This window comes from Poecile atricapillus, chromosome 7, assembly GCF_030490865.1.
Source record: "Poecile atricapillus isolate bPoeAtr1 chromosome 7, bPoeAtr1.hap1, whole genome shotgun sequence".
NCBI lineage: Eukaryota > Metazoa > Chordata > Aves > Passeriformes > Paridae > Poecile > Poecile atricapillus.
In genome coordinates this window covers 25,349,944-25,484,485 of record NC_081255.1, presented here as the reverse complement: position 1 = coordinate 25,484,485, position 134,542 = coordinate 25,349,944, and the positions used below count along the sequence as shown (strand labels likewise).

At 48.6% G+C, this 134,542-nt stretch overlaps 7 protein-coding genes across 8 annotated transcripts; 4 read left to right on the top strand and 3 right to left on the bottom strand.

Moving 5' to 3' along the window:
• The first annotated feature begins 4,404 nt into the window (after positions 1–4,404).
• On the top strand, positions 4,405–12,996 carry LOC131580814 (fatty-acid amide hydrolase 1-like). The gene is made up of 15 exons (XM_058842450.1): positions 4,405–4,725; positions 5,901–6,014; positions 6,643–6,786; positions 7,108–7,241; positions 8,231–8,437; positions 8,818–8,858; positions 9,398–9,522; positions 9,690–9,815; positions 10,040–10,137; positions 10,597–10,696; positions 10,989–11,029; positions 11,405–11,444; positions 12,006–12,114; positions 12,422–12,567; positions 12,658–12,996. The coding sequence occupies exons 1-15, from the start codon at positions 4,561–4,563 to the stop codon at positions 12,784–12,786; spliced, it is 1,719 nt and encodes a 572-aa protein (XP_058698433.1). The 5' UTR covers positions 4,405–4,560; the 3' UTR covers positions 12,787–12,996.
• Positions 12,997–15,443: 2,447 nt separating this feature from the next.
• Positions 15,444–26,538, top strand: LOC131580813 (vitamin D3 hydroxylase-associated protein). Its single transcript, XM_058842449.1, has 15 exons — positions 15,444–15,957; positions 16,929–17,042; positions 17,374–17,517; positions 17,829–17,962; positions 18,237–18,443; positions 18,957–18,997; positions 19,597–19,721; positions 20,079–20,204; positions 20,907–21,004; positions 21,495–21,594; positions 22,154–22,197; positions 22,799–22,838; positions 24,937–25,045; positions 25,833–25,978; positions 26,237–26,538. Exons 1-15 carry the CDS (start codon positions 15,748–15,750, stop codon positions 26,363–26,365), a joined length of 1,767 nt encoding a protein of 588 aa, XP_058698432.1. The 5' UTR covers positions 15,444–15,747; the 3' UTR covers positions 26,366–26,538.
• Positions 26,539–32,856: 6,318 nt separating this feature from the next.
• LOC131580812 (vitamin D3 hydroxylase-associated protein-like) lies at positions 32,857–43,564 on the top strand. The gene is made up of 15 exons (XM_058842448.1): positions 32,857–33,203; positions 34,628–34,741; positions 35,063–35,206; positions 36,428–36,561; positions 36,946–37,152; positions 37,618–37,658; positions 37,874–37,998; positions 39,196–39,321; positions 39,713–39,810; positions 39,973–40,072; positions 40,173–40,216; positions 40,663–40,702; positions 41,135–41,243; positions 41,499–41,644; positions 42,316–43,564. The coding sequence occupies exons 1-15, from the start codon at positions 32,991–32,993 to the stop codon at positions 42,439–42,441; spliced, it is 1,767 nt and encodes a 588-aa protein (XP_058698431.1). The 5' UTR covers positions 32,857–32,990; the 3' UTR covers positions 42,442–43,564.
• NSUN4 (NOP2/Sun RNA methyltransferase 4) lies at positions 43,422–47,127 on the bottom strand. The gene is made up of 6 exons (XM_058842452.1): positions 46,978–47,127; positions 45,972–46,393; positions 45,674–45,828; positions 45,369–45,523; positions 44,588–44,712; positions 43,422–43,844 (listed from the first exon to the last, which is right to left on the bottom strand). The coding sequence occupies exons 1-6, from the start codon at positions 47,089–47,091 to the stop codon at positions 43,571–43,573; spliced, it is 1,245 nt and encodes a 414-aa protein (XP_058698435.1). The 5' UTR covers positions 47,092–47,127; the 3' UTR covers positions 43,422–43,570.
• Positions 47,128–48,216: 1,089 nt separating this feature from the next.
• LOC131580851 (cytochrome b-c1 complex subunit 6, mitochondrial) lies at positions 48,217–49,533 on the bottom strand. The gene is made up of 4 exons (XM_058842543.1): positions 49,402–49,533; positions 49,296–49,316; positions 48,911–49,072; positions 48,217–48,476 (listed from the first exon to the last, which is right to left on the bottom strand). Exons 1-4 carry the CDS (start codon positions 49,423–49,425, stop codon positions 48,444–48,446), a joined length of 240 nt encoding a protein of 79 aa, XP_058698526.1. The 5' UTR covers positions 49,426–49,533; the 3' UTR covers positions 48,217–48,443.
• Positions 49,534–49,676: 143 nt separating this feature from the next.
• On the top strand, positions 49,677–57,933 carry LRRC41 (leucine rich repeat containing 41). 2 transcript variants are annotated; one of them, XM_058842540.1, is made up of 10 exons: positions 49,677–49,868; positions 49,945–50,031; positions 50,337–50,407; positions 51,208–52,339; positions 52,746–52,991; positions 53,861–54,025; positions 54,361–54,459; positions 54,908–55,030; positions 55,911–55,986; positions 57,135–57,933. In XM_058842540.1, the coding sequence occupies exons 1-10, from the start codon at positions 49,742–49,744 to the stop codon at positions 57,367–57,369; spliced, it is 2,361 nt and encodes a 786-aa protein (XP_058698523.1). In that variant the 5' UTR covers positions 49,677–49,741; the 3' UTR covers positions 57,370–57,933. The 2 variants fall into 2 exon arrangements, with proteins under 2 accessions (XP_058698523.1, XP_058698524.1); XM_058842541.1 differs by lacking the exon at positions 50,337–50,407 and having other exon boundaries at positions 49,743–50,031.
• A 118-nt stretch (positions 57,934–58,051) lies between these two features.
• Positions 58,052–75,817, bottom strand: RAD54L (RAD54 like). Its single transcript, XM_058842542.1, has 18 exons — positions 75,739–75,817; positions 75,509–75,598; positions 74,349–74,468; positions 73,556–73,616; positions 71,864–71,999; positions 71,044–71,113; positions 68,718–69,006; positions 68,150–68,274; positions 66,762–66,912; positions 65,497–65,623; positions 63,313–63,387; positions 62,774–62,904; positions 62,564–62,674; positions 62,297–62,420; positions 61,901–61,979; positions 61,616–61,795; positions 60,059–60,222; positions 58,052–58,931 (listed from the first exon to the last, which is right to left on the bottom strand). The coding sequence occupies exons 1-18, from the start codon at positions 75,739–75,741 to the stop codon at positions 58,730–58,732; spliced, it is 2,238 nt and encodes a 745-aa protein (XP_058698525.1). The 5' UTR covers positions 75,742–75,817; the 3' UTR covers positions 58,052–58,729.
• Positions 75,818–134,542: the final 58,725 nt, after the last annotated feature.

Here is a 134,542-nt window from a genome sequence, read left to right as displayed (position 1 = left end):
TCAAAGGAGCAGGAACCATCAGGCTTCTTTTAAAAGCCCTTCCAAAGCCTTTGTATCATGGAAAGCATCCTGCTGCTCTGCAGGCATTGCCCACAATCCCTGTGACAGCTTTTCCTGCAGTGCCCCGGCCTGTAAACATTTTCCCAGTATCGTGTCTCACTTCAAGGGCCACAGGGTGGGTAGAATTTCTTCTGCATTTCTTCACCCCATGCCTGCTGAGACGTGCCCATGGTCCCAGCCCCACAGAACAGCAGCACAATGGGCTGTCCCAAAGCACAGGACATGAGCAGATACCCTTGGGGACAACACCTCTACCCTTCCCAGCACCACCATCAGTCTCCCAGGGCTGGGCAATGACTGCCTGTGAGCCCAGGATTGGTTTTATCAATTGATCACACCAAGAAGCAGCACCCCACAAAGACTGAACCATCCCTTGATGTTCTGAGGAGCATTTAATCATCTTCTCCATACTGGCTTCACCCTATAAGGTTTTACACAGAGTTTACCCCCATTCTTCACTCTGTAATGAACACTGAAGAAAAAGGATGTGTGAAACTTGTCCCCCTGCTCACCAGCCTTGCTGGCCTGGCTCTGCTCCCCCCAGTTTGAGCTGCTCAGTGTGTAAGCGTATGTAAATCTGTGGCAGTACACACACCACCCCATCTCCTGCTCTCCTCCTCTGAGCAGACAGAGTAATTACAGTGCAGCAGTGCCAGCACGAGGCATTTCTGCTGATGAATGCACTCAATCTAAGCACAGTTTTATGTATCATTAATTCCTTTAGCGTTCAAAAAATAACTTTTTTGATGGCAGATAATACTGTAATCACTCATGATTGCCAATAAAATTATCTTCATTGAGCTGTGTAAAACAACTACAGGAGTAATTTTACTCACTTAAAATTTCTTCCCTTTTTTTTTCTTATTTATTTTTTAATACAAAGCTTCTTTGGACTCGGATCCCTGTAACACAGACACTGTTAGAAATAAGTCCCTACTCCCTCATTTATATAGAAAGGAGCTTTTCAGAGGTTGTTGCTTAAGGTGCCTTCAGCAATATCAGGGTCTCCCAAGGTACCCCTTCCTAGGGATCCCTCTGTTATGATTTCTCCAGCTTTTCCTTCAAGCTATCATGCAACAGCTGCTATGTACACAAGGAGAAAGAGAGCTTGTGCAAATTTAAGTTGCACATGCAAGTCATGGTTCTCTCCCAGGGCAGCTCCTCCTCCACTCTGCCGGTAAAGAAAATGCATGAGCACTTCCTAATCTGCTTCAGAACAGAGTCCACAAAGCTGGCAACAAACCATGTGTTCAAACTGATTGTCATAACTCACACACTCCAGCTTGAAGCAGATTTGGGAGCAAGCAGCCCTCACACTGACAGAGCTCTGGGGCACGGGAAGTGAGGAGGACAAGCACTTTTTTGGGGCAGAACTGACTACAAAGTGAATAAAAGCATCACTGAGTGAGCAACGTGGCTGAAACACACACTCTTCTTGCAGGGACAAAAGAAAGAAATCACTCCCACATGGCACTGACTCTTGCCCCAGCTGCTGAGCTTTCTTGCAGGGGTTAAACTCCAGCTCTGAGTGAAATTGCTTCACCTTCTTGCAGATCATGTTGACTAACTCCACTTGACAGTCAGGAACCTACAAGGAGAGGAGAAATGAAGCAAGAAGGATTTGCTGGCTGATGTAAATGTACCTTGGATCTTCTTCCAGAGAGCCGGATGCCAGGAAGAAGGTGACTGGCAATTGGAGGCAGGAGCAGGTTGTTAATTTCTGGGAAACAGTCTAAAAGCAGCAGAGTGAAATGGAAGCAGAGTAAAATTCCTGGGTGAATAGCACACAATTTCTTGTTTCCTCCTTGGAAATAAGAAGAGTAAATGAAATCAGCTGTGGGAGGCCAACATCTTCCCTACAGCACACGGATAAACATGGATCTCCCTGCTCTAGGATGCTGGAAGTGCCAGAACTGGATTGCTTCACACAAGAAATATCTGTGTGAGCACACAGCTATTAGTCACCCCTAACCTCTGGCTTAAGGAAGCACAGCATTACAGATGCCAGGAGACAGTGCTAAGGAAAACACCGCTGTGTGTTAGCCACGCTCTTGGCACCACTCCAGTGTCAGGTAAACAGGAACTAGCTGGCCCTTCAGCCCCAGCCAGTCTGGCTCTGTGTCTGATTTGTCACAGAAAGAAGATGACAACTTTGTGCCCCTCCTTTGGTAACTGCAGGGTTCCAGCACCTCTGGCATGTGGTGGCACCCACCCAGTCACAGCTCTGCAGAGACAGGGAGGCATATGAGCAATGGGGAAAGCCTTCACAGATAAGGGAAGATCCTTTCACCCTCCCTTAGCCACAGGCTCCAGCCCTGCCATGCAGTGGAGGAGGAGCAGGAGTAGGATCAGTCCTCAATTCCAGCACTCCAAAATTCAAGCCCCACTTGCAGTAGCATATAGGCAGCCCTATGGACATAACAGCAGAAAAGTGCTCGTCCAGCAAAGAGACACCAGTGTCCCAAAGGAACTTCAGGGCATCACTTGGCCCACAAGCCAGCAGTTGTCATGGGGAACAAGACCAAACACATCTTACCTCACTTAGCCAGTCCCAGGCACATCGTCCTGGGCAGGGCATCGCCAGCCACCACTGGAGCTCCCCATCATCTGCCCTGTGTCATCCAGTGGCCCATCTCTGCTGTCAGCTGGGTCACAGCACAGACCTGCAGCGATTTCCCATGCCCTGAGTCATCCTCCTGGGCCTGGCTGGCCCCAGCAGAGACCCAGGCCTTACCACTGTCCTGATTGATGCTTCAACCCCACTTGCTCACCCCCACACACTTCTCCAGAAAGGTGAGAAGGAGAGTGTCTGGCAGCAGCTCCTGGAGGTGCAGGTGCTCCAGGCATAACTCTCCTGCTTTGTTTTCTTTCCTTTCACAAACTGAACTGCAGAAGTTGAAAATTGTTCCTGCATGACAGATTTTAAGCAGCATTTAAATTAGGGGGAGGAAGGCTGGAGAAGTAATTTTGTCTTCCACAGGAACTAGTTTTAAGTTCTGTTTCTCCAGAGTTCCCAACCTTTCTTGTTCTCATGTTGAAAGACCTCAGTGCACACAGTTTTACAGCCTGCAAGGTTTTGGCATCGTGCTGCCATGGGGTGAGATCAGTGCAGGAGCCTGGGACCTCCAGGGTGAGAGAGATAGGAGGAAAGAGGAGGTGGGAGTCACAGACAGCGTGTGCTCTGCCAGCCTTGAGCTGATTACATACTCCTGACTCACGGGAAGGGCATTTCTGCCAACCCACTCCTCTCCTGTGAGCCAACTCCAAATGCCCTTGGGAGTTTGCAATCTTGAATAACTCTCTGAGCCCCACAGTCTGAAAAAGGGCAGGGAGGGGGAAGGAAAAAAAGAAGTTAAGAGGAAAAAAAACTGCTGGGAAAACTGCTGTTCTTGCATGTGATTTCCTTTACGCAGATAACAGGCAGCTGCATATTCTCAGAGCAAAAAGGCCATGGAGTTCATGAGGACAGAGTATTTTTGAGGCTTCAGCACTGTTCAGCAAAGAGCCCCAGGACACAAAGCATGTCCAGCACACCCCAGGACACAAAGTATTGCCAGCACACCCCAGGACATTGTGGATGCACAGCACAGCAGCTCCCTCCAAGAGTGCCAGGCTCTGGCACGAGTGGCTCGGGTGCTGCCAAAGGAGCCCTGAGATCCTGAAGACTGAAAGAAATAAAGCCAGTATCCTGAGCAATGATGCCAGGAAAATCGAGTCTGCATTCATCTACCTCCAACACATTTTCTAGCTCAGCGTCTGCCCACAGGTAACTTGGGAGCAGCTCAAACTGCTAGGAAGTGAGAAAACATCCCAGATTCTTCCCCAACAGGTTTCTCACAATCCTATGGGCGCATCTAAACTGGATAGCTGGAAATACTTTCTGACGGACTTTTGGAAGTCCTGGAGGGTTTTTTTTTAAGGACAGACCCCTCGTGGGGTGGGCGATGAAGAAAATATTCTGGAGTTTCCCTCAACACGGGGTGCAAGGCCGCAGAAAGCAGGGATGCCAACACCGCTGTCAGGAGCCGCCAGACACCCATACTGTGCCAGAGACAGGTGAACTCCTCTGGGCACAGTCCGCGACATTTATTGTTTCATTTTCCCACACAGGCGCTTGGCCCCACGAAATGCGGACGAGTCGGGTACCTTTGGGACTCCCCTCCCCGCTGCCCTGGATCCTCCAAGCCAAGATTGTTCCCAGAGGGGCTGAAAAATTACGCGAAGATCAAAGCCACCCTGGGCGAAGGGAAAAAAAACACCAAACCTTATCAGACAGAGACCACCCAGCACAGGGAGGGGCGAGCTGTCATCCAGCAGCTTTTCCTGCTGCCGAAGCTCCCCCTCGCTGCGCTGGCACGGCAGCAAGCCGGTTAAATCCCTGTCCGGCTGGGAATCCCGCCCAGGTTTTGGCTCGCTCTCCCCACGGGCGGCTGCCCCGGGCCGGGCGGGGCGGGGCGGGCTGCGGCCGGCTCGGGGTGCCGGCAGTGCCCCAGCCCGGCCATGCGGGTGCCGCTGCCCGCCCTGCTGGGCGGCTCGGCCCTGCTGCTGCTGCTGCTGCGATGGCGGCGCCGCCGGGCGCTCTGGAGGAAGGTGGAGGAGGCGCAGGAGCGGCAGGAGCGCAGCCTGGTGCGCATGGAGGCGGCGGCGCAGCGCTTTCGGGAGCAGGTGAGCGCCGGCAGCCGCGGTCCTCTCCCCATCCCCCGGAGGGGACCCCTGGCTGAACCCCATCCCCATCCCCCGGAGGGGACCCCTGGCTGAGCCCCATCCCCCGGTGGGGACCCCTGGCTGAGCCCCATCCTCCGGAGGGGGCTCCTGGCTGAGCCCCATCCCCATGGCCTCGCCGTGCCGCCCTCCCTGCGAGGGGCAGCTGCTCGCCCGCCTGTCAGGTGCTCTCCCGGCTCCTTATATGGACCCACGGGGGTTTGGTGTTGTTGGTGTTGTTTGGTGTTATTGTTTTCCCTTCCGAAGCCACCGTGTGTGTGTGTGTGTGTGTGTAGCGCTCAGCAGCGCAGCGATCGGCGCTGGCGCGGCGATGGGGAGGGAGCGCGGTGTGGGGCAGCGGGAGGTGTCCCGTTATCCCGGGAACAGGCACGGGCAGCGAGGAGGGGAAAATCCCTGTCTGAAGGCTCCCCGTCGCCGTGGTGAGAGGCTCGGGCTGGCTGAGGAGGCAGCAGGAAGAGGCGACAGGCGATGTGTGTTATCAGCAGAGGCCAAAGTGCAGCTGCGGGCAGGGATGTGATGGTGCCCGGCCTCGGGCTGGAGCAAAGTCGATCAGGTTCAGAGTCCAGCTTGGAAGCGTGAGGCTTGATGCATTTTTCATGAGGTTTGGTAGCTGGTGAAGAAACCTCATCTGACCCAAAAAATTACCAGCCCAGGGGCTGTCTGGTTTTTGCATTTCCCTGTGCAAATATCTTATGATGCCAGGAGAAGAACTGGCTCCAGGTCTGGTTTCATTCCTTGATGGAACATTTTTTTATAATCACGAGTCAATTCCCACCGTAATTCAGCAGGAGCATTGCACTGAGCTGTTCCCCCAGGCCTGGTCATGACCTGTCTGAACAAGGCTGTGTGAAAGGCTTTATTTTAATTAGCAGGTGCTTGGCGTGACTGGTCTGAACAGGAAGAAAGGCTGAGAAAGCCGGGGCTAGTACTGGCCCTGAGGGTGTGACGCCATCCTCACTGGTGTCAGGTAGGGCAGGATGAGGTCTTGAGGCAAATACCACCTTCAGCGACTAAATGGCAGATATTTTTTGGGTGAGTTACAGAGGGGACCAAGGAGAAAGGAGGACCCCATCAGCTGAAGTAGAAGTGTGACATTCCCTGTTCAACCTTTCCCGTAGCATCCTTCCGTGAACACGGTCTCCATCCTTTCTCTGCCTTTGCCGGAGCTCTCCAGGAAACTCCGAGATGGCTCCCTCCCTCCAGACCACGTCTTCTACGCCTATGTGGGCAAGGTGAGGAGCAAGGGCAGTGGGGCAGCATCTCACCCGCGGTGGGGCTGGCTTTTTTAGGGAGGAGCACAAGACAAGTTTCAGACCTGGCTCAAATGCTGCTGAGCTGTCTCTGCTCACTGGTTAGTGGTGGACCCATTTTCTGTGAGTGGTTAGAGAGCTGGGCACTGGCTGCCATAGCTCTCAGCTTGGTTTGGAGGAAAAAGGAGCAGCAAGCAGCATTTGCAGAGTGCTGCTGTTGTCTCCCCTCCATCTCCAAATGGGTTGTTAAACCTCAAAAAGTCAGTGTTCATGTTCACTCTCTACTTTTGCCCTAATGTTCTGATCACTTCCTGGGTTCCCTCTTTGGGACTATCATTTATGCCACCCCAGAAGCTCAAACAAGGGAACAGTCTGTGGTATTCATCTGAGCTGAGTGCCTCCCTTCATCACACACAAGCTGGCACTAAGGCCCTGCTGTGTCCATCTTGCAGTTTGGCTTAAAAAGTAGCAGGAAGGGCTGCCCTGATAACAACTGTGCAGATGGGGAGGAGGAAAAGAGGGAAGAGACAGGTGTCCTTTGCAGAACAGGGGTCATTGTGTGGCCCCATGGGCTGTGACTCACCTGTGGGCTTGTCCTGCTTCCCCTAAGGCCCTCCAAATTGCCACAGAAACCAACTGCATCACGGAGTTTCTGCAGGAAAGCGAGACCCAGCTCCGCAGAGCCAAGCTGATGGAGAGGCAAGGTCTGCTCTATGGGGTGCCTGTCAGCATCAAAGACTCCATCGACTGCCAGGTACCACCAGACTAATTCCACATATATCCCGAAATCCCTGTGGGCTGAAGTTTGGGGAGGGGGGAGCTTTGACCTCAGCACCTGGATTGATTTTGATGTGGATGATGTGGAATGGGCTGCCTGGACAGGGGCTTTGCTGCCTGTCTCCCACGTGAGCCAACAGAGAAGTGTGGTCAGATTTGCCACCAGCACACCTTTAATGTGTGTGTGATGGGTGGGTTGCTGGAGGTGCATGTATACACTTAAATGTGCAGATAGAAGTATGGGAGCAGGGAGAATTGCAGTCCTCCCTCTGAAAATCTCATTGTATTCTGTTCCCAGGGTCATGATTCCACGTTGGGGTTCATAAAAAACCTCAATAAACCTGCAGCAGAGGACAGTGTGGTGGTGCAGGTGCTCAAGAGACAGGGGGCAATTCCATTTGTTAAAACCAATGTTCCCCAGTCCCTCATCAGGTAGGTGGGTGCTCTGCTCCCTCAGCATAGCAGCAGTGCTCTCTTCCTCATCTCAAGGGAGGGTTCCTATCTGGTCTCATTCTCATTTCCCACTTCTTTTTATATAACAGCACCTGGTCTCCATTCTTTGTGTCTATAAATTTCACTTTAAAAAGTAAACACATTTAGACTGAGAATAAAAATTTTCTCTAGTTCCACATGAAATAAAGAAGCAGAAGAGGAGGAAGACAGGAGAGAAACTGTTTTTTATATTTCTTTAAATTACCTCTCAGAGATGATCCTATTAACTCAAAAATGCAAACACATATTCATGGAAGGGGAAGCTAGTTAAGCTAATGGCCTTAAATTATTCTGCCCCCAGACCTCCTGCTCTATCTGGCAAGACCACTCTTGGTGTCACTGATATGTGGTGTGCTCTGCTGGACAGCCACCCTTCTAGTGTCCCCATGTCCTGAGAAGTGAGCTCTGGCAAAGCTCCTCTGTGGCTGACCATTGCCCAAGCCCTATGAAATGCCTTCCTTAAGATGATGTGGCAGTGACTGACTACAGTTCAGAAAAGCCACACAAAGAGGTTGCCTCAGGGATTATCAGATTTTGCGCCACTTTCTGGGGAAGTCCAGTGTCAGATATCTCTGCAGTTGGCATTTGGCCTGTGCTCAAGCAGGGGCTCAGCTTTGGGTGGCCTTGGCACTCGGCTACCTGAACAGCAAGACTTTCCAGGAGGGTTGGTGTGCTGCCAGAGGTTGTCTCTGGTATAAACTTAATGTCAGTGAAATAAGATGTCAGTGAATTCAGGTGCTGGGACCTCCAGAAAAAGGCTCAAGGTCTTCATGACTGCAGTAAATTATGTCAGTGCAGCAACTCTTGCCTGTTGAAAAACAATTACCTGATTGCCTTCTCAAGGTCTTTCAGTAGTGACTGGGCTCCACAGCAGCAGATACCTGAATTCCTCATTTGCAGTATATCTCTCTCTCTCTTTCTCTCTTCAGCTATGACTGCAAGAACTTAATCTTTGGTCAGACCTGCAACCCTCTGCTGTACACCAGAACCCCCGGAGGCTCCTCTGGTGGAGAAGGAGCACTTGTAGGAGGTGGTGGGTCCATCTTGGGCATTGGGACAGATGTAGGAGGGAGCCTGCGTTTTCCTGCTGCCTTCTGTGGGATCTGTGCAATCAAACCCACAGGGAACAGACTCAGGTACTGTGAGAAATGCAGCCACTCTACCAACCACTGTGCTGGGATGCCCCTACTCCTGTGGGCAAGGGAAACTTGGGAGGAGCTGGGAAGAGCTCATTTATCCCTCCTGCCTGGGCAATATCTGAGGCCTATATGGAGGGAAGCATTGGTTCCCCTAGGATGGAGGTGGGGAAACCTCTTCATTTGCATGCTGAGGGATGGTTCTTCCAGGCTGACATGGCCTAAATCACTTAGACTGTGTCTCTTGAGCTTTCTCTGGGCCCTTCCTTCAGCCAGCCTTCACATTTGCAGTTTTAATTAATACTTGCTACTGCTTAAACCTTTTCCCTTCAATGGAAACTACTCAGCTGCTGTATTTTGTGTGTCTCTTTTCTTTACAGCAAAAGAGGAGTGATGGCTGGAGTCGTTGGGCAGAAGGCAGGTAGGAGTTAATGTCTGTCCCCCAGCAGCAGGGCAGGGGTGAGAAGGGCCCTCAGCTGGTTATGGGGGACTTTCTCCATCACCTTTAGAGAGAAGCCAATTCCCTTTCAAGGATTTTTTTCAGACAGCTGCCCCTATACTGTGATTCTTTCTTCACATGAGCTGAGAGGTGTTGTTTGTGTAGCATAAACCACAATACAACCTGTTACCCACAGGGTGTGGCCTGTCTGTCACTGCTTCATGATGGTGGGATTAACAGTCAAAGGGAGTGTCTGATGTTACCCTCATGTAATTAACAAATGGGTTTTTTTAAGTCATTAAATGGAGACTTCAGGGTGCAGATTAATGGTTAGCAACTCTGAGTCTGTAATGATGGACCTGTGGGTGGGAAGACTCTTGTGGGTATCCCCTGCCCAGTTCTTAAAGAGGAACTGTTGCCAACACTAGATTAAGACAAAACAATGCCAAGTGGTGCTGGTTTTGCAGAGCATGCCCTTGAAAGACCCTCAGCTATGAATGCTTTCTGGTGGTCTCTTCCAGTGGCTGCAGCAGTGGGACCACTGGCAAAAGACGTGGAGAGCCTGGCGCTGTGCCTGCGGGCGCTCCTGAGCGAGGACATGTTCAGCCTGGACAGCACAGTGCCACCCCTCCCCTTCAATGAGGAGGTACAGCACCTCCAAGGGCCAGACATCTCCAGGGAGAGCTGCAGCCTGAAAACCCCTGACCCATGGCTGGGCACCTGGGCAGAGCCAAGTGCTGCTTTCCAGCATGGCACAGGCGTGCTGCTGGCTCCACTGGCCCCCTTCCAGCCAGCCTCTCCCTCTCCCTGCAGGTGTATTCCAGCACTAAACCCCTCCGCATAGGCTACTACGAGACTGATTTCTTCACCATGCCCAGCCCGGCCATGAGACGCGCCGTCCGCGAGACCAAGCAGCTCTTGGAGGAGGCTGGCCACACGGTAGGGGCCTTGGGGCTGCTTGGACAGGGGGACAAGCCCATCCCATTGGGCTTTTTCCTCAGCAGTTGTTGCTCAAAGGGAAAACACGGTTTTCAGGGACGGATGGAGGTTTTCCTGTGGGCTTGTCAGGAAATCCTCAGCCCAGCTGGGCCCATTTCAAGCCCTCAATGGCTTCTCCCAAACAGTGCCTGTGCCACTGATTCCCTCCTCTGTTGTCCCTCCAGCTGGTTCCCTTTGAACTCACAAATGTGGACTATGTGATCTTTAACTACTGCGTCAGGGGAATGTTCTCAGATGGAGGCAGCTCCTTTGTCAGGAAATTGTGAGTATGGCCTGGAATGGTTTGGTGGGATTGGAAAACATATTTATATTTATAATTATATTTATATTTATATATCTGTATTTGTATTTTATTATTTATATTATTAATTATTATTATTATTTATATATATTGAATATATATTATTTTATATATATATATATATATATATCTTCCCTAGGGTCTGGCTGGACTTGGGATACAGGTAGCAGATCTAGTGGCTGGTAGGCACTGGGTGGGACTTAAGGTTAAGTGATTCAGCTGCACCTTGATTCCCTTTGGGATTGTTACCAGCCTTGGAAGGAGGTGGTATCCTGTAAATGCTGTGAGAGTCAAGTGTTGCCCAGCAGAATGGAGCAAACCTCTTTTTGTCACTTAGATACAGAGGGGTTGGCCTGGGAAAAGCTGATCTGCTGTGATTGCTTCCTACCATTGCTCAGCTAAACCCCCTCTCCCTTTCAGCAAAGGGGAGCTGGAGAAAGGCGGCGCGGGGATATTCTTCTGGCTGGCAAAGGCACCACACTGGCTGAAAACTCTCCTCTCCTGGATTTCCAAACCTTTTGTAAGGTCCATTTCTCTCTAGTGTAGACAGAGTTAAGCTGTATGTGAGTAACTTGTCTCCCACAGCAGTGAGGCTTTTTTGTAGAGAAGTCTCTGGACATTGTTACCTGGCTGTGGTCAGACACATCTCCAAACTGGAGTGATGCTGTTTCTGCTCCTCCTCTCCCCACTTTGGGGAAAATCCACAAGTCCAGCCTGAACACCAAGGAAACAGCTTCTATTTGTGACTGAGCCATCTCAAGAGGACAGAGCTGGGATTCATATAATTTTTTTTTTCACTTTCTCCTGCTCAGGTGCCTCGATTTTCAAGTATCATGAGAAGCATGAAAGAAAAGTGAGTAAATCTGAGCCTGAGCAAATTTGTGAAGATTTGTTTTGCAGCAGTGTTTGCTACATTATTGATACTGCTGCAGCTGCATGTGTTTGAGAGAATGCAAGGCTGAAAACACAAGGGTGGGAGCAAGCAGAGCAATTTGTGTCAACACCATAACCCTGCTGAGTTTGGAAAACTGTTTGGAAATTGAGGGTGGGAATGAGAGCAATAGCCTTTTGCTTAGGAAGAAAATGAAGCCTGTGGGGATGACATATGGTGTTGGCTTCAGCACTGGTTAATGCATCCATCATGACAAGTAGTAGGGACCCCATAAAGCAGAAAGAGGGTGTATGCACAGGGAAGGATGCCTTTCATTGGGTTTGTTTCCTTTTACAGCACAGTAGATGAAGTCTGGGGTCTTCATCATGAAATCCAGGTAAAGTATTCCTGTTTGGGGTTAAGTAGTTTTTGTTTGATTTGTCTTTGGGAAGAGGCAGATTCAGCACTCACCAAGGTTAAGATATGATCGAGTCTGTGGTGATGGAAGATGGTAACACATCATTGCTCAACAGATCTCACTTGGATGTGCAAGTTCTCAGCACATTTAAAGATGAGGACAACACATAGGCAAGTTCATGATGCCAGACCACACCTGAATTTTTGACACCTGCATATAAAAATGTAGATCATCAGGCTTGCCTTTATTTCCATTCTGGTTTTCCAAAAACAAAAGCCCATGTCCCAAGTCACCATGTGCCCATGCACTCAGTCTTTGCCCACCTCCAGTTTACCAGGGAGAGAGAGCTTTGTGAGCTGGGATGAATATTGTCCAGGCAGCAAAGCATTGCTGGATTTTAGCAGGATCAGGCCTGAAGTAGCCTGTTGGCTGCTCCCAGAGAAGAGCCAAGAGCCCAGCTGGATGCCCAAGGAGAGCCTCAGCCAGCAGCTGTGGGACAGTACAACCACCCCACTGACCATCAGCACATTTCCTCCTCAGGACTTTTGCCACCAGTTCATTGCCCAGTGGAAAAAGTTGAATCTGGACGTCATGCTTTGTCCCATGCTGGGCCCGGCTCTCGGCATCGGCTACCCTGGGAAGCTCTCAGGTAGGGCACTGACAGGGGACCTTTGCCATGGCACTGTGCCAGTATCCATGAGCAGCCTTCCTCCTCCCCTCACATCCCCAGGGTGCTGGCCAGCAGCAGGAAGAGCTCAGCTCTGGGGACAGCTGCAGCCCCGCCCATGGGCTGTACCTGGAACAGCCCCCCCAGTGCAGTGGGAGCCAAAGGGATTTCCATCCCTCAGCCCCCAGGTTCCCAGTTCCAGTGCCCCGTTAGCTGGAATCTCACACACACAGCGGGGTGAAGGCTTTCCCTGTGCAGGCTGCCACTGCAAGCTCCCCCTCTCCCCCAGTGGCAATCAGCTACACCATGCTCTACAACGCCTTGGACTTCCCTGCTGGCGTTGTCCCTGTCACGCTGGTGACGGATGAGGACGAGGAGCAGCTGAAGGACTACAAGGGATACTATCAGGACTGGTGGGACCGGACCCTGGTGAAGGTGAGTGGTGCCAGCTTCTCCAGGGTCACGAGCTCCCCCCATCCCTTCCCCTGGACATCCCCAAGCGCTCTCCCTCTCTCTGTGCTGCAGGCTTTTCGTGGCGGTGTGGGGATGCCCGTGGCCGTGCAGTGCGTGGCCTTGCCCTGGCAGGAGGAGCTGTGCCTGCGCTTCATGAAGGAGGTGGAGACCCTCAGCCTGAAGAAGAACAGTTTCTTCTGAGCCCCAGGCGCTGAGCCGGAGCAGGATCCCAGCTAATAGCAGCGTGGGCCACCCTTTGGGCTGACCCACAGGACTCTTGTTCCCCTCAGAGAGCATGCAGTGATGGCTGGGCTGGCTGCTGGCTTTGGGAGCAAGGGGAAAGCAAGGCGAGCTCTGATGCAGTGGAGCTCTTCCAATCATTGTCCTAACACAGTACTTTTTATTATCTGAGTCTGTTATTTCAAGTCTGTGTTTGTGTGGGGGGTTGGGTTGGATTTTAATCCCCCCAGGGAAATATAAGAAGATGAGCGTTCTCTTACAGATGGGGAAACTGGGGCACAGGGACTGATTCTGTCTGAGATGCTCAAACTACTACTTGGAGCACTGTAGGAACAGGGATTTTCCCTTCTGTTCTCAGCTCCCTGAGGATGGAATCTGGTGTTTTCCTTAGCACAGCCCAGCAGTCAGAAGGGAAAGCTGAGCAGACTCTGGCAAGCAGAGATGGAGCTGGCCCACTTCCCACCACACAGGGCTGCTGGCACCCTGCACAGCATGAAGGAGAAATCATGGAATTACAGAGCAGTTTGGGTTGGAAGGGCCCTTAGAGATACCTCCTTCCAATCTCCTTCCACTGGACCAGGCTGCTCAAAGCCCCACCCAACCAGGTCTTGAACATTGCCAGGAATGAGGCAGCCACAGCTTCTCTGGGCAACCTGTACCAGGGCCTCACCACCCCCAGGGAAAGAATTTCTTATCTTTTACCTAAATCCACCCCCTTTCAGTTTGAAGCCTGTACTGAGCAGTGTGCCAGAGTCAGATGGACAGCGGACAGCCTGCCCTCCACATCTTCTCCTCCCATTTGGCCCCTGACAGGTTTTCCAGCAGGATTTTCCAGCCACTGGCAGCTGCTGGGATTGGCAGCACTGGCTGCTCCCAGCAGGTTTCCAAGGGTGTTCCAGAGAGGAACAGCACAATGCAAAAGTTTTCCCAATGCAGGAATGCCAAAAGCAGATTGTTAAAAAGCTCTGGCAGGATTAATGTTTCATTTTTTTAATGTATTATTGTAGTTTAAACCATGCAAAAGCGTGGAGTGTGTTCAAGGGCTTGGGATAGTGTTTATCACAGCCAAGGAGAAAGTAGCCCCCAGGGATCCCCATTCTTTATCAGCAGGCTTGGGAAACAGGAGGGAGGGAGCTCCAGGCATCCCATGACTGAATACTATGTAAAGCCAAGCCCAGAAGAGCCTGAGTGAGGTTACAGGTACTTTCTTCCCACACAGAAAATGCTTAATGGGGTTAAATGTTTGTTTTAAAATTCAAGCCTGGAGGACTTGTCCCAGGAAAGGAAGTGCCACCTGGACCCTGCTCCCAGAGCCAAGGACCACATCCCTGTTAGTTTAACCACTCTCCCTCTGGCATGGAGGTGGGCAAGGCATGGGAGTCCAAACCATGGAGCCACCAGTGAACCTGAACCTGTAATTATTCCTCACTGGAAGCCCTGAGCAAAGTCCTCCAGCAAGCCATGCCCAAGACCATGGGACAGTGCCCCAGGCAGGGCTGGAGCTGCTGGTGGCTCTGGGGACTTGAGGCTGCCACAAGGGCCAGCTGCAGGCTGCTCCCAGCCCAGCCTGGGCAGCAAGAGGTTGGTGTGCCTGGCAGCACTGAAGCACTTCAGGCTGGTTTGGGGCAATGAAGACCAGTCAGTGAGGAGAGGTTGGTGACATCCACACCGAGTTGTTCGGCTCATTTTGCTGCCCGCCCTGTCCAGATAGGGAGGATCCTCCTCAGTTTTCCTGTCAGCAGTTTCTCTCACATGTCTTCCTCGAGCTTCCTCCCTGCTGCCACAGGAATAATCCCACAGGACATGTCTGTAACAGGCAAGAGGGTAACATGACATAGCAGCACAGCCACTGGCTTCAGTCCCCAAAGAAGACCCCTCCACCAGAGAGCAATGGTTACGCTGGATTCTCTCCCCTTACAAGCTGTGCTGCCCCTCTGACTGGAGCAGAGCCAGTGTCTCTCCAGATGCAGGGGGGTTGCTTTGCCTCTTGGCAATGAGCTCTCAGAAGCATCCCCTGTCCCTTCCCAGTCAGCTTGCAGGCGCTTGAGAACTGAGAGAAGCTTATTATTTTTTCAGCCTCTCCTTTTCACACTAAGCCACAGTCCTGAGCAGGGGGAGCAGCCGTGGCAAAGGGCAGCTGGGGAGCCTGCATGGTCCAGCTCCTTTGCATTCTGCTGGCTGGAGGATGGGTTAGAAAGAGGAGAGCAGATCCTGGATCCATCAGAGGAGATTTCCCAAAAGTGCTTGGCCTCTAATTTGGGTTGCCAAAATGCTTTTCAAAGGTGTGTTTCTTGAAAATTATACAGAGCAGTCACTCCCCGAAGGCACCTTCAGAGAGTTCCGTCCCCACTGCATTCCCAGAGTCACTGCTGCACCTTCACTCTCTTGGTTCTGAGCTCCCATCTCTCCACAGGGACACTTTGACTCCCTACATGAGGTTCCCCAGGACAAGCAGAACTGCATTTTCCCAGGCTCACGGGGCTGCAGCTGATGCCTGAGGGACAGGGATGATGGCTGAGCACTTCTTGTTAATGGGCTTAAGTTTTCATTAATTATTACACGTGGGTATAGCAGGACCAGCCCAGAGCTGGGCTTTGCTGGCATTCAGCTCTGTGTGTACCCAGGTACAGGCACTGCCTGGGGGAGGCACAGCCTGGGACACCCCTGCCGTGGGGAAACCCCCCAGGCTGAGTAAGCTGAGCACACCTGACCTGATTTGCAGCCTGACCCCCAGTGCTGCTCCAGCAGCCAGACCCGTTCAAAGTCCACGGTCTGCAAAGTTCATTCCTGGACTTTGTTAAAGCAGCTCTGCTTCAGAGCTGATCCTGCACAGCAGGCGAGCACACAGTCTGCACTCACCAGCCCTGCCAGGAGTAGGTGGGAGAGCCAGGTGTCTGCAGCTGGGATTAAGACACAGAAATCATGACCCAAGAGCGACTGTGGCAGGTCCTGGATCCATCCTGGAGAGACCTTGGTGCCCTCTCTGCTCTGCTCTGCAGCTCAGCTGCAGCTGTGGTGCTTCTGAAATGGCTGGGAAGGAGGCAGGTCCAGCAGAAGATGGATGAGGCAAGGAGGTCTCGGCATCTGGCCCTGGAGAGAATGGAGAAGGCAGCTCACAGGCTTAAGCAAGAGGTAAATTTGAAGTTTATTCAAGGAAGAGATTATAATTTGGATAACCAAAGAAATGGGGGAGCTCTGATCAATCCCTCTGTGAATGGTGGCTGGGGCACAGGCATGTTTTGGAGCATCACCAACCCAATGTTTTGTGAGGGTCATCACCCCCCATTGCCTCAAAAGGCCCTCCCATAAAAGACAGTGTAAATTAAGTGTTTGTCAATACAGACCCATTGAGGGAATCCTGAGGATTAAAGAAAAGTTGGAGCTTGGAACCTTCCCAGTCAGGTTACTACCCCAGACCTCCCATGCCCATTCTCCTCATCCATCCCTACTGCCAAACCTTTCCTCTCCCATCCTCTTTCCTCTGACCCTCCACAAGGATCTGTCTGCCTCATCATCCTCAAAGTACAAGGGGGTTCCACATCCTTCCAACCTCTGCACATCAGAGACCAAAAGCCATTTCCTCCTGCCCATGCCCAGGTCAAGATGCACCTGGATTTTAGGAGGTCAGGCTTTTGGAATTGTTTTAAACCCAGAAGAAACACCTCCTGCTATCCTTTTCTTAGAAGGGAGGCTGCAAACAGCCCACACACTTTTTTTTCCCCTTGTTAATGATGAATTTTGTAAAACTTTAGCTGATTGAACTACTCTTCAGTGAGTTAGAAGGGGAGTGAAGGCCTGTAAGAGGGTAAACAGAGACAGGTCAAACCACTCTTACAGGTTCATGCAACTCCAGTCAAGGTACAGTTTTCTGCCTCTTTTGGTTCTGGTTTTATGAACTAAGACTCAGCAAATTCCCCATCTGTAAATTCCCCACTCAGCACACACAATGCTCTGTGGGAGGTCTATATGTCTACAGGGCATATAGCCTAAAATTTTCCACTCAAGGTGATTGCTAGGCAGATGTTAAAATTGGGTATTTGCAGCCTTAACCAACATTTTCTGTCTTTTTCTTCCCTCTGTACCCAATTCTCCACCCTTTGCAGAGCCCAGGCACCCAGACCTCACAAATCCTCTCGCTGACAATGGTGGAGCTGGCAGAGAAGCTGAAGGAAGGGTCCCTGTCCCCAGAAAGTGTCCTTTACTCCTACATGGACAAAGTGAGTGATACCTCCAGCATGGCAGAGATGCTGCAGGGCTCTGCTACAGTGGAACTTTCAAATTAAAAGTCTGCTCATTTGCTGAGAGGACCAGCAATGCTGGGGATTACAATTTTTGGTGCTGTGATGTCTGAAGGGTGGCTGACAGGCAAATAAGCAGGACAGAATCCAGGGCAGAGAAATATCTCAGAAAGAAACATACAAAATTTATAGGTAAGGTCTCAATAATGTTGAAATTTTGAGAAGGTTGAAAATTCAGCTTGAAAATTCAATATGTAATGTCTACTTCCATCCATTCATGTGTCTTGCTTCTCTTCTCTGTTCTGGATAGGCTTTGGAGGTGAATCAGGAGGTGAACTGTGTGACAGACTTCATTCATGGATGTGAGGATCAGCTCCAGAAACTGAAGAAGCAAAAGGAGAAGGGGCTGCTCTATGGCATTCCCATCAGCATCAAGGACCACATTAACTGCAAGGTATAGCCCCAGCTCCTCTGCCTTTTGCCTTGGGTCTGGGAGCAGAGGTGTCATCCTCATCAGGACTGGCTAAGAGTTCCCTCAGACAAGGATGCTCTGGATCCAATATTGTGGGACCAGCAAACCTGCCTTTCATATATTTCTACTTGTTCTGATCTGGTTTTCTCTGGGACAGTCAGGTCCTGTTCTGCCTCTGAGAAAAGTTAGGTGGGAGCTTTGCCACAAGAGGCACCACGAATTAGGTCTGTCTTTGTCATAGCTCCAAACAGCATCTCTCCTGCTCCTAAAGAGCTTTGTTTCCCATCCCCAAGGGCCACATCTCCTCTGCAGGGATGGTGAAATTTCTGGGCCAAGTGAAGGAAGAAGACAGCGTCATTGTCCAGGTTCTAAAGCACCAGGGAGGAATCCCCTTTGTGAAAACCAACATCCCGCAGACCATGATAAAGTAATGCCATGTTTGCCTTCATGGAAACACTGTGACACGTGCCTCTTGCTATCCAAGCTAATCATGCACATTAATTACCTCCTTACTTCCATATTAAATTATTTCTCTTGCATTTGTTGCCTCTTTCTTCTTAAATCCAGCTGTCTCAACAAATCTGCTCCATGGTAGTTCTGCCTTAATTCCACACCCATCCCTGCACGGTGCTCTGTGCCCTGTATTTATGGTTTGCAGAGGCAGAAGTACCTCACTCACCTGCTGATCTTCCTCTCCCCAGCTACGACTGCAGCAACCTCATCTTTGGCCAGACACTGAACCCTCTCAACCTCCAGAAGAGCCCCGGGGGCTCCTCGGGAGGGGAGGGAGCTCTGATTGCAGGGGGAGGCTCCATCCTGGGCATCGGCTCGGATGTGGCTGGCAGCATCCGCCTGCCCTCCAGCTTCTGCGGGCTCTGCGGCCTCAAACCCACCAGCAACAGGATCAGGTACATCCCAACTTCTGTCCTCTTCTTCCTCCCACTGTGGAGGCTGCATGGTGTCCCCCATGGTGCATCGAACTTTCTAGTGCCCATGGTTTCCTCCAGGGTTAAGTTAACATTGAGCTTGCTCTGTTAGTAACACAAGATGACTTCAATCTGTATCACAAAAATTTATAGTTTTTAATAGTGCTGGCCAAGAAGCTGAAAGCAAATACTACAGGATGATCTCCTTTTCAGATGTTTTCCTGCCCTTGCTTTGCTTGTAAGAGTTTTCTGTTTATCAGAGGCAGTTTGCCCATAGATAAGGAATTAGTTGCAGCAGGGAAAAGAGATGATAAATACTGTCCCCTAGCAGCTTTCAGACCATAAAAGTCCTCTTCATAGCCTAGGAAGTGTCGAGTCTTTGCAGGAGCTTTTGACCTCTTAGATTTGGTTGAGGGCAAATGGGAAATTTACAGCTCAGCATGGTGACCTGCCCTACAGCCTGCTGCTAATCTGCTTCTCCCATTATGTTCCCAGCAAACAGGGAGTCGTTTCTCCTCTCATAGGAATGCAATCAGGTACGTCCATGATGGCATGTTACTATGCCAAACCTTTGCCTCTTACATCTCCTACTACTGAAATGCCAGCAAGAGTGTTTGCTCTGCTCTGTGCCTCATGGCAAGCCAAAGCAGTGACCCGTGAAAACAGCCTTGTGTTGTGACATCTTGCACCATTTGTTCTGTTCTGTGTGGTGGTGAGTGTTGGCTGAGCCTCAGCAGGATGAAATCAATGCAATCATGTAATGGAATCAGTGGAATCAGGCAGTGCAGTGAGTAGCAGGAGAGGTGTGAGATGTGCATGCCAAAGGCCTGGGATGTCTCACTGGAGATGCTTCCAGGAAACTCTTGGCAGCTTCAGCTGCTGCCAGGCAGCGTTGGCAGAAAGGCTGCAGCCCTTTCTCCTCACGACTGCAGAAGCCTGGCCCAGGAGGTCATTAGGCTCGTTAGGCTGCCTCTGCTCTGAGGCTGACAGATCCTTCCTGCTGGACCTCCGTGCTCACTGCACTCATTCCCCACTCCTTTTCCCTGACCTGAAACTCCCCCGTGCTGCAGCCCCAGCAGTAACTGTGCCAGCACCAGCCCACCTGGCTGCAGTGACCGGCCCTTTGTGCTCGCAGTGTCGGCGATGCTGGGGCCCATGGCGAGGGACGTGGACAGCCTGGCCCTGTGCATGAAGGCGCTGCTGTGCCAGGAGATGTTCCAGCTGGACCCCACCGTGCCCCCCATCCCCTTCGATGAGCAGGTGAGGCTCAGAGGTGCTCCCATGTCTCCATCTGCCCAGCAACAAAGTATGATCTCCGGAGATTCCTGTCCAGTTTCACGTCCAAGATAGCAAAGGATCCAGGGAAACACACATCCCTGTGGGCAGAGGACACCCAGCATGGATGACCCCAAGGAGCAGCCACACAGCAGGGTTGGCAGGCAGGAGGTGGTGACAAAAAGACCATACCAAAGACCCGTGTTCTGGACAGCGCTGCTTTTCACCAGCCCCGTTCCTCCCATCCTTCCCCCAACGCAGGAGACCTCAGTCAGTGCCTCCCTGGGAACAGTCCAGTCTTGCTCCTCTCCTGGATGCAAGTCATGGCTCCTCTTCTCGCAGGTTTACACCAGCACCAAGCCCCTTCGTGTCGGGTATTACGAAGGAGATGGTTACTTCCAGCCCTCACCTAGCATGAAACGCGCTGTCCAGCACACAAGGAAGCTCCTCCAGGATGCAGGGCACACGGTGGGTTCCTATGCCTGTGGTTGCCTGGAGCTGTTACCCTGCTCCTAAAAAAGTCTGGATAAATCACTTTCCATCTCCACTTCTGCTCCCCATAAAAGATAAAGGCAAATGTAACAGCTTGTTTTCTTAACTGGAGTGGACTTGTTTATATTTCTGGCCTAGCAGATGTGATAAATATGTTCAGATATCTCCAAGTCACCCCAAGCACTGTTTTTTCCCATCATGCTTGGTGTTCCCATAAATACCAAACTCAAAACAGTTTCCACGATCCCTCAGCTGTTAAACACAGCTTATAGATTTCTTAGTGGGTGAGTGGGAAGGAGGTTGGAACAGTTGACCCTCCAGGGACTTCTTTCAGCCTACATTTTTCTGTGATTCCACCAGCAGAGATTTTTATATGGTAGCTGCTCCTATGATGCAAAACAATTTTTAATAAATTTAAAATTGGTGAAGTTTCTAAGAATTCTTCTCTAAGAATGCAGAGGAGTGGAGCCTGTGCCAGGTCCCAGTATGTATCAATACCTTGGATAGGCCTACTGGGAAAGGACAGCGGGCAGATGGAAATGAGGCCTTGCTGTCCTAGAGCAGCAAAGGAGGGTGTAAGTTTCCCACTACTTCCCACTGATCACTGGTGAAGCTCTCAGAGGGCTCTGTGAGTCATTTACCTTTGCTGCCTCTTGGACAGGGATGGTTTTCTTGCAGCTTGTTCCCTTTGTCCCACCAAAGATTGACTACGTGGTGGATGAGCTGTTCACCAGAGGGATTTTCTCGGATGGGGCCGCCCACCTGGTGGACTGCTTGTGAGTAAAACCCCATCGCTGTGTGGGCTGTGAAACCTGCAACTGTGAGGCCAGTGGCTGCATCCAGAGCGATTGTATCGTGCATGCAAACTGAGTAATGAGCGGCAGAGGAGCAGTTTCTGCATGACTTTAGCACGAGCAGCAGGCAGTTCACACACACAGGTACCACAGTGGGTGCCCACCCAGCCCCTCTCTCACCCCAGCATGCCCAGGGCTCTGCATGGCCCCACCACTGCAAAGCCCCCCAGAACTCTTATGGCCCTGATGACACAGGCAGCAAAGCACTGAATTATCAGTCACTTTTGCAATGAACATTTACACCTCAGCAGCTATTGCTCAGTGTTTTCTATTGAAACAGGCAGATTTTGTCCTCTAGCAGCTCCCCTCCAAGGCAAGCCCTGCCTTGGGAGCAGCGCTGTTGTTGTTATTATTGCTCTGTGACCTGTCTACAGGTAACTTATCCTGACTTTTTCACTCTCTGCCCTTCCAGCAAAGGAGACATCGTGGATCCCAACCTGAAATCCCAGTACAATACTTACAGGATTCCTGCTCTGGTGAAAAGGATCTTGGCTATCATTCTGAAACCCGTGGTAAGTGTGTGGCTGGGTCTCACCTGTGTTGTAGGAGACTTGCAAGGTGGGGAGGATTCCTTGTGCAGGGAGGTAAATTGTACCACCCAGGAATTCTTGGCTGCTTCACGTTAAGTGCCTGATAGGCATCATAGTGAAATGCATTTATTTTTTAAACCCAAGCTGAACTTATCAAGTGAGTCTGACAGCTTTTTGTGGGAGTTTTGCATGGGGAGGTTAATAATAAGGAAATATGATCCTTTCTCAGGAAACCTTTGAGCATACAGTTCTTCCAGCAATGAGCTCCAGGAGAATGGGTATCACTAGTGAGGATCTAAACAGCACTCCAGAAGATGCTCTCCAGCACTACAAGTGTGGTCTAGAGCCTTATTTGTATGAGTTGTAGTGATTAAATGTGTAAATTATTATGGGAGTAAACCCACTTCACTGGAACTGGCCTGTCCTTCTGAACCACTTCTGCTAGGACAACACAGTTGCCCAAAATGCAGTCACAGGGCAGCCAGCTATTCCAGCTGCATTGTTGCTGACTAATCCCAAGTTTTTCTCTTTCCTCTGGAAGTACCCACGAATTGCTCGGGATCTCAGCGCTCTCTGTGGAGTGGGGTAAGACACACTGAGGTGGCTCTGGAGAAGGGGGATGTGCTTGGCTGTGCCCACCTGTTTGTGCAGGTAAATGCCAGCTGGCTGTGCAAAGCCCTGCCACGGGGCTGGTGGCACAGGCTGAGCCAGGTGAGTGTGTGCCACCCCTGCACAGCCTGGGATCAGCACTGGCTTATCCTTCTCAGCCAGGGGTTGTTTCAAGAGCTTAAGGATCCTCAGAGTGACAGGGTGACTCACGGAGATCAGCACAGGGAGATAAGGGCTGCTTTCCCCATCAGGTGGTACCCAGGGCATCAGGTGCCAAGTCTCTGCCTGCACGTGCAGTGTGGTGTCAGGCACCTCTGCCTCCAAAAGAGGCACAGACACACCAAACTGGTAGCAAATGAATTCAGAAGACTGATTTTTACCCAGGTCTTCTGGCATGCTTTAACAACAGCTCTTTTGATGCACCTGTAAGGATGTGTGCACCAGGGGATCAGCTGGGAGGTGAACCATTGCTTGTTCCCAGAAGGGTCATGCAGTCACTTTAAAAGTGGGCTATCTGTGCATTTTCTTAATTGTTTTCTGTTGCCACAGTCACTCATTAATTCTGCCACCTTTCCAGATCTGCCAAAAACCTCTGGGATCAGCATGGAGCAGTGGCGGTAATGTGACTTTTACTTTATTTTTTTTTACTGTAGTGAGAGGTCTCTAAAGATTCCAAGCAATTGCTTTGCACCCTGCATTGTCCAAGCAAAAATAGCATAGGAACAGCCACTAAAGATGAGGCTTCACTTTGTCTTTTCTGTCTCTTGCTGCGAATTCTCCATTTCAGGTATTAGGTGTTACTGTTCTGAGCAAAGGCCATGCTTGAACTATCAAGCAGAGGCATTAGAACTCAAAAATTTTGTATATGAACTCTGTGACTTAGGTGGCTTCCTTATGAACTCATTTGAGATCAGCAACCTCAGACAGGAAGCTTTTTCCTGGACAACTGCATCCAGTGCTGCCACAAGCTGACCAGGTTCCTCTTTTAAACCATCTGAGTTTTATGCTTCAGTTTGGTTTTATTGACTGCCTCCTCTTGTCTCTGCCCTGATGGTTGGAAACCTTCATGTTTCCTGTGCTCTTCACTCCCTTCCAGTTCATCCTTATTTTATTTTTGTCCTTGAGTTTAAATAGCACCTCTCCTCTCTGGTATTTTCCGCTGCCTCTGTCTATTTATAGAGAGTATCCTCTTTCAGCTGGTGTTTTGCAACGCTGAGGAGGCTGTTTTGGTGTCCTCCCACAAGGCAGGATCTGTGTTCCCTGGTACACCCTCACAATCCTCTCTGAGGAGAAACATCTCCCAGCCTGCACCACCAGCCCCTATCAGTGCCACTCGCTCCATGGATGTGCACTGTGGTCTGACAAATTACTGGGCAGAAGAAAAACTCATAAAAAGCTGCCTGGTCACTGGTGGCAGTATTTGAAATTAAATGGCCACAGGGTTTTTTTTTAGGTGAAAACAGATTTCTCTCCCACTCCTGAAAAAACCCCACAGAAAACCAAACCCAAGAAGTAAACATAAAAAACCAAGACAGACAAGCTAACAAAACACACACAAAAAAGAGCCACCACAAAAAGAAAAAAAAAGCACAAAAAAAAAAAAACAACAAAAAACACCAAAAATGCCAAAAAGAAAACACTTTAGAAGATTTTATGGCTTCAAAGATTATTTGAATTGTTGCAGTTCAGTAAAACCATATTCACATGTTTTCATCTACTGCAAACAAGAGCTGATTCAAAACTTTTGGCTAGTGACCAGCTTTTCTCTCAGAAAAAAAAAAAAAAAAAAAAAGAGAAAAAGAATCAGGTTAGCTGCAGTCACTGTATTTCCTGGAAACACATCTCATTTGTTGAACTTTCAGCAGGAAGGATCTCAGACTGCAGGTGGAAATTGAGGTCAGACTAAAAAATAGCCCCAAGGCCAGGTCTTTTGTGAGAGAGCTGGAAGACTCTTGTAGAGAAAACTTGGTGTGAAAGGGTTGTGCAGGACAGGGGCTGGGCCATGGGACAGATGTGTCCCTGTAGCCAGCAAATGGCTGCAGAAACAACTGTCCTGTGGTCCAACTGTGTCTGTCTGCTAAGACAAAGTGGGCCATCTCTCTGGGGATGGATTCATTCACTGCCTGATGTTCAGCAAAGCTGTAGTAAACCAGATTACAAATCTGGATCTCTCTTGGAGCTGCAGTGGAATCCTGAAGCTGTGCCTCCTGTGTTGTGGGGTATGTCCTGTAGCTTGCCCAAATGTCTCTTGCTGCTTCCTTTCCTTACCTGTATCCTCATTCAGAATGAAAGAAGGTTTTGTGGAAGTATTTTGGATTCATGTTTTTCAATACTTCTACCAGAATAACCAAAGCTTTTAGGAAATGTGACTTTTTAGTCATCCAAACAAACTGCTGTTGGTCTCCATTAAATATAACTCTAAAGCAAAGCTGTTTGTGGAAAACATTGGGTTAATACTCAGATAAATCAGTTCTGAAACACACACCTAGCATTAATGTCTAGGTCTGGGCAGCACATGGTATTCTGGCAGGAAACCTAAAAGTGGAAGAACAAAATCCCTTGACCCTTTCACAACACAGCGCAGATTTTATCTTTTTTTTTTTTGCTGTTGTTGTATCCAGGAAGGCTTTCTCCCTCCTTTTCCTCTGTGTCAGCATTGATCTGCCACTGCTGCCCAGCAGACACGCCTGCCATCCTCTCTGCCTTTCCTTCCAGGCTTACCGCACGGAGTTCATCGCCAGATGGAGGGAGCTGGGGCTGGATGTGATCCTTTGTCCCATGCTGGGGCCAGCCTTCAACCACGGCTACGCTGGGAAGCTCTTTGGTAATGTCCCCTGTGTGGTGATGTCCACCCACAGCCGTGTTTGTGGGCAGACACCCAAGTCCCACGGACTTTCCCCAAACCATGCACTTCCCTCTGGAAGAAAGCAAAGGAGAGGCCTCTGGGTGGGTCTGCTCACACCCCCACCTCATCTGAGCTGAAGATGTTTGGGTAATTATGGGGCAGCAATTAGTTGTCCCTCTGTCCCAGTTATTCCTTGGTGAGTTTTCCCTGTTTTTCTGCTGCAGAAAGCCCCAGAGCTGCTCCTGAAGCAGAGAGTGGCAGTGAGGACCGCTGTGGTAGACTTTGGTACGGGATCAGGCTCTTTTGGATGCAGCTGTCTAACATTTCCCAAGACTCTGCAAACAGCAGGAGGGCTCATTGAGTGTGACTTGCAGAAAAAGGCCTTTTTTTATAGCTTCCAGTCAGGGTCCTCCATCCCTCTAGCAATGACCTTTTGGGACCCAAAATCCCCACGGTGGTGTTACATAACTGGACATCAGGAATATCTTGAGAATACAGCTAGGATTTTCCCCCAGGGATAGATGCAGCCTCTGAATTGGTCCCTCCCAGAGCACGTCTAATCTCCACACGAGTGCCAGGTGAAGGCACAGGTCACTCTCTGCTCTCTGGCACTCAAATCTCTCCATCAGCAGTCCCTTTGAGGCAGCATGGCCTCCTCCGGACCAGCAACTCCAGTCTGCAATTCCTGCAACTCAGGTTTGTCATCTGAAGGCCATTGCTGGCCCAGCACATTAAATTTTGCCATTTTGCATGCTCTGTGTTCCAGCTGCGACCTCCTACACCAATTTGTACAACGTGTTAAACTTCCCTGCCGGGGTGGTGCCGGTCAGCACGGTCACGAGAGCCGACGAAGAAGAACTGAAGCACTACCAAGGGCACTATGGAGACCCCTGGGACCAGAGGCTGAAGGAGGTCAGCAGGAAAAGAGCTCAAGTCTTAGCAGAGTGACACCCCCGGGCCATTGTCCCAAGGCCTGTCTCCATCTCCTAGCAAGAGCGGGAGCTGGTTTAGCGGCCTGGTTTGCACCCACTGCTCGGGCAGCGTGCGGCGCAGCAGGGCCGGTGTTTGTCGGCCTGGCAGCCGTGCCCTCGCTTGTCTTCCTCTGCCCTCCCTTCCTGCAGTGTCCCGTGCCTGCCCTGCTTGCCTCAGCACTGTCCTTGACTTCTGCAGGCTGTGGCAGGAGCTGTGGGGCTGCCCGTGGCCGTGCAGTGCGTGGCTCTGCCCTGGCAGGAGGAGCTGTGTCTGCGCTTCATGAAGGAGGTGGAGGCTCTTGCCCGTGGCACGAAGACAAACCTGTGATTTCTGGGAGCCAGCCTCCAATGGGATGGCTTTTCATTCCCTGCCCTTCATTCCAGCTGTCTTCTACCTGATATGAAGCAAAGTACGTAGTGAGTTGAGAACTTTGAGCTAATGTTTTAATAAAGTGGCATTAAATTCAGTTTAAAAATAGTCAGCAAAAAGCTTGTCTCTGTCTAAATTGTCCTTCATTGTTAAACTGTGTAAAAAAAAAGCCAGAGAAAGGAGTTAATGCTGGACCAAAGGGATCCAATAACTGCAGTTTAATATTATTTGTTGTATGGTGTAAGATCAAAGAGATTTACTGCAATATTTTACTTCCAACAGTGGGCAGGAGCAGATGTTTGTGGGAGAGTATAACCTGGCAAGTGCAGGATTCCCTCTCTGGCTGTGCCATAGTTTGGCCAAGAGGCTTTTTGGCAAAAACTTGCAGTCAGCCCATGGGTTTAAACAGCTGCCAGAAGAGCTCTCCTCCACAAACTTGTCTCCTTCCTGAACTCATTTGCTGCCTGGATCTCCACCCCATGCAGCAGTTAAGCAGTTTAGTTTAATGTTCTCTGTTTAACCATAAGCTGAGAGAAATGTTAACTGGTCTGTTATCACTCCTGCTCCTCATTATTTCTTCCAGTCAAGCAATGGGAAAAGATGAGGGTTTGTTGCCTACAAACACTTCAGGGAAAAGTGAGGAACCATTTCTGTGACTACACTTAGGCCATTCCACTGTTTGGTGCTTCCAACAACACCGTGACAATTGTGTGATGTTTCTTGACCCATCCCTCACTCTCAAGGTGGAAGAAGAGGCTGGAGAACAAAGGGGGAGTGATGAAGGAGATGCTTTGAATAAGCAAGTGCGTGTTGAAATAAGACACGATCATTAGCAATGATCATTAGGGTGATTCCTTCCCCAGGCCTGCCAGCACAGAGAAGAGGTGACACCGCCCTTGGTACTCATCTGCCTCCCTGGGGCTGGCAGGGATGCTGCAGTCATCCAGCTGCCTCCCGTGGCCACCAGCAGGTCTGAGTCACGCAGGGAGCGTGACAGTCACACAGCCTGACTCACCGCCTCTGACCTGGCACTCCCTGCTCCGAGGAGATGCCTCTGCAGGATCCTCCTCAGGATTGCTGCTGGGGGCACCACCACGGGGCAGCCTGTGGAGTGACTGTGACCCTCCCAGACAAGGGGCAAAGGGTCTTTAACTGTCCTCTCTGCTGGAGTCTGAGACACAGAGTGTGTGCCCTTGTCTCTGACATCCAGGAGAACACTGAATTTCATATAACATGAAATTTATGGGCATGTTTTCATGGTGTTACATGAAAACAACTGTTAAAGTTAGATGGAAAAGATAAAAGTGTGAGTGTGTAGATAAGAAAGTTTTCTTAAGTCACTGGGTGAAAAAGTTAGAGTTTAAACTAGTTTAGAAAGTATAAGACAAGATGGAAGATTTAGGGTGTTGTCTCTTTTCCTTCTTCTTTCTTCTTCATGTTCTTCTTCTAGAGGTTTTTGGGTAGTAGTAAGTGATTTGATAGAAAATGCCATAGTGCAGCACGCAGGTGTTGGGTCATTGGGTCATTAAGAAAAATAATATAAGTGTCCATTGTTAATTGGATAAGTATAAAGATAAAAAGGCCGCACAGTTCAGGGCCATTTTGTGCCTTCAAGACCAAAGTGAGCCAAAAGGGCAGGATGAATTGAACTTGAGCAAAAAGTCTGGAAAAGTCTGCCAAGAATTTTGATAACATCCTAATAAACACGAGAAACAAGATCCTAACAGGCTTTGGAGTTTTCTTCCTGACCCGGAGAACTGAGATAAAAGGAACTCCCCATGAAGGAGTATTCCAAAGGAGCTTGGCCCAGACAGGACTGAGAAATCCAGAAGGTACAAGAAGTACAGAAGCAGAAGCAAAACAGAAAAAAAAAAGTTTAACTCTCAAAGGGAAGGTGGGAGCTCTCCATTAAACAAGTAATCTGCCCAGGTAGCATTCCTGGCTCCACCTGAGCATGCACAGACCTTGTTTTGTGAAGTGTCCTTCACTCCTATACCCCTCCATATCCTTGCAAGGTGGAACCAAGTGAAAAAGTCCAGTTTCTAAAAGGAATTTCTCCAGGCATACTTGTGCTCTGCACTCCAGCTGCTCCTTGTGGATGGTTCTAGATGGGATTTGCTGTTCCTCCTGCTCTCCTCTATCCTGCCTCCAGCCAGCCACTAGATCTCAGGATCCTGCAGCACTCACTCCCAGACCCAACAACCAAAAGGAATTTCTCCCTATGATCCAGCAGATGCTGAAGGGAGAGAGCATGGAGGCTTGGATAAAACTCTCCTGCCACTGGAGTGGATGAGGTAGAAAAGACATCGAGAAGAAAAGTTGAAAAAGTGTGAGGGAAATAAGATACATGTTCAGACTTGATTTAGGGGTCTGTTCAGGAATTTACAGATCAGGTAAATGCCTCAGCTGGGCAGACAGTAAAGCACCTTCCTGGGTAAAATTTAGGGCCCTTCTCCAGCCAGGTTGTTCATGACATCTGTTGCCATTGCTGCATAAATGCAGGGGAAAGTGTGGAGGGTGATGCTGAGAGCACTCTGGTGAGGTCGGGTGCTGAAACACTGCCAGAGAAACGCATTTAGCAGGGCATAACTTCAAGTTTTCAGGAGAGCTCTTCCTCCAGGCCTCCTCCAGTCCGGAGAAAGAATGTCAGCCCCTTCCACACCCACCAGCACAGTGCTGCTGTCTGCAGCCCTGCTGCAGCTCCTTCCCCAGGAGCTGCTGGCTCGGGCTGTGCACCCTTGCAGACCTGCACCGTGTGTTTGCAGAGTGCTTGTCCAGCTGCCCAGCACTGACCAAAGTCCAGGCTTTGGTCTGTATCACAGAACCATGTGCAAATGCCAAAAGGGCTTTGTTTTTACTAGTTTCTTTCATCTTCAGCACAATATCCTGGCTGTGGTCTTTGATCATTTTTCCTCCTCTCTCTTGTTTTGAATCATTTAAATCTGCCCTCCTTAATCCACATTTCATTCTGTGGCCAGGTAAATATACAAGCATCAGAAAATCTGGGCTTTTTATTTGGTTTTACTCTATTTTGCAGGACTTTTTCTTTAGTTTGCAGTTCACATTGTTGCATAATCACAACACCAGGAGCAAATAAAACTCCCTAGAAGGACTTACACTGACAGAACGTGAGTGGTTAGAATGGGTCAGTTGTCCCCTTACAGTATCCAAAACACACAAAGCTCTCTATGTAGCAGGCAGTGGCAGAGAAAATTAGGGACACAAACATTCACAAGGATCCCAGACATTCACTTCAAAATAGGTTCAGGGAAGGTGGTAGTTGAAGAAGCTTAAAGCAAATGTTCAAAAAGTGGGTGAAATTAAACACCTGAACATAACAAGGCTCACCCTTGAAACACACAAAAAAGCAAGAATTAGGGTTGGTACATCTTTCACTCTGAAACAGCTGTTTCCTGCACAAATCCTCACTTCTACAAGCATGGTCTCAATCTGTTCTTTTTTTTTCTTTTTCTTTTTTTTTTTCTTTCCTGTTACTGTTCTCCAGCTTCCTACATTCCCTGCTTGCCCATGGGAGGCCAGTGAAAGCCCAGCTTCCTGCCCTAAGATTTGTGGCCAGTCCTGGAGCAGCTGGGAGCATCCCAGTCCCTCAGCATCAGGGCACTGAAGTCACAGCTGTCACTCCATGGGGACAGACCTGTGCAAGACACCAGACATGATGGAAGAAGTAGGAATGCTCCTGGGCTTCTGGTGAAGAACAGCTCTCTGCAGCAGCCTTGCTGGACAAGTTCTAAGTAGGATTCATACAACTTGGCTATGAGAAATCCAAAGGAAAATAGTGAAATGCCCATAAAAGTGGGAAAAATGTAGGGATGGTGAGGAGTGAAAGCCCCTGCTGTCAGAGGTCTGAGGGTTGCTATGGGAGTTCTCTCTTCCCATCCTATCACAACTTATTCCAGAAAAGCCAACAGGGTCCTGGCTGAGCAATGTGAAAAAGGGTTGTTGAAGTCCCTCACCTCTCAGCTGATATCCTTGGTGTGTGGAAAGTTGCAGCTTAGGTAGGGGAAAGTTTCTTAGCAGCTGTTATGTTCTGTGAGTGCTGGTGGAGTTGGACTGGAATGAGAAAAGTGTTATGCTTCCAATGGATACTTCAGGCTGAAATGAGTCAGAAACTGGAGAGTTCCCAGAAAACATTTATTCAGCCCTCTGAGCCAACTTGAACAAGTTCCCCAGAGGGGTCCAGCCCATTTCACTATTATGTCAGTATTTTGTAAAATGTCTTTAAAATTCTTTCAGAGCAGCATAACATGCCCCATTTTGTAAATAGTTTTAAAAAGATCATCAGAGTGTTTGGTTGCAAATATATGAACACAAGACACAGCTGTCAGGATTTATTATCTGGCATTTTCATTCAAAACGGGGCCAAAGCTGACAAAATGTTTCTTACCAATTTAGAGAGAAAACAGTTCAGTTATTAGAATTTCAGAAAAAGACACAGCCTGCTTAAGAGATGAACCTGCTGAGAGTGAGTCAGTGGAATTTTGCTCTTGCAAGCAAAGATGGTGCAGATCTTGCTGGGGACAGAAGGGACTCTCTGACTTGGCTTAGCTGTCTTTTTCTGGGATGGTCAAAGTGAAGGGCACATTGTGGATGCCACAGTGGAATTCCAGACCAGCTGTTACAGACTGACTCTGTCTGTGAAAAGGGTCATGGCTCTCATCTCCACTAGTGGGTTTGACCTTGGTCTTGGATCAATTCAGGTGACAAAATCAACATGGAGAAGTGGATATTGACCTGTGAGTCAGGCAGGTCTGTCTCCTGTGCTGTGGATTTTAAATTTGGCTTGGGACATCCCTCTACCTCCCTCCTTTAGGTTCCCTTGGATTTGTGGCCTTGTGGTGGCAGGAGAAGCTATACCTGGGATTCATGAGGATGTGGAGGTGCTGGCACATTGATAGAAGGGTTTTCCCCAGCAGCATCCAGCCATCTGGAAATGCAGCTGTGCCTGCTGAAGAATTTGCCCTCTGAAATGCCAAGTGAGCCCAGACACAGCTGTGTCTGTGTCAAACATTTACCAAGTGTCTAAAGGGCAGCGTCAGGGCACAGATCCCAGTGCACAGGCGGATGTGGGAGGCCAGTGCCCCGACACTTCCCAGCACAGGGAGAAAACTCTCCCACATCTACTCAGCCCATCACAGAGGCTGTGGTGCTGTCACACATGAAAGAACCCACCTCGGCCTCAGGAAGCGCTTGCATGGATTCCTGGAGGCTGGATGAGGGTTGGGAGAGGGCTGGGCATTGCTACATGCTGACTTTGCTCACGTGCACCACTCTGCACCTTCTGGAAGCTCCTGCTGCAGCCAGCACCATGGAGCAGGAGTGGGGAGAGCTGCTGGCACGTCCCCAAGCTGCTTTCACAGCAGCAGTGCCATAGCTGAGGGGGCATCCCCCAAGGAAGGGTGCCCCTGGAATGGACACAGGAAAAGGCCAGCTCCATTTGTTACCACACTGCTGCCAGCTCCAGAATGTTTCCTTGAGGACACCAAAGCCAGATTTGTTGAGACCCCATAAATTTCTGTAGTTAAGAACTAAGATAAGAACATTCCCAGCTGACAAAAATTTTGACAGAAAACAGCAGTAAACTCTTACAACTGCTGAGAATGGACGTGACAATGGGAAACTGAGCACTAGAGGACCACTTAGCCCTGAAGGAAGAGGGCTCTTCAGCCTCCATTCCATATCCAGTTCCACACTCTGCTGGAAGCTTGCAAAGTTTTGTAAGGCACAATCCATAGCTGCCCAGACTCTTTTCCCAAGTATGGGACCCATAGGGAGGATTGACCTTCCAAAAACACCAGAGGAGATTGCAGACAGACCATAGCTGATGTTGGCTGAGCTGTTGCCTTCAGCTCAGTGTGTGGTTCTTGGTGCTTGCAGTGAGAGGTATCTGTGCTGGAAAGATGTCAGACACCAGCCATTCCAGTGTCTGGTGGAAATAGCTCTCTTCTGGCCTGCAAGCCTGTGGGATTTTCCACTCCTAAGGCAATACCAACATGCTTTGTCACAGGGTGGAACAGCCTCTCCTTCTGGTGCATGAGGACACCACGGCAGTGCCAAAACATCCTCTGGCCACCATGGCAGCAGCAGAAAGGATTTGGTGAGCCCAGGGAACAACTATGCATTCCCTCAGCATACCACTCCCCAGCCCTGTGCAGGGGAGCTTTGTTATTTCAAGCCGTTTTTCCTCTTCTCCCATTGTCTTCTCAGGCTACACAGGAAATAGGAGAACAGCAATTTCCTTGCTTCATTTGTTCAGTTGATCCTACAGTCCTCCCCAGTGGAGAACTTCCCACAGTCCAAAAAGCCCCTATAAACCCAATACCCCAATGAACACAAGGTTCATTGACCAAACTTAACTCTCTCCATTTCATGGTTAATCATTTTCACTGCATGCTCCACCTACAGCAGCTTTGCAGGGCTCAGCTTTAGACTGAAATATCTGAACCATTTGCTGAACTATTGAACGTGGTGCTGGGGGCACGGATGGGCCTGGGGAACCAGGGAAGGCCTCCTGCACCTGCCTTGCTTTTCTTTCTCGCTGCACCCTCAGAGACCAGAAATACTCATGATGATCCAGCAGCAGCTGACACAGCTCCTGCCAGAGAGGAAGGTGGACACTTCTGCTGCCCTCACCCTGCTCGGCGGCTCCGTGGCAGCCCTGGTGGTCTGGAAATGGCTGGGCAAAAAGATGATCCAGAAGAAAATGGAAGAGGCTCGGAGGACCCGGGATGAGGGTATGAAGAAAATGGCAAAGGCTGTCCAGCAGTTCAGGGAGCAGGTAACCCATCCTCCTGGGGGTCTGAGTCCTACTGGGGTGTCTGCTGATGCTGCCCTACAGCTCCTCCTTCCAGCTCATGGTCCTGTAGTGTTCATAAGGAGGAGATGTGCCAGCAGCCCTCAACAAGAGGAAAGGCTGCCTTGGGAGAAAGGGAGATCACTGCCCTCCTCAGGCTGGATGAGATGTGGTGGGAGTCTACAGCTTGGGGAATGTGAATTACTCACTGAGAAGAGGTTTTTGAGCAATGCAGGTGATGATGCTCTGGGTCTTCACTGATCCAAACCCCAATTCCTTCACGATCTGGAAATGCCTCTTGCCAAAAATGGGTAGAAGCAAGAAAGGTTTTTCCTCTACTTAACTCTAAGTTTGCACATCTGTTCACACCCCTATGCCTTTGTCTCTAAAACTTGGCATCTGGACAGCTCAAGGGGTGTCTCCAAAAGCAGCATTCTCAGTCAGTGAGACCTCCCATCAGGCTGCCCAGAAGGTGCCTGGTCTAAATTTACCCTAATAAAGGGTTTTCAGTGTCCCCTGGGAGCAACCAGGACATGACATGGGAGTAAATGAGCCAGGCATCCAACCAGCATAGCCCTGAATTCCTACTGCAACATCATGTCTAACCACCTTTCCTTTCTGCCCCATTCACTTCTGAAGACATACTGGGTAAACCAGCTCATTTTTGTATAGGTACCACACAAACCATACCAGCTACAAGTGAGACATATATCTACAACCTTTTTTCTTAAATATAGATCTATATAAGTGTAAATATGTGATATAAAACCTCTAAAAACCTGGTGTAACAAGCAATACATATATATACAACCTTTTTTCTTAAATATAGATCTATATAAATGTAAATATGTGGTATAAAACCTCTAAAAACCTGGTGGCACTGAGATCTGCCAGTCTTCTTTACTTGAGTAGACCACCTTTGAGTCCCTGCTGACTTCCTTGCAGTTTGATGGGCTTGAGCTGTTAAATGCTTGTTCTCAGCCTGTACATGCACTGCCTCTATCTGTTCTGAGGGATGAAAGGGCAGCCTGAGACTGGTGTGCAAGGACTTTGGTACCTTCTGCCCTGGGCAGTGTTTGTTCAGCTGAGGTTAAGTCTTGGTCAGTGGGTAAGTCCCCCCATGCCAGGAGAAAGGCATTACCATGTCCTCTGCTGCAGTGGATGGACAAAGCCCTTCTACACCTAGGTTCCTGTGTTTGAATCCTGGTTTTGATATCCAAACTCAGGATAAAACACTTGGCAGCTCAAGGTCTGCAGATGCATGCACATGCAGAATCTGCTTTTCCAGCATACTCTGGAATGTTGATAATGTTGACAAAACTTAACAAGCTTAACTTGTTAAGCAGAACTTAACAGCCTTATCCCCCAAGCCAAAGGGTAACTGGAGCTCCCTCATCTTCCCCCTGCAGGTCCCCAGTGTCCAGAGGGATGCCATTCTGTCCCTGCCCCTGCTGGAACTCACTGGAAGACTCCAGGAAGGGTCTCTGTCCCCCAGGACTGTCCTCTACGCCTACATAGAGAAGGTGAGTGTCCATCCACACTGAGATGGACAAAGCAAATCTTTTACATTCTCCATTCCATGCTGTGTTTGCTGGTGGCTGAAAAGGCTCGTTGGAGCTGGATTATGACCAGCCTTTAATATAGCAGATATTAAGAGAAAAACATGTTCTGTCTCCTGGGTCAGATCCATCAGTGGACAGTCCATTGAGATGGCTTGAGCTGGGAAGCTCTGGGGAGGGGGTTATTTGTGTCATATTTTGTAGATCAAGGTAGCTGCTGAATGCAGCTGTGTAATGATGCTGTTCTATTCTAACACTTTCTGTCCCTCCACACGTCCAACCAAGGCCCTGGAAGTGACCCAGCAGACAAACTGCGTGCGACACTTTATCCCAGAGTGTGAGGAGCAGCTCCAGGAAATACAACGGCACCAGGAGAAAGGGCTGCTCTATGGAATCCCCGTCAGCATCAAGGATCACATCGGCCACAAGGTTCTCTCTTTGTGTTTGTGGAGTGTCCCATCGTGGGCTGGGCTGGGTGGTGAAGTGGTAGGACATGGAGAATGGGGAAGGGGCCCAATCCCTCCCTCCCACCACAGGAAACCTGGCTGTGTCTGAGGCAGCTGCAACCCAGTGGGCACTCACTCACTCACTCACTCACTCACTCACTCACTCACCAACTCACTCATCCCAGTTGGATGTGGGAGAGAGAATGGAAAGGGTAAAAGTGATGAGACTTGTGGATTGAGATAAGGACAGTGTATTAGGTAAACCGTACACAAGCAAAACAAAACAAGTATCTCATTCACCACATCCCATGGGCAGGCAGGTGTTCAGCCATCCCAGGAGAGCAGGGCTCCATCATGTGTGATGGTAACTGGGAAAGGCAAACACCATCACCCCAAATATCTCCCCTTCCTTCCTCTTCCCCCAGCTTTATGTGCTGAGCATGACTCATGAGCATGATGTGGAATGTCCCTCTGGTCACTTGGGGTCAGCTGTCCTGACCATCCCCTCCCAGCTGTGCACCCCCAACCTGCTCACTGGTGAGGGAGTATGAGAAGCTCTGTGCAAGGCCTGCTCAGTGATAACAATAACTTCCCTGTGTTATCAACGCCGTTTACAGCACAAAATCCAAAGCACAGCCCTGTAGTAGCTTCTGCAAAGAAAAGAAACTGTACCCCAGTCACAAGCAGCACAAACCTCCATCAGCAGAGAACAGCCAGGGGCGAACAGCTGTAGACACAGATGATTTCTCCTCTGATGTGTGACACAGTACAGGCTGCACTAAAGTTGAGGGCTTTAAGGCCAAAGCAAGCTCCAAACACCAAGGCTAACTGGAAAAGGCTCACACATTTTGTTTAACTGGGATTATTCCTTCCCTGAACACCCACTGGTGGATTCACTTGGACAACAGGACACTGGGTTTGATCCTGAGCTAGTGCACCTATGGAGTATGGAGCTGCTTTGGGGTCAGGGGAGAAAAGGAGCAAGGAAAAGAGCAAAGAGAGCTTCAGGAGAAGCTTTAACCCTTGAGTGAGTTCTTGGCAGCCCTCTGCCAAGGATGGAAGGCAAGGGAGTCCTTCGAGCAAGGGCTCGCAAGGGAATGGGCTGGTACCAAACGCACAAGCCCTGAAGGAATGCCAGATGATCCTTCCAAAAGAGCAAGGGAATGGCACTGACTGTGTCCCTTGTCACTTCTTCTCTCTGCAGGGACACTTGGCAACCTGTGGGCTTGTGCAGTGCCTGGACACTCTGATGGAGGAGGACAGTGTCCTGGTCAAGGTCCTGAAGAAACAAGGGGCTATCCCATTTGCAATGACCAATGTGCCACAATCCCTTCTCAGGTGACATACATCATTAAAGCTCTTCCCTCTGGTTGTACTTCTGAGGGAAAATCCCAGCCTGTAGGTCCCTGGACAGGCTCCTCCCTGGCTCCTGAGACATGGCCTGGAGAGTCCCTCTTCCATTATCTGGCAACAATCTCAGCTGAAAGAGCTGTCAGATAAGATAAAGAGGGGAAAAGACCTACCATGAGTTACGAGAAATCGAGTGCACTTGTGCATGGGAGGGAGAGCAGAGGCTCGTGGGAATGAGCTGTGTCCTGAGGGACTTACAGGATGAAAGGATGGGGTTGGTTATGCCACACAGGCTTTCTGCAAGAGAAAGCAAACAAACCCAAGGCATTTGGCTGTTCCTCACAGTCTCTTTCCTGGCTTTCTTCTCCCCAGCTACGAATGCAGCAACCCCATCTTTGGCCAAACCTTGAATCCTCTCAACCCCCAGAAGTGCCCCGGGGGCTCCTCGGGAGGGGAGGGAGCTCTGATCGCGGGGGGAGGCTCCATCCTGGGCATCGGCTCCGACAGCGGCGGCAGCATCCGCCTGCCCTCCAGCTTCTGCGGGCTCTGCGGCCTCAAACCCACGGCTGAGAGGCTCAGGTGGGTGCTGGGTCTGCCCTTCCAACCCTGCTCATGGCCAAGCTTGGCCAAAGGGGAAAAGTGCTGGGCGAGTACTTGGAGGGAGGAGGGAGGGTGGCTCTTAAAGGGTGGTTTGCTTTGCTCAAAACCTCTCCCAGGACATGGCATGGTGTGATTTTGGAGGAAATGGGTATATTTCCATTGTAAATCTAGCCTGGAGTTAGAAGTAAAAGGGAGTTAAAGTGGTTAAATAATGCCAAAATGGAACAGTTTTGGCTAAACCAAAACCAAGATTTGTTGGGGTTTAGGTTTGTTTATTTGTTTTATTTTGGCCAAAATTTCCTGTTTAGCACTACTCAATGCAAATTTTTGAAATAATTTCCTTCTGTTTCTGTATCTGAGCTGGAGACCTCACTATGCTTTTCAAACATATTGTGAATATTTCCCCATTACTGAAATGACAATATGCTTCTTCTTTTCCCATAGTCTGTCTGGAGTGACTGGCCCTGTCAATGGCATCCTGGGAGGTATGTGAATTTTAAGTTCCTTTTCCCTATATCCTGTGAAGAGCCTGATGTTCTCCTGTAGGCCAGAAGAAAACCTGAACCAACAAAGGCCTGTCTGGAGTCCATCTGAAACGTCCCTCATTGCCTGCTCACCCCAGCGTGGCTGTGCAGAGGGGTGGGCCTGTGTTTGGCACATCCATCTGCTCAATGTGGGTGTTTGCTCTCGTCCCATCCAGTCCCTTGTGCTATGGGGCCCATGGCGAGGGACGTGGACAGCCTGGCCCTGTGCATGAAGGCGCTGCTGTGCCAGGAGATGTTCCAGCTGGACCCCACTGTGCCCCCCATCCCCTTCGATGAGCAGGTGAGGCCCTCACTCAGCAAGCCCTGCTTCCTTCCAGGGTACCACACGCTCTCCTGAAGGGTCCAGTTGTCTTCACAGCACTGGTTTTCAGCAAAATAACTCTCTTTGAGGGCACAATTCATAATTCTCATTTTTAAAAAAAAATTAAAAATAGGGAAATCAAAAGTTATCCTGTGCATTTTCTCAGCTGCAATGCAGCTTATTGAAGTGGGGACAGTGAAACTGTGAGTTTCACTGTGAAGAAACTCACAGTGAGTTTCTTCACAGTGAGAGGATCCAGGAAAGAGTGGGGAAGAAGGCAACACTGGGAGCAAATAGCTGGAGATCTTTAGGGGAAGATGAGACAGGATCAGAAACTGCTCCAGCAAATCTCTTAGCTGAGGGTGTTCCCTTTCTCTCTGCAGCAGACCAGCTTCAGGAGGTTTTTCCACATCCACACTTTTTAGCAGTGGCTGAATCCACTTGTCTAGAGTGGCTGTGCTCCTCCTGAAGGAGGGCCTGGAGAAAAAGGCAGGGGTAGACATTTGGAAAGGGTAACTATAAACAGCAAACCAGAATATTAGTCACTCCTTAGCATCTGGAACTCTTTCCCCCTTCTGCAGTGGGTGTCAGCATGGGAGCAGACCTACCCCCAGCAGGGTGGGTGCCATGAATGAGTGATTCAGGTCACCCAAAGAATCACTGTCAAAGGCTTTGGGAAAAGCAGGTTTTAATATAAATTTGCAAAAGGGTGACAAAGTTCAATGACAGGGTTCATTCTGTTACTTAGGATGCAGATGGAGCAAGGAGAGCCAGCTTAGTGTCACTTTGGAATGATTTGCATGGAGACTGGGGATGCAAAGGACAAGGTGCAAAGGGCAGGGAAGACCCTCCTATTGAGTCACAAGGTTCAGAAAGGGCTCCCTTGCTTTCTAAACTCCTGACAGAGCCTAGGTGCAGCTGAGTCCAATCCAGACTGGCTGTTCATATCTAAGTTCATATCTAAGAGTTTAATAGGGAAATATAAGGAGAAGAGGAGGCCCTTCCCCAGGGTCACAAGGTTCAGAGAGGACCCCCCCCCCCTTGCTTTCTTGATGTAGTGTGGGTGGGGCTGGATCCAGCCTTAGTCCCACACTTGGCCAATGGTGTATGTCTAAAGGTTTTTCACAGCAATCCCATAAGGAATAGGAACACTAAACTGGTGTCTCTTTGCTCCAGGTGTACTCCAGCTCCACTCCCCTGCGTGTTGGGTACTACGACACTGATGGCTACTTCCCGCTGCCCCCCTGCATGAGGAGGGCAGTGAGGGAAACCAGGCGTGCTCTGCAGGCAGCTGGGCACCAGGTGAGCACCACCACCCCCTGCTCTTATCCCCAGGGTGTCCCCAGCCTCGCTCCTTGCTGAGGAAATCACCCTTCAGAAACCAGACACAGCTCCCAGGCACATCTGTGGGGAAAACGACCTGGCTGAATATGGGATTATGTTATTCCAGCTCCAAACAAAGGCAGAGATCCCTCTGCCTAAGGGAGCAGTGCATCTGATGGGCAATCAGCAGGAATAAGCTCATGGGGAGATGCCTAGATGGAAAACAGTTGAACTTCTTTGGAAGCCAAGGGCTTCTCTTTGCACATGGAGCCCAGGGAGGTGCTTCTCTGCCTTTGAGGAATATCCACATTTGGGTCTTGGAAATTATTCACATCCCCAGGTTGCCACATAATCTTGTGTTCTGGTGCAGCTGGTGCTCTTCTCTCCTCCTCGGGTCCCCTATGTCATGAATGAACTGTTTATGAAGACGTTTTTTGCTGATGGAGGCCGTGCCTGGTTGGATGTGTTGTAAGTAGGAGCCCTCTGGCAGCAGTGCTGCCAACACCTCCGTCCCCACGCCATGAGCACAGCACAGCCACAACGAGCCCAGCTCTCCCACCCCAAAAAGGCAACACTCAGGTCTCTGAGAAAGAGCAAACAGCATGACCCCATCCTCTTGTCATCTCTCAGCACAGGAGATATTGTAGATCCAGGCTTGAAACCACAGGTGAATTCCTGCAAGATCCCAAGGCTGGTGAAGAAGCTGCTGGCTCTGCTTCTTAAACCTCTGGTGAGTCCCTGTCCCTCAGGACAGGAACAGGGGCTTCCCAGGGTGACACAAGTTACTGCAGCCCCATGTCATGTCCCTAAGGAACCTCATACCTTTCCAGTTTCCCCGCCTGGCTGACTACCTGGGTGCCTTGGTTGGAATGAGGTAAGATGGCATTGTCCCCAGGGATGTCCACGGAATTGGGTGATACCTTCTCCTCTAGGTGTCCATGGCTGGGGAAGATTGGATTCAAAACAAGCTGTGATCTGCTCTCTGCAGGGGCTGTCCTTCATCCCTGGACACAGTTTCACTGTCCCTAGCGATAGCCTGACAGGAATGAGGCACTTCAATGGATAAAGTCATTACAGGAAGCCTGTGGAGGAGAGGAGTATTAAATCCAGGCCCATCAGGGAAACCTTCTCTCCAGCACTTCCAGACATTTGCCGCTTAATTGCCTGACCAGGTGCCAAAGGAAACTTTAGGAAGATTGTGAAAGCTGTATTGTTTTAACCAATTGCTAAAATCACCAGGGCTTATCAACCCAGAGGACTATTTAAGCAATTCCTCCTCCTCTTAAAGCTTAAAGATGTCACTATGATTTCCACTTGCAGGTCAGTGAGGGAGATGTGGAATCACCACCATCAAATACAGGTGTGTTTCAAGGATTTTCCTCTCTGGCATCTTGCTATAAGTTGAGGCTTTGTGGCAAGTGCCAGGTCAGAGAGTCATCGGTTTGGAAAAGGATTGTGCAGGGGAGGGGGTGCTGGGGAGGAGACAGGATGGGGGGAAAAAGCACAAAGAAGGACAGGAAAGGGGTGTGTGAGCTTTTGATGGGCCCGGACAGGACTTCATTGGTTGCCTGCAGTGCTCATGCCCAGGCACAGTGAAGGCTGTCCTGGGAGTGGGGATGACTAAACTGGGACCTCTCAAATTCCTGGCCACGGTCTGGCCACATGCTGTGGGGGCAAACACACACTCCTCTGCCTCGTCCCTGCCTGCTGCTGCCTCCTCAGGTGTGCCTGGGGAGGCTGAGAGGCTCCAGGCATGGACACGGCTCCACGACAAGCCCCTCTCCTCCCCCAGGTGTACCGCGCCCAGTTCATCACCCAGTGGAAGGAACTCCAGCTGGACGTTGTGCTGTGCCCTGTCCTGGGGCCTGCCTTCACCACGGGATACCCCAGGAAACTCCTCAGTAAGTGAGTCTGGGGCCTTCCCAGGAGGGCAAAGAACCAACCACAGCAGCTGAGAGTGGAGGGAAACATCCACTACCATGGAGCTTCACTGCTCACCCAAGCATTTTATGGGAATTAGGAAGGAAAAGTAACCACACAGAGCTCTCTGAGCAGGTGGAGACATCCACAGCTCTCAAGGGCTTCAGGGAATATGAAATGTGTAACTCTGAAGTAAGACAGGAGACTGTGACTGCCTGCATCCTCTCCTTCCTCAGGTGCCATCTCCTCCACGATGCTGTACAACGTCTTGAACTTCCCCGCCGGGGTTGTTCCCGTCAGCACCGTGACAGAGGCTGATGAGGAAGAGCTAAAGCTTTACAAAGGATGCTGTGATGACCCCTGGGACCGGACACTGAAACAGGTAAGGGAAGCGGTGGAGCACAGACTGCTGATGGGAGTTCAGGTAACAGTTTCAATGGTATAAAGGGCTCCTAAATATCTCCTGCAGTATGGGCTCAGTGCAAAAAAAATTAATAACTTCTTTATACACCCCTTGCTAATCCCCAAATCCACCTTGAACACACCCATCCCTTTTCTCCCAAGCCCCAAAGGTAAGTCACTAAGCTTTGGGGGGACTAAAGGACGTAGGGCAGACTGGGTGGGCTGAAGTCAGCAAGGAGCCATGCAGAAAAGCTTCTGGGAACTTCAGTCATTGCAACAGCCACAGCCCACAGCACTGCACCGTATTTTCCTCCTGCTCCATGTTGCCTTCAACCAGGCCCAGGCTGTCAGTGGAGCATGGATCAGGAATGAGGATGCTGAAGGAAAAGGGATCTGCCTACAAGACAGCTCAAAGCAGAGCTGTCTGGGGGGTGTGTGGGGGGGAAGGTGTGTCAAACATGTCACCCAAGGTTTGGCAACCATTTCTACCACAGAAGAGCAAGAGCCTTCCCTCTGCCCAGCCCGCTAACAGGGCTCAAACTCCAACCTCCCCACCCTGCAGGATGAGCCACAGGCCTAAACCAAGTTCCCAAAATCCACTGGAGGTCTGAGCCCCCGGGTGACCCCTCACTGCTTGTGCCCCCGCTGCAGGCTGTGGCAGGAGGCGTGGGGCTGCCCGTGGCCGTGCAGTGCGTGGCCTTGCCCTGGCAGGAGGAGCTGTGCCTGCGCTTCATGAAGGAGGTGGAGACCCTCAGCCGTGAGAAGAGAGCGGCATAGTCACCATGGTCCCCAAGGAGAAGGGACAGTGCTGCAGCACCGCCACCAGCAGTGCAGACTACACTGTGGAGGGGAGGAGGAAGGAAACGCCACCTCCTGACCCCTCTCCTTGCCAATAAACACAGATCCTGTGCGGGATGCTGCCCTGCAGGAGTGGCTCAAGATAAGTTCACACAGTGGTAGATCTAGGAGCTGCACTTCCAGCAAGGATGGCCATGGCTGTGGGTTCACCCCTCCACCCCCATTTCCATCAGTGCTGCTTCCTGCAGAAGCAGGGTGGTGCTGAGAGGAAAGGATTACAGAAGTTTAATAGTATTTTCCTGCTGGCAATGGAGTAACTTCATGTGGATGTAACTATGGGTGGCCCCATGAGGAATACAGCCATGTCCATCCCTTCCCACCACTGTGTTTTGCTCATAAAAATAAAAATGTAAGTTACAAAACTCTTATCATAAATTCCAGTAATCCTTCAGTGATGTTGATGATTCTATAAACAAAGTTACTACTCAAAATCATACAAACACCTGCCCACTGGACATTAAATGGCATTTAGCATGGGAACATTCACACTTATCCACAGCCTTCCTAGCTGTGAAGGATGGCAAGTCACTGGCCTCTCCACAGCAGCAGATCTCCAGCATCTCAAGCACATTTCCAGCCCCACAGGAGGGGAGCTCTTAGGAACCTCTGGTTTCAGTACCTCAGGCTGCTCTCTCTGAAGGCAGGAGATAAGCAGAGACAGATGCAACTCATTTATGCAGATGGTGAGATTTGGGACAGAAAGGCTGAGATCCCCAGATGGTGTTTGTTAGCCCAAACCTGCTCATGTGGGATCAAAGCAGTCAGACAGGAGGAAGAGAGCAGGGCCATTTATCCTGTCCCACACAGATGGATAAATCGCTCCCTCTGATAAGACCTCTCTCTCTTTCCTAGATTAAACACCTCAGTCTCAAACAGATAAATATTCAGGAAACAACACAGCAGGTCTTTCTCATTTATTCCCTATGTCTGCAGTAAAAAAGCAGGCTTCCTTTGGGACATTTCAGAAAGAAAAATAAATACAAAGCAGTTCTGCTTTCCCTTAAATATTGGGCTACTTCCTGACAGCAGACAGAGTCTGCTGCCCCTTCTACATCCGACGTAATTTGCAGAAATACATCGGCCCAAAGTTGGCTGTGAGGTGAGGCAGGACAAGCTCCCCGAGCCGGCAGTCCGAGAAGAAGGAAAACGTGTCCTGGAAGAGCGTCTGGAAGTGGCTCAGGTCCTCAACGTGGACACTGATGTTGAACTGGGCTTCTGCAATGTCCAGCGCCCTCTCAACCACACACTCGTTCTGCAGCGGGGACAGGGAGCACGTGGAATACACCACCTCTCCTCCCGGCTTCGCCGCCAGGATCCCAGCCCTGCAGGCAAGGAGAACACACACGTGTTGAGCACGGGATGAGCAGGACTCTGAGGGAGGGACACGGGCATTCCCACCCACCCAAACTGGGAAACCAACAGGGAACTCGGAGGAAGTGACAGACAAACCCCACTGAACTCCACAGGCTCGGCACTCTGTGTCACTGCAACATGAAAAGTGTTTTGGGCCAGGGAAAAGAGTCAGATACTTATATTGATAAGTTATAAAGAATTGAATGTGGGAGATGCTACTGGAGAGCAGCTGGAAGGTGTAATCCTGCAGACACATCCAAAGGAACGGGATACACGTACAAGGGAAGAGATTCTTGCAGTTCAAGTGCTGCCATGGAACTCTCTAATCTGCCTCCTTATTGCCACAGCACACAGTGACAAGCTGTGGCACTTCCCAGCACCACAATTCCTCCCGTGTGCTGGGATAGCTGGGCACTCGGGAATCCTCCAGGACTGCCTGCCAGGACCCAGGAGATCACCACCCAAAACAAATGTACCCATCCCATTCCTTAGACACTTCTCCCTGTATCCTACAGCTACTGCTGGGACAGAAGGACAAGTGATCTGACCAAGAGCATTTGCAGTTTCTTACACTTACTGTGATTTGTGTTCCAGTTACTGCCAGAAAACTACACATGGTTTCCACATTCCCAGTTGGGGACAGAGTAAGCTTTCAGTGCTTGGAGAGCTGCTCCCAGCACCCAGGGAACACAACAAAACCGAGCTGACTCACATCAGCAGCTGCAGCTGCAGCATGGGCAGCATCTGACGCTCTTTGGTTCGCCTCTTGTGGAAGATGTTGTTGTCCTCCTCCATGGCAGAGTGTCTGTCTGTCGTGCAGGGCACATCCACCAGCACCTGCAGCAGCAGAGCTCCCACCTCAGCCCCCTGCACAGGTCAAGCTCAGCGAGTCCCCTCCTGCAGCCAGCCCAATGCCCACCTCCTCCACCCCTGCCAACAGCTCTCAGTGCCCAAACACAGGTGTGCACCACACTGAACTGTGATCATCTGGCTGCTTTGGCATTTTGGGAACATGCAAAAATGGTAGAAAACATATTGCACTAACTCATGTCCTCATTTAATGTCCCTGCTCTGTGTGTGTCCCTGGCAGAGCTCCTGCAGCACACACGGGCATTGCTGCTGCAGCGACGCCTCCCGGAATACCCAACCCAGCCCCTGAACACCAAACCCAGCCCCTGTGGCTGAACATGGCTGAGAACCCAAGATTATCTAATCTTTACATTTAACCCCTTCCAGGGATGGACAAGAACAGGATTTCTAAGGGGTATTACACAGGCAAATAAAGGTACAATTCTAGATGCACATATGCACCAGATCCTGCAGGAAGGAATAGAGGGAGGAAATATTACTCCTTATGTGGCTTGGTCCTCCCTCTTTTTCTGCATTTATGATTACAGAAAACTACACAGTGAAAGAATAAGCTGCTGTCTTCCTTAAAAAGAAGAGGGAAATGAACTTGATAGGTCCATCTTCAGTGGCTCCCAAATGCATACCTTATGGAAAGTGCCACCTTTCACCTGGTCCCAGTCCCTTCCATCGTAGGATGTGACACTCACAGTATCCCTGACTTCTCTGGGGACATAGCTGTGGAGAATCTGGTGCAGCCTCTTTGTCCGGGAAACAGAGACATCGTTGGCTGCCAGATGCCCTGACAGGACAGAACAGGCACACTGGGAATGTCACTTTTGCAAAAACACACCAGTTCTTACACACAGAAATTATTAATGGTCAGGCATGAACGGGTGCAGTAGACTCCTCCAGCCCTGATTTACACACAGGAACACCCACCCCCACTCACCACAAAACCCAGTCTGCAGCAGAGCCAGAGTCTTCCCACCCGGAGCCGCACAGAGGTCAAGGACAAAGTCATCCGGCTGCACGTTGAGCGCCAGGACAGGCAGGAGAGATGCTGCATCCATGAGGTAATAGTCGAGGAGCCCCAGAGAATCCAGCCTGGAAATCATCAGTTTGCATAACAAAAGCAAATGTTGGAGTGGAAAAGAAAATAAAAGTGTGGCTGGAAGTGAGGATAGGGACACATGGAAGCAGCCCCTGAGGCTGGCAATGACCAGGGTGGTCTGTCAGGGATGTCTCACCGTGCAGGGCGAAAGCGTGTGATGTCACCGCTGGGGAAGGTGTAACACTTGATTTTGGAGCTGATGGAGGCGCAAAGTGGCGGGGACATCTCAGCTTGTGTCATCATTTCTGCCTGCATCCCAGTCCTGCCCTCACCAGAGCCCTCCTGGCACCCTCTGGCCGCTTCCCCCACAGCTGCACCCTGTTGCCATTGCTGCGCCTTTTGGAGGGCCTCAGAAACAAAATCGGTGGCATTGAGCAGCTCCAGCTCTTGGGGAACATGGTCAGCAGCAGCGAAGTTGTTGAGGAGGGCCCCGTATTTCTGCTCGCAGAGGAGGCCAGCACGGACCGAGGGCCACAGGGCGCCCAGGTGAAGGCTGTAGCTCGTGTCGAAGTGGTGCAGCGCCAGCCGCGTGGACGGGATGCGCGGGGCCGTGGCAGCCTTGCGGGGAAAAAGAGCAGAAGTGTTAAAATACCTCCATACCCCCATACCCAGCCCCCCCACCCAGCCTTCGTGTTTTCCTGGGAGAATCCAGCACTGGGGTCTGTGCTGCCACAGCTCCATGAAGCTCTTCCAGAGTGTGTGACAGGACGGGGGAATGGCATGGAGTTGTGACGGGGGGCTTATGTTGGATAATGGGAAAAGGCTTTTCACCCACGGGGTGGATGGGCACGGAACGAGGCTCTCCAGGGAAGTGGTCACAGCACCAAGCCTGAGTACAAGAAGCATTGGGACAATGCTCTCAGGCACAGTGCGGGATTGCTGGGAGTATCCCCTGCAGGGCCGGGAGCTGCATCCTGATGCATCCCTTCCAACTCAGCACATTCAGCGACTCCAGGATTCTGTGAATGGCCGGTCGTGCTTGGGGGCCGGCGCTGCACGCAGAGCGGCGGCACGGGGTGCAGCGAGAGCTGGAAGGGGGCGATGAGAAGGGGATTTGCAGGGGGGTGCAAAAGGTTAGTGGGGACAAAAGCGGGGTGCAAGCAGCGCCATGGGGTGCTCTGGTCCCGCCCGGCCCAGCTCACCCACTTCTCCTTGTGCCGGTGCCGGCGGGGCCCCGCTCCCAGGATCGCTCCCGGTGCCGTCCCCGGCCCCCGCCTCAGCAGCGCGGCCGCGGCCCGCCCGCCCAGCGCCGCCATCGCCGCCCGCCTTCCGGGGCGGGCCCGGGAGCGGCTGGGAAGGGCCAGGAGCAACCGGGGAGCGGCTGGGAAGGGCCCCGAGCAGCCCGGGAGCGGCTGGAAATGACCGGGAACAGCCCGGGAGCGGCTGGGAATGACCGGGAGCAGCCGGGGAACACGGCCGTGCCCCTGGCGGCGGCCGAACTAAATCATCTTTAAGGTCCCTTCCAACCTAAACGTCCGGTAATTATTGAGCTGGGTCTAGGCATCAGCTGCTGAGAAGGATCCGGCAACAAACGCGCTTTGCAGCAGAAATGCACAGGCACAGCTAGACCCTCCTCTGTGCCACAGGAAAAAAAAACAAAACCGAACCACACCAGAACATACTGGAACTTACATGGTAGGCTTAACCTAATAAAAGTCTGAAATCCGCCAGTAAAAGGACCATGAACCACTACTTGGATAAAGAACAGCCAAATTTATAAGGTGATGGCTTTCATTACACTTTGAATAGCCGAGAAATTTTCTGCCCCGTGAGATACCTTGGTTTTCCTCCTACTGAACATTCTCTCTCTCTAAAGGAGCAGGCAGAGCACAGACAGGAGAGTCTCAGGGTGAGCAGAATGGGCTGGCAGCTCACACAGAAAGGCTTTAGCTCCCCCCAGGTGACCCTGCCCGGGGCTACAGCAGGTGAACCACCCCCGTGCACCTCCAGAGCCACGTGGCTGGTTTCCTGGGCAAAAAGGCAGAGCTGGCTGCTGCCAGAAGGCTCTTCCAGCCGCTGGCAGAAGCAGGAGATAGTGAGGAACAGGCATCAGCTTTGTCCTAAGGGTGGGGAGGAACTTTTCTCTCCTAGAAAAGGGTCAATCCCTTCAGTCTAACCTAGAACACTGACTTGTGTTGTCACTGAACAACATTTAGCGTGAACTCTGTTCTTGTAGGGCTTAGGAATAATCTCTGTGCTCCAACAGAGAGATTCTTCCCCATGGGATTGGGCTGCAGCAGCTGTCCATCATGGCAGCACTAAAACAACATCCCCACAAGTGAGGAAAACTCTCCCGCCCCTACCTGGACTCTGACACTCACTGATTTCATCTTAGCCCAGTAAGTCAGAAGCACGAGAACTAGGAAATGAACACAGGGCACTTCCACAGGAACTCTCAATGTTTAATATGGAAAATTACAGAACATCAACACATTTTGTTATTTTTTTTGCACAGCTGCACATCTTCCAGGAGCACAGAGGCATTGACAGGCTGCCAGGAAGCCGTTTCATTCATGCTCAGCATGGAGGATGGACTGCAGGAAGCAGAACTGTGATCCAGGAACCGCTGGCACTGGCTGTGGAAGCAGATGGATAACCATGTCCCCCTTCACTTCAGCTTACTGAAAAGCTTGTGAGCAACCTGCAAAGAAAGAGAGCCCTCAGTAACTCATGGGTTAGGGATAGAAATCAGCAAGGTGTCACCACATGTCTCATGGGTTTTTGGGCCACGAATGCACACAGCTCCACAGCCCTGGCTTTTGTTCTGCAGTAAGTCATTGAAGAAAGCTACTGAGATGCCTTACAAAGCTTTAGCTCAGGTTCAAAAGGTTTATCTTTAAAATGGCAAATACAAGACAGAAATAGCCAAGTTCCCATTTGCAGAGTACAAACACTGGGTTTAAGTTATTTAATTGTTTAATATGTACCGAATGCCAGTTAGATCTGTTCTAACAAGGAGGAACCGAACATTAAAGAAGGAAACAGGACTGCACAGCCACCACAGCTCACACTCAACCTGGCAGCAGTGTCAGCAGCGTGGCTGAAGGCAGCTCTGCTCAGCGCCGCAGCACTTACACAGTGGTCCCTGGCGTGCAGGAAGTCGAAGAGCTCCTCTGTGCACTGCTCCTCTGTATCGGAGCGGGAGGACACCCGCGCGTCACACAGCTCCAGCCGCTCCCGCGCCTTCGCGCATTTCTCCGTCTGCTCGCAGTGCTCCCGCAGCGTGGTCAGGGGGTCCTGCGGACACGGGGCCGGGCTCAGCACGGGGACACCCCGGCACGCCGCGTCCCCCCGAGCCCCAGCGCTTTAGGAGGGAGCCCACATCGACCCCGCAGCCCGGCCTCCCCACGGAGCTCTGCACCACCGGCACAGCGCGGCCCCGCCCGAGCCCCCCGAGCCTGTTCGTCGGCGCTGACGGCCCCTCACGGCTACGAGTCCCCGCCGCGGCTCCCCGTCTTACCACGAGCTCTTCCTCTTCCTCCTGCGGAAAGAAAAGAGAGCACAGCGTTACGGGGCGCCTGCCCGTCCGGGGGTGCCGTGCGGGCCCGGCGGCGCCCCGCGCTCACCTCGGGCTCGCCGCGCTGCCCCATCGCGCTCCCGCCGCACAGAAGGACTCGCCAGGGTCACCCGCCGGAAGCGCCGCTGCCCGGCCCGGCAGCGGAAGCGCTCCCGCCGCGGGGCGGTGCTTCCGCTCGCGGCTTGGCCCTTCCAAACATGGCAGCCGGCAGCGGCCGCGCGTGTGGCCGCGCCAAGACGGCCATTGCTGCGCTCCCGCCTTTCCTCTCCCTTCTTCCCGTGTGTCCCGGCCTCGGAGCCGGCTCGGCCGGGCTGCTACCTCCGGTCTGTCCGCCCCGCTGCTCGATATGACCTCCCCAACATGGCCGCCCGCTCGTGCCACCTCCCAAGATGGCGGCGCGGCGCGGGCGGTCCGTGGCCGGGGCGGTGATGGCGGCCGAGCGGCCCCGCAGCCTGTTCGCGCTGAGCGCGGCCGCCGTGAGCCGCAGCATGGCCTCCCTGGAGCGGGACGTCTGGGGTAAGGCGCGGGGCTGCGGGGCGCGGGTCCTGGGCCTGCCCGCATCCTGCCGCACTCTCCCTCTGGCTCTCCGCAGCGCTGCCCGGGCACCTCCTGCGGGGGCTCCTGCCGCTCCTCACCGTCTTCCATCTCGAGCGGGCCGAGGACGCCGCGCGGAGAGCAGGTGACACCGGCGGGGACACCCCCGGGCGGGAGGGACGGGCCCCTCACTCTGACGGGGTGCGAGGCTGGAGGGATGCCCCCAAACCCGGCGGGAGGAGCCCCCAGCGCAGGGACCCTGCCGTGGAGAGAGCCGCCCGCCCCCGCTGGAAATGGGAGCCCCGACACAGAGGGGCCCCAGGGACACCGCCCTGTATCCCACACCCGGACAGGCTCGGGCTGTGCCTCCGGCGTCCCATCAAGCTCCGGAGCAGGACACTGGGACAGGGAGAGGGGTGAAAGCGCCCGGTTGATGATTCTTCCCCCCAGGCCTCTCGACACAGCCCATCTGGCGCAAGCTATGGGACGATGTGATGAAAACCAGGCCGCCCAACTCGGAGGTGAGGAAATGCTCTGGTGGGAGAAGGGGCTCGACACAGGTGCCCTGTTTCTGCTGTGTTCCCTAAGGTTTTCTTTCTGGCTACCTCAAATCAATTGCTGGCATCTGTTCATAAGCATTCGTAGAGCTCCAGACCAAGGCATGACCCTGGTAATATAAACATTTTAGGAAATAGGATTTATAAAGGAAGCATAGTGCACAGCCACACCCTTCATCTCCCAGCAGTGAGTTTGTCAAAAGAGCAAGTCTTTGTCTACAGATTTTCACTGAAAGAGAGGGTAAAACCAGTATCTTATATCACATTTACAGCTACACTGGTAAAAAAAAAATATGTTGATGTCTTAGAAAGCATGAGAAAAGTAGAGAAAACACTGAGTTTGGAGAATGGTTTTATGTAGAAAAACTGAAGCAGCTTCATTGCTTCATCATCGTATAAGCGTCATTGACAGCTTAATGATGACATACGTTAAAATGACAGCGTCATTTACAGCCAGTAAACAGATGCTTTGGAAGAAATTTGCTGGTGACATGGTTTTTAATAGGCAAAAAAAAATGTCCCAGCTTCAAACCACTGAGTGTTTAAATTAGGCCAGAAGGAGGATGAAGAGAGCAATGGGATTCACTCAGGTTTTCAGGGAATACACTGAAGAAGGATGCTGAGAACTAGAGAAGTGGTCTCAGTGGAGCAAGCAGGAGGGGTTTTTTGGACACCAGGTTAGCAGACAGCAATAATTCAACTTAAAAAGAACAAGAAAAACAGATGCTGACTTTTTGTTCCTACGTCCTGTTGTTCAATTGTAGAGCATAACATGCTGGAGGAAGAAGTTCCTTGAAACATTCTTCTCCAACGTCCTCCATGGTGTCTTGGATGTTTCCTCTGACTGGCGCCTCAATGACCGTCACTTTTCACCTCTGCTCCATAGCTCCCCGCACGTTTCCCAGCTCACCCTGTGCAACATGCTCCAGGGGGCCGTGGAACTCACTGCCGAGCACAACCACAAAGTGCTCGAAAACCTGGCTGGCTCCCTGCGGATCCTGAAGTTCCAGCACCTCCTCTCCTGTGACCAGTCCATCAGGCGCTCGCTGGTTTTGCTCCTTCACCGGTTGATCCACCACGGCTCTGTCAGCCAGGTGTCCATGTATTCCTGGCCTGTTCCCGACACTGTTCTTCTTGTTCTCATCCTGACCATGAGCGCTGGGTTTTGGCGCTCGGGAAATGCCCTCACCTGTCATGGCAGCCCATGTGGCCTTTGCAGAGAGGAGGACAAAGCCCAAAGCCACAAGTCAGCACAGGAGGGAGCTGAGAGGGACTGTAGTGCTGAGCAGGAGGGGAGCAGTGGTAAGAACCAGAAGACATCCCCAAAAGAGGCTGATGCTCGCATGGACTCTGTCCTCTCTGTCTCCAGAAGTCCTCCCCTGCGAAACCCAGCATGTGAGGAGACAAGCAGCGAGGTGCCCTGTGGGCACACCAGCATTCAGGGGGGTTCTTCCCCTAGTTCCAGCTCAGAACAGCTGTCCTGTCACCCCATTCCTCGAAAGACACGCAGGCGGCTGAAGCCTGCACTGGGGAGGAAACGTCGCTGCCTCAGACGGAGCAGGGGACACTATGCTGACCCAGAAGATCTGTATGATTTTATTTTTACTGTTGCTAGAGAGGATAATTCAGGGTTACTGGATAAAACCAGGACCCCGGAGGCAGAGAATACTGAGAATTGGACTAGTTCCTCCCCAGGATGTCCATGCACTGGCCATGCTGGCTGTAAGAAAAGAGGAGGACCTGCTGGAATCCTTCCTTTGAAAGCTGCTCACCGCTTCCGAAGTGTCTCCACGCTGGAATTGTTCTCCATTCCTCTGACTGCGGAGACATGTCGGACTCTGAGTAACCTGCTGAGCACCTGGGTGTCGTTAGAAAACCTGGTTCTGTCCTACAATGGTCAGTTCTCTAAATAGGGCACTTCCTTCTAGCCCTCCTCTAATGGTCTGGCTTCCTGCTTGCGTTTAGCCTGGGTTTTCACTGGAAGGGGCATTGCAGGAATATTGGTGCCCCATCTGGAGAAGGGTGTTGGGTAAGATGTTTAATGAGTGTGAGGACTTGAGGGAGAGAATGGGACCCCTCTGTCCCAGAACAGCCCCTGGCTTTGTGCTTAAACACCCTTCAGAGAGGGCAGAGGGAAGAGCCAGATCTCCATCTCCCATGCACAGAGCGTAGCTTAAGGATGTGTGGATAAAGCAGTCTGTGAGTTTAGCCTTTGACTTGAGCTGCCATTGCCACAGCTCCAGCTCAGCATGTCAGTGCCTACACACACAGCTGACACTTTTCTGTATAAATGCTGTTCCAGGCCTGAATGCCAACATCTCCTGCATCCTCTCCGGGCTCCGGGCCCTGTCCCGTTACCCAGAGTGCCGCTTCCGCACGCTCCGTGTGAGCGACATGTTCTCCCACATGCCTTGCATGGAGCTTGTTCGCTGCATCCTGAGCGCCCTTCCCCAGCTCCACACACTCTCCGTCAGCTTCGACCTCAAAAACCAGCTGGAGGGCAGCAGGCCAGAGGCGAATCCAAGCTGCAGCGAGGAAGAAATCCCAGGTAGGAATCATCATTCTGAGTGATAGCCGGTACTTGGCAGGCAGGTAGAGCTGTAAAGGCTTGGTACAGGCTTCACTCAACACTATTATGGTGATTTGTTACTAGGCAATTAGAGCCTTACCTTTCTGATTTAGTTGTTGCAGTTTGTCCCTTCCAATCTGAGGTGTGCTGTGGAGCTGGAATCTTGGAGAAAACACTTTATTGCTGTATCCCAGCCTGCTGCAACATCAGCTTTGTACAGGGCTAGTCATAACCTGCTACCTGTGACTGTCCATGGGGAGCCTATCCCACCAGATCTGTAAACTGAGTGGGAGCTTCCACTTTGTCTGTCCCGTTGACTGTGAGGCTGTAAGTCTTAGACACACCCTTAAGCAGAGGGAAAGCATCCTTTGATCATCACAGTACCACAGGAGATGGCAAAGCACTGCCCAAGTCTTTGGATTACAGCCTGGGAGCTACAGTAGTGTATGCTCAGCTCACAGGTCTGTTACCACCCCTATTAGCCCCTGAATTGCCAGAAAAGCAGTGAGCAAAGCCTGAGCAAGTGTGGAGTGGGGTCAGGAAAGACCTGTGCTCTGGGAAGACACTGACTGGCTTATGCATTAAAGGGTGACCTTTTCTCTAGCATTGGTGAGCACAGTAGAAATTGGTGGTCCTGTGGTCTGGCAGGAATCCTAGAGTGAGCTGTAAGTGATTGACATTACTCCAGGTCTGAGCTGCCAGAGCTCCTTAGGGCAGGGCATGATGCATAGGAAGTTTCTACCAACCTAAAGGATGGTGCTGTTGGCCATACAGGCTTCCTGCTTGCTGTAGCTACACCAAAGACAGGCACTCCAGAGCAAACTCTTTCCTTGTTTTTCTTCCCTTAGAAAGCTGCCTGGAGGTGCTGGAGATCCGATTCCCCAGGGAACCTCTGCACACTGTGTTCCTGCTGCCGGTGCTCAAGGCGTCAAAGTCCCTCCAGCAACTGTCCCTTGACAGTGCCACACTGCCCTGCCCCCAGGAGCTCGGGCTCCTTTTGCAAGTGCTCAAAGGTACTCTGCTAACCCGTAGGCAGCACCACTGGGGCACACACAGTGTAGCCTCCATGCTGTGGTCTTCCATCCTCTAGCATGAAGCTAGCATAGGTGGGTCCATCTCATCAGCTTGGACATCACTGAAGTCTCCCAAGAAAAGGAAATGGGTGTCAGCCATCCCACATGCCATGGATGATCCTGCACAGCACAATGGTTCCTTTTAATCATCCACAATCCAGCACAAATTACCCACAGTCTAAGTCAGTTTCTGGGTGTTAGCTGGTAGCTGGGTCAGGATCTCTTTATCCCAAGGATATGCAGTGCTTTACCTGAGAACTTGTTTTACTTTTTAGAGTGTACTCCAAATTTGAGGAAACTGAGCTTTCATGATGTGAACCTGGCTGAGCACCACAAAGAAGTTCTGCTTCTGCTTCAGGATCCTGGCCTACAGGGTACAGCCAGCTCCTGGGTGCTGTTGCTGGGAAGGTGCTGCGGGTGGCTGCTTTTGGCTGGCTGGCATTTAAGAGGGGAATCTTTGGATGTGTAATATTTAGCCAGTGTCACAGACATTTGGAAGAGATCTGCAAGTGTTGTTAGAGTGGGAACATGCCTGGTTCTTTGTGCCAGAGGAGCAGGTGGCAGATCCTGCAGGGAAGTGTCTGCAATCTCAGCTATAAAACAAAGGTTTTTAATCTGCAGAGCACATCAGCCTTTAACTGGGTGAGCTGGCAGAGCCACTTGCCTGGGTGTGAGCTCTGCTCTCTTCTTGTGCTGTTATACACAAGCCACTGCTGGGGGAGCTTTGTTCTTGCATGTGGATTAGGGGCTGGAGCTGTCTGCAGAATGTAATAATGAAGCACAGGGAGCACTAATGTGTACTGTAAATCCATTTCTTCATAGAAATCACATTTTCCTTCTGCCGGCTGTTCGAAAGCTCTACTGCTGAGTTTTTGTCAGAAATAATCAATACAGTGAAAAGAAATTCATCACTAAAGAGCCTCAAACTGCCTGGGAACCGCCTTGGTGCGTAGTCTGTGTGGCTGTGGGGCCTTAGAGCAGCTCTCTGGAGGGAGCTGTGGGGCTGGAGTCAGGACCACTGAGAGCTGCTGACCACAGTGCTGAACTTCCCATGTGCAGGAACAGAGTGGGGTTTAGTTCACAAAATAAGGAGCACTGGATTAATTTTTAAAGGTAGAATTTCACTTGCATTCAGCAGTATACCAAGGTACTGTGAAGGAATTATGGCTGCTTTTCTCTGCAGCAAATGCAGGTTCCAGCAGATCTCCAGTTTTGACTGAACTATCTGATTCAGACTTTAAAAGGAACAGATCCAGCATCAGATGCACTGCCTCTGATTCAGGGGCACAGATTTTGCCCAAATTTGGTCAGTTTGTGTCTTTACACTGTTGGCAGCCACTGGAGGGATGAGAATAAGTAAAGGAAGAATTTGTGTCAAAGTGGAACTGAATTTACAGAAGTGATAGGCTTTTTGAACCACAGGCCAAGTAGAAATGTTTGAGAAATTTGACACAAAATTAATTGCAGATAAATCCAGAACAGTGTCTGGCCTTTTAACGAAGTAAAACAGGAAAGCTTGGGATAACATGAATATGTGTACTTTCTAAAACAAAGCTGCATCTCGACTTCTCAAAAAAACCATGATTTTTCTAGGGAAACAAACTACCCTGTCAGCAAATGTTTTCCTTGCCTTGAACACTGTGCTCAGGGGATGAACTCACTTGGTGTCTCTGAGGGAGACACACTGAGGGTGCAGAGGTGGGCACTTTGTGTTGTATTCACCTGCTTATAGACTCCTTTTTTGCACTGTTATCCCAGCCCTATGGCAACTTAAATTTTAAGACCATTTCCAATTTGCATCTAATAGTGCATTTCTCCCTTTCAGGGAATCACAGGCTGGTTGCTCTTGCAGACATTTTCTCTGAAGATTCCTCCTCTTCTCTCTGCCAGCTGGATGTCAGGTATTCTGCTGCTCTAAGCACTGAATTCCTTGTTTTGGGAGGGAGTGAGCTGAACTGGGCTCTGACAGCAGGAGAACCTGAGTATAGCTTGTTCCTTGAGAGAATGTGTGCCCAAGAAAAGCTCAGAGAATGCTGCAGTGGGCACATACACCCTCAGGGACCCCCAGGATCTCTGAGACATTTCACCTTTAGAAGGAGTCAAGTTCCATCTTTTAAGCAGCTTTGCTGCTCCCTTGGGAGCCTCATGCAGGCACTCCCTGAGCTGTAGGTTAGGACTAGCAGCCCTACATACTTTTACTCTCAGGCATCAGTGAACTGCTCTGTTGCCACTGCCCCTACATATCAAGGAAATGCTGTCACTGTTCCTGGCACATCCTGAGAATGCCTCTGCATTCCTTTCCTCAGCATAAGTCTTCAGTCAGAACTGCTGCTCTCTTCTTGATCCTGAATAGCCTTACAGATAGGCAGTAGCCTTCATGAAGCACAGGGGTGGCATTTCTGTGATACTAACAACTGCTTTGCTTGATTCTGCCCCCCCCTTCTTTACATCCTTATGGCTCAGGGTGCTCAGGAGTACACGGGCTTGACAACTTATTTAACCATGGCCACACTCCTTCAGCAGAATTGAAGCCTGACTGCTACTGTGCCTTTGACAAGATTTAAATCCAGCATGCAACTTGATATTTGTTTACACATCTCTGCCTAGGAATTGACCTTTAAATCTCCTAGAAATACCAGGATCTGACACATGCCCTTCAGATTTTCTCAGCAGGAAGAGATAAATGATCGTTTTCTGCTGAGTCTTGCACTGGGACCTGTAGGTTGGCCCAGGCCCGTTGATCCAGAGTTGACAGCTGCAACATTTTAAGGCACAGCTAGGTCTACTTAAGTCAGTAGTAAGAGGTCTGGATAATGAGTTCAACTTGGCAGCTGTTACCATCTTGGTTTAAAAAGGTTTCCAGCCCTTCATACTCAGTTTTGTTTTTCATGAGAAACACTTGTATTTTGTACTGCTGAAAAAAGGTGCAGCTGGCCTTGAAACATCCTCAGGTACCTACACTGGCAGTTACTAGAAGGAACAGTAATTTAAACCACTCAAATTATAGCCTAGACTCTTAATGGTTTGTTTTTCTTCTGTCCCTGGAAAGCTCAAATTGCATCAAACCTGATGGGCTGCTGGAGTTCACAAAGAAGCTGGAAGGCCACATCCAGCAGAGAGGGGGACAGCTTCCATTCACACAGCTTCGCCTGTTCCAAAATTGGCTGGACCAGGATGCAGAAACAGCACAAGAAGCGCTGCGGCGTCTCAAAGCCGTGTGCAGTGTAGTGAACGACGCGTGGGACTCCTCCCAGGCCTTCGCTGACTACATCAGTGTCATGTGAGGGACAGGAGCAGGAGGAAACCCATCAGCTTCTGATTTCACAGCACAAGTGGGGGGGTTCTTCCCCAGCTCAAGCAGTACAGAGTTGTTCTTTTCACTCTGCTGTTCATTTGAAGAAGGGGTGTGACACTGCCATGACACACCAGACCACGTGGGCCAACAGCTGTATATCCAGATGATCTGACTCTGGTATCTTTTCAAGTATTATAAATGGCACATACACCAAATGAGCTTCTGAACAAACAGTTGTTTATGTCACTGGGTGTTGTAACAAATTTCATGTTGTTTCAGCTAATGTCTCACCAGTTACCATCTCCAGGGTGGGAGAGACTCAAAAGCCATCAGGTTCTGGTCCCTGGCAACCAGGTCTAGGTGATATTGTTTTTGAGGAGGGGTATTGGACCAGTATCACCTGACATCCAACTTCATCATTCTGTGGTCTGTGAAGTAAGACCTCCTCCCTCCACTAAAGGGAGTAGAAAACAAGCTAACAAAGCCCCCAGGCTTGACCTTTTCCATTCAGAAAGTTGTAATTTATACCAAAAAATCCTTTATGTACCAAGTAGCTTGCTATTTATTTGCAATCACACTGCCCTTTTCCAGTGTCTGGAGTCATTTTACAAAGGTTTTGAATAGTTTGTTATTTTGTAACATTTTTATAATAAAATTATAATTAAGACCCATAATGTACCAAAGTGAATTTTATTACTGTCGTGTAATGGGATCTCATTAAAACACTGCTAGATCAGGGGATCCTGCCCATAACAAAGCAAGTGGTTTTAGAAATGGAGTTACTGGAATAGAGCCTGATTTCCTACTGCTTGCATGATCTTTCAGGCCAGATACTCAACATGAGCTAAAATTTTTTTCCCCCTGTACAAAATCCTCTTGTTCCCAAGTAATCAGCACAGTTCACATTTCACAGCAAAAATGGATCCTGCAAGTTTTGATCAGCAGCTGTAAGCCAGAGCTGTCAAAAAAAAAAGCCTGACTGCACAGCAAGTGCTATAAAACTCCTGAAGAAAAAACCTGGCTGAATAAAAGGCACAGACACCAAAGGCAAGAGAACCAGTGTTAAATCTCATCAAGCAGGCAATGTCCATTATTCCCAGTTCCCAAGGGGCTGGTTTTTAGGCACACAATACAACAGCAGAGAAAAAGCCATGGATTCCTTGCTGCTGCAGCAGACTGAACACTGCCAAGGGCCTTCCAGCCACTCCAGAGCCACGCTTTTGTGCTATCCCACAGCCAACAACAGTCCAGCATGCACAGCTACCCACTGCCCCCTTTCCTTGAAAGGAATCAAAGTGGGGCAGGCTGCCACAGAGCCTGCCCTTGCCCCCACAGGGGACAGTAACCTGTTAGGGAATCCCTCGCTGCTCCTCATGGGAGTGATGATAGAAAGTGAAGGTGACAGCAGCGTCCCATGCAGTCTTCAGCACAGAGTCCTGCAGCCCCCGCTTGTCTGCGCAGTGGTGCCACTGGGACAGGTCCGAGGTGCAGTCGGAGCCGTCGGGAGGGGCCCGCACCTGGTGCCCGTTCACACAGCGGCGACACTTGATCCTGCAACAAGGTCACTGCAGAATCAGTGCAAGGCTCCTCTGCTGTTTAAAACTGCACCCCCTAACATCTTGATTAGCTCCCCTGGAGCTGGATTCAGTTTCTGAATTACTACTGCACATCATTTAAACTCACAACAACCTTCTGGTTTGTGTGACACATAAGGAGCGACTCACATTTTGAAAACCTGGGGGGTTCTGTTTCCAGTGGCAGTCCCTCTTCCTCCTAAAACATTTGGGAACGGTCCAGCAAGACCCAGAGAAAGTTTGGGAGGAATTTCTCTTGAAAGGTGTGGGATGTTGCTTAAGGCGTATCTCAAGTGACTGCTGCTACCACCTTATTAGTATTGCATCAGGACTTCTTAATTCAAAGAGCACATCATGCTCCAAAACACTCCAGCCTGGCTCCCACCATAGCCACCAGGTTGTGCTCAGGCTGTTTTGGAGATGCCCCACTGAGCTGGCACTTCAAAAGACAAAAGAGCAGCAGCAGCCAAGCCACCAAGGGCTGTTACCATGCAGAATGGATACCTACACTGAGCTAAGCTTTGACACAGCTTAAAACTAATCCTCTTCACTTCTTGCCTGAATTAAGAGTCTTAATTTTGACAGCATTTTTCCTGCGCTCCCTGTCCTCTTTCTGGTGACTATAATATCACAGGTCTCTGGGCTGGGGGAGAAAGGCAGACAATGGAGAAGAGTACTTTTTATTCTTTTAGTTGCCAGAACAGCACTTGGGCTGACTTCATGAATTCTTAGCCAGTGGAGAAGCCCTAGTAAGGAAGAAACTCAGCATTTGTTCACTAGGAAGAGAGCAGTAAGGAAATACCAACTTAGGCTCCACCAATTTGAACAGCTCTGATCAGTTTTTCTCTTTTCATTAGCTGCAGTATTTCAGTCTCCAAAACAGGCAGCTACAAGACAGTTTGCCCACTTGTCCAACCAAAACAGCTTTTCTAGACAACAAAGAGAGAGGACAGCAAGGAAGCACTCATGTCGAGGTGGTTAACAGCTTCAGAAGTGGAAGCACTTGAGGCTCACTCTCTGGACTTCCTCCTGCCACCTGGGTGACTCCTGATTTACAAGACCAAACTTTTGCTATCCCAGCCCAGAGTCATTCAGAATACTCACTTGTCATGGGTGTCACTGGTGGTGGTCTCATTCAATGTGAAGAGCTCCTTCAGCTCCCCAAGTGAGAAATGCCTTTCAACATCCTGCTCTTCATCCACCACGCAGCTGCTCAGGGCTTTCTTGTGGGTCTGGCGCTGGAAGATCTTCTCCTCTATGGTCCCTGTCTACAGGCAAGTCAGAGATGAAGCACAGTTGGAACACTGGTGTTAAAGGAGCTCTACATGAGGCAAGTGTCACAGATCAAATGGCACTAAGCTGTCAGGACCACTCAGTGCCTCACCAGTACAGGTGACAGGCAAGTTTTAGTAGCTGCACTCCAACCATGTGTGTTTTGTTGCAGATCTAACCCAACTCTGCTTGTCTTTCCCTGTGGCTGCAGGAGTGGATCTCGTGGACATATGGATGAGGAAGAGGTGGAACTGCCATTCATGGCTAAAGTTCACACACTGCACCAGGTTGTGCTGACAGGAAGGAAGGGAAAGGAGCTGAGCAGCTACAGCTGCTCCCTGTCCAAAATTCCCAATCACAGTCTCCCCAAGAAGCAGCAACAAGGTCTAGCCCTGGGTGACATGAGCATCTGCACTATTTTCTGGTTCACCCACACACAGATCAATCACATCCTGCCTGGAGGGAGATGTCTGTTTCCACAAGAGATATGTAGAAAGCCCAGCATGCTGTATTTCTAAGGCAAAAATCTAAGAGCAAAATGCCTGTTTTGAAAACAAACGTAATACCAAGGAGGGGGGTGATTAGTCATTATTTGCAGATCGATTTCCTATTTCCAAAAGCAAAGATGCTCCTTGCTTCCAAGTGCAGCAAGGTCAGAGAAGAACTCCATTAAGAAAAGATGGGCAAAGAATGTCTGTTTTCTCAAAGTATAATAATTAACCAAGGAACCCAAGCTTACACACAAAAAACCAAAAAAAAAACCCATCTAACAACTTTCGCCCATAACCAAAACAAAAAACCCCACAGTCTGAACTAATGAGAGGCAAACAAGAGCAGAGGAGACACTTCTCAGCAGTAATCACTACTGGCCCTGCTGGACAAAGTGTTAGAGCAGCCTGAGAAGAGCAGTCTCCTTCATGGTTTTCCTCTACAGAGCAGCTATCCCATCTGCTCACTGGCAGCTCCACCACAAATGCTGCTGGTAATTCCAGGAACGTACTTGCTGTTTCTAAAGTACACGTACACCCAATTAAAACAGAATGCAGCCTGACTGAAAAACAGCAACTTCTGTATCAGACACCCCATGAAATTAAAGAAGTCAGATGCCTAAATGACTTCAAAGGAACATCTTATCTGCAAAGCCACAGTTGTTTCTATTTCTCAGAAGCCAGCCACTGCTAGAAACCAAGGGCTGCAGTAATGACCCTCCAGCTAGAACCTTCATGGTTTTCCATGGCAACACATCTAAGGGTAGGAAGCAGCTAAGTTCCAATCAATTCTGGTCACCAACACAGAAGAGTTCTTTCCCTTCTGGCCCCAGTCACAGCAGCTGCAGTCTGGGCTGGCACCCAGAGCTCCATGCTGAGGAGGGAGAGGAGTGTGCCTCACCGAGAGCAGTCGGTAGATGTAGCACAGCTTCTTCTGGCCGTCCCGCCACACGCGAGCCATGGCCTGCTCATCGTTGGCTGGGTTCCAGTCGGGGTCGAACATCACCAGCCTGTTGGCTCCGATCAGGTTCAAACCACAACCACCGGCTTTGCTGCTTAACATGAAGATGAACTCAGGGCTCTGGAAAAAGACAGGCTTGGATTAGACTGCAGAGGCAGCCACGCTTTTACTCACAGCACTCAGAGCTGGCAGGAGAGCTGCTCATGTCTGGCAGGTTCTACTCACTGAGGGGCTGTTGAATCGCTCCACGATCTTTGCTCTCTTTTTAATGGACATGGTGCCATCCAGCCGGACATACAAATACCTGGAACATACAGCACTTACTACAATAAGACTGCTGCCATCTTTAGAGCATCCCACTTAAAAGAGAAAAATCTGTCACCATCAGCCTTGTAACAACAGAATGGGCTTTAGAAATGATAGCAGATGGCCAGAGATTTTCTGCTGAGTGACCCCAGCAGACAAAGCACAAGTTACATTAGTTCAAATTCAGGAACACCCAAGCTAAAAGACAGATCACAAGTTCCTGTAGATAGAAGGTGTAGAAAGAGCCAGTTCTTTTACAGCACAGGCAACAAGTACAGTCTAGTAAGATTAAACCAGTGAAACCCAAAGACAAACCTTCTGTTCCTGCAGAGCTTTTCAAATAGATCCAGTGTCTGAGTGTAGTTAGACACTAAAACCACCTTGTCGTTACTGGTGCTTTTGGTGACAGCAAGGATGTAATCCAAAACCAGCATCTTTCCTGGATTTAAAGGAAAGAAAGAAAAAGCTAGAGCAGAATTCCCAAATTCCAGACCCCAGAGGGGGCACTTGATAAGATGCTAAATACAGTCTCGTGGTTGCCTGTGTTAGGCAACACATCTATAGTGGTGAGTTCCACCATACCTGAAAGCTGGGGCTCCACAGATTTGGTGCTGTAGCCAGAAGGGAACAAGCCCAGAGCTCCCATAAATCCTTCTTCCTCTTCCACACATTTATCATAGATAAGAGCAGGATCTGGGGAATAAACAGAGCTCAGAGACTGTGGAGTGCACGAGGGAGACCCCAAAAAGTTCTACGAACAGTGCAAAACCCAAACCCATGTGAACAACTCACGATTACAGAGCTTCTTCAAAGATGTGATGGAAGAGAGAGATGACACACTGATTTTGCCCTCCTTCAGCTCCTCCACTGGCTTTGCTTGCTTCAGGAAGTTCTTGTACAGCTCAGTCTGCAGAGGTGTCAGTCTGAAACACAACAACAGCTCTGCAGTCCCAGCCTGCAGTCAAACAAAAGCCCTGCTCCAACTACACAGGGCATTCCTTTCAGCTCAGTTTTTCTAGCTACAGCACAGACAGCCTAGAACTGCCCTCAAGAGTATTGCTAGAGTATTGCCATCTTCCAGAGCTGGAAGAGAAGCTTGCAGAGACTGCACAGGGCTCTACTCTATGTGGCTGCCCAGAGCTCACCAGCTGGCTGGCAGGACCACCAGTTGTGGGTTGTGACTTCAGGAGGAAAAGCAACATATTGCCAATGGCTACTACATCATTCCTAGAGGGAAGCAGTCACCACAAGAATTGAAGGGCCTATTTCAATTTTTCAGTCCTTCCCGTTGCTCCCACTATTTCCCAGACACAGCAGATGCTTTTTGGTACCTGCAGCAGACCACCTGTTCAATCTTCACTGGCAGGTATTTGGACAGGATGTCTGAAGTTCTCCGAATTAAACACCTGCAGGGAGAGAAATTAAGATCAGATGCTTGGATGACTCTTGGATCACTTCTACTGATAAAACTCTGGTTTATCACTGTTATTCCTCATTGTTCAACAGACAGTCCCTTTGATATTTTCTCTCCAAAGGTCTGTGACAGTCCAACACATGGCAGACACCCACAGTCCACATGAAGCCATATTACAGAGCCCCATATAACCCATTGTCTTTGCAAGGCTTCCAGTGTGGTTCATGAGATTTGGAAGGATCAGACATGATTCCACCTACACAAGAGTCTGCTCTTCTTCAGACTACCCACAGCACTTGCAATTTGAGCTACAACAGACCAGCAGCATGGATAGCAAAGTGCACGGATTGACCACCACAAACTGTGGGCACAACCCAAAGTAGAGGCAGGCAACTCCCCATTTAATAACTCAGTAGCCACATCCTCACCCCAGATGGGCTCATGGCCTGGCCCAAGGTTTCAGCAGAGGACATATCCTTTGGCCTCTGGAAATGCCCCATGGAGCAGTTGTGCCACTCTTCAGAAAAGGTGGAATGGACTAGAAAAAGTGCTGAGCTGAGCAACCAGAGTAAGAGGCGCAGAAACCCAGTTCTGCCAGGAAGCATCAAGAACATGTTACAAAACCTATAGAAGAAAGACAGCAGGGATATATGACAACCCCAAAATCAGTCAAAGGCTGGTAAATAAAGGAATAATCTGGTCTCCGAACCCATAAGCAGCAGGATGAAAAGTAATAGGCTTAAACTGCAGTAAGGAAGATTTGTGTTACACATTGAGAGCATTTTCTAACTGCAAAGACAGCAGTGCCCTGGAAAAGGTGTCCTAGGAAAATTGCAAGGTCTCCAGTGCTGGGTGGGGGTTAAGAGATGGTTTAGGTCTAACACCTTCTACCTCAGGACAGCAAGACTGATTAGATGCCTTCTCCAGGGCCCTTCCAGCCTTACCTCTATGATTCCCTATGTCTTTGCATCACTGTCCCATTTGCAATTCCTACCAAATTCAACAGATTCATCTGTTATTACTTTTGTGCTTTGTCTTCCCTATTTGTGTATCGTGACTGTTGCACAATAAAGGAAAGGACACAGACCTCAACAGAGCCAGGCACAGGCATTCCTGAACACACTTTTACATCCATTTTTCATCAACTATAAAAAGAAATAAATGCACCTAAAAAAGGAATAAGCTTTTCTCCTCCAAACCTTTCCTTTTTCTTAGCTTTCTGCAAGCTGATATGAGTCAAGGTCAGGACTGTCTCTATGGAGTGACTCTACTTAGTGTGAAATTTAATTTACCATGACTGTGAACTGCAGGATTGTATTTGTGATGGCTGCAAAAGATCAGATTAAAAAACTGAAACAAACCAAGCAATCAAAAACCACCAAACAAAACCCACAAACAAAAAACAATCAGCAATACTGAGAATTCAAGAGTCTTTTCTAGAAAGTTCTTAAAGAGAGCTAAGTAATTGCCAGCAGATGTGGATAAATTTGCTATATTTATGGAGAAAAGCCATATTTAAACAAGTACCACAAATCAACCAAAGGTTAATAAGACAGCACTTCACATCACAGAGGTGCCTCTTGGGGACCAGATGTCCCATCTCTGAGACTTGCAGACTGTCCTATCAGCCCTATAGAGCTAACAAAACTGTGGAAGTGTGAGCTGGACTCTTCTGTGACCTGAGCAATCAACAGCAGAATTGAGTGACATTCCTCATACTCCTGCTCCTCAACATCTGGGCTGGATGGATCTCAAATCTGATCCAGACCACATTTGTAGACAACATAAATAAAAGGATGCTGCCTGATTATTCAGGATTATATATCTCAGGAGAAAACAGCAACATAGGAGTCAAATAATAATTCAGTACCTGAGAGTACCTGGGTGACTGCAGCTGACTGTGTCATGTCAGTTCCATTTATCAGACTAAAGCTCCATGCTATGTGGATTTCTTAGGCAATAAATATTTGCACAATCACTTGCTGAATAGACGTAACAGGCAAGAGAATTCATTACAGCTACAACTAATTTGGAAAGATAGCAGGGCTTATGCAAAGGGCTTATGCAAAAGCTCTGCAAAGAGAAGAGGAATGAAGTTCACCTGTTCACAATACTGATCAACTCTTTAAGCCTCTCTTCCCCCTTGTGTCGCTCAGCTTCACTTGCATCTGCATCTCTTCCTTTCAAGATGGGCATTTCAAAATGTCTTTTAAATTCCTGTGCAGTTCCTATATAAAACAGAAGTGAAAAGGTGACAACTGCTACCAAAGAGCCTTTGATCAGCATCCAACAGCCCCAGTTAGCACACCCCAAACACCAAGCCCAGCAGATAAAACAAACCCTCATCCCATCCATAAAACTTTTTTTTCTAGCCAAGGAAGACTCACACAAGGCAGACTAATCAGTACAACAGATAATAATTTTGTACTCTAACAACAGTGCAAAGCCAAAGATCATAGAATTTTACTTAAACAGTCACACACATACTGCTTTTGCTCACATTCCAGTTATGCTTTTATTCCCAGATTTTGTCCTTGCAAACAACAGCACAGGCATTATCTGTGCCTACTCCAAAATTATCTGTAATCAGTTGCTTATTACTGGCCACAGGCTGAAAGTGGGAAAAATGCCTACTGAACACATGCAGCTTTGCTGCAGTAGTTACACCATTAACCTCATCTCAGAAAGAATGAACTGTAAGTACAGGGAGAGTAATCTTGCCCAAAGTACAGGTCAAGGGGGGCAGGTAAAATCCTATCTGATCCCTGTAATAACTACCAAAATTGAAGCACGCGGAAAAAGCAGATGTAGAACATCTATCACCCCATTCCATCCTTTCTTTGAGAACTCCTGGGGGCAAAACAGCTGAACAGAAGAAGACACAGCCCAAATTCTGCTTGCAAGACAAAGAATCTGATGTATTGTGTTTAACTAGAGTTATGCATGCACTACAGTTAATGAGAAGCCTCTTGGACTGGATGCCCAATGACCTGAAACAATCATGGGTGATGAAAAAAGAAATCATTTACAGTAGCATTCAGTTTCACATATTCATTTTTCCTTAATTGATTCCCCTTCCAAAATACCTGTTAGACAGGTGTACTTTGCATTAGAATGTTGTTGAAACAGAGCTCAGATGATACATAGCCTCTAGAACAGGGCACCCTGACCTATACAAACTTAAAGAGACTAAGTTTCATAGAATTACAGAATGGTCTGAGGTGGAAAAGATCTTAAGAGATCATGAAGTTATAAGCCTCTGACATGATTTTTCATCAACAGTTGTTGCTTTTGTTGCCCTTGAGGGAAGCCAAGCCTGGCCAGCACATTCCCCTCCCTCCCCTCTCCCACACATTCATCTCTTACCCAGGATGCCTGAATTGACGAAGTGCACCAGGCTGAAATACTCCAGCAGGTCATTCTGAATAGGGGTGCCTGAGATAAGGACTCGTCGAGGTGTGTTTAAGCTATTGAGTGCCTGGTAAGTTTGATTTTCAGAGTTCTTCAGTCTATGGCCCTGTAAAAAGAGAAAAGAACTAAGGCTGATAAATCCAGTGTCCCTGTTAGGAAGCAGCTTGGAGAGCCACATCAGCACTGATAAAAGGCATCACTTTTCAGCTCCACCCAGGCAAGAAAGTCTGCCATAAAAACAACAATCATCACACAATATAACTCTTAAGAACTGTTTCCTGTTCTAAGATGGGAATGTTTTCAGCTATCAACACAAGCACTAAACTCTGGACCAGTAAAATTGCTTCACTCAAGGTCAAGACCACAAGCCAATCAGACCACCTATACAGAGAATTGCCACACTTTTGTACACTAATAAAGAGGTTCTTCACCTCTTACAGGGCTCATCTGAGTACAGGCCCCTTTTCTCATGCCTGGGAAAAGCAACTTTATTAGCATCTGAGTGATAAGTGATCAAGATCAAATGATAAGACACTTTTCATGAGTGCCAGACTGCAGCAGAGGTGAGTACTTATGGGAAATGTATAGAAGGCCAAGGACGTGGGTTCCCAGACTCCCATAGGTGCTGGCCCCATTTCAGGAGCACCGAGAGGTGTGCACAGTTGTAGATAAAAGGTTTATGGGAACTACACTCCTGAGGACACTCACTGTTTTTAAGTCACTCTCGACACTGTTCTGGCAAATACAAAGCCAAACCACTGGGTGGCACCGCTATTTAATAAATTCCTTCTACACAGCAGCAGAGGACACCTCAACCCTTGCCAAGCCCAAGCCCCAGCCTGATCATTTCAACAAAGCAGAGAATGCTTGTTTTATTTTGTCTTTCAAAGCATCTCCGGATCTCCCTACCTACAACCACAAATAGGAAATGACAAATGAAAAAACAACTCAATTTCAGCCATGTGAAAGCAGAGCTTGACATACACCAATGCATGAAAACCAGTAAGCCACGGCACTACCAAGAGAGACAAGCATGGATCTCCTTTCTGGCACATATTTCACATGGAGAGGGCTGTGGTAGTGACCCATCAGGGACCTACAAGTGGATGCAGTTACCACCATTTGGATTTTCTTCATATCTTGGCTCATAAAGACACCTCTCCTGTTCAGGCTCACACAGTATGGCTGATCTTACTTAGAGCATCTGAAACACCAGAATGGGTGCTGTCCACAGCTAAGTCTTGCATCCCATTGTCCACTCTCCTCTTAGGAAAGCAGATCCAGTTTCACCCAGATGTTGAGAAAACACCAGGAATGGATTCCCCTTAGGGGTGCCCCCATACCTCATCGCATATGACCAGCCCAACACTGCCCCTCTGCAGCACCTCGGCGTGCAGTCGGAAGGTCTCATAGGAGATAATCAGGATGGGTGAAGGCACTCGCAGGCCACGCTGGTTCATAAAGCCAACTGCAGATGGGAAGGGGAAAAAGGGGAAAATAAAGGGAAAAGAGAAAAAAAGATGAGAAAAACTAATAGAAAACAGGTCAAATGGTCAAAACACTTGCCTTAAAAATTTAGGAAAACCTTTCCAACCATATATACCCATTCTCCTTTCCCCACAACTGTCCCCATTTCCGTGTCCCTTCTGCCTCCTTTCCTGCCTTCTGGCTGGAGCAAAATAAGAGCATTGAGACTACCCTAACACTTGACTAGATTTGGATTATGGCGAAAGATCAACTACTACCCAACATGCAAGGGTCAGATCTAAACATATTAGTGGAGAGACAGAAATTAGTCTGCAGAGATCCAGTGACTGCTCAGAGATGTTCACATGAGCTGCTGCAGCCTTCTTCCAATGCAAGATTTTGACCCCAACCAGCTGAACACCCAGACTGTAAATATTTCTGTACCTAGTTTACGGTCAATCTCTTCTTTGGAGCCTCCATCAATGGCCAGCGGCTGGATCCTTCCCCCCAGCCATTTCTCTACTTCATTGTACCAGTTTCTCACCAGGCTGGAGGGAGACACCACCACGGCTTTCTCGATTTCGGGCTTGCAGTCCGGGCTTTGCCGGAGAAGCGTCCACATGAGCGTGATGCACTGGAGAGTTTTTCCCAGCCCCATTTCATCTGCCATGATACAGCCATGGCTCCCAGGGATCCGCCGGCTCGTCACACAGTCCCAGAGGAATTTCACCCCCTGCCAAAAAAACATTCTCTCAGAGCAGAATGGGGACATCAGCACAGTGACAACGTCATTACCACAATGCACAGGACGGACAGCACAACAAACAGCAGATCTGTGTAGTACACACATCCCTGGGGACATGCAGTGCTCTAATGAGACAGAGGGAAATCACCAGAGGCACAGTTAAAATGCTGCCACATCTGGAGTGAAACAGCACTACTTGTGTCAACATGTACCTCACCACATGCACAAAGTCTTGCTACATTTTACTTGTACAATTCTAACCAGCTTCCTAACATTAATTCCCAGAAATTTCTATCCTTGGCTGCATTAGACAGGGCCTGGCCATGAACTAACATGCATCATCATTTCAAAGAGGTTTATCATCTTAACACCAACCAATCAGGTAATTTTAAAGAATCAAAGTGAGTAGAGTTGTTTCTGCTGCCCGAATAATTCCCAGAACACCATCATCAGCCCTCATCATTTCTGCCTAGAAGCAGTGACTCACCTGGGGGCTCAAGGTCCAAAGCAGATTTAGCTTTAGAGAAGACACAGGACTGAGGTTATAACCCACGTCACATGGTGGGAGAAGAGCTCAGCCCTGCATTAGGCTCTGACACATCATCGAGACAGATAAAAGCAGGGGGGAAGAGACAAACTTCAAAATGTTCCTGTACCATGTGATGGAAAGAGAGTCAAAGAAAACCAGGGCATTGTGCTGGCAATGTACAAGCTAAACACACCTGCAAGGATTCATTCTCTCTACTCCACTACTTAGGCCTTTAAGAAGGAGCACCTTGACCTGCACTTTCAAGTCCTTTTTTATCTTAGGGTTTTAGTAACAGGCTAATGGAATTTATTTAAGCCAGTACAATTATGAAGTACATTACTGACTATAAGACTGCATTTTGCTGCAGAACCAGAACCTGAACAAAAGTCATAACAAAGCTGGAGCAGAGCTGTACAACTATGTAGGAGAATCAGCTGAATAAAGCAGCATAGCAGGCAGAGACTTACTAGTCAGCAAACAGCAGAAACTGCTTTACCATTGACATTTACCTGCCAAAAAACAGTGTGCCTAGGACACCAACAGAACTTTGATTACTTGACAAAAGCACCAGCAGGCAGCAGCTTACCCAACACCAGAGTGCCTCCAGCTATGTAGCCAGAGATGAGCATTACACTGGGTCACAGGTTCATTACCAGATCTGAGACAAAACTAAAGACATGAGCAGCCTACAATGCTCTCAGAGCCATCTGAAGATCTCCCATGCAGGGACACATGTAGCTTGACCAGCTTAGCCTGCAAGATCAGCAATCACAGCTCCCATCTGTGCTCCCTCCAGGCTTAAATGGTAATATACTGCATCTGGGATGAACTTTGAGCCGTCCAGAAGCCTACATGAGATATTTGGAGAGTTGTATCCACTGCTGCCACATTACAATGTTGCACTTTATTGCAACACAAAATGTCTTTTGGCAGTCTCCACTGTCAAATTTCAAGTATGCATAGGTCAGACACAGCTCACAGCTACCACCAGCAGCCTCCAAACAAAGCACACTGAAGTAGAAACCTACGGTACACTTTGTTGGGAGCCATAGTACCAGAAATTGGAGCCTCTGTGTTTGCTGGCTCAGGGACTGCAGATCCAATCAATTCTGCTGAGTAGTTAAACAGTGGTGGCAAGTCTGCCCTGCCTGACTCAAAACTGAGCTCAAATATAGTTTATTGTAACTACATTCCATCATCCTCCACACTTTATCCCACCCAGCACAGCTACATCTCCAGACTTCAAGGTAAGTAAAAGCAGGACTTTCAGCCCTCTCTTTGCTTGAAAACAGACAGGGAGTATCATCAGCATTTGGGCCTCTCAGAAGAAGCTTAAAACAAATGTTTGACCTGGTATTTCCAACAGACTTGAGTCTGTTAGACTGTCAATCTGTGACATTTATGCAGACCTGTAACAACTCCTGCAGAGGAAATGCAGCTTTTTGAAATGGAGCAAATCCTCCAGCCACACCCTCAGGTCCCAATGGAAAACTTACTTCTCTCTGATGGGGTCGTAACACACGGCTGAGGACAGGATCCACCACAACATGGACAGGTACCTTGTCCCTGCAGGAGACAGTCAAGAAGGAAGAAAGTGTGATTAAGGAATTTGGCGCATGTTTAGGTTTTGTTAAATCTCCCCTGTGGCACAGGGGAAGCACCTTCCAACAAGAAAGTGAAAAATGGATTTATTCAGCCTTGAGAATGAAGTTAGAGACCTACCCACAACCTGAAACATCAGTGAAACCATGTATGTGGGTTGTGGTTAAAACAAGGGCAGAATGTGGTTCAGAGACACAGTTAAAAAGTCAGTATTGTTTTTCTTGTTTCTATAACAATATTGTAACTAAATTTCTAGAGAGAGAAACCCCTTCCTCTGCCCATGAAGATCCAGTTGTGGCAGATGTTTTAAATTATGACAACAGCACAAAAGAAACTGCTACAGAATAAAAACCAGTAGGCAGCCTAACATTTGACAATTGTCTCCCTTTGCTTATCCTTAGCTGCTGGTGTTTCCTGACTAACAACTAATGATATTTCCTAAGCAACTTTTTCAAGTGTGTACGCTCATTCCCTGCAACAGGTTTAAATTTTTGATGCATGAGAGATGGAACAGCCAGTGAAAGAACACAGACAATCCAGCATGGGTACATTCCTTCTTTGATTGTAACCATACCTGAACCAATCCAGGCAGAATACTTGGAATCAAACTCCCCTTGATGTTCAGACCCCAGCTGAATACATTTGGGAGACAAGCACATAAACCTACACCCAGAGGGATCAGAACTGCAGCATTCATGCCAGGTGATGACTCACTTGTCCATTTTCAGCTGGTCATGGGCACTCAGCACTGGGGGCTCGTACAGAACCAGAGCTCCTTCCTCAAATGGGTCATGGAGAGGACCCCTCAGTCCTGCCCGTTTGACACCCAGCGAGCGCAAGCCCAGGGGCCCTGAAAGCAAACAAAGGCACAGCTCAAACAACAACATCTTCCTGGAAGCAAGCAGAGCCTCGCAGCAGAGTGATTACACTTAGGAACAGTGAATTAATTGGGTTCTGGAGTGGAGGTGCACGCACAGCTGGTGCAGACAGCAACCCTAAGCAGGGCTGTTGTTTGGCAGTGCGCTGGCAGCACACAGTGGGAAGCTCTGCAGCTCGAAAAAAACGAAATGAAGGAACAGAGGCAAAGATGGAACAATGGAACTGCTCACCCAAGGCAGCTGTTCTAGTTTTTTGAAAGCCGAGGAGGATTCTGGAATCTCAACAAATCTCAACAAACACACTCCTACATACAGAATATGCTGGGTTAAATCCTCTTCTGCAGTCACCTAACCCAGACTTAGCCAGAGTTGTATCTTAGATGTAAGGTCAGGAATTCATCTTTAGCACTGACAAAGTTCTACAGCACCATAGCCAGCATCATATTGTCACTACCTGCTCTGGGGTATTATTTTCTCTCTCCTGAGCAATAGTAGATGTTTGGCCTTAGAGCCAATTTCTGTGAAAAGCAGAAACCAAACATGAGTCCCTTTTCCTAGCACTGTATTTTGATGTCACAGTTTTGAAATGGAGATGAACACAAGAACATACAAAAAACTTTCCCGTCAAAACTCAGGCAACTGTGCTCCCAGGATTGATTCTGCTTGAAAAAGATTCAGTCTATTTGTCCACTGTTTACTAAAGCTCCTTGCAAAACAGGAGCATATCACAAGCTGAGGCAGCAATGCACACACAAGAAAGAAAGAGCACAAGGAACAGTCACTTTTCCCAATTAAGAGAGCAAGGTAAGAGCCACAGAAAGCAGCTTTCCCAGTCACAGGTCTGTTTGAGCCGCCTGACAAATCGGATTCTCCAGAAGCAAGCTTTACTAAACTCTTTTGGGGCTTGTCATTCCATATTCAGTGGCTGCTTACACACATTTTAATATTTTGAGTGAAACTGGTTGATCTGCATTCGAGTTTTTCAGCTGGAGGGTGAAGGGGAAGCAGGGGACATGAACAGGCCCACTTGTTTCTGAGATCTTATGTTTCACTGATTTAAACCAGCTGAGGCTTTGAACTTCAAAACAACCTCATTTGAAGATCACCTTGAGGCTCAACACACCAAGCCAAGTAGAAATAAAACTGGCACATACAATCTTTTTCACCTCAGCCTTCTGTCTGTTAGCATCATTATTTAAATGATAAACCTTCATGGCTTGGAATTCATTTTGCTTTTGTATTTGTGATACGGTGTAAAATCTCCTGGCACTACATCAAATACATAGCAGTAAGACTATAAAATCCAATTCTGAAATGTAGGATTATCCAAACTAAACACTACTAAGAAATATGAAGACTTTGCTAATATACCAGTATTTCTCTTTCAAAATTAAGTCAGGATTTCTGGAACATATGCATCAGTGCAAAAAATAACAATAATCCCCACAGATATATTTGACAGGCCTAAGTATCGTCTGTTTTACCCAACTCAGCCAACACAGACAATCCTTAAACCTCCTCATCTTACCTTTATAATTTGGAATGGGGACTTTGAAGGGTTTGGACAAAATACTGCGGATAAAAGCCTCCTAGGAATTCAGAAAGAAAACACATTTCAGAAGTCTGAAATCAGAGATTGCTCAAGAAAGCAAGTCCAGGACATTTCTTGAGAACTAAAGTTTTGCCAAGTACTCAGAGTCCCTCAGTTTAATCTACTCAAGCTTCAACTCCAACTACTTTCAAGACTATCCAAAAGGAAGAAAGTAACAATTCAGCACAATTTCCTCCACCACTTCTGCTTTTCAAAACTATTTTCCTTTGGGTTTTCTAATACATGAAATTGATTTTTCATAGCTCCCATCTTCCTAAATCCACTGGCTTTATTCACTTCTTTAAAACTTATTGCTTCTCCCTGCCTTGGTAATTCAGTCAGGCAACTCATTTCCTGTAAAGGAGCTGGGTTACCACTGCAGGAACATCCATGCTGGATCAGCAAGCACTCAGCTAGTCCAGCATCTGGTCTCCAGCAGTGGAAGCCCAGAGAGAACTGGGCAGGCAGACAGCATTTGACCCACATGGGTGGAAAGCAACTCACATCCCTTCACCTGGGCCTCACAGAACTCCCTCATTCAGGATTTCCACTACAGCAAGTTCTCCCACCACAGCTCCTTCAACATTAAAGGGCTGGAGCTGACAAAAAGCCTCTCCAAACGACTTTGTGTCTGCATGGCACTTCCATAACACCTCAGTTTAAAATGGGGCCTGGAGGCATTTGGACTTCCTTGCTGAGTGAGCTGTGTACCAGCAGCAACCCCACTCACGTGCTGACTGCTGTCCAGGCAGTGGGGTCTGTTGGTCAGCTGAGCCAAGGGTTTGCGGAAAGGCGACCTGTAGCATTCTCCACTCTCCGTCTCACCGGCTGCCTTCTGCCTCTTCCGACTCTGGAAAACAGAACCGGAGCCAAAGACTTCAGGGGCAGCTGGGGAGAGCAGAAGATGCTTGCAGTCACACTCAGTAAGCACCAAAGCACACAGACCATTGCCCAGGCAGCCAAGCAGCTCTGAACACACACAGCCAGCACTCACCCCAGCTGCCACAGGACTCGCACAGCAAGGTCACACACCCTAAAGTTCAATTTACACAAAGCTCAAAACATTCTCCTAGTTAAGAAAATAACTACCACTTTCTAACTTCTAAAAGAGCAAGCTTATCCACACTAAGATTTGCCCTGTTCCACCACTCAAAAAAAAAAAAAAAAAAAAAAAAAAAAAAAGCAGAATTAAGAAAAGGAAGGGTCAGTAGCATGGAACAAACTACATCAAAGTCCCCAGAGGCTCCATGGCACCTGGTCTTATGCAGGTGCAAGGCCTCACACTGAACCCTGCATTTCAAACACTTAGAAAAGCATGAAAATAAATAAGTTATTGAACTGTTTCCTGATTTAACACAGTCCTCTTCAGCGTGACGCACGGTTTCAAACACCTGCTGACACAGAAAAATTAATTTGACCAAGAAAACATTATGTGAGCTTCTTCAATCTCCATGATATAGAACATAACGGTAAATTAGGATTAGGGCTGGGATTCGTGTCATTATGAATGGCTAAACGAGGTCCTCACTGTCTCTTACAGATAATCGGTGAAACTGATCCTCCCATGTCCTGTTACAAAAATATGTAACATTCTGTCTTAAACAGCCTATTCCTAGCTGCCCAGTTAGCCTTCCTTTCCCACAACACTTGAAGCTCTCACAGGGGTAAGTTTTTCCATAACCACGAAGCACCGTCTGCACACAATGAAGTTCTTCCACCAACCACAAGCCGATACACAAAGTTTTACGGCGGGGTAAAGCGGGGGCGCGATGCCCAGAGGATGAGCAGGCTCGGGCACCGGGGAGTGACCTGGATGCAGCACCGCGCCCGCATCCCCCTGCCCGCGGCTGCGGGCTCACACAGGGCCACGTCCCGGGGCCCCTCGCTCACCGCCGGGGGCTGCCAGTCCTCCTCCTCCTCTTCCTCATCTTCATCGCCCGCCTTCCTCTTGGCCAGCTGGCTGGGGGCCAGGCTCCTCCTCTGGAATAGAGGCACAACACACGCGGTGAGGGACCGGGAGGTTCCTGGCACTGGCACAGATCCAGACTCAGATCCAGACTCAGATCCAGATCCAGACCCCTGGCCTGGCCCGATCCACCCGGCCCCGTCCCCGCACCCACCATCGCCTCACAGGAGCGCGCGGACGCGGTAACGGCCCGCGCGCGCCGCTGGCGGGAAAACCGGCGGGCTGGCTCCGCCCCGCGCTCACAGGCGTGGCCAAGCGAGCGCCGAGCAGCACAGAGCCGCATCGACCCGCTCGGAGCTCCGCGGAGGGAGGGTATGACGAAGAAATACAATCCAGTGCTTTTATATAGCGATTAGAGGACTTGAGAGTTACCGTGAATTTCTGTGTCAAGTAGAGATGTTCAAAGGGGGACTGGGAGAGGAAAAGGAAGAAACAAAAGCTGAATTTTTGCTGTCCAAGGAAAGGTCCTGCCGGGTCTGTTGCCCTCAAGCAGGAGCAGTGCTGGCCTACAGAAGCTGCGCCACGAAAGAGTCAGGATGTAAGACTGTATTAGTGGAATCAGTACAGGGGAATAAGCAATGGAGACATTTATTTTGGCTCTTCAGCAGCTCGGGTGCCGGCAGTGAGGTGAAGGGCGCCATCTCCACACAAAGGTGTGAAGATGAGAGCAGAGGCGTGGCTGCAGTAGGAATTACAATAGCAGGAATTACAGCCCTGGCTGTTGTGATGGGCAGGCAGGTGACCCTTGGCACCCAGAAAAGAGAAGTGCAGAGAAGGAAGCTGTTCCTTTACAATTTTGTCTCGATTTGGCACAATCTTAGGTTATTTTGTGAGCTTACCCGTTCTGGCAGGTTTGACATTACCTATACTGTATATGACATTACGGCTGACCCAAAATCTCTGATTATGGGCCAGCATTGTTCTCTGCACCCATGGAACAAAGAGAAAATCCCTTTGGAGCTCCCTAAAGGATATTTGTGAGGGTTCAGGGCGAAAAAGGAAACTCAGGGCAGCAGCAATTTCAGCGTAGATTTATTTTCCTTCAAGAAAGAGAAGGGCGGGCTAGTCCTCAGGAAAGAGCGAGGATGTTGCTGTTCCATGGATCACAGCTGACATGATAAATGAGGGCTGGTGCTCACCAAACAATTTAAAGGACAGACGTTTTACAGGGCGCAAAACCGCAGCATTTCGAAGACACACAGCTAAATTATCCTTCTGGCTGCACAGGGAAAACCCCAGACAACTCGGTGAAATGAGCCAAGTCCTCTGACACATGCAGTTAACTCTTCCATTGTCAGATAGGAAAGGCATGCTCCTCAGAATGAAATTCTCACCCAGCTTGTGGGGAAGAGGTGCCGCTCACAGGCCTTGGAGAACATCCCCCAGAGCTTGTGGGTTCCTGGAGGCTTCAGTAGCTGACAGCATTAATAGATCTTGGGAAACCTGACAAATCTCCAGACATTGTCCATGGATCACCTTGGGGACAGGCAGGGAGTGAAACATGGCTTTTAGTGCAGTCCAGCAGAGCAAACATATTCAACCCCTTGCAGCTCGTGAAAGAACTTAGTCTTTTCTTCCTCCTCCAAGGAGGAAAAGGAGAAAGAGGAAGATGGATTTCCCCGTTGTTGGTTGTTTCACTGGTTAACCTGGGGAATAAATGCAAGAACTTACTTATGCCACAATTGCCCAGCTGACCTTCTTAAACATGAAGAAAGCACCTTTGGCATTCTCCCCAACTCACTATTTCACTATTCAGTTTATTAAACATCTACATTGATACAGTTATGTAATTTTAAAACATAAAATAGAGTGAATATAAGACAAAGCCAAATTCTTGCATCTGTAGGACTTGAGGTGTAAGTGTGCATAGATTCCTTGCAGGCATTTTACACCCCCTAATATCTAGTGCCTTAACTTTACTTTTTTCCCCCTGTCTTTTTCAAGTCCATCCATTTGCCAGTATTTTATTCCCAAAGCACTTTCAGAGCTCCATGATGAATGTTAGATGTTGCAATTACTGGCTCACTGGGCAGAGAGTGGTTCTATAGGAAGGTAATTGGCTATTTTTCCTGGCATGAATTATATTCACAATAATAGCCTCCCTCTCTGTGGCTCTGAGAGCAGTTCTGCTGTGTGCTTTTTTTTCCCAGCAATGGGAACAGACACACTTTATGGCCCAGGCCACGCTGGGTCAATAATAAAGGGAAGGGGAGGCAAAATTCCTGCTCCATGTAAAGCAGCAGGAAAGATCTTAGTCATCTTACACCCAACACAGATCTGCTGTGGGTTCCATCCTGCAATGGCTTTTCTCTTCTAAGCATTCATGACAAGTCCCAGAGGGAAATTTGGGGTGATGCCAATGTCTGAGTGCAGCCAGTCCCCTCATAAGGCAACCACACTGCAGGCCTGGGGCAAGGTGGACACGCAAGAGAGACTTTGTTCACAAAAAAAACTGGTCAAGAGTTCCAGCAGAAGGAAGTATTTCGTTCTTTCTCCAGAAGGGAGGATCAAAGGGCTTGCACAGAGCAACAGGAGCAGCCAGGGACCAGGTCAGCTCTTTCCAGGGCTGTGAGTTCCAGAACAGACACTGCTCAGCATTCTCTTTTCTGCTTTCCTCTCCAAACCAGCACCTTCAGGCAGAGGTTAAGTTCTTCCCTCTTCCCCCTCTCTAATTACACAATTTACTCCTTTTCTACTGTAATCAGCTCCCATTTGTACAGCCCTGAGAGATCACAGGATAATCACCATGGGGAATAATCCTGTCATTTCCCTTGCTGTCTCTGCAGGATACTGAGTCCCTCCAGTACAAGCAAGGAGAGGGGAGGATGCCAAGCATCTTCCTCAGGGACTATAGAGCTAGGCAAAAAAAAGCAGTCCAAAAATATTTATTGTTTATATTGTTTGTCCACATCAAACAGAGTCTGTCTTCCAGTCACCACCATGGTGTGAGCTCATGGCACTCCCTGGGTGTCAACCACCACCCCATTTCCCTGGGACCACTGTTGCAATCAGACCCTGTGGATGCTCTGGCTCTCCACTGACCGCCCTGACTCATGGGATCTCCCTTCTTTTACACACTCCTCATTTTTTTCTTTTTGTTTTAAGGCTCCTTACTTTTCTGTGGAATGCAGACCTTCCCCAGTTCCCCACAGAAACTTTTAAGAAATGTTTTAAAAGAACTGGAGCCTCTTATCCAGTCCTTCACAGACAAGAGAACTTGTGACCTTTGTAGCAGGCAGAAAACAGCACGAGGGAGAGATAATGTAAGAAAATATCTCCTAATGGAAGGATGCCTCAGACCTTGTCTAACAGCTCCAGCCATTCTGCAATGGAAAGGCGAAGCAAAAATCCGCATTTATGACCAGAAGGGCAGAACTACAGTTTTAACAAAATTCAGCAGTGCCACCTGGATCTTCTCAGGTGAAGCTCGGAAGGGACCAGAACTGCAGGATGCACCAGCACAGCTTGACCATATTCACCTGAGAAAGTAATTAAATATCCTTACAGTTAATTCCTTTGCAAACCACGAGAGGGAAACTGACTATGATCATCCCACTTTACTGCCAGCTGGAGTTGTGATCCCGTCTCATCACCACCTGAGACAGCTCATCTGCCCTTCCAACAGAGCCACTCACTGAGAGGGGAAACACTGAGTGCTTTGAAAATATTAATTTCAGGGTGAAAAATCATTTTCCTTTCTGGAGGCCAGGTGCCATTCTACATGCAGCCAGGTCACAGGCTGGAAGTAGACAGGAGATTGGCAGCAGAGATCCCAGCACTGCTGCTGCTCTTGGCACGTTTGCATGATTAGCACCCAAAAGAACACAGTCACGAGCCCGGAGCGATGTGAGTCAGGCGCTGATCCACATCCCACCCCCAGCCGTCTGGATGCTGAGCTGGCACAGCCTCCAGCTCTTACAGCTGTGCCTGGCAAGGAAGGGCTGAGGGGGCTGACCCTCATCCCCTCCATCACCCACTGCAGCCTCAGCACACCCAGGGCACAGCTCTGTGTCCCTCGACAAAGTGGCAGAGCTGGGTGACTGAGTCACTCTGGGGGTCCTTCACCTTCAAGCATTGCATATGAGATTTCAGTTTCTTTTGGTTCATTTGACTGCTGTCCCTTTGGCTCCAGTGGCACCTAATCCTTATTACTATTAGGAAAGGGAAGGGAAGATGCTATTTCTTTAAAGCAGCAAAGGCAAAAGGAGCAGGGAAAAATCCTCCCAGGTGAGCTCTGAGCCCCAGAAATGCTGCAAGCTCACTTTCCTCCTCATGGGTTTGCTGCATCCCTCTCCAAATACCTCCTTGTCCCTGTGCTGGAAATCGAGGACAGAGATCTGCACACCATTCAGATCCACAGGCCATGGCTTGAGAGTCAAGAGATGAAGAAGGGACCATTGGCATGGAGACAGGAGGAGAATGTGGGAGCAGTGGGATATCAGGAAGAGGGATGGCTTCCAGGTAATGCAACAACCTCCTCCAAAGACAAAGCCCTGGGCTTTCTCCTTCTACATTGCTCCTGCATTCACCATTAATCACGGTCTCTGGCACTAATTTCACATTAATCAGCTAATTCCTCTTCAGGCTCCTGGCACTGTCTGAAAAGTACCCGTAAACAGAGGCTCGCCCACCAAGTGATATCCCCCCACTCTGAGAAAAGCCATCAGCAGCTTGAGTGCTTCAGGCATTTTCCCACTAATCAGGACTGCTTTCAGGAGCCAGCCCTTCATTGGAGAAAGGTAACCCCCACAGGGTATTTTCCCCTGCACCACCTTTGCATCTAATTTAATTCTTTTTTTGCCAGAATGTTTTTAAACATGCATAAGTCTGACTCAGCAACCCAAAATATTTCATTTGATGCAAAGCAAAATGTTCTATTTTGTTTACAAGCTAATTAGCCAGTCTTATCTCGCTCACCTTTATAAGCACATGCAAGCCAACAACACAACTGTGAATATGAAAAAGCCTGGATTTAGGAAACATCAGAGTCAAGCTATATTGGCACTTCCAAAAACACATCCCTCATTTCTTATGGGGAGGATGGGAGGCTGAAATGACTTCCCAAATTCAGCTTGATTTTGCAAATTGATTTAGCCCTGCTGAAGGTCCATTTTTGCAAGAAATTTACAATCAGTTACAATTTTCCTTGGCAAGCTCAGGCACTTAGAGAGCACTCAGAGAGCTGCAGAGCAAATCCAAGGGCAGGTCTCAGCCTTATGCAGCATGGACAGCCCCTGATCCTGCTGGGTCCTCACCAGGTAACAAGGGATGTGTCACCTCTAACCAAGTGGGACTGCTCTCCCTAACCCCTTTGTCTTTGGTTAGAGAGTCCTCCCTCTGGCACGAGGCATAATATTATTCTCTCTGCCCCTGATTAAGTCTCAATATAAAAATAAAAAAAAAAAAAAAAATCTGGCTTTTATAAGTAATGGCTCAGGACAGAGGAAACATCATTTCAGTGGGGCAATTAGAGCAGTCTAATTAAACCCAAGTCTTCCGATCAGGCTCTGCTGATTAAGTGGGTTACAGGCACTCTGGATTATATTAACAAAATGAATCAGTTAATTATATGACAATCAATAAGAAGCAAAAAGTAGGACAAGCAATTTGCCTTTAAATGACCATCTAAATTCATCAACGTGATACATGTTTGTAAGTGTTAAGGGAAGGGGCAGACATGACAGATCTCTTAGGCACTAAGACAATAATTTCTGATAGCTGCAATTCCTGAAAAGCAAGGAACAGACAGCATCTCCCTGAAAAAAAAATTGCTGTTTTATAATAGCTTGCAAAACAAACAGAGCATCAGTGAACAAAGCTACTGGGGAAAAAAAAAAAAAAAAAGAAAAAACACCATCAAACTTAGGGCTTTAATAAACTGAAAGTCTTAGTTTGGAGCTGTGAGCTCAAATGGTCAGCACAGCTTTGAACCAGAGACATTGTGGTCTTGAATGATTATCTGACTTAGAGCTCCCATCCAAATTGAAAACCTCAGTGAAGTGGGAGCTGGAAAATGACATTGTTAAAGAGGCAGTTTTTGCCCTGGAAAGCTCACAGCTGAATGGAAAGACTAAAAAAAAATACAGGGGAAGAAGTATTTAGTGAAAAATACAGAACTATATGTTGTTCTCATTTTGCTGGGCTCAAAACAGGCAGACTGTGAGGGGTTTTTCAGCATTTGTAATGAGGGCTTTTAATCATTTGGGGTTTTTAAAAAAACAACAGAAAATGTTATCAAGATGGCTATGAGAGGTTCTCTCTGAAAGCAGGGTTTTCAGTCAAGCTAAAAAGCAATAACATTTTCAGGAAAAAAAAATCAGTAAAAATGTCATAAAAAATGAAATGTCTGACAAGCACAACAATCTTTCCAGCCTTGAAAAAAGGGATTGGGTGTTTTATTTTTCACTTTCTGCTTTATGATTTCAGCTGGATGGGTAATGCAGAATCAGGAAGGTGACTTTCCCTTTACTGGAGATGGAGACCTCAGGACCAGAAGGATGAGTTTTACCCCAAACCATGCCCGCAATCACAGACTCATTTAGGTAAGGAGGGACCTCTGGCAGTCTCTGGTCCAACTTCATGTTCCAGTTTCCAAGGCCTAGCTTCCAAGATTAAATCAGTTTGCTCTGGGCATTTTCTGGTCAAGCTTTGAAGATCTCTGAGGATGGGCACCCCAACCCTTTGTCCCACTCACACTAACTCAAGTTTTCAGCCTTCTGGTTCAGTGCCCCGGTGAAAAATGTCCTAATGCCTCTCAGTGCCCTGAGATTGTCATGGAGGGATATCTGGGATGTGCAGTGGCATCTACAGTCATGGAGGAAGTAGCCTCTGAAAGGAAGAGATGTGGGCCAGAACTTTTTGAAACCTTCTGTCCACAGCAGAGACATGAATAATTGAGTGTGGGTACCTCTTCCAAGGCAGCCGAGCTGGACACACTGAGCCCCACCACAACAGACTTCAACATGAGCTCTAAACCTCTATACCTTGTTTATCATCCTTGTTTTCTCCACCTGTATGAGAACATTTATGAGTCTCTGCAGTTAAAAATAAAACTAAAAAGGAAGAACCTCAATGCCCACAGCCTGGACTGCCAGGCAAGGAATTGGCTGTGATTGTGGGCAATCACTTGCCATCTTGCACAGGAAGTGGATCAAGCTACTGGGGGACTTTCAGCTCAAAGAAAACACTGTAAAAAAACTGAAACTGCCAGGAAGCAGGGGAAAGAGGATTGCAGTGAGATGGCTCCGCTGTCTCAGCAGCAGGTTTTACTGACAGTAAGAGCTCCGGGCTCCTGGAATTGCTTTCCCAAATTCTCTCCAGCTGGCTGCCAAGTTAGAGCCTACAGAGAGTGAAGGCAAATACCTTTCATCTTTTTTAAGCTTTATTTTTGAAGGAAGCAGAATTATTCTGCTGTTCTCTTTTTTTTAATTTTTTTTCCCCCTAATAACTTTTAAATCCTTTGGCTGCTTGCACCAAATTTTTCACAGGGGAACGAGACATGCCATTCTGACAGGTCTGGAGTAAACAGGCAGCTGGGGAGAGGAGAAAGAAACTCTGCTAGTGCAAAATGCCTCTTGACAGTCACACCAGAGCATGAAACATCTCATTTACAGGACACCATGGACTCCAAGCAGAACTCAGCCTTCAGGAACAACTCCTTGGGAAACGGGCTGTGCTCAGATGTCTCCCAAGTAACTTGTCCTGCTTTTCAGCAGGGTTTTGCAGTTTGCTCTGAGCAATACCTGTGTGCAAGCAGCAATAATTTCTAGCATGGATGGATGTTGTGCTCAGGGTTTCTTCAGTCCTCAGCTGCTAGAGCCACCACATGTGCAGCTGTTAAGGAGCTTTGCTGCTGGAGTGTATTATCAGGCATAAACCATCAGATGTCACACAGCATCCTTTCCCTCAACACTTCAATTCTGTGCCCAGTTTTGGGTACCCAGTCTCAGTGTGTCAGGAGGTGAGAAGTGACCAGCATTATCAAAGCCCTTGAAAATAGGAAGTGCAGAGGGAAACTGAAAAGGATGTGATTTTTTTAATCTCAGGAAAGGGGAATATGAGATCAGTCTGCAAATTTATAAGAAGTTCTTGCAAAGTAGGGCATCTTCTCTGTGATGAGAAGTAAGAAAGGAAAGTGGTAGGCTCCAGTTGCAGCTCAAGAGGATATGTATGGGTCAGAAATTAGGGAAAACCTTGTCTGGGCCAGAATGGCCTTCCACCACTGCATTTTTTTAGAGCAGGCAGCACAACCTTCAGCTGGGTTTATGCTTTGGATGAAAGTGACCCCTAGACCTCCCTCTTGACTTAATTTGTAGTTTTCCATAAGAAACGGTCATCTCTGAAGAGACCTCAGAGCAGCTTAATGCTCTGTTTGAAGGAGATGGGCGGGATACAAATCTTAAAAGAGAGGATGTCATTTTTTCAGCTTGTCTGGTGTGCTGCACAAAGCCCAAGGACAACTCCTGCCCCATTGCTTAATACAATAAAGATGCTGCAAATTCCAGGTTATCATTCATGCCTAAATGTCTTACAAGTATTCAGGAAAACCTTAGGACTTTCCTCCACACCACAACTAAACTATAGTGAATTGTCATTTTAAAAGCTCCACTGAATACATATTCGGTAAGAACAATGGGATTGTTCCCAATTTAAACTCAGACTACTATCCTGCTAAATAGTGGTCAGGATCTGGACGTTGGCATTTCTGTCCAGGACATTCAGCTGTCTGCAGTAGATCAGCTTGAATTGCCAAACATCACACACACAGGAGGCACATATCACACATCCCCCAAATCTCTGCACTCGCAGGAGCACAGAAGCCACTGCACACATCCAGGATATATGGGCAGTGCATATGAACGCTCATGCTGGACACTCCTGATGCCCCTCTGAAGATTAGGAAGAAAGCTTTTCCCCTTCAAAGGCCACTTACTAACTTGTTCTTCTTGGAGGGTCTCTTTGAAGGTGCCAGGGCTCTGATTGTGCCACACACAGTCTCATCAGCAAACCTGGCACGTCTCTGTGCAGGAAAGGAAATAAAAACCAACTTGATCGCTTGCCTTTTACCTTAACCAAGCCTTCCTTGATCTCACAAAACCCAGGGTGCTTGGAGTACAGAGGCACAAGTTCAAAGAGACAGCAAGAAGTTAATCTAAAAGCAAAAGGTGCTCTTCAGGCAGGTGGGAAGAAGTAATTAGAAAGCACAGCTATTCCAAAGCTTCGATAAATGACATCAAGGCAGCCATTATACACTCACTAAAGCATGAGGGTCCTTCACTCTTGTCAATCAAGGAAAAAAGATTCACAAAACTGTAGACATATGGGCCAGACTGCAAAGGCAGGAGCTCTATGGCTCCTCATCACCCAGCTCTTCTTGAGGCAGAGACTCTGCAGGAAACAAGCAGCGTCAGGAGGCCCGCACCTTTCAATACTTAGTTTAGTTGTGCTTCTCCTATCCCCTCCACCATCAATATTTACTCTACTCCATGAGTTCTGTGGAGCTCCATGAGGTTCAGCTTTCCATGGGCAACATCCCATTTGTTGTTACCCATCAAGATGTGCTGTTTTTTCACCTGAGCATTTTAGTTATTATTTCATTCAGAAGCTGTAGCCTGTCCTACTCTGAAGCCTGGTAGCAAATCAAAGGGCACTTATACATCTGAGACTCCCAGCCCCAGGCAAATGTAAGCCTGGATTCAGGATCCCGTTGCTTCAAAACTGCAGTTGCAGAGGGAAATTCCTTCTTCCATCTCTAGCTCCTTGCCTGTAAAACACAGCTGATCACTGCCAGCTTTTGTCTGTGTAGGCTGTGAGCTCTTGGGGGTTGTCCAAGGACACTGCAGGCCAGCAGCCCCTCTGTCAGACAACATGAGTTCAACACAGGCAGGTTGGCAGAGAGAGATTGCATCTTTTATCAGAAAAATTGATTCACAAAAGCCAAGAGCAGCAGTTTTCTCTCTGTGAGCAACATCAATACACACATATGGATCCACAGTTAGTGTTTTTCCAAAGCATTTCACCACCCCTTTCCAACATCCCTTTCTATCCCTGACTGACATTCAGACAACTGCTTCCCAACCCAAGCTTTTCACACCCCACAGCTAGGTCTGAATCCCACATGGCAGTGATGCAGACCCAAACCCTCTGTTCTACACCAGATGTGTGCCAGCTGCAGCAGAGCAGCACGAGCTGCCATCCTCTGCTCAGCTGCCTCTGGCTGAAGGAGCAGGCGGAGGTTGTGGTACCCAGCTGCTGCCAAAGGGAAGCGGTGCCACTGGGCAGCACAGCACATCCCTTCTGCAGGCCAGCAGCTCCTCCCTCCTTCTCCCCCAGGCCCAGGAGGCACCAGCCACATTATACAGCATGATGCTGCTTCTGGTCCTCAAGGGCTCAGGGAATTGCCTGGACACTGAGTCCTGCTGGACTTGGGAAGGTGCCCGTGTGAGTCTGTGATTCCACCTTCTGCTGTCAGCTCTGCTCACAGGCAGATCCCTCTAAGCCACCCAAGGCCCTGTGGAGCTGGGGCTGCCAGCAGCAGTAGGAGCCCTTTCCCGTGCTGTAAGCACTGATCCCTCCTAAAACCTGAAGTGATCACATTAATCAGTTTGCTTCGAAGTAGGCCATGTGAAATGTGTTTGAGCCTGGCTGATAAAATGGGGAGAGGAAGAAGTGCAAGGAGATTAGAAAGGAATCGTGCTTAATTTGGGAACATCTCTGAAGATTTATTCCAAAGCATGAAAGCCATGGAGAATGCTCCCGCCCAGAGATTAAAGATGCTGTGACTCACATCTCTGAGGCCTGACAATAGCTTATTCAGAAGAGCTGCCTGTAGCCACGAGACAGAGGATACAGTTTTCCCAAGGCATTTCAATTTTCAAGAGGAAAAAAAAATATTAGACTTCATTAATTTCACCAAATAACATGAGACACCATCGGCCCCATCTCTCCTAAATGGTCTGTGGATCTCTAAGCTTTTGTCACTCTGAGAAAAACCAGAGCCACCAGTTGGAGACAACTTCCACCTTCTGGTATTTCCTATTGCATTTGGCCTCCAAACAAAAGCAGAGGGAAGAAGCCAGTGCAAGGCCCTTGCCGCTCATGGAAGGAATGCAGCAACCATTGCTTGCTTACATCTCCTTCTTTCACAGAAATCAAATCCAGGGGCCAGAGGTGTTCAGCTGTTCTGTCATGTTCTACCTGTTGCACATCCAGCTGTGAGGATCACACAGCTCCTGAGCAGGTGTCCCCATTCTGTGGGGTGGCCCTCTAAACACTGGCTGAGTGGATGGTGCCAGGACCTCAGCATCTCTGCCCACGCGCTCATGATGGTCCCACTGTCCCTGCCAACTCCAGGTGAGCCTTCAAAGGAAAGGTGGCACCTGCAAGAGGGTGTGTGTAGGAATAAGTCTTGTGGTTTCTGCTTTGCTTCTCTCATTAGGTGCAGAAGGGAAGGGGATGGTGAGTTTGGGAGAGGGGAGATGGCAGGCATAGGGAAGAGTGGCAGAGCACTGTGTTGTTGGGGCACAAGAGGGTCCTCTGCATCACTGTGCAGCAGATCATCTTTGGTACAGCATTACAGATGGTCCTTGCTGAGTAGCTGCCACTGCTGCTCCTTGTTGTGTTCTTCAAGATAGCAGGAGCAGAGACAAGCCCAGCCCCATAAGAGGCTTTGCAGACTTTGTTTTGATCTTCCTGCTGATGGGGAAGGACAGGCAGAGTCTGCTGAGCCTAAAAGGCTGTGTACCAGCTTTAGGCATGCAGGTAATTGTACTCATCTCCCATATATCATCCTGGGAACAGAAGCCTCTCTTGCCAGATCTAATGCCTTTTATGCCATTTCTTTTGTGGAACCAGCTTGAAATAGATTTTGAAACAGAAGCAAGAGGCTGTATCAGTTTTCCCCTTGGAGGTGTGACAGCCTGCCTGCTTTCTGCCAGGTTAGGTTATTTCTGTTCTCTGCTGTATGTGTGTGTGTTCCCCTGGCTCTGTTCATTGAGACAGGAAAAAGGATCCCATCTTCCCCAAGATAGGCTGGTGGGGACATCATGACTGATGACATGACATAGCAGAATGACAGCCAGCCCCTCACTTCACGCTGTGTCCATCTCCTGCATTTTGTTTGTCAGGAGAAGGGTCCAAGGCAGAGATCTGAGGGACATCTATTCTCTACAGCTTATTCACACCTTTCCAAATCCATCTGCCAAGCTCTGGAAGAAAACTGAGCTGAAGGGCTAATGCACAAGGTTGCCTTACCTGTGGCAAGAAGATGCCATCAAAAGGCATTCCCATATTTCTAAGCAGTGCAAGGTCATAGGATTGCTTCTTTATGTCTATTTTTTTGAGGTTTCTGCTTGAGAATTTGTCTCTCTAACTCAAACCTGTAGCACCAAGAACATGGAAAGAGGTGAAAGCCATGCCACCGGTGCCCCTCTTCCTCTGTAGCTGTGCAGCAACATTACGATCTTCTGACTGGAGATGGAGTTGCAGAAGAAAACTCAAAATCAGAAAGAGTGTGGAACAGCTTTTTTTCTTTTTTTTTTCCAACTCTTTCCAAAGCTTTCAGTTTAAATATTAACAAAGCAGTCAAGATTTCCCCCATTCTTAAGCAAAAATCTTCTAGCACCATCTGTTCTTGAAGATTCCTATTAACAGCACAGTGTCACTGAGCAAATGCAGCTGGTCCGGTGGCAGTCAGAGACACTGCCAGCTGGTGTAGACCTCATGTGAAGATCCTCTCAACCCCAGCCAGAACCCAGGCAGGACTGGGGGAGCCTTCATAAGGTTACTCCATCCTCCTAAGAGAGTCTGAACAAGTGTTTGTTTGACCTCCCCTTTAAGACCTCCTTAGAATGACAGAGTTGCAGAATGGTTGAGGCTGACAGGGACTGAAGGTCAGCTGGTCTGCATGGCTCAGGCAGGGCCAGCTAAAGCTGTTTGCCCAGGACCATGTCCAGTCAACTTTTGAATATCTCCAAGGATGGAGACTCTCCTCTGGGCAGCCTGTACCAGTGCTGAACCACCAGAGCATACTGGTGGTGCCTGAGGCAGTTCCTCAGGCACAGGACTTTTCACTCATGCTGAACCTCATGAGATTCCTGTCAGCCCATTTCTCCAGCATGTCAAAGTCCCTCACAGCACGACCCTCGGGTGTATCAGGGTATATCGGGGGTATGACTCCTCCTGGTCTTGTATGATCAGCAAACTTACTGGGGATACACTCTCATGCCATCATCCACACTGTTAATGAAGATGTTGAACAGGATTGGGCCCAGTACTGGCCCCTGGGACACATTGTTACCTACTGGACTCCAACTAGACCTTATGCTGATGATGACCACCCCCTGGAATGGCCCTCCAGACAGTTTTCAACGCATTTCACTCTCTGTTCAACACAGAGATCTTGCTTTTGTCTGCAAATCTGTTGTTATGCTTCACTATTCTCCCTCCTGGCACTTTTTTCTTCCTCAATGCCTTTTGAAGCTGACTTTCAAACAGTGCCTCCTTGCACCTGGCTAAGCATTGGTACCACATGCAGGGGCAGGTGGGAGAGATGCTGCTCTTCACAAAATATGCTCTGTCACTGGAGTGGCCCTGGTTTGTAGCACATCCAGCAATGTTTCATGTCTGTGCATCTGAGCCTCTTGTTTTCAGATTACTCCGCGGCTGGTTTTATTAGTGGTTGATTGAGTGGTCTCAGCATGGTTCTTGTGGAATACCCACATTTTCCACTCACCATGGAGCAGATGGAAATGTTCTCAGTGAGACACTCATGCATGTGCATTATCTACAGAGGAAATATCCACATCTCGGGTCTTATTGCTGCTGCCAACAATGCCCCCTGTCAGCTTCTGGGGAAATTTGACTGATATTTATTTGGGCACTATCAGAACAAAGCACTGGCAGAAAATTCCCCAAGTCATGTAAAAATGCCATTGATTCTCCTGGTAGAAAATCTTCAAATGCTGTAAATACCATATTGAAATTGCTTTTTTTGTTGCTGTGTGTTGAATTCTTGACAAAAAACCATGCAAAAAAAAGTTCCTTATGAATGTTTTGACCACCATTTCAAAAAGATTGTGATTAATAAACACAATGGGCTTGAGCAGATCTTTATACCTGCTGGAGTCTTCTGAGTGAGCAAGATTAAGGTATGAAAGACTTCAGGAAGCAAAACCACCAACAGATCTGGAAAAGATAGAGCATTAAAAGGAGCACCAGACACCCCCATTTTGGGGTATTCTGGAACTGACATTAAGCCATTTTTATGCTGCCCAGGGGTTATATGGCTAAAAAAGGACATACAAAGCAGTCCCATGATTGGAGTTGTTATTTTGTCACCCTCATGTTAGGAGGATCAAGGGAGCAAGGAAACAAGTGGAACTGTGCTTTCAGCAGTTGGAAATGGATGCTGTGGTTGATGCACCTGCACAGCACAAACACATTCAGATTTCTATGTATGGCTGAGTGAATGATGGCCCTGCATATTCCTCCTTGGCTGCAGTACAACAAACAATCTTTTCTCTCCCACCCACCATTCTTAATTATTGTTGGTTTGGGATTTTTAATGTTAAAAAGAGTCATGTTTTTCTTCAGTCATGTCCATTCTCTAACCCTTGTCCTGGATCCAGATTGTCCCTCCCCTGACCACAAATATCCTACAGTCAAAACTCCAATGTTCTCAACAAAACACAAAATGTATAAATGTTTCATATTAGTAGAAACTGAGTTTTTCTTGATCCCTCACATGTAGATGCAGGTTTCTATAAATTCTGTTCTGAATCCTGTGAAATGCTGAGTGGCAGAAACAGTGAGGCACCAGGCTCGGGCCATGCTTACATTGATTAGCTGAGCCCCAGCTGATGTGTGGATGTTTTATGCTTTGTTCACTAATGTACCTTCAGCAGCACTAATAAAATTTCCTTTGAACAAGCGGGAACAGGTGATCACACAATTATGTGTGTCTTGTCTGTCTGGATGATTCAGCCTCATGTTGTTGTCATAGCAGCATGTCCCCATTGTGGGCTTGCACATTGAGGTAGGTCTGGTTTGCAATTTCCAAATAATAAACAAAGCCTGGTGCCCTGATTTGATAGAAGAGAATTTGTTGTGTTGTTGGGACTGAGACTGTGGGAGGAAAAGTGGAACTGATTGTCAACACCCTTGGGACACCCCTGTAAGGATTTCCAAGGATGCAAACTCAGCTCCAACTGGGACACAGTACCAGGCTGAGACAGTGCAAGTTAGATGAGTGTCACACACACCTCCTGAGAGCCAGCAGGTCCAGGGGGTCACAGAGAGAGTACCTCTGCTAGGCAAATCTCTTGTTACTGCTTTTGAAGGAGCAGCTCTCCTTGCAGATGATCCTTGCAAGTTTAAAGAGACAAACACAGAGGCAGATTCTCAGTCAGCGTGGATCACCATCTGACTAATGCAATTTGTTTCATACAGAGCGAGCCTCAGTGACTGCAAGTCCATTTGAGGTTGATTTCAACCAGTTGTGGTTTGGGGTATGTGTTCAAACAGCACAAAAAGCCAACACACTTGCACACAGATGGGTAAGGAAGAGGAGAGTGGAGATCCTGAAAGAACCCTGCCTAGGACCAGTCTGAGTGCCACTAATTTTCCTTCTGTTTTTTTTCCTCTGCCAGACAGAGCACAACATGATTCAAGTGCCTAAGGAAATTTTCAATCATACTGAGAGAGAGAGGAAGCTACAAAATGGGATGGGATTGCTCTGCAATGCTGTGACCCGTGTGCACCCAGAGCTCTGCCTCAAATTGGAAGAAAAGTGCCAATTAATCTGACACTGAGGAAGGCATAGGCAACAAAACCATTTCATGTCTGCTCATTTCCCCCCATGACATGTAGTCCTCTCCACCTTGCTAATTGGAGAAAGCTTGCTAACAGCAATCTGATGTGGGTTTAATTAAATATCTTTTGAATGCCTCTGAGCAGTGGGAAAAGCTGGTGGAGTCATTCCAAGTCCGACACACTTAGGAAGGGCTTCAAATCTGGAGCTTGTGGCTTCATCGATGAGCAAATGCAGAGGCTGTGGGAGCACTGGAGGATCTCTGATAACTACAGGCTGACAACATCTGGCTGCAAAAAGCAGGTTCTTCCATATCCTGTAGCTCTTAGAGTACTGCAGAGAAGATGCTTGGTCATCCTGCGGCAAAAGAAGGGCACTGAGGGAGGGGGACACCTCTGCAAGGGACATGTGCAGGGTGAGGATGCTGCTGTTGTGTCCTGGGGAGAAGCAGGCCTGTAAAGAGGGTGCAGCAGTAAAGGGTGCAGGAGAAAAGAGGAAGATGTGCTCTGGCACAGGGATAGCTGGAGAGAGGAGCAGCAAGCACCAGATGTGTTGGGGCACAGTTCTGTCCCAAGTCCACAAGAAACACTTTGACTGGTCTGTTCAGTGGGTGCTGAGTGCTCCAGGTGAAGAGAAGGATTCCTGCCTGGGAATCGGGGCTGACGTGTGGTGAGATCATTTGTACCCTAAATAGGAGAAGTCATTTTATGAAGGAGGAATTTGGGCACATGTGGATAAAGGAGGAGCATGCCATGGGGATCAGGTAGACTGTGGGCAGGTAGATGCCCTTGTAGAAAAGTCAGATCCCAAGCCAAAGCCTCAGCTATGCCATAACTTTTCCCATTTATTTAAAAAAAATCCATATTCCACCTCCCCATCCTAGGAGGAGGCTGGGAGTGCTGCATACAGGCTGAGTGCTGCAGGAGAGTGCTTGCAAATAATCTGAGAGCAACAGAAAAAATTTCAACAAGACCTTGAAAGAGTCTATTTAGCTTATCAGAAAGGAGGTCAAGAGGTGATTTGATTACAGCGCCTAAGTGCCGTCAGCAGAAGAAAACACCAGTTTCTAAAGAGCTTTTTAATCTATCAGAGAAAGCCAGAACAAGAGCCAGTGGCTGGGAGATGAAGGCAGACAAATGCAAATAAGACACGGGGAGCATATCTTTAGCAGGGGGGAGATAAATGGGAAGAGCAAACTCAAGGAGAATGGCCTCAGTATCTCTGGGTGCCTCCATGTGGGAGCTGGATAACATGCTCAAGCCAGAGAGGAGCCAGGCTGGTTCCGAGGTGGCATTTAGGAGCCTTTGGTACTTCTTCGTCTCCTAATTGCAAGAAAATCCAAGTTCCTTGATCTTGTCAGGACAGAAAAATGTTTGAGCGCAGGCTTTGGGCAAAACCTGGTTTGGTCACCAGGAAGAACTCAGCTCAGTGTTTATGGTTTCTAAGTTAAAACCGATTCCTGGGGGCCTGGGCTTCCAAAGGTGGGGTGAGCCTGTTCCTCCTGGCATTGGCCACATGCTGGTGAGAAATTCCAGTCTAGTGGAAGAAAAAGCTGTCATGGGTAGGAATTAAGTCATTGCCAATGAAAAACGTAAACCAAAAAACATTACCAGAAGTCCATATGATCCTGTATCTGGCCCTGGTACGGAATTCTAGCAGGGGGTAGTTTAAAATTAAGAAAACTCAAGTTTGGAGTGATTTTTTCCTTGGAATTTCTTCCTTCTTTAAGGCAAGTTATGACTGATGGACTCCTGAAGTGGACGTTGACACAGAGCTATTAACAGGCCCTGGTGTTCTCCCATGAAAACTTCAGGCTGTTACAGTCTATTACATTTTTGCCTGGAGCAATAACATTCATCACTAAATAACTCAGTGTGGGGAAAAGTATATATTTTTTGCTTGTCTCAAATCCTCTGATTCTCACTGTCAGCCTTTATTTTTTGATGTGAAAAGCATGATATATTTACTAATTGCCATTTCTTCGTGCTACTGAAGATTGTTGAGGCTTCTCTCGCACCATTTTGTATATACAAATACTACATGAGGAAATGCTGTTATTTGGGATTTGCCTTGTCTTGGATTGGTCAGGAAAATTCTTATTTTTTAATTTTAATTTGACCTATTTCTAACTCAAACCTCTTTGTGCATCTCTGGAGAACAGACACTAAGCTCAAGCAAAAGAACTAAGCACTAATTTCTGTGTTTCTCATCTGAATCCCTCCTGCTTGGTGATAAGAGTAGGTTTCTAAGTCTGGATTCTCCTGGGATGTCTGGGCAGTACTCTCTTTGGTATTGCTGTGTTTTCTCCTTTTTTTCTCTGAACAGCTATGTTCAATAAAATAAAACTGCTAACAGATAAATAAACCAAGGAAGTCCTTTCTGGCCCAGGGGCTGTTTGCAGGTGAAAGCAGTATTTAAATATTTGCCACGTGAATGTGAAGGGATTTCCTGGGTTGTGCTGTCTGGTAAATAAGGCAGATTGTTCAACATCCAGTTAAAGTTCTGGTGAAGTGTAGGAAATAATTTCCTGTCAGTAATGGGTGTTTACCAGCAAGTAAGTGAATTCTACAGTAACTGGACCCATCTTCTTTCTCCTTAACTCCATGAGCTGCTGTAGTGAGGGTCCATCTAGAGGTGGGAAAAATGGGCCAAAGATGGATCACCCTGCCAAATGTTTGCCAAACCCTGCCAAAGGCAGCTATTTTGTCTGAAACAAGCAAACAAAAAAAAAAATAATCCAAACAGCAACAACAAAAAAATAAAAAAAAACCAACAAGCCAACAAAACCACAAAACCAAAACAGAAAAAAAAAAAAAAAAAAACCCAAACCAAAAACCACTCTGATTCATTCCACATTCCTTCCTTATATGACTATAGAAATAAAAAAAAAAAAAACAGTTTCATACTTTTAAAAAAATATTCATATTTTTAACTTAATTTAATTTATAAAATTAAATTTCAAATAAAGTTTAACTATCAAAAAATAGAATAAAATATATCGGAATATCTAAAAGAAATATATTGTTTGACCCATGCTGAGGGTTAAGTAGTGTAACAAAAGTCAATGTTCAGCTTTCCAATCCAGCCCATGCATAGAAAGTTTTTTTCAGCTCTTGAAAGGTATTTTAGTTGTGACAGCTGTTTCCTCTGTTTGTTTGGGTGGGAAACCTGAGTGAATAATCCTGCCTATTCCAGTCATTAGGGACATATGGGAATTCTCTTCACTGTTTGCTACAAAACAGCGTGTGCCCAGTTTCCATCAGAAAATTAGCCCAACAATTCCCAGCTGGACAAGCTAGGAGGTAATCTAGATGTGGAAGTGTTTGCAGTGTAAATACACAGACCACAGATTGTTAGCCCTGCTTTACCAAGTCCATAGTAAAGGCCAGAGCCTTAAAATCTGGAATTTGATAATTCCAGTAAGGGCTAGAGCGTCTGCACAGAACTTAACTTTGATTTTCTGAATTTGTTCCTTGTTTTGAGTGGATCACAAGGGAAAAATCCTGCCCAAAACATTCCTTAACAGCATGAACTTTTTTCTCAAGCACCTCCTGAGGGATGAGGTAAACACACTGTTAAATGTGGCTTTTCCAGTTGCGTTTAATCACTCTTATTGCTTGGAAGCCACGTGAGCATATACACATGTGCGAGCAGCCATCTGGAGATGATTCTGGTCCAGCCAGACTGTCCCTGTTGTCACTCACAGCTGTGCCACCTTTCCAGGGTGTGGCAGGGATGGCATGAGGTCCTGAGCACGTGCTGGAGTCATTCCTGTTGGGATGCACATTGGGCTGTTTGCTCAGAACCAGCGGTGCTGCTTTTCCAAAAAGCTGGAGTGACAAATCCTGGCCTGATACACATTCACAGCATCCCAGCCCCACAGCACTCCTGCCAGGGACACCATCCCTGTGGGCAGTGGCAGGATGATTAAATAAACAATATTTTGTATTAAAGCCCCCAAGGTACAGGCTTGTCCTGCTCTGGGTAAAGGAATAACCACTCTTGAGTTCACCCCTTTTCCTCACCCCAGGTAGTGAATTTCAAAGGTTCAAAAAGCACATGCATGGCTTCAAAACCTAATAATCAACTTTGCTCGATTTTTTTTTTTCTCTGAGCCTTTTGGGGCCATCTGACCACCTTTCTCAATTTGGGATTTCATCTCATCACTGCAAAGCTCTAAAACCCCAATTAGAAAGGCAAGGTGGGATCCTCAGCTCACCCTGTGGCTCCTCAAGCACTGGTTTTTAGGAGGCTCATGCTACAGTTCTCTAGGAAGACAATGCCAGCAGCCACAACATGACAGCATCCAAATGCCATTCATCAAGCCAGCATGCTTTGCTTTCAGCTGCTTTTAATCTTTCCCAGTCTCTCTGAGGGAACAGCTTGGATCCTTCTGTGAACTGGAGAGTTCAGTCTCCCTCAGCAGACCCCAGACATGGGCAGGTAACAGCAAAAGGCTTTTCAGCAGCCACAAAATAAAGGGCTGGATTTTTATTTTTTTTTAATGGATGCTATTAGTGTTCTGGGAAGAGCCTGGACCCATGCTCATTAAGTCAGCAGTTTCCAAAGTATTTCTAGAGAGGAAAAGAGCATAACTGGTTGAATTGCTTATTGTTGTAGCAAATGATCAGTGCACTTACTCACAGGGCCTCAGTGGCTGTGATTAATTCATAGCCAGAAATAACAGTGGAGGACCTGCTGTGATGCCATTACCTTATCTCTGCCTCACTGGTTGATCCTCAGGTACAACTGAAAACAATCCTTAATTACTTGGTTAAAAACCCATCAGCCACTGGAGAGCAAATGAACCGATACAGCCCCCTCTGCCACCACCCTTCAGAGCTCCCAGAGATAACTGGATGGAAGGAAATGCACTTCAAAGTCCTCCAAGAGCCAGCACTGAGAGGAAATACCGGAGTGTGCCCAGTGGAACAGCCAGTGACCAGGGAACAGCCAGCTGCAGGGATGGCCTGCCCTGGGAGCACACTTCCCACTGCTGGGGGGCTGCCTTATTCCTGTGCTGCTTTCAGGGGCACCTTCACCATCCCATTCAGGTGTCTCTCACCAGTTTAAAGTCATCAGTGCTGCTCCTTTTTTTCAGAGAGAAGTTGATGCCTTCAGATCTATCACCCAGACAGCAAAGCTCAAAGGTGCCCAGTCAGCACACCTCTAGAGCTAGGGACAGCTCTGTCCAGTCAGGGCTTGAATATCTCTAAGGACTAAGACTCACCACCTTCCTGGACCCCTGTCCCAAATATTTGACCATCCTAAGGGTGAATTTCTCTCCTAATGCCTGATTGGAATTTCACTGGCCATAAATTGCATCCATTGCTCTCTTCCTTTCACTTGGGATCTCCAAGAACAGTCTTGCTCCACCTTCTCACCCCAATCAGTGGCCCTGTTCCCAAAATTAATTTTCAGCCTCTTTCCCTTGCTGCCTTGCTGGCCATGCCAGCAGCAGAAGAGCCATCTCACATGGAGATGTACCTGCACTGTGGTTCTTCAGGTGGATTAGGGCATCCTCTTAGAGTCCAGGCTTCCAGGGCTGTGTAAATATGGAGCAGACATTCAGATGTCCTTTTCAGGGGCAAACAGACAGGCTTGTTCCTGCTGCAGTAGGATAGATCAGTGCTTCTGAGCCACTCTCTTTAAGGACACAGGCAAATAAAAATGCAGGAGAAAACCTGCCACTTTACATGGTGATGCTTTTAATTGCCTTGGCTAAATGGGAAATTAAACGCTGGAAACTTCAAGTCCTGTTTGATGTTCAGCATCCCTGCTCCAAGAGCTCGGGTTCTCCAGGCACAGCTTTGGTATGCCCAAGGAGCGTGAAATCACTCCCAAATTGCTCCACGTGTAAGGTAATTGGCCTCCATTGCCTGAAACATTCCGGCTGCAGGCTCAGGGAGCAGGCAGCACCTCCCAAGTGGAGCAAACTCAGACATCCCTCGGAGGTTGTGTACGTGGCACTGAGAGCTCCTGGTCCAACTGCTGCAGGGACCATCTCCTGCCTCTCTGGAGGAGCTCGGTGCGTGGCAAGGCTGGGAAAATCAGTCCCCAGAGAGAGAGCAAAAGGGACATGTCCTATCATCACCCCTGTGCTATGCATTTTCCATTTCCTCCTCGTTTTGCTCAATCAAGGCACATTTGCTTTCATATTAGGAGCATCAGGAAAGAGAAAAGATCACAGGTTAAAGCATGTTTCTGCTCCAAGACTAAACAGTCCTGCCCCCTCTGTCCTTTGCACAGACACCTCACACACTGGTGGCCATCCTTGATGCCTCTCCCAGTCCTGCCATGCCTTTGGAGCTGAGGATTTTGGGGCGTGAGGAGGAAACCAAATCTTCAAGATTCTCGTTCATGAATTTGTACAGTGACTCAGAGACATTTTCTGCTCTCTTTTGTCCTTTCCTAATAACTCCTTGCAGTAACAGGAGAGGTCACAAGAGTGCTTTGCAAACCTGTGCAACTCTCCAGGACCATGGAGTGGGGCTGAGATGCAGTTCCAAGCTCATGACCAAGCTTCAGAAGAAGCCCTACACTTTCAGGACCTTCTCTTCACTGCTTCTGTAATCTCCAGAAGCCCAGACACACCCCCCAGGGAATGTGCAGCATCTCCCAACTTTCCACCCTTCTAAAAGCTGTTTCATTACCAATATTCCTGGGCATCATCTGCTGCCAGATTGCAGGAAATCTTGGCAGGCTCGTGGGATGTCAGGGCTGGGGAACCAGCACAACAGTTCCTTTCCATACACATCATCCCTATGGTCTGATGCTGCTGGCCTCTCCTGTTCACTGCCCGCATATTTAGATGTTAGGACCAGAGGATCAGGAGACAACCTGCAAGATTCATGTACAGCTGTGTTTTGGGGCAGGTGGCCTTGAGAGGAGTTACTCTCCTCCAATTGAAGGAAAGAGAAAAGGTGGTATTTGTAATCTTGATTATTTTTTGTTTGTTTTCTTTTTGGTTTTGGTTTGGTTTTGGTTTTTTTTGGTTTTTGGAGGTTTTTTGTGTGTGTTTCTGGGTTTTTGTTTGTTTTGTTGTTGTTCTTTTCTTAATCTTTTTTTTGTCCCACTCCAGACACAAAAGGCCAGACCAGTATAAATAGTTGAAGCTATGTTAAAACCTATTTATAGCTGCTGAAAAATTTCATGTCTTCAGATTATTGCTTTTAATGGTTAATTATTGGTCATTTGGGGAACGGAGGAAGGATCTTTGTATGAGTGCACTGAAGAAAGCAAGAGGAGAAAACATCCTGAGAGATCACTTGACCAAAACCAAGTTCCAAAACTTTTAGATAAGGCATTTCCACCTCTTCCCCCAGGAGATAAGAGGCATCAGTATCACAGTGCTGCTGGGGAAATAGAGGTTAACAGGGAAAAATAAAACCCTGCTGCCAAGGGAGGGGGACAGCCATTGGCAGCACCAGGGAGGTATCAGGAGCAGAGATGCTTCTCAGGACACCACACACTCAATGTGTAAATTGCTTTTGCTGGCCAGCAGGAGAGACAGGAGGGTTTTCCCACTTTTTCTCCTGCACAAGGGATAGACCCAGCTGATTTCAGCACTGATAAAGATCACCTCATTATCTCCTACGAAGACCACACAATTGCAGAGTGTCTCTGATGGGAGTGATGATGAACACCAACATGAGCTCACCTCCTCCATTCACTCCTTTGTTTGGGAGGTTTCTTAATATGCCAAGAGGCAGAGAAACCACTGCTAATCCATCCCCCCAAGAGGGATCTTGGCCGGGAAAGAGGAGTTGTCATCACCACCACATCCTTTCAGCCAGACACTAGAGATCAACAGCTGTGATAGTGCACAGAAACTCCCCACAGCAGCTCCTGGCATCAGCGTCCCCTCCGTGCAGTCCTGCTCCTTGCCTGCCTCCTTGTAACCAAACCATCTCGGTCCCTTCCTGCCAGCCGAGTGCCACCAGCTGCCTCAAGGACTGGCAGGTCCTGGAAGGGCTCTGGTGACACCAGTGCTTGGTGCTGCCCTCTCCACCCACTCTGCTCTCTCTTCCCAACCTGAATCCTTTCAAGAACAGGTGGGTGGATCTTCTCAAAGCCCCCAGGATTTACACAGCTGATCCAGCACACAGCTGGCAGGGGGCACATCCATCACACATTTCCAAAAGCCCGCAGAGCTTTTCTTCTCCCGGCTTTCTTCCTCCTCTTCCTTTTATTTTTTATATTCTCAGGTGAACACAGAATATTTCAAAGAGATCTCTGCCAGCATTGAAGCTTTGAAGCCAGCTGGTGGAGCAACCTCAGGTGACATGGAGAAGGAGCAGGACCCAGCTGGGTGTCTTCCCAGGAGAACTGAATCAAAGCCAGAAGAAATGACAGCACAAGCTGATCCGACTCAGTCTGTCTGGGCTTTCTCCCTCCCTCCATTACCGAGCCCAGCCCAATAGCCCTTCCAGGTTTAAAATTAGCAAAACCTTCACTAAGCTTCAGATTAAGATCCTGGGTTACCAGCAGAGATAGCCTGTAGCAAAGCCCTGGATTTTATCTTTAATTATCGGCAGGAATATTATATTCTTGCAGAAACTGAGCTGAGAAGAAGCCAGCATCTGTGATCCCTGCTGCAGAGCTGAGCATCTGCTTGAGGGAGGGCTGGTAATCAGGAGGAGAGGGGTCAACAGAAGATGATCTTCTAAGTCTTCCTCTATAGACTGAATCTCTAATATATTTACTTATCCAGATGCAAATCCTTTTTGCAAACTCGTGGCACTGCTCAGCACAAGCATGCACAGAAAATTAACAAAGCTGGAGCATCAATTCCTCATCTATCACTGGCATAAGATTCCTGGTGACTGCACAGGAGGAAGGAAAATGTGCTCTTTCCAGTGTCTGGGGAAACAAAGCTGAGTTCCAAGCAGCGTTCAATTCATAACCAAGAAACCCATCCAGCACCTCACTGCTTCCCTCTCTCTCCTGGCTGCTCTCCTTCCCTGATCTGCTCCTGGGCTGCTCCTTCCCTGGGTCCCCAGGACTTGAGTCTTGCCATTGCCCACAGCAGCAGAGTTTGCCCATGGCCAGTGAACTAAGGCAGGAAAACCTCAAAACACAGGAATGGCATGAAATGCAGGGCCAGCAGTTTGACTTCAGTGATCCTTGTGGGTTCCTTTCAGTTCAGGATATTCTATGATTATATGGTCTCCACGTGTGCTCAGAAGCAGATGGAAGAGTACTACAGCAGCCTGGGATACAGACCCCTCACCTGGGCACCTGCTGAAGACAATCCTGCTTCCTCCTGCCTGCTGGTTGGAGGTTGTTTTCCTTGACAAGAGCTAGAGAAGCATTCTAGTGACCACACTGCTGGAGTAGAAACCTGTCATGGCCACCTTATTTCTTGCTGGGGCAAGGATCAAGTGTCACTTGGATGGTGGGGACTGCATTTGTCTGTTCACATATATCTGATCTATGCTGGAGGAGCAGGAGGAACTGGAGGCCAAGCTATGAATTATTACATGGTTGTGGAGCCACCAGAAATTCCCTGTGTAGCATCCTGGACTGGACTGGAAAGGGTGCACTGGCTGGAGAGGAGGCATGGGCAGGAAAGGCCAGGAAGGCAGCACAGCGTGGGCTGAGCTACTCACAGCATGGATGGCCCTGGCTTGGGGCAGGTCAGTGTATCTGCAGCTCATCTTGTCACAATTCCTTCTTTTCTCTACTCTTAACAAAACATGCTCAGGTGTATGTGTGGTGTGCCTAAGGTTCAAGGTCACCTTGTATTCAGCCCAGCACAATGAAATCTTAAAGGAATGGGGTATAACAAAAGAGCTGTGTGGCTTTGAGCCTCTCAAGGAGCGAAGGGACTTGAAATAGATCACAGCTACCTGGAGCTTAGAAAGCCCTCTGTCCACTGCCTTCACTGCCTGCTTTGTGAGACATCCTGCTCCTGTAGTGCAGAGGTCTGGGGATCCCCTCTGAGCTGGTGGTGACAGCTGAGGAGGAATGAGGCTGGCTGAAGCAGAGCCTGTGTAATGCCATTCCAACCCAGCCAGCCAGGTCAATTAAAAAATAAAGACAAAGGCTCTTGGTGCGGGTCTGCCATCCCTATCAAATTCATTATCTCCCCCCACCCACAGAAAGAGGGCAACTGTTCACGTAAGGCACAGCTAATAATATCTGAGTACAGGACATTGCTGCTAAATTATAGGGAGGGCTTGGGAAGGGAAATTAGTGTCATTTGCAAGCCCAATAATAGGGGCTGTGCAGCATGAATGCCGATGCAGGAGCGGGCTGGAGGACAGAGAGTGGCTTATGCAACCGTCCCTGTCCTCCCGTGGTGGCACAGCCAGGCTGGCAGCAGGCACAGTGCGGGGCTCAGGAGCAGGAGAGCACAGGAAAAGTGGGCTTGAAAGCCAAAGGCAGGTAAAAACAGAAGGCAAAGCAGATGTTTGTGTGTGAGGATGAAGGCATCGGAAGCTTCTCTTAGGGAAGAAGGCTCAGCCCTTCCCTTCCAGCTGAGCTTTGGCACAGAAGACCCAGAGCAGAGTTTAGGAGCCTCACAGTTTAGGGTTTCCCCCCAGGGCACCAGCTACAAGGAGTAGAAGCTCTGGCGGTTTAAACTGAAGGGACACTTACTGAGCAACTTCCAGGAGCAATCAAATCCAGTGGGGAAACTGAGGCACAGAGAGACTGCACAGTCTGTGCTGTGGCTTGAACCCTAAGGGAATTCTTGAGCACTTCTCAGTGATGTGAAATGTGGTGCTGCTCCATGGGACAGTTGCATTCCTGCTGCATTAGCATTAAGCATAGCATAAAGCAAAGCATTACCCATTTCTGAGTACAGACACATCTTGAGCAAAAATCATACAATTATTGAATGTTTTGGGTTGGAATGGACTTTAAAAATCATCCAGTTCAAACTCCCATGCCATGGACAGAAACACCACTTGACCAGGTTGCTCAGAGCCTCATCCAGTGCAGCTTTGAACACTTCCAGGGATGGGGAATCCCCAACTTCTCTGAGCAACCTGTTCCAGTACCTCACCACCCTCACAGTAAAGAGCTTCTTAATATCTAATCTAAACCTGCTCTCTGTCAGTCTGAAGCCATTCCCCCCTGTCCTGTCACTCCAGGCCCTTGTAAATAGTCCCTGTCCAGCTTCCTTGTAGGATCCCTTCAGGTACTGGAAGGCTGCAATTAGGTCACCCTGAAGCCTTCCCTTCTCCAGGCTGAACAATCCCAATTCTCTCAGCCTTTCCTCATAGCAGAGGTTCTGATCCATCAAAACCCTCAAGCCCTTCTCAGCAGGGCTGCTCTCAATCCCCTCATCCCCCAGCCTGGATTTATACCAGGGGTTGCCCCAACCCACATGTGGCACTCTACGCTTGGTCTTGTTAAACCTCATGAGATTCCCATGGTCCCCGTGGATGGCATCCCATCCTTCAGGTGTGTCACCTGCAAACTTGCTGAGGGTGCACTCAGTCCCTTCATCTGTGTCCTTACAGAAGATATTAAATTACACCATCCCCTGAGGGACATCACTTGTCACTGATGCTCTCAAATGTACCAAACCTAAAGGGTACCTAAACAAACAGCAGCAAAAAAAAAAAAAGAAAAGGAGCTGTGTCCAGCTCCTGCAAAGACCAGTGTCCCCTTTCTGCCTGCTGAGTTATTTTTCAAATTCTTTGACCTTGGACCCCTCTCAGGGCCCCTCCTGTAGCTGATTAGGAAATTCTCTATTCTTGATGAACAGGTGAAGCTGTGATTATACTAATCAGCTGCTCATTAGGGTTGCTTGGCTTCAGCTGATAAAACACCAGCCCCATGGTGTATGGCCAACTCTGTCATCCGGGGGTGTCAAAGATGCTCAGCTTTGTTGTTGTCCCCACTTGGTTTTGCTCCCAGATGGAGAAGGGCTCTCCAGGACACAGCTGGAATCTGGCAAGCAAATTTCATCCCAGCAGCTGTGAGCCTCCTTCAGGCTCTGGATTGATCACCACAGAGCTGTGCCTCTGGCTCTCACACAGGGAATTTTGGATGCTGAGAGACCTGAGCACTCAGGTGGAGGTAGCAGAGACCCTTAGTGCTGGAGCCAGCAGAGGTTGGTTCAAACTCCTTCCCATGTTCCTATGGATGTGGCAGCTCCAAGAGCCAGGCTCTGGGCAGGCAGAAGAGTCACTGTTGATCTCATCCCACCTCCTTCACAGCTGTGACATGGGACCGAAATCCCCTGGGCTACCTGCAGTCTCTGGAGACTTCCTGAAGAAGCTACTGCTCTTCTTTTTGGGTCTGTCATCCTGACAGCTGTCCCCTGGGAGATCTCAAAACCAAGACCCCAGCATGGCAGAGTGCCACAGAAACACACACCACTGTGCTCTGGCAAACCTCAGCCTCCTCCAACCCTCCTCACCAAACGATGGGGACACAGCCTTGCTCTTCCCCTTCTCTTTCTTCCTTTGTTCCATCCTCTCAATCAGGCTCTGGCTCAGAAAGGTTTCATTGCACAACAGCTACACTGGCCTTAGAAAGATGCAATTAAGATGAAACCCACTTATTTAAAGCAGCTCCTCTCCCAGCACTGCTCTAATGTCACCTTTGATCACTGAAACCAACCCAGCTCACAGACTGCCAGGGACATGTCCTTTCATTTCTCCCTTCCCTCCTCACTCCATTCAGACAAAACTGGTTTCTTTCTTCCTGCTGGTGCTCTGAGCATTTTGCAGAGCAAAGGACGGACGTTTTGCATTGGCCAGCAGGAAAAAAGAGAGTGAAATGCCCTGGCTGTAGGCCATGAAGGCTGAAAAGGTCACATAGATCATGCTGCATTTTGGGCTCAGATAGCTTGGCCCAGGCTCAGAACTGCCCTGGGGCTGTGCTGCAAATAAGGGTGGGCTTGGGATGGGCAGGGGTCCCTCTACAAATGATTCTAAAAGGAAGTATCCTGAATTTATTGGACCATTTCCCCCATTTAGGACAGTCAGTTCAGCTCAAACCATCACTTAGGCATGGCTTAGCTTTAAACTCCCTTGCAGATCCTGCTTTCACCTGCACACAGGAGCTGCTGGATCAAGACTCTGCTCAGCAGCCTCCATCCATACACACTCACACATTTGATTGTCAGGCACTGATACCCCAGATTTCCTTGTCATTAATGCATCCATCAGGTAGCATTTTCTATTAGACTGGAGGTTTCCTGGTTGTCAGTACTTCCACCCACACAGGCAGGTCTCTTCTGAACTCCATCTCTCTGCCTCCAAACCTCACTGCATCACATTTTCCTTGGAAATGGGGAGCAAATACACGTGTATCTCTGTTCTCCCAGGGAAATGGCAGAGCAATTTGCAGGGTTCCCTGGGTGGACAGGGACTGTTACTTCAGTCTATTTTATTTTGATCTGCAGGAGAGATATCTCTTCCTGAGGGTGGAGAGAAGAGCAAGAAGCTGCCCTGTTACAAAACACCAGTGATTTGCAATTCATCACCAGCCCAGGGCCAGGTGCACTCCTCACTGCCATCTCAGGGGGACATTTTTTTCTAATTCTTAGAAGTGGACGTTGGCATGCCAAAAGTCTCAGCACTGGCATTACAGATTCCTTCTGATCTCTCCAAATATCTCTGATGTAGCAGCTTCTGAGGATTTTTGAGCACAGAGCAGATTTCCACCCTACCAAGGTGACAGCCCATCCTGTGTATCAGTGAGTGCTGCAGTGACACTACAGCAAGGGACCCCAGCCCCTGGTTCAGTTAAAATCATTTGGTGACCCCTGACAGGGGGAAATTTGTCAACTCTCAGCAAAAGATACATTTTTGGAGGCATCCAACTCCATCAGACTACTGGGAGGGCTGCACACTCCATTCCTGCTTTGACTGGGAGCAGCAGGGCTTGGATGCACTCTCTCCATCTCCTGATCTGTGATGCCAGCTGAGCTAAAGCTGGCTCCCAAGAGCTTGGTGCTTCAAGAGACAGGTGCCAGTGATGGCTCTGGGGAGGACAGCAAAGAAACCAGCCCAGGTGCTGCTTCTGCCTGTGAATCAGTCCAGATGGGCCATGGCTGACCTGCTGAGAGCCCAGTGCTCTTCCAGGCAGCTTGGACACAGATGGGGTGTCAGGCACGGCAGGGCTCCCACAGCACACCCTGCTCAGAGCAGCCAAGGAGGGTGAAGCACAAAGCAAGTGACTTCTTGGGAACACTGAGATCTCCACAGCACATCCTGCTCTGCCCACAGTCACGGAGCTTAAACAGCCACTGCCTGAGAGGCTGTGCCTGCCTCCTCCAGGCCTCTCCTCCTGCCTTCCACCTCCATGGAGACCGGCTTTTGGCACTTAAAGGTGTGATCAGGAAATGGAGGGCTTTTAAAAACACTGCTATTAAGAGCAATAAAAATAATAGTGCAGGAACATATGTCTCTCCACAGGGCCATCACCTTCTGCTCACTTGGATTGAAGTGTTTTACCATCAGAGCATGACAGCATGCTGAAACCTCACCAGAGCAACAAAGCTGAAGGCTTTATTACTGTTATTAACCTGGTTTTCTGAAGAAAGTCAACAGAACACCACGTGTACCCATCAGTGTGTCAGCCCACCCTGGTAACTCCTTAATCGGTCAGCTAATTTCAACCCACAGGGCTCAAAAGGTGGGGGCTGCCAGAAGCCTCAGTCTGTGTACATGCCACTGGGACAGGCAGAGGGACAGGCAGAACCACAGTGAGCACCCAGCAGGACAGCCTGTGGGGACAGATCAGCCCCTTACCAGAAACCAGAGAGCACCCTGAGAAAGCATGCAATCCCCACCTGTTACCTTTTAAACCCCAGAGAAACACAGAAAGACAGGCTGTGGGCTTTTTAAAGCCCTTGCTGGTTCCCTGGTTCAGGATGGAGCCAGCATCAAGATACAGGACCCAGAGGAGGCTGGGCCTGAGCTCTTTGTCCCCATTTGTCCTGTCACAGCACTGCCAGCAGGCAGTTCCCAGAGCCTTGGTTTGATCTAGGCACTGACAAATCCCATGTCCCAGAGAGACTCCCAAGGGGTTTTCAGATCCTCCAGGCTGGGCAGGCTGAACTGGGATAATTGGGCACCCCAGCCCAAGCTCAGCAGCTGCACAGGACTCCTCTCAAGGCACCCAGACCTGGTTTGAGCAATCAGCCATTCCTATTCATGGTCATTCCTGCAACCCTCACAACAGCCCTGCTGCTAACACCACGCTTCCCAGCCAGTCTATGGGCACTGGCTCTCAAAGGCTTTCCATTTCATCCCTCCATACCTTCCATACTCCTCCAGAGAGGTCAGAGCTGCCCATGCCTTTCAAGAGCCGTGGGGAAGAGCAGGAAATCTGAGTCTCCTCTCACAACAACAGGCAATGCCACGTGCCCAGGAGCACAGCACCAAGGTTTTGTTGCCTGGGTGACATCCAAGCCACCATCCATCACCCAGGCACAGACCCAGGCAAGCAGCCAGACTGGCAAGGACAGGCAGGGTTTCCCATGGAAAACTGAAGTCAGTCCAAGCCACGGGCACAATTCAGCCAAGAGTCCTCACTCCTCACACTCCCTGAGGAGCAGGGAGAGCTCTCCATCCATTACCTGGAGCTCACATGTCTTGGTCTATCACTTGAGCCCACTCCCACACAGCTGTGACCAGGCTGCTCACTCTGTTTAGCAACTCATGTGCACAGGCTAAACAGCAGGTCTGGAGCAGTTTGGTTTTGCTCATATTTTCTTCCTTAATTTCTGAGGCAAATAATCTGTTTTGGTGGGCAGAGGGGCAGTGCTCTTGCTGCTTTACATGCTGCTGGTTGAAAGCAAGGTTGATGTCTGAGCGAGGCAGATTAAAGCCTCCACAACTGCCCTTTCTCTGGTAAAACCTCAGTTGTTGCTGCCATGAGTGAAATTCTCCTCTCCCCTCAGTGGTGGCAGGAAGGAACCATTTCCCCCTGCCCAGCAGTTTAATCCCTGACTCACACCAAATTGCTGAGTGTTGTGCACAAATAATACTGTTTAAGGGGTGACCAACTTCCTTACAGTGAGAAACCCCAAGGGCCTAAATCACATCTGGGGTGAGGCAGGTCTCAGCACCAGGCTGTTTGGACTGGCAAAAAGCAGCTGTAAAGAAGAAGAAAAAGGAATGGGAACTAAAGGTCAGTCTACACCAAGGACTTAAGGCTGAGCTGAATTTCTGGCCCAGGCTTAAACTGCACAGCAGCACACCCTTGGAGTAAAGCAGCAAAATAAATGAAGTCACCGAAACAAACACACTCCCTGCACCTTTAAGGTCAGCATTTTCACACCACCCTCTCTCCTGTGTTTTGGCTTTCAGAATCTGCTCTTCACAGGTACAGAGTCGCAAGTCTGTGAGGGGGGGGAAAAAAACCACAACAAAACCAACAAAGCAGGGAAGTGACTTTTACCGTTGTCATTTTCCCTGTCTCCCAGCAACAACCGTGTCTTCTCCACCTTGCTCCCCTTCCAGCACCTCACAGCTGGCAGAGATCTTATGAACAAACAAGGCTCCCTGCAGCGAGGGCTGCCTGGCAAGGGCTGATGCTTCAGTCTAGCATGAGGACGATCTTTTCACCTGCAGAGGTGACAGCTCCTGGTTTATGTCTAACCATCAGCTCTCATCCTCCATCTGCGAAGATTCCCAACCCCATTCCAGGGCTGAACAGATGGTGACAGTGTCTGGGCTGATGCCCAAGTGTCAACAAGACAGCTTCTTGTTTCCTCTTGTTTCCACAGACTTACCCCTGGGAAGGGAAGTGGAAAAAAAAGCATGTGATAAGACACTGCCACCTCACCCTGTCTAAACAGTCACACTAACCCCAGGACAAGTTCTGTGGGTTTGTATTATTAATGTTGCTCCTCTTAGGCTGAGGGAGGGCTTCCCAAGGCGTGGATTTTGCTCCAAGACACCTTCCTGTGCCTGTCTCAGGAGGGGAATTAGCAATCAGAGCCTCCTCCAGAGCTTTTTCCCCAATTAATACATGAATAATCAGCATAATTTCATGCCAATTGTTTTGTGTTTTGACACCACAGTTATTCTGTGTTCCTCTGCTACCCAACTCCTCTGCCTCTTTTAATGGAATTGATTAAGTGCTAAACCACGACTTCCACATCCTCAGAATCATTCACAGAACTGGTGGTGTGACAGAGCTGGGCACAGGCAGAAGCACACCCTCAGAAGGATATATCATTGGCACACGAAAGTCAAACACAGACAGTGTTTGAGGACTTGGAGGGCAAAGTTGTTGAGAAGAGGCTGGGTACCTCTTCTGAGGTGGCTCTGAAAGGATCTCATCAATTTACCCACATGTGGTCAGACATGCCTGCCTGGGGACAGCAGAATTTGACACCTCTATAGATGTGTTTTCCTGACATTTTCTTCATCAAACACTGATTTCAGCTTCCAGATGGCTCAGAATGCTGCATGCTGGGGAAAATTGGTTGCTCTGTACTGCCTCGTGAAGCCCATTCTGGAAACACATTGTGGGTGTCCATCCACTGCTTACTGGTCTTAGTGGTGATGAGGGACCAGAAAACTTTCTTTCAGATCACTCATGAGGAATTTACACTGCCCCTTTATCTATCCCAGGCAGGAGATGGGACTACGTTCTCTCTGAGCCATGAAATTTCCTCTAGAAAATTTCAGAACAAGAATCCACAGGCAAGGGTAGAAAAACAGCACTTAAAATCCATAAGGCCATTTAGGAACTCAAGGATCCCACCATGGCCAAAGGCAAGATGAATCTCTGTATCCCTGAGGGCAGACCTGTCTGATCTGCTGTTCCTACTGCCACCAACCTTGGTGCCTTTCTGTGCCATCACAGACACATTAAAACAGTAACTATGAACAAGTGCATTCGGCATTTCAGCACTTCAGATTCAGGATCACTGGGGAGCTTGGGACCACCAGCAAAGCTGTATTCAAAGGAATTGTGATCCATGCTGGATTTATGCAGGGGAGCAACAAGGATTTATGGTCCATCACAAATATAGGACCATATTGGAGTTTGCTAACCCTGTTTCCATTCCAGTGGCACATTCTGCTTGGATTCACAATCTCCCAGGCAAAGCAGGCTGGGCCCTGCTCATATCACATGTGGGATATCCCTATTAAAATTCAAATGAATCTCTTCTTTCTTGTCCAGGAATGCTGGACCAAGGGTTCCTTACATGCAGGGCTGCCAGGAGGAGACCAGGGACTGTGAGCCATGAAGGTGCTCTGGTAGCCCAGAGCCACAGCCACTTTCAGCACCACAGGCCTCCTCCTATCCCTTTTCCTCTGAGTGCAGAACAGTAACAGAGTTATTAAAGCACCACCTGGGCTGGCAGAAATAAATCTTTCCAATCTGCCTGCAAAACCAGAGTGGCACAAGATGACACTTGACTTCCTCTTGGGTGCCCCTGTGGGCTCTGGGGCACCTGCCATCCTCCCTCCCGCAGGTTTGTGGGCATATCCTCAAGCTGTGTTTACAAAGGGATTTCAGGCTCCTTTAGGATAAGACGTTGCTATAGAAACAGCAGAAAGGAGACTGAGCTCACTGGGAGAAGGCCTGGACTCTATTGGCTCAAACAACAGGAAAGCCCATGAGGGGAATGCAATTGTCTGGAGATTGAGCAGGAGGCATGGTCTGTTTTAATGAACACATCCTCCTTTTGGGAAAAGTAGGAAACTGAGTTTCCACAGGTTTCTACAAGACTGGAAAGTTTCCAGTGCAGGAAGAATGTGCCCAACACAGGCAACACCAAGAGACATTTTCCAGCCTTGAGGTGGGATATTGAGCTCAACCATCCTGCCAGGAAACTTCTACCCAGCTGGAGCTTGAGCTCATAGCACTGCTGTCATCACTGCGTGGTGCCCCTGCCTGGCAGATGGGAGTGTGACTGGTACAGGAAATGCAGAGGACCAGAGATGCAGTTGGGTAATTGAAACCTCTTACAACAGATGAGCTCTGAATAAACCTGCAACAGAATCATTAAGAAGGTAACCAACTCTGATCCAGGTGGAAGCCATTTCAAAATGCAAGCTACAAGACAAGAAATCAGTAAGTCATCCCCAGGGTCACAGCTTCTAAAAGAAGAATCTGACCATGGAAGTCAAGCTGAGATATTTGGCTGCAGGTCGATGCTTGCCCCTTTTCTTGCTTCTCCTGCAGCCTTTGACAGGATAGGGAATAGAAAAACACATACTACATACACGCCCAAAAAATCAAAACCAAACCAACCCACACCACCTGGAATAAAAACCTTCCAAAGAAAAACCTCTGCGCCAAGCTCAGCCAGGGCTCATCAGCAAAGGGCCATCATTAACTGCTGAAGTAGCAGGGTGTTTCCTTTTCCAAAGGCAGAGCTACCACACAGCCCTGAGAACACCTCCTCACAATCAGCCTGTGTTGAAACAAACCCAATCAGTGAGACACTGAGAACGAGTGTCCCTCCATGGTTCCCTGCAGGGAGCTGATCTGATTACAGAGTGAGCTGGGGAGGGACCAGAAAGCACCCAGTGGGGGGTTGTGGAGAGGAAAATCAGAGCAAAGTCTCAGAGCTGAGAGCCTGTGAGCAATAAACTCCACTGGGTGCAAATAAGAGACGCTGGGGGAGAGTCTGCCTTGAAAAAGCTGCAGCTCCACAGCTGCACCAGCCTCTAGTGAAGTGGTCAGCTGGGAACAGGAGAGCACAGATTATGATTTCCACATTGGCCTGAGTGTCCTGAACAGCTGAGAACACAAAGGAGGAAAGCTCCAGCCCGTTAAAGCCTGGTGACCAGGAAGAGAATCTTTCTGTGCCTACAAGCCACACCAAAAAGGCTGCAGAGCCATGAAGCACACCCTGGGTGGCTGGAACCTTGGCATGGGCACAGAGTGGAGGTGACATTTCCTCACCCTCAGGAGCAGGCAGGGTAGGGCTAACAGCTGTTCCCTGAGGATGTGTCCCCAGCCAGGCTGTGAGGTCATCCCGTTTCCTGGCAGGTGACAGGGCACAGATGTGGTGTCAGCAGTCCGTGCCTCACCAGCATCTCTGATGTCAGCTCCAAGGAGATGCTTTTAGAATGAATTTGACCCCACGATGCACAGAAACCACCATGCCACCAGCTGCCCCTAACATGAATACCCTGGCACTTCTTGTATGCTGTCATTTGTCATTTGCCTCTCCACAGGACTGTTTCCCAGAATTTGCCTTTCCTAACAGCTGAGTCACCTAAACACTGCCAAAAGTCCTGTTTCCCCTCCCCCAAATAAAAACCTGCTGGCAGTGGGGTCTAAACTCAAACACAAATCCCAGGAAATGCCTAGGTCTCCTCAAAAGCTTTTGGATCCGCTGCCTAGAGCTAAGCTCCTGCATGGTGCTTAGGATCAAGCCCTCTCTTTCCCCGTGTCAGACACCCCAAACAGCAGAAAGGGCCTGGAGCTGGTGACCCTGAGCCCCCTGACTGTTGGGTGGCACCCCACAGTGCACGGTCCCTCCTGTCACACTGCGAGCTGGGGGCTATGAAGAACCTTATGAGACAGGCACCAGAGGGAAGATGTGAAATATCATCTGCAAACCAGATGCAAATCTAATAATATTGCCAGCTCCCCAAAGGGAGTGAGGAAGTGAAGCAACCTGGAACAACTGTCAAAATAATAAACTCCCCAGTGTGGATGGGAATGGGTTTCTCACTAGGTGCCAGTCACTGGTTTAACCTTTCTGCTCACCCCTGTCTTCTCACTTTAAAGTAAAATGCTTATTTAACACCAAGAAAAAAAAAAAGAGCAGAAAAGAGAGTCAGAGCATCCCCTGGAAGTGGGGATGAAAGGACACTGGAGGACAGAAATAGACCTGAGAGAAAGGCAGGTGCTTTGGGGAGGAATGTGTGCTCTGCTCGGGGTCAGAACACCCTCCCCTTGGCCAGATCCTGTTACAGGCAGCAGGGTTTGGATATACACGGAGAAATACAGAGATACAGTGATGGTAACTGAACAAATCCCACTGGAGTCAGGCAGGAGCTTTTCCCCCTGTTAGTTCTGGAGTCTCAGACAAGGTCCCAGCCAACAGACCCTTAAGTGGAGCAAGAGACCCTGTAACACACTGAAAGACTTGGGTATGTCTACAGCACATTCATCTTTCTACTGATGCATCCACCCCTTTCATTCATCTTCCAGCTCCTTTATTCCTTCCCACATCTCTCTGATTTACACACCCATGCATTCAGAGCAGCACTGGAGCTGTTTGGCACAGTAACATCAAAACTCAGGAAAAATTCCTTTCTGACCCAAGAGGACTCATCCAGCCTCCAAACATTCAGGGAACAAGGCATTCCAATTCTCCAAGTCCTGCATTTGGGAAAAACAACTTTCCCAGAGGAGAAATCAATGTCAGGGCCCTTGGAGAAAGTGAGGTATCCATGGCTTTCCCTAGGATCATCCATCTACAGGCCATGGGAGCATGATCCTGTTGTAATTAAGAATATTCTTCAATGCTAATGGCACCCACAGGACACAGATGGAAGAAGCTCTGTTATACTGACACCAGTCCTCCAGGAGAATCTCTTGGCTGAGACCAGCTCAGTTTGCTCTTCACACAGGGGACAGATTGGGAAGTTTTATTTGAGGAAAAAGACAATTCAGGTTTGTGTCAGGAGGAAGATAAAAGACACTTGTTCTTTCAGCTCCCAAGGAAGTATAGCCAGCTTTGGAGGTCAAGGTCCAGGTCCTGCTCTCAGGTGAGGGGCAGGACAGCACCCATTTAACTGGCGAGAGGGGCTTAACTGGAGCTATAACAGGTAATGGGATAGAGGTAACCAAAAAAAGAGGAGGTGGAAGGACACTTAATCCCTTCAGTAAATAGTCACGCTAATATCTATATTTGTGCATTTGCTGATCACAGTTCAGCTGGAAACAAAAGCAGACCGGGTGGCAGAAAGCACCAAGAGCTTGGATGGTCCTGAGGGAAAGTGAACTGGGAGCAGAGGTGGAGGGAGCCCAGCTCCTGAACAGGAGGAGTAGAGCAGGTGCTGATGTCAGGTCCATTGACAACCCAGTTAAGGCAAAGTGATAACTCAGGCCCAGAGAGACAAGTAAAAGTAAATTTAAAGTAGCAAGGGGTGTTTCCAGATTTTTTTTTTCCCCCATGTCTTATTGCCTGCCAGGAATAAGAGCGAGGGAAGAATTCACTTCTTATCATACCTTCTCAGAGGTGCTGAGTAGGGTAATGAAATAGAAAATCTGTTTCCAAGGTACATTCAGCCCTGAAATGTGAACATATTTTCCTGGATGGTTGGAAAGGGAAAAAGAAAGAAATTATAACTGTGGTCTCCCAAAGTCGTGGCAAAAATGGAGGTGTTCACTCAAAAAAAATAAAAAATAAAAAAGGGGGGATGTGTTTCTGGAAGAATACCTCAATAGAACTGGTCATTCTGATATTTGCCAGGCAAATTCAGCCCAGGGCATGCCATGGCAATGAGTAACTAGAGATTCACTGTGGCTTAGCCACTGTTTGAAACAAAACACTGGATTTGGGGATTCAGGACAACCCTTTTTCCCAGCTGCATTAAAAGCCAGTGTTCAGATGGTCCCAGTGGGCCCTGTCTTGGGCAGCCTGTGTAGGCAAAACACACTGCTTGTCTGCTGAGCATGGTACAAGCAGCAAACACAGCATCTGACCGGGAGTATCCAGGGAACATTGCCTTCACAGTCCTCTTGCCTGTCACCTCGCAGCTGAGGCTGTGGATTAGGGGAGCAGGTGCAGACCCTGGGAACAGCACCTTGCACTGCACTGCAAGGACAGTTCAGAACTGGAGACTGGGGTGCTCAAAGCCACCAGACTTGCAAACTGGAACAAAGCTCCCAAAGGAGCACCTGAAGATAAGGAAGGTATTATTGAGCCCACGTGGGAGTGAGTTAATCCCAGTCCTTTTGCTGGCTATGTTAACAAGAAACGAAGATATTCATGAGCAGATCTTTACACTCTAAAAATCTCCTCCTGCTACTCCCATCCCCAAAGAGGCTCTGTACCCCAGCCCAGAAGCACTGCCCAAACATCCTCACCCTCCTTACACAAACCTAGCTAAAATTTATCATTTTTTGGGCCCTACCCAGCCCAATTCCTGCCAACCTCTTCATAAGAAGAGATCAAACAGCCTCTTTGAACCCCTGTTTACCACAGGGGCACTGTGGTGCCCTGTCCCCCTTGGACAGATCTTCACCCTCTGGTGCTTCTCTCCCCTTTCATGCCATATTGCAGGTTATTCTCCTGATGAAACGTGCTGAAAAGCCCATCTGTCTGCCTGCAGGACAGGCAGCTCCTGACAGATGTGTTGCCAGTGTCCACACTTCTCCATCACTTTCCTGTCTGCCACCGCCTCTTGGATATTAAAAATCACCTGGAGCAATGATTCCTCATTGCTCTGTGCTCCCTCCTCCAGTCTGTCACCGTGTAAGCCACTTGACAGGTGATTATTCGGTCACTGAAGCCAGGGAAGCCGGGCTGAAGGAAATTAGCGTCTCCTTAAATAAACACGGCCGGTTTGGAGAGGGTTTCTCACCGGACAAGCAGGGTATTTTGGGATCACACCACTAAGCTGCATTATGGCTTTGTGGACAGACTGGCTGGGAGCAGCTGCCCTGCTGGCCTTTTGCACCCCTTGTTCCTCCCCTGAGGCGCTGCTTGGCCTAAGCCATGGCCCATGTCCCTGGTTTTTCCTTGCCTCTTGGTCACACTGGGCTCTTCTCCCTGCACAGTCACTGACTCCGTGTCCCTCTTCCAGGAAACACCACTGTCCCCTCCATTATATAAGATGAATAATAAACAGCTTCATTTCCTTGGACATGCACTGTGTTGTTCTGATTAAGACAATGCACTTTTTGGCTTTAGGAGCTCATTTGTGCAGCGTTAGTGTCTGGTGGTCTGCCATCCCAGCTGGAGACAGCTCTGCTCCCTGGCTCAGGCTGAGTTTACACCTGAGCAGAAGATCCCTAGATCAAAAGCAGTGTGGAGCCATCCCTGTGGCTGCTGAGTATTTATCAGCTTCAAAACTGATAAATATGAGGAGTCATGAGGAGCCATACAAAAGTCATGTCTCTTTCCAGTTCATTGCTTAATGACCCCTCCAAACAAGGTTTCAGTGGGAGACAAATACTGATTAGGCTTTATACAAGCCCCTCTACATTCCTGGCTGTCCTTGCTCTGGGGTAGGGCACCATCTTCATCACTATCCCTCAGAAAACCAGTGGGATGGAAGTGAAAATGTTACTTATAACACTGTCCACCGTCTGGTTGGATTCAAATTATCATCCCCTTTTGCATTCGTTTTCCATCTATACTTTTATTTGGTAGTTGGAGAACCAGCCTACACTTTCCACTGGCTGAAATTCACACTTCCTTGGGCTTCCATTTGCTGGGAGTACTTGGAACAGCTTGAGGCATTTCCTCTCATTCTATCACTTATTACTTGGAAAGAGAGATCAACACGCACCTCACAGTCTTTCAGGAAAAAATGAGGATATTTTGCATGGTGTGAATGTTAGAGACAGGGGTTGATTTTCTTGCTTATCAACACCAGCCCATTAGTTTACCTGAGACCAAACCTCCCAGGAACTGCTGGGAGATAACCTCTGTCCTTCAGCATGAGCATACAGCAAAGCCTGGGCACGGTCAGAGCCCTGCAAGCCCCCTCTGAGCACTGCTGACTGTTTAATCCCTGCCCACCGTGGCTCCTCTGCCAGGTGAGCACCCTCCAGTCTAAGCTTGGTCAGTCATGGCCCAGCTCCTGGAATCACTCATGTGTCAGCTTTTCCACTAAATATGTACAGAACACCTTCAACTGGGCCTTGAGTAATTTTGTACTTTCCCTCATATCTGCATCTGGAGTATTTGTTCTCCCTGCAGATAGTCTCCAGAGCAGTCCAAAGGGAATTTGCTCTGCCTACAGGAGCTGCTCTGTGGATGGAGTCAGGATGGATTTCTGCTCTGCCCAGAGCTGCCACTTCTGCAAAAATATATTAAAAGTTATATGAAAGTGAGCTTCTGATTTGAAAACCCTTTCCACAGAGACGCTGTGGTGTGCCACCAGAGTTCAGATCAAATGTGATCTATTTTCAAGTGGAAAAGATGGCTCTTTTGCTCATATTGCTGATCACACCAGGCTCCTCTTGGGTCGGGTCACCGAATTCTGCTCATTCCCATGACCCAAATGGCTGCAAAAGTTTGCATTGTTTTCAAATGAAGGGAGACATTGGCACTGCAGCTGAAGCTTCTTGAACAACTGATCTGAACATTTCCACAGCAGCCACAGTCAACAAGCAGTTGCTTTTCACTCACCATCTGCCTGCTGTCAACCAAGGCAAAATGGAAACAAGCCCACCCCCATTCATCACCTTAATAAAAGCCATCACTTAACATCATCCCTGACACAAAGATCTCCTCATCCCCAGAGCTGGTGCACTGGTCTCCAGGCAAGCTGCAGGAGCAATTCTATCAGCAGCAGCAGTGGGAGGTTTTGAAGTGAGGTGTGAGCTGGGCATGCAGGCATGAAGCACAGCAGCAAGTCCCCTGAACTCACTCTGTGTCACATCACCCCCCAATACTCTCAGTCTGCTTGAACCTGACGAGTTGGCTCCACTGTTTTCTGTGCTGTTGGTTGTTTCCTCTTCTCATGAGCATTTCCCTCTTTGATAAAAATATTTTTCTACTTTCCAAATGATTGGGGTTTCTGGAAATAATCATCTGTGCCCCAGACAGAAGAACTAGTAGCCAGGATTAAGGAACAGGGAAGGGAAAAAAACCAAGGTCATTCACAGTTTGATACTCTGACCTGCTTCTCCTCAGCTGTCTGCCTGTCATCCTCCTCCTGGCCTCCTAAGTTAGATAAACTTTTCCCTGCTGCTGCTATGCAGTCAAAAATAGTCTTTATTTCCTCTGTCAATTTTGCCTTCTTGAAAACTGGTAGAAATCAGCCAGGAAATCAGAGGGAAGGGGAATAATCAGCACTGTTTTCCAGGCTGGGGAGATCAAGGCTCAGAAAACAGAAAGTGAGTTTCCAGAGGTCACAGGGACTGTCGGTGGCAGAGAGGAAAGGGGCCATGGGACTGTGTCCTTCTAACACCTTGGCTGTATCTCACAGCCCCTAGAGACAGACTTGGAGCATAACACATTTCTCTGGCCCTCTTACAAAGCATTTGCCTGCCAGCACCTCACTTCTCAGGGAGGGAGTTCCAGAGATGAACCCACAGCAGCATTGGGAAGCTGTGTGACAGCAGGACTGGTTCACTGTCCCAAGGTGTAGCCAGTCCCTGGGGACAGGTTCCCCTCATCACACAGCCCTTCCTCTCCCCCTCTGATCTTCCCATTCATCTTCCCTCTCCCTCTTCATCCCCAGATAATCCCATTGCTTAAGCCGATGTCAAGCTTCTGCTAAGCACTGTCACCTCTGCCCCTGGCTGGGCTACAAAGCTGCCCCAAGCACAGGACACTCAAGAAGATGCTCATACTGGTATGGGCACTGCTGGAGTCAATCATTTGGCTTGGAAGCTTCCCTCTGGGGCTATGAGGGTTTGAATATGTGACCTTGAGTCGTCACCTTACAGAGAGATCCCCAGAATTTGAAAGAAGTTGTCTGAAAGCAACCGAGGAAATAGCAAGGTCTGCTTCAAGGAGAAAACCCTCTGGGGTCAGGGCAGTTTGGTCTCAGGTGAAGAGCAGATTCATGAGGACCAAATGGGTTAGTTTTTAATTAGGGACACTAGTTTTAATGGGACAGGGGTCCTGTGCCAGGTTTGTGGCTGTGAGCTCCTGGCCCACAAGCTGCAAGCTCATGTGCTGCCCGCAGCCCCTCCCCAGCTGGCTGCACATCCCCAGGCCAGTGCCAGCTCCCCGAGCAGACCTGGAAGAGAAGACACACCACATAAAAGGCAAAAAGGGCTACAGGGGGAGAACATTAAAATGAAACATTTAGAGCTGCCTCTTTCTGTTGTGTCTTCTCCCACACTGTCAGCCTGGCCTTTCCTTCCTCAGCGCTGTGGGGGTGATCAATTGCCCTTTATTTCCACATTAAGTGAAGCAGTTGGGGGATGAATATCTCCCTCTGCCATGCAGCCCCATGCATAATTTTTGTTAAAAGGTTGTTAACTTGCCCTTTTTGTTGTTATTATTATTATTTCCTCCTTCCAAAGTCTTTGTTTCTACGTGCCATTTAGAGAACCATAGGAAAGAATTTTAAGAGTTATGAAATGCCAAATTATGCTAAATAGATTCTGGATGACCTTAGCAGAAAGCTGGCACGTTGACAGACCTGCTGTACCACCCATTGTGTCCAATATCAAGTCAAAGTCCTATCTGAATCTCCTCCAGGAGTGCCACATGGAATCCCACCAGCTCAAGGAATGATCCCACCTGATATTCCCCAATGGATATCCTGTGCACTAAGATCAGGTGCTCAAGGAACCAGAAACCTCCCTGCTGCAGTTACCCAGCTCTCCTGACACTCCAGCACAGGACATCTGCGCCAAACGCTGCTCTACAGACCTGACTTTGATCTGCCAGGTGTCTGCCCACGTACTGGGGCTGGTGGGCTTTCCCTCCAGAGCATTAGGCTGCTTCCCTCCCTGGAAAGAGCCACATCTTGTATCACCCCATGGCAGAGGAGTGCAGGACTGCACAGAGCTCCTGCGACTGCCTCCAGGGAAGATCCTTTCACTGCTGCCTCCCTGGCTAATCAGAACTCTCAGAGTGGGCTGTGGAACACAAATATCTGCCCCTCAGCATGCCTGAGTGCTCTCCCTCACCAAGGAAGGCTCAGCATCCAGATGAGCTGCGTGTTTACATCTGCCACGCTCGCCCCGAGAGCTGCGCTGCACACACTTGGATGGGTACGACAAAAGGTCATCTGGTCCCGCTGCACAGGGACTCTGCACTCCCTCCTGCGTGAGCCTGGCAGGGAGATGGGCAGGCACCTGCAGGGGGAAGGGCAAGACAGGCTTTTACCTGTCTTTCCCACAGAGGAAACTGCAACAGCAACCTTAGAGATCCAGGTTAGGAACCTTTCAGGGGATAACACGGTTTCTTCCACACACCTGCCTGCTACACTGGGAGATGTCACCTGCCAGCAGAGCAGCTGAAAGAGAGGTGTGCACAGGCTTCATTCAGGTCACCTCTGGATGTCTTTGCTTGCAAGACAACAGCCAGCTGAGAGCTGCCGTTCTTATTTAGCTGGAGGAGAGGGAGCTTTACTGAGCCCAGCAGCAGGCAAAGACACCAAGGCTTTCTTCCATGTACTAGCGCTAAGAGCAGGCTGGTGAAAGGGTTTACTTCACAAAGCTCCTGGAGATTTCTTTTTTCCTCTCCTGTTCCAGCTGAAGATCAAAATCCCAAGCTCCTGTGAAACTAAACAGAAATAAAGCCACCTGGTTTGGGTCAATTAAAATGTTTTGTTTCACTAGCTTCTGAACATGCTGTTAATAATCAGCTTAAATTGCAGAACAAGGGCATTTCAAATTAGAAAACTAAAAATCTTGGTTGTCAAAGAAGGACTTTTCAAGAATTTGAGGCTCTTTTTTAAATCAAGGCATTTGTCAAAGCTGCTCTTTTTTTACTCAAAAAAAAAAAAAAAGTTTCCACTTCAATGGATCTGCTGCCTTTTAGACACAAACAGAGACAAGGAGAGGGAAAGGTAAGGCCCAAAGCTGGCTGGAAACCAAGGTCATAGCCAAGGTCACTCACTAAATCACCATCACATCAAAGGTTTGAAACTATAGGATGAGTTCTATATTCCTCACTAGCATCTGCTATTGCCTTTTATAACACCAGGATTTCACTAATGACTTAAAATCTCCAGCCCATCTTTCATCCTCAGGCGTTACATGGGAGCTACATTACCTCCTCAGGAGATTAATGGGACCATATTGCACAGGAACTGGTGGTTCCCTCCTCATCCACACTCTGATCCAGCATGTTTTATGATCACCCCGCCTGGGCAGCTTAGACATGACTGAAGTGATAAATAACCACTTTGCTTTGTGTGCAGGAATAGAGAGCCCCTCAGCACTGGTTCAATCGCTAAGGCAGAGCAGAAGACCATGTTGTTCTTCACAGCAATGGCTTGGAGCCCCAAGAAACACATTTACTAATGATGTTTTGTCACCTGACTTATTGCCAGTGGCTTCAGGCATTGTCAGATTCCCGAGCAAGCAGCAGATCCGTGCTCACTAAGGAACAGGAGAGAGGCTCAAAGACAGCGGTAGCAGAAAGAACTGTGCAGCTCTGAGGGCTCCACAAAGGCAGTGGTGACAAGAACATAGCCAGGAAATAGTTGCCAGTGTGTTTTACACAAGCACACTTCCACACAAGAATTAGCAGAGGAAAACAAGAGTTAGCAGAGGAAAAAAAAAGGCAATTTGGCTCCGTGGAGCCACCTCAGCCACTTCCCCATGCCAGTATTGAGAAAACAGCCTCAAAAAAGACAAGTGAAGGAGGAAGGGATCTAGTAAAACAGCAAAAAGAGATTTTTAGAATTCCTAGAAAGCATCCAGGCAAGATTCTGCACAATGACACAATTCTTATAAAGAAAAGAATTTCCTAGATTTCCTAGATTTTTTTCCTAGAAGAAACTGGGAAAGCATTTGCAAAGTTCCTGATAAGCACTTGAGGATATTTCTAGAAAGCAAAACAAAAAATGGCTTGAATACAACACTGATATGCAAAAGCAAAGGGGAGATTTCTACCAAGCAATATGGAAATTTCTGGGAAGAAACATAAGAAATCATGGAAAGTAATACGAGAATTTCTAGAAATCATATGGAGATATTTCTTGGAAGGAGCCCAAAAAATTCCTTGGAAGCATCCTGATAAAATTAAAAAGAAATCAAAGCAGAAATTTCAGGAAAAGGAAAATTATTGGAAAACATCCTGGGACATTTCTAGGAAGCAGAGAAGAAATTTCTGGAAAGTAACTCCTGTGGTAAAATGTCTAGAAAACATCAGGGAAGTTTCTAAAGTCAAATGTGAAATTTCTGGAAAGCAGGTGGGTACAATCCTAGAAGGCTAGGAGAAAATTCCTGGAAAACAACCTGAGAACTTTCCAGAAAGCAACATAGAGCTTCCTAGAAAGAGAATTCAGAGAAAGCTTATGGAAACTCCGGAAAATTCAGAGAAAACTTATGATGTGCTCCCAAAAAGCACTGCAGAGCACTCAGAAGAAAATAAAGCAGTTTCCTAGAAAGAAAAAATTGTTTTTGAAATTGCTTTGAAATTTCTAGAAGTCAATGGGGCATTCCTGGAAAATGTGCTGGGACATTCCTAGAAAGCAATGTGGAAAATTCCTCAAAAGAACACAGGATAATGTCAAGAAAGGAAGTGGAGATTCCTACAAAGTACTGGGAATGTTGCTAGAAAGCGCTGGCAATGCTGATTTTGAAGGGGAAGAACAAGTGAGGTGGCAGCAGACCTGGAGAGAGGATCAGGGGAGTTTGAGAAAGGCGTGATGTCCCCAAGATGCCAAGAGTGCTGAAGGTGAAAGGCAGAGGAGCAGCACTCCGCCTTGGGCAGGTCCAGCTGGGTGCTGGGGTGGCAGGAGATCAGGAATGTCACCTCAGAGACCAAGGCTCACACATGAAGGCACACAAGGTCACATCAAGTCTGCCCACATGGGCCTGATCCACATTCTGCTAGTCTGCTCCTAGAAATCTCCAGAGTTGAATAAAAGCCCTTTTCAATATCAAGGCATCTCTGCATTTACCTTCCCATATTTCTGGAAGGGCTTGCTTTGGTGTACAGCCTCAATCTCTGAATTTCACCTTTCCCTGTGCCCTCGGGCACTGAGAAACATGTGTCCCTAAGGCCACAGGATAATTTGAGTGGAAAGGGAGCTTAGGTCTTTCTTCCTGCCCAAAGCAAGGTCAGCTCTGAGGTGAGACCAGGTTGTTCAGGGCTTTGTCTGCTCAGGGCTTAAAATCCTCCAAAGGCTGAGACTTCACAGCCCTTCTGGGCACCTGTCCCGCTGCTTGACTGCCCTCACATGAAAAGTTTGTGTTGTATAAGGTGGATGTATATATAACCTAAGGAGGATTTATACATAACCAGCCTGAACCTCTCTCGTTCCACAGGATGTCCATTGCTGCTCACTCTCCTGCTGTGCTCTACTGCAAAGAGCCCAAACTTGACTTCCCCACCAATTCCTTTCAAAAGCCTCCTGAGCACATCCATGGCTGCTCACACTGCCCAGACAGCCCTCCCTTCCTCTCTGGCAAATGAGGGGCCCATCTGCCCAACTCCCTTAAGAGCAACTTTGTATTTTCCCCATAGCTTCCTCAGAGGCTGCTTTTCAGACCATTTCTGCACAGGGAGAAGAAGAGATCACAGAGGAATTGGTGACATCACTTCTATGTTGTTCCTCTCCCCAGCTGACTCAGCTGTCTGGGAGAGAGCCTAGCAATTATCTCCAGTAGGCCTCTGCTCATCTGATTGACTTGCCTTTGCTTTCATGCCTGGCACTTCAAACATCAGGGACAGCAATGCAGGGGGAGAATTTTCCTAATGGGATGAAAAAAGGGCTCCGAAAATTACAGCTGCCTCATCAGGAAAGCAGAGCATGTCTCAGGCTCCCCAGTGTGCTCAGGTTATCACCCACATGCCCAGGCTGAACAGCACTGACAGCAATCGTTTGTAAACAATTGATTGTGGAAGTGGAGCAGGTAGTGCCCATATCACTTGCTGAAAGGCAGCATGGAATATGACCTCAGAAGGTGAAATCCACTCTTGGAGGTTAGGTTCCTGTTAGGTGTGGAGAAAGATCTGACACATCCTCAAAAGCCTGAGCTTCTACTTCTGCCACTGACTCCAGGCAAGTCCTTTAACTGGTTTGTGCCTCAGTTTCTCCAGTTTCACCTGGCAATGGCTCCCACTGTGCAGGAGGAGAGTATCCAGCACAACAGCCCCTTGATCTGTAGCTACCCAAATAAAACAGGCCAGGTTCTGGTCACTGGCCAGGGGCCATGCTACAGCCCACATCCGGGGACTGTATCTCATCCTAAAGCTCTCCTCAGGGCCAAGGTGACTTCAGCCATGGAAGGGGTCGTGGCCTGCCTGTCCCCATAGCTGGGCCGAGTCACTGGCCAGAGGGAGTTAACTGGGAGGGTGTTAATGATGGAAGAGGGCAGACCCCTGTGGGCCAGTGCCCTGGCTCTGCCAGGCCTAGCGTAGGCATGGCCCCCACGGCCCTGCTGGGGCAATCTCTGCACCTTGGGTAAAAGGAGATTCCTTCTGTCCCCACTGTTCAGCTGCAGCTCAGATTGCAGGTGTCCAGCTCGGGCTCAGGAAGAGCTGAGTTGGAGGCAGCTCTGAGGGAAATGGTTTCAGCATGGCTGTGTTCAGCCTCTCCCACACCACCTGGGCATCTCCGTGGGGTGGTGGCTGCTCTCCAAGGGAATTCCTGCTCCAGCAGAGTGCGGGTACTGCCTGTGAGATGACAGCTGCTGCTGGGGCAGAGCCACACACCCACATGCTGTCTGAATAATGAAAACAAAAATGCCTCGCTCCCACTGGATGCTGTTTTATTGCCTGACTGGTGGTTGCTGCCATGTGAGTCACTTCCAGGGAGGCCACAAGGCTCTTCTTGCAAAAAGAAGAAATGATGCAGAGTCCGAGATGTTGTGCACTTGGGAAAGCAGATCAATACATGATCAGCAGATCAATCACTGTCTTAGGTGAGGGAATTCTAGCTGGAAAGGCTCTCCTGCTTTTTCTGGGTCATTAGTAGAGCCCCCTATTCTAAAGCAGGGCCTCCATCTAACAACAGCGCTCCACTTGATTAATGCTGATTAGCCCTGCTTTGCTTGGTACGTTGATTAAAAAGCAAGGTTCATTTCCCAGGTTTCCTTCCCAATCACATTCCCTAATTTCTTTTGGCACTGCCACAACCTCTTAATTCTTCAGTCCTTCAAGAAGCTCATCAGACAAGGACAATGCTGAGGCAGTAGCTGACAAAGGTCAGATGTGGATTGTATCCAAAGGGAAGCTCTCTCCTGGGCTGTGTTACTCTAGGCAGTGGCCTGGCTCGTGGCATTGTCACCTTCAAATGTTGCTCATGACAACTGTGAAGGCAGATAAAAACCCATCACCACTCAGGAAGTTCCAGATACTGTTCTCCTCAGACACATCTGCTTGATTCCCAGCAGCTGTAGAAGCAAAAGGCTCCATGTTGCCTCTTCTTCAAATTATCAGCTAAATTGCTGTAGAAATGGCTTTGTGGCTTTTAGCCCAATGGCCCACCCAGCTTGTTCAAGGGGAACAGGGCACATACAAAGTGGTCTTGGCTTACTCTTTGGTGGTCTGTGGTTCAAGGGTCTTCATCAGTTCAACACCACACTCAGCTTATGGGGTTTAACATCTATCACTATGTTATCTATCACACTCCATGGACATGCAAAAGGAATGGCTTCTGTCTGTATCAAATCTACTGCTTGCCTGCTTTCAGAAGCACCTATTTACAAGGAAAGAGCAGCAATCCTTCCCTCACAGCTCCCTGCTCCCCATGATATGAGAGGTCTCTGTCACTGTCCCTTTGGGCACATCTTTTGTTCTAGCCAGGGGGTCCTCCCTTCACACAGAACCAATTTTGCAGCTTATTAGAAGTTGTTTTGATAAAACACCCAGGGCTTAAGGAAACAAACATCCCATTACTGCCTTTTTCACAATAAGAAAGTGGAAATCCAGAGTATCTTTAAAACACAACCAAGTAAATAACAATTTGAAGCCGAGAGCAATGAGTTAATCTGACATCTGAATATTCACTGCTATTAAGATGAAGACTTGCCTCCTTCAGCTCTTATGTAAATAGAACTCATCTGCGATGCAGATTTTATTAATTAACTGGCAAATCGAGAAAACCCCAATAGGCTGTAATTGAACTTCTTGTTGATGATAGATGAGGAGACACTCACAGGCCATCCACTGTGTATGCTCAGCCACTCCTGGATCTGCTGCCACCCCTACCCATCCTCACAGCAGAGGGGCTGCCCCATCCTGAGCAAAATCAGCAATATCTGAGGGGCAAATGCCTGGAGCTGATGGGTTGCCTGGAGCTGATGAGATATCTGGCACATACCCTTCCTGAAGCACCCTCTGGCTCATCACATTGCTTTTGTTCACATTTTCTGCAGCTTCCAGATGCTCTCAGGAGGCAGACACTAGCTGAAGCTCCAACAGGAGTGAGGATACTCAAAGCTTTGAGGGGACATAATCACCCCTAACATGAAGAAGGGACACTTGTTAATGCTGTGGAGGGCTGGGCTGCTCAGATGTCCCCAGAAGTCCTGGATAACCCGGGAAATGTAACATTTCCCTATACCTGGGGATGGTATACCCCAGTGATGACATGCCCTATAGAAACACACCCCAAACCAAGACCTTAGGTGAAGCACAGAGCAGTCAGATTTATGTGTGCCCCAGTGGTGACTCCCTGCTGGGTAACATGGATAGTGGCAGAGCAGGCTGTGTGTGGAAAAGGCAGCCCTAAAGCCCTGCAGGAGCACCATGCTGCCCTTCTCCATCGAGGCAGCAGCACGCAGCAGAGCCCAGCGGGAAGGAGATTAAGGCATTATTGATGTAGGAGGAGAAGGGATGAATGAAGCAACCCCCTGCACGGGTGCTTTGCAGTTCTTGGAGGGGAACTAATTTTGCTTTTATTTTGCTAGAGAAACATCGAGGCAGCAGCAAGGAGCCCACCCTCGGAGCTGCTGAAGCCTGGGTTCTTCTCAGTGCTGGAAGAGGAAGTGGCATTTGAAGCACTGAGATGTGAGAAGAGTTTCATTATTGCTCTAGATGGCCCCTTCATTAGAGGAAAACACAGTATTTAATGAAGGGGAAAGAAAACTGGAGCTCCCTGCTGCATCCAGAAAGCTGTCTCTTTTCAGCTCTGTTTCTTTCCCTTTATTTACAGGAGTGAAGGAGGCTGGACTGATCCATCCCTGTAGCAGCCCATCCCAGGGTCTCATGAGAGAGGCTCCAAGTGAAGATCTCCCTGCAGACAGGGACCCACAAGCACAGTCCCTGCTGGACTCCCCAGCTCTGGGGTAACTCCCTGTGCCCACACCCAAGTGGGCAGCGGCTACTGCCCTAGGTGCAGATATGGGATACCAAGATCTACCCCCCTCCAACCACATCCACACCCCCAGGAGCTCTACACCAGAAATTCAGTGCCAGTAAGGAAAAACCAAGGCACGGGGGATGTGTTACACACACCTATGGTTGATAAAAAGGCACAGGGAATGCTCTCCCCATGGCTGCCTTGCAAAGTGTGTTCACATTACCAGGGAAGGACTTGGTTTCTCATGACTGTCTTAACAAACCCAACATGGGATTCACATGTCAAGCTAATTCTTCCCAGCTGGCACCAATTATTTGCCAAGGCAGTTTTGATCTCTCAATTACACCCCATGAAGTTTTCAGCATGGAAAAGCAGAATATCTTTTCTTTTCTCCTCTCCTAATAATTGGGGTTTTTTATAGCAACATGTCAACAGACATCAGGAGTAGAACCGGCTCACATTCCCTTTGCTGGGACAACTCTGGCTCTGCTAGGAATTGAGATAAAAGGAAGCTTGCTTTCATCCCAGCATAAGCAGGCAAGAAGTGGAGCATGAACAGAGAGAAGACAAGCAGAGAAGCAAGCACTGTGATTTTATTCTGAGTCTCTGCACCTAAAGCTGTCCTTAATCACCACTCATGACTCATAGCCATTTCTTTCACTGGGAGCTCCAGACAGGGTAATTTGGTTTCAGAGGCTCAGAGGCACATTGGCTGCAAGGGACTTCTGGATGTCTCCCATTCAACCGCTCATAATTTGCTCTTGGAATTTTCTTGGGTTCTTTCATGACCTGTCCTTTTCCCAAAGCGATGAGCTTTGAATGTGTCCTGAGGTGAGAAAGTTTCCTGCAGCAGAGAACGTGTTGGAGGATGAAAGTAGTTTCAACAGTTGTCTGCTCTCTTGGCTGCTCTGAAAAACTTCCCAGTCCCCTTCACCAAGTCAGCTGTGCCAGATGGACTCTGGGACCTGTGTGGGTCTGGGTTCTTGGAAGACAGCAGGAGGAGGGAATCCATAGGATCACAGGAGACTGAGAAAAACAAAAGGACAGGGGACACAGCTTGCAGGAAGCAGTGAGGTTCAGGATAAGGTCAGGAGCTGGAGAGGGGCTGTGTGTGTGGAGGCTGGATAACCACAGACTCAGACCGTCAAACCCAGCCATCATCTGACATTAATCATTTTTTCCTGCTTGATTCTTAGCTGCATCTGGAAGCTGGACTGAGGTTTGTCTGGAGCCAGGATCAGAATCTGCCTGGTCTGCCTGCTTCAGAGACAACCTCTTCCATCCTGGGCCTTCCTGCATTATTTACAGAGACCACAGCCCCTTTTCAGTACCATCCCCAGGACATTCCAGTGATTTCCAAGCAAAGGAGCAAGTTTCTTGAAAATTACATTTCCGGCAAGCATCTCTGCTAATTAAAGATTATGAAATGAATTTACCATTGCGTCAATTAAAATCCATTCACAGCTAATACCTTCCTCTTTTTCAGCGTCATTTATTTATTGAGGGTGGGGAAGGAAGGAACCGCGCTCAGATTCTCCAGAAGTTCTCTGGATTTGGAACAGACTTGGCTCTGCCTCGTTACATGGAATAGGTCCCTGGAGAATGCAGACTGATTGCAATCTAATTTATGGCATTCATCAACATATGAATTAATGCTGGGGTCTCAGATATGAGATCTCTCTATTTGCCTCCACCTCCTCGCACAGGCTCAGCAGCTCAGTTCCACTGCCATGCTTCCTTCCCCCCCCAGTACTGCAACTTTCCTGCATTAAAGAAACAGCCTTGGTTTTGGTTAGGAAAGCTTGTTTATCATGAACAAACTGGGCATCTCACCTAAATTTCTGGGAACTGAAGTCAACTGAAACCAAGGAGAATTTAATCCCTGTTTTGAATGAGTTTGGGCTCTGGTGCTCAGCTGCCATGCACCTCAGTTTCTCCGTCTGTGACACAGGGACACTGTTCCCAGCCTCCCTCTGAAAGCCACAGGGAGAATAAAAATACACTTGTGCTTTGGAGCCCTGCAGAGAAGTTTGCAGAGGGCTTTTGTGTGTTTTACTATCGCTTCTCTGTATTGCTCTTGGCTTTGACCTTGGACTGAGCTGAACCAAAAAAAAATCAAACAAAGCACTTACATTTCAGGTGCGTGTTGGACACTTGTTAAAGAAGGCCTAAAACTGCAAAGTCTTCTGGTAGCAGCCATTAACCCATGTGGTGACTGGAAGCCCTGGAGGTGCTGGCAGGGTAATAAATCATGCAAGTGGTGGATGAAGGGCTGCTTGTCTGCTCTCTGCCGAGAGGCTGGCACAGACAAAACACGACAGCAAAACAAACCTGGGGACAGAAAGGCGGTGTGCAGGATGCCTCAGGGCAGGGAAGGCAGGTCAGGGAATAGGAGGAGATGTGCAGAGGAGCAGAGAGCATTCAGCTATTGCAAGGGAAGGGCTCTGCCTTGTTGGCATAAGCAAGCAGTAGTTGCACAGGGTAACTGAAAGCAGGCTTAGGATGGGAGCTATAGGATGTCTGTCTGCTGGGGTCAGGCTTCCTTTCCTTAGGGCACAACTCCACAGACAGAACTGGTCTGGGGACAGAACCCTCAGCATTTGGGCTCTCTCACTGCTCAAATCCCAAGGTCACCTTCAGCAGAGTTCATTTCTGGAGAAAAGGTCTGGTGCAATGTCATTGAAGCTCAACATCTCCATGAACTGCTGTTCCATCACTCACCTGCTCCTCCTGAATTGTCTGAATGTGCATAGACTTAGTGGATGTGGCTTAGATTTTTGCTCTTCTCTCTGGTGAAAGAAATAAAGCATGTAAAGTAATTTTCAGATTTATCTATAGATTGCTCTGTCCATCAAAAGCATCAAAGAGTGCTCCTGGGAAGAAGGAAATATGAAATTCCCTGTGCTTGATGGGACAGAGAAGATGTGGATTCCCATTGCAGTGAAGAAGACTCAAGCTGGATTCACCAGGAAAACCCATAACTCAACACTGAAGGACAGGAACCAAGTGCAAAGCTCCTTACTGATGAGAGACTTCCTTCATCTGGGGAACAGCAGGTTCAGCCAGAAGAAAACACCATGCAACCAACATTTAAAAACCCAAGAGCTCTGGTGAGCTATGGACAATTTCATGTAGCATTAGTAGACATTTAATACCTTCATAGCAGTAAAGTGCAGGAGTCAAAGGATTCTGTCTCCATGTACTTAACAGCCTATGCCAAAAAAATCCTGCCCTTCTCATTAGGAATGCCACCTTCACTCTTAATTACAGACATTTCCTGGGGATTCAGCTCAAACTTCAAGTGAACCTTTCCCTGGATAAATTACTCTTTGGTAGCAGTGGGCAGGCAGATTGGTAAAAAAAAACAACAACATGCAGCACTTCCACCACAAAATAAGAAGATGGAAGGGATGCAATCCCGCCTTTGGTTGCTTGTGGGTTAAAAGTGGTTTCCATACTTGTTGAGAACATTTTTTTTCTTTTCCTGGTTCAGCTCCTGAGTTTATCCTATCCCAAAGTCATCAAGCATTTTGCTGCCACTGCCAATCACAGCAGCCTGCTGCTGACAAGAGAAGCTTGCTGCTAGAGCTGGAGCACCACGGGATGCTCGAGGCAATGCCCCTGCAGAGCTCAGTCCAGACTGGAGCTGTTTCACACTCCTGTCACTCAGTCCAGGGCTCCTACAGTTCACCAGGAGCTGGCTGACCTTGCCAGACCTGAACAGGGAAAAGGGATGCTCTCACCCATTGTCAGCCTTCCATCCAGGAGGGCTGTGCCCACTTCTTGCCTCTATTCCAGCAGCCACAGTAGCTGGATGTTCCCATCCTGGATCTGCCATCTGCACACATTGCTTTGGAGCATGGGAAAAGGAGAGTTATCCACTCCCATTCAGGACACAGGCAAGTGTTCCAGTCGCCCTCTGCCATCAGTTCCTTTAATGTGAGCTTGCCTGTTGTGGCAGGGATGGCCAGGACGTGGCCTCAGGGCTCCTTTCCTACCTGTGAGGTTGGGATCAGTCTGCAGACATAGTTAGAACCTGGGCAGGCAACAACATACGGCTCAGGCATGCAATGGATGCACTGTGAGACACTGAATGAGTGCCTGGGAAACAGCAGGTGAGGGTTCTGAAAGGTGGTGGGGAAAGGGCACGGCGGGAGCACAATCTGCAATGCAGAAGAGAGCACTGCATCACCTCTCGTGTGAGGTGGCAGATTAATCAGGAGTCACAGAGTGCATTTGTAACCTGCCTGGCAACCCAGCAGCGCTTCTCAACCCTACCCAGCTCTCTCTCCACACCTGAAAAACCAGCATAACTTTATATGTCACTCGTTAGAAACAGGTCCTGCTCTGGGAGGAGGAAATACTGGAGCAAGGACTTGGTGAGGGCCAGGCAGCAGAGCCCCTCCTGGGTGTGTCTGTAGGGAATGAGGACTGGCATCTGGAGAGGTCTCTGCTCTCGTACCTCTGCCTGCAATGAGGGGGATATTTCAGGGAAGGAGGTAAGTTTTCCTGTTTGCCTTGCTCAATTCCTTCATTTCTTCCTTCTCTCTACCATTGTTGACACAAAGTTTCCTCCTGAAGCCCAGATATCAGCAGGTGGACAGGCACCTCACTCCTGCCCTTTCAAGCTCTCTGAAAACTCCAACAGGTTTGCATCCATACAGTTTTTTCTACATTTTGCTTGAAAGAAACAGCAGGTGAGGGGGTTTCTTTTGGATCTACATAACCAGCTTAGATGGCAGAGAAGATAGAAAATGTAGAGACTGCCAGCTTCTCCCTCCAGATCCCTTTGAGAGGCTTTGGGAGCTGTCAGATGCACACAGCCTGGCTCACCTTCTCACTGGATTTCATGTTAGCAAAGCTGTGAGTGGAAAGAGCTGTGGAAAAACAGTACCTTCCCACATGTTGGGATGAGGCCTTTCTGTACTGCTTTGTGTCAGACTTACCCACAGATAACCCCTACAAGTGCTTTTCATCTCTTTTTACCTATTTTCTGGCCAGGCAGCACTTTCTAGAGATGCAAACAAAACATGTAATTCATTCTTCCCACTTCATCTCTACTGCAACTACTCCTGTTGCCCTGGATTTGTTTATTTGGGAAACGTTCCCCTTTCTTTCATGAAGCAAGCTTTTCATGCTGGATAATTTTGTGCTTGCCTTCAGCCTCTCAAGTCCTTAGAATAAGCCAAGCTGTCCATGAGATGGTGCCACACGCAGAGTTAAAACCCTACTTTGCTTACCAGAGACAGCAGATAGGGAACAATCTTCCTAGGCACTGATTTTAGTATGGCATATTTATTATGTCTATTATTATTATAATCTGGACTTCTTCAGCTTTGGGTACATGAATAATACAGCACCAAAAAAAAAAAAATTTAAAAAGGTGTTTTTATATATAGATAGATAAAGATAGCTCACTCTGATTCATCTGCTAAAAATTGCTGCTGCTCCTTGTTTGTTTGTTTTGTTCAAGCAGAAATCGCTGGGCAAGATGAATGCCAGGAATGGGGAATACAGGATAAGCCTAAATTTCACACCTTCTTGTCATGCTGGAAGGTTGCTGTCAAAACTTTGGTACAGGTCTGGAATTTGCTTAGAAATGAAGTCTCTGCTCCGGGGTGTGGTGCAGAAGCCCAGCAGAGCCAGGCAGGGAGGAGCATCTGGCCCATCCAGGGATGAATGAAGGTCAGCACTCCTCGTCTGGGGGAGGGCTGCAGGGACTGGAACAGGAGCTGTGCAGCCCCCAAGAGCCAGCATCTGGACAGGAATACCACCCTGCAAAGCTAAAATTTGAGTGGTTTGAAGGACTCCTGTTTTACCTTGTGCCGTGTGAGGGTGTGAATTGTTGTGCCTGCTCTTCTGACCAGGTGCAGTGGTTTCTCTGGTGGGGATCGGGGTTTTGGAGCCGGCAGCCAGCGCAGAAAAGAGACACAAAAAAAACCCTTCAGGCTGTAAAAATGGCCCTTGGGCAGACAAATGTCTCACTCAAAAATACAGATGGAGGAATTGCTGCTGGAGCTGCAGCTCCTGACTACATTTTCAGCCAACTTCTGCCTAGCTCTGAGCCAGGGAGAGACACAAAGCCTTCCCAAGCCGCGGCACAGCGCACAGCAATAAACTCCAGCTCTGCTCTCCACCCCTGGAGCTCTGCTTGCACCTGACAGGTGCTGCCACATCCACAGCCTGTGGCCTCCGTGTCCCCCACATGTCACAATGCAGCCAGCATTGTGGAAGTGGGAGCAGCATCAGATCTCCAGATACGGTGCAGAACCTGGACTTCACCTTCTGTAGAGATCCTGGGATCTGGTCCCAGTCACAGATGGGAATCCAGACTGCTCTGGGCATTGCTAGTGATGTGTCAGAGTGGTTTTTCAGCTCTGCATGGACACAACCATTATCAAAGTTGTGTCCCAGTAGTCAGCTGGATCCTGCATTGGTGGAAATAGAACACCAGTGCTTTGGCTGTAGCTTCACAGAGGGTAAGCCATCAAATAAAAACACTAAGAAAATAGTTGTAACAAACACTTGACATCCATCATGAGGGACAAGATCTGTCCTGACCCACTAAAACATTATTTGTTCTTTTTCCCAGGGGCCAAAACACCACTCTTCTGCATGAGATATATGTGTCATTGGATATGTGTGTATCCCTAAATTTAATTTGTCCAATTGCATTAGGACAAGCAGCTAATTCTGAAATTCATTTTGTTCCCATAATCAACCCCTCTGCCAAATGGCATTTGGGTGGAATTGTGGAGATTGTGATTTTTATTTAAAGTGATTTATTGAAATCATTAGCAATGTTCCCTAAGTGGAATCCATGGCAATCCTTTTAATCTTCCCCCCATCACAGTAAATGCAAACATATTTTTTAATAACAGAGAATTAAAATATAAGGTTATTAAGATCCACACTTGTGTTTTTCTCCATGCTCTCTCCCTCTGTAATGGGTTGGAGACCATGATTGTGGAAATAAAGCCTCCCTTTCAGACCGGAGATGCAGAGTGTATAATGAACAGTTAAGCATCTATTTAGTCACTTTGAATTGATAAGGATGTTAATGAAAATGAAAGGAGCCGACTTTATTTCCGCTGCAGGGAAATACAAAAGGTGGGGGACTATTTTTTTTGTATTGTCCTAAGCCCCTTTAATGGGGTGAGTGTCTTCAGCAGAACTCAGAGCTTCCCCAAGTGCTTTTCCAGCCTCTTCCCACAAGTACTCAGTGGAGATCTAGGAAGCTGAGGGGGTTTGCCCTGTGTCCCACTAGAGGTCTGGGCTGCTGTCACCAGCTGTCTCCAGGCACACAGAGTGCTGCCCCTGTTGCCCTCAGCTCTGATTAATTTCCCCAGGTACAGACCCCTTTGCAAAGCCTTTGCCTCAAATCACCCGGCTCCATCCCCTCCTGGGAATAAAGGGGTAGGACAGGGTGGCAAAGGATGTGCCTCTGAGCAGGGCAAAGACAGGCTGCACTGTGCCACCCCTGCACAGAGCCCAAAACTCACTTCACATTGAAAAGTTCTCATAAAAAATAATCTTGCCATATTTTCCATCTTGGAAGGATAAAATCTGGTGTGGGAGGACTGAGAATCAGACAGAGGAGCCATCTGCCCTTAGCTCCTGACTCCAGCCCTGGCCCTCAAAGCATCTCTGCAGCTCCACGCTCTGGAGGCAGAATAGCAGCTCCAACTCTGGACATCAAGATGCTGGGGCAGGGGGACATCAGGACCTATCCCATTGCAGGATATGTATCCATGCAGCTGCCCAGATATCTTTCTGTAACCAGTCACAGCTCTGTCACTTGTGAGAAGAAATTTTAAGATGCTGTTCAGTGATCCTGGGCACCAGAAGTGACAGTGGCATGGTCCATGCACATTCCAGGGAGGGCAGAAAAGCTCTTTCCTCCACATTTTATTTGCTCCTGGGCTGCTACAATCTGTCCATCACCAACCTGAACCCTGGTGATATTATTGTACAGGAGATGTTGCCATTTTATTCTATACTTTTCCAGCCCCCAGGCAGGGGGTTTGCTGGATTTGCAGGATTTCTGCTGGCCGGTAGCACACACACACACACACACACACACACACAAAGTTAATCTTTTGCTATTATTTCTCAGAAGCTCCATTTGGCTGCTT

Coding starts and splice junctions, on each gene's coding strand:
- LOC131580814 (XM_058842450.1), top strand. CDS start 4,561: ATGCGGGTGCCGCTGCCCGCCCTGCTGGGCGGCTCGGCCCTGCTGCTG. Junction 4,726..5,900: donor CGCAGCGCTTTCGGGAGCAG/GTGAGCGCCGGC, acceptor CCTTTCCCGTAG/CATCCTTCCGTGAACACGGT. Junction 7,242..8,230: donor GTTCCCCAGTCCCTCATCAG/GTAGGTGGGTGC, acceptor TTCTCTCTTCAG/CTATGACTGCAAGAACTTAA.
- LOC131580813 (XM_058842449.1), top strand. CDS start 15,748: ATGACCCAAGAGCGACTGTGGCAGGTCCTGGATCCATCCTGGAGAGAC. Junction 21,005..21,494: donor GCCCACCTGGTGGACTGCTT/GTGAGTAAAACC, acceptor CTGCCCTTCCAG/CAAAGGAGACATCGTGGATC. Junction 22,198..22,798: donor AGCGCTCTCTGTGGAGTGGG/GTAAGACACACT, acceptor CCACCTTTCCAG/ATCTGCCAAAAACCTCTGGG.
- LOC131580812 (XM_058842448.1), top strand. CDS start 32,991: ATGATGATCCAGCAGCAGCTGACACAGCTCCTGCCAGAGAGGAAGGTG. Junction 37,659..37,873: donor TGTCAATGGCATCCTGGGAG/GTATGTGAATTT, acceptor CGTCCCATCCAG/TCCCTTGTGCTATGGGGCCC. Junction 41,645..42,315: donor GGGACCGGACACTGAAACAG/GTAAGGGAAGCG, acceptor CCCCCGCTGCAG/GCTGTGGCAGGAGGCGTGGG.
- NSUN4 (XM_058842452.1), bottom strand. CDS start 47,091: ATGGCGGCGCTGGGCGGGCGGGCCGCGGCCGCGCTGCTGAGGCGGGGG. Junction 45,524..45,673: donor GCTGCAGACTGGGTTTTGTG/GTGAGTGGGGGT, acceptor CTGTCCTGTCAG/GGCATCTGGCAGCCAACGAT. Junction 44,713..45,368: donor AAGGTGGCACTTTCCATAAG/GTATGCATTTGG, acceptor CTGCTGCTGCAG/GTGCTGGTGGATGTGCCCTG.
- LOC131580851 (XM_058842543.1), bottom strand. CDS start 49,425: ATGGGGCAGCGCGGCGAGCCCGAG. Junction 49,073..49,295: donor AGGAAGAGGAAGAGCTCGTG/GTAAGACGGGGA, acceptor CCGTGTCCGCAG/GACCCCCTGACCACGCTGCG. Junction 48,477..48,910: donor TGCACGCCAGGGACCACTGT/GTAAGTGCTGCG, acceptor CTTTCTTTGCAG/GTTGCTCACAAGCTTTTCAG.
- LRRC41 (XM_058842540.1), top strand. CDS start 49,742: ATGGCGGCGCGGCGCGGGCGGTCCGTGGCCGGGGCGGTGATGGCGGCC. Junction 54,460..54,907: donor TCAGGATCCTGGCCTACAGG/GTACAGCCAGCT, acceptor ATTTCTTCATAG/AAATCACATTTTCCTTCTGC. Junction 55,031..55,910: donor ACTGCCTGGGAACCGCCTTG/GTGCGTAGTCTG, acceptor TCTCCCTTTCAG/GGAATCACAGGCTGGTTGCT.
- RAD54L (XM_058842542.1), bottom strand. Junction 73,617..74,348: donor GCCTGGACAGCAGTCAGCAC/GTGAGTGGGGTT, acceptor CTGAATTCCTAG/GAGGCTTTTATCCGCAGTAT. Junction 72,000..73,555: donor CCCCATTCCAAATTATAAAG/GTAAGATGAGGA, acceptor GTTTGCTTTCAG/GGCCCCTGGGCTTGCGCTCG.